Below are 144179 nucleotides of genomic sequence, written 5' to 3'. Positions count from 1 at the left end.
AAGATCAGAAAAGTGCTAGTTTTTATAAAACACCAATTCACCCCCTCCCCTCCCCCCCTCTTGGTGTTGAGAAACAAAGTCCAATAATTCTAATAATAGCTTGCAATTTCTTTCTAGCTTTGCAATTTCATTCCAGCTCAGTTGAATTTTGATTTTATTTGCGTTTTGATTCTGTTACGTTTTTCCTTGTTGTAATGCTTTTAATTTCCACTTTGTTTTGCTCTTTGAATTTTGTTTCAATGATAGCTTAAGTGTTCTTAGTTTGTCATTAGTTAAATTGCATCGTTTCCTTAAGATTTCTGGACCGTTTTGATGGTGTTATTGCCTTGCATGAACTTAGTTCGGTTTTGTGCTTGCAATTAGGTATACACTTAGTTGCCTAATTGGTGCTTGATTTTCGCCTAGTTAATTGGATTGTAGGTGCAGAATTGATTAGACTTGTGCAATGTGTTTGCTTAATTCACGTTTTTGAAGACCGGATAACCTTCGTTTAGTTGTTTAATTCGTGTTGGATTAGGGGTGAGAGTAGTGTTTAATTGTTGTTAATTTGTGATTGAAAGCGTTGTAATTAAGCTAGTGACGAATCGTTTTGAATTAGTAGTTTAATTCAGGTTTTAGTTGTTTCACTTCCATTCACAAAATTGTTCAAAAACCACCCTCCACCACGTGTTCGACCTATTGCCTGAACCAAAGTTTGGTCCTTGAGAGACGACCTAGGAGTCACTTCCTAGTTTATACTGCACTTTATTGCATATTAAATTGATCTGGGTACGACCTCAATCAGGTGTATTTTAAAGGTTTGACGTCAAATATTGGCTGCATCTGATGCAAAGACCATGCATATCCCTTTCGTTGATTCATTTTTCTACGCTCTCCTAGAGGTGTATTTTAAAGGTTTAACGTCGAATATGGTCCACATCTGATGCAAAGACCATGCATATCCCTTTGAATGATTCATTTTTTTTAAGTTCTTCTAGAGGTGTATTTTAAAGTTGGACGTCAAATTGCCTACCTTGTCGACGTCCAAAATCATATAGGATTTCTAAAAGAAATCCATTTTTTCAAAACATAGCATAAAAAATTAAAACAAAACAAGAACGAATACATTAAACGAAACATGGGAAAAAAATCAAAACAAAATCAAAATATTAAATGGAGAATGTTTGCTAAATTCATAAGTGTTAACATTTTTCATTGGTTTTCCATCGTACTATCATTGTTAACAAATAAATGTCTTCGCTTCGTGAAGGATTGATGGAAAATCAAAGGAAAAAGTTAACATGAATTTGGTGAATGGAGGTGTAGCGTTTTTCAAAGGTTGCAAAATACAAATCTATTAACTTTTTTCTATGGATTTTTATCATTCCTTCAAGCTTTTCACAATGACAAACAATCAACCACAAAGAAGCGCCTCGCTTTTGTGACCTTGAAGGAGCTAATAGAAACCCAAAGAAAAAATTTAACACAGGGAGTGATTACGAGAAATTTTATAAGTGGAGGTGTAGAGGTTATCCAAAGCTCTGAAACTATATTTAAAGAAAATGGAGGTGTCCCTTGACGTTGAGTGTGAGCTGTATTTGACGTCAGCTATGCATGGGGAAGGGCAGTGATATGTTTTAGTAGATGTTGTTGTTACCAATGAGGAGGGTAACATCGTATTTTGTAGGAGTTTGATGTCCATCATAGTAAAGACATTTTCTTTGGGATTCAAATGACTGTTTATTACTCACAGTGCAATGGTGTTTGACGTCGAACTTAGGTGTCATACGATGTGATCTATGCATGGGGAAGGGAAATGATGAGTCTTAGTGGTGTTTATGATTTTCTAATTCATTTAAACAGTTTGGTATAGAAAACCTTACTTATACTTCTTCGCTTCAGATGTTATAAAATGTTTCTTCATTAGATGCTATTGTTTTAAATAGCTTTTCATATAACAATATTTCATTTAATGCTCTTTGTTAAACTTTAAAACTTGAGTTTCTTAGACGATCTATTCTCTAGAGGATTTTGTCTTAACATGTATTGGTTCACTCCGCCCGAGCTACATCTAGTTCTACCTTAAGAACTCTTAAGGCATTCCCTTAATCTTATCAAATATTACAACGAGTGATGAATCCTTATTTTGTACTATTCACTTAGTTTTCTGCACCGAATCTTATTAGTGAATTGTATTTAACTCTCAATTATTGTATCATTTTCACTATTTGGGCTTAATTTGATCAATAATTCATATTTTTAATTAATTTGGATTATCTAAGTCTAATTATTCTCATTATTAATTGCAGGACAATTTTGGAATTATAATTAAGACTTCAAGAGGGTTGCCACATCATTTAATTTCTTTTGTAGTTTTTATTATCTCAATTTTGGACCAGATTTGACTTTTGGGCCTATTTTTTTATCAATTTTAGTAGAAGCCCATATGAAGGGCAAAACAGTAAATGTGGCTTTTAAAACCCGAAAATCAGATTTTAGGAACTCTCTTCTTCTCTCCACTTTTCATTTTTCTTAGGTTTTCCTAGCATTGGGACAATTTCCAACCCCTCCCCCCCGCACCCCGTTCTACCACATCATATAATTTCATTTGTAATTTTTATTATTTCAATTATGGACCATATTTGAGTTTTGGGATAGTTTTGGTCAATTTAGGAGAAGCGGGCATTTTCATATTTTTGGGGTTATTAAACCCTTGAATCATATTTCAACACTTCCCTTCTTCTCCATTTCCGTTTTCAAGCCCCACCCTACCCCCCTCCCTTGGGGGTTTTAGGTTCTTTCTTTCCTTTCCCTTTTTATGTTTTGAATTTTGTCTTTAATTCCAATTTCATTTTCGTTTTATACTCTTGCTTCAATTTACGTTTTATGTTTCTTGCATTTTATTTACCATTGCATTTTGTTTTGCCCCTTTCTGTTCCAGTTTGTGTTTTGTTCAATTCCATTTTCAATTCTATTTTCAATTCCGTTTACATGTCTAGTTTCGTTTGCAATTTAATTTCGTTATGTTGTTTGCATTTCATCCTGATGGTAGCTTGAATTTGTGTGGGTTGGTAATTGGGAATATTGCATTGCTTACTTGAGATTTGTTGAGTTGTGATTGATTCTGCTGTTTTACCTTTCATTGTATTAAATTTGTTTTGTGCTTGCAATTAGGTACACACTTAGTTGCCTAATTGGTGATTAATCTTTGCTTAATTACTTAATATGTGTAGTACATAATCAATAGAATAGGTGTGTTGTATTCTCTTAGTTTACAATTTTGAAGACTGGATTAACCTTCGCTTAGTTGGTTAATTCGTGTTGGATTAGAGGTAATGGAGCGTTAATTTGTTGTTAATAAAGGATAGGAAGCATTGCAATTGAACCAAATGTCAATATGTTGTTAAATCTATGTTTAAATTGTGTGTTAATCAGTTCATTTCATTTCACTAAACCACCTTCAAAACCTCCCACCATGTGTTTGACCTATTGTCTGAACCACATTTGGTCCTTGAGAGACGACCTAGGAGTCACTTTCTAGAATTATAATGCACTTAATTGCATATTAATTTGATTCAATCTTGACTAGCCCGAGTATTATAAACAACTCCTAGTTCCCCTGGTCAACATCACTAGTTTGAGTATTACAAACTACACCTAGTTCCCTTAGTCAACACGACTAGTTCGAGTATTATAAATCATTCCTAGTTCCGTTAGTCAACATGACTAGTCCAAATATTATAAACCACTCCTAGTTCCTCTTTTCAATCCTAACTAGTCCAAGTTTTCCCACGACATCTCTGAATATTATAAACCACTCCCAGTTCCCTAGTTTGAATATTATGACCATTAAACACTTTAGCCTTTGAAAAAGCATCTCTTGTTTACATCATCTGATGAATATACATGTTATGTGTTTTACCAAACAATGCATTTATTAATGAAATGACAAATGATAAAATGTCTTGAACACGCTACACGACTTAATTCTTATCAACTTTCAAAACATTTAATGCATGTACCAAAGAGTACTTATACGCTTGTACCCTTTATTTCTTGATATCATGGAGATCAATAAAGTACAAAGATATAATTAGAATCACAAAATACAAGAAAAATATGTTGTAAGAAAAGAAGAACATTATGAGAATGTTTCCTTGATGTCATCTATCCTGTCACATCATACAAGCTCAAGTTTCGCTTAAGGCTTTGAGAAAAAGCTACAAATCCTACAAAGAACATTAAAGTCAGACTTCACATCTAAAGGCTACACAGTCTTCAAAAGTCAACTTCTTGGTCTAATGGTCATCTTTCAAGAGAATATATATATATATATATATATATATATATATATATATATATATATATATATATATATTTCAAAGTATTGTTTAACATCTTTCTTTAGATAATACGTTTCATAAGACTTTTGCTTAGACAAAAACATTGCTTGAGTCACAAAGAGATGCTTCTCTTAGTAAGACGCTTTTTGTTTTGAGTTAATCTTTTAGACATTCAGACATTGTTACATGTATTGTTTCTTAGATGATATATTTAAAAAACATTTTCTTTCATTAGACGTTTTTTTCTTTATAAGCAATATTTCAGGGAGCTTTATTTGATAAGTTTAAAAACTTGAGTCTGATTTTGTCTCGATAGATATTACAATTGAAAAAAAAATTCAACAACAAACAAGTTCAAAACAGATTCTATATAGAGACTTAAGGGAAGCAAAAAAGAGGACATCAACAACTCTCACTTTGTACAGTTGCCATCAACCATATCTTTCACTTTCTTTCCACTCTTTTTCACATTTTCTTTCATTCATGATGTATACCACCCCATCAAAGAAGGTTAAGCTTCTCAAATTGATTCTTCTGTAATTTCGTTATGGATTATATTAAAATAATTTTTTTGTTCTTTCGTTATTGTTGTGGTTTTCATTTATCTATATTTTTTTATTCCGAATCAAATAGAAAATAATGATTTTTTCATTGTTGCTATTAGCAAAGTGTTTTAATCTATATGCATATTGATCACATAAGTTTAAAGATTTTTAAATTTAATTGAGTTTATACTTTAATTTAATTTAGAAACTTTCATGTCATTAAATGAACTTTTTGAGACTTTACTTTGATTAAAGGTAATCAATTTAATTAAAATTAGTCAAAACTTTACTTTGACTAATTAACTTTTTACTTGGTGAGGACACAAAGGAATAAACATGATTAGGCATAATAAAATTTGATTAAAATTATACTTTGATTGAATTTACTGTGGATAATTTAAATATTCTTACTTTTAATTGAGATTGATATTTGGTTAAAAGTGATAACCGATGATTAATCTATTTGTAAAGAGCAATGAAATCGACCTGTTTCAATATTATTGTTTTAATTCTCTTATATTAATGTGTTGTTTTTATCAAATTTATATTTTATTATTGCTTGAACTGTGTTTTACTAACTTTTTTTATATAGGTTTTGATAAATTTAATTTATTAAGAATTAATTCCATATTTATTGAAAAAAAAATTGAATTTTTTTCTATCTAATTTTTTAACTACTAACTTTACGTTATTGAATTTTTTAAACTAATTAGTATTTTTTTGGTTTAAACCCTCCCTTGGTCCTCAAGTTTATATGAAAATCTCAGTTGGGTCCTCAAGTTTTTTTCTGTCTCAATTGGGTCATATTTTTTGTAAAAGTGAGCACATTGTACCATAACCGTTAAGTGGTGTGAGACGGTGTTAAATTGGTGTGAGCTGGATTTTTTCATTTACTGACGTGGCATTGTGCACTAAAATTGAAAGGCCACGTGGTGCCAGATCTTCTCCTCCCTCCCCCTCTGCTTCCTTCCATCGGCGCCACCCAGCTGCTAACACTTTCTATGTTCGCGGGGCATCTGGTTTCCCTGTTGATTTGAAGACCATAGAATCCACTAGGCAAACAATAGGAAACACAATCCTTAAAGTAAAGGGTAGCCCTTCAGAGATCAAATCTGTTCCTCAGGATTCTCCCTCCAGATCCCTGTTTAGTGGTCTTTTCAAGTCCAGATCTTTTGTATTAATCTGTGAAAAGCAACCTAATAAACCATGGTGTTCCAGAATGGTCCGAATGGAAAACATATTTGCGTCACTGATTATCCTCAAGTCGCACCTGCAAATTCAAATATCACAGCGTTATATTAAAGCAAAGCCAAAATTAACGATGAAAAACAGAGAAGAGGATTAAATTACCCAAGAGCGTGTGCAGATTTGATGGCTGAAACAATGTTGGGATGCAAGGGGGTTCTTTTAAGGCACTCTGCAATGTGATCGACAGTGATTCCGTTCGAGTGGAGCTCCTCCATCCATGACCCTATCCTGAGTCAATTTTCAAACGCGAAAATGAGCATGGAGGATTTCAATTGCAGGATTCATGCACGAGTATCAGAGAAAAATGGTACTGTTACTGTACCATGAGAGAGGTCCAAGGCATGGTTTGCCTAAGTTGGTTGAATAGGTGGGTGAGACCCAACTCCGTGATGATCCATCTGTCACTGTCATGGTCGATTATGGTTCGATCGAAGTCGAAAACCACCGCCACGCTTCCGCCCATTTTAGCCCTTCTCAATCTACCACTGATTGAAAAAATTGATAAGCAAGGGAATGGTTCTGCTAGAGTGCAAGGTGATAGTATTGAAAGAAAGAGGGAGAAAATGGAATATGCTGTTGCTCCACATCCGGGGATTGGTAGTGTTCCCAAAGCCATGGAAGTTGAACAGGTTGCAGCTGGGTGGCGCCGATGGAAGGAAGCAGAGGGGGAGGGAGGAGAAGATCTGGCACCACGTGGCCTTTCAATTTTAGTGCACAATGCCACGTCAGTAAATGAAAAAATCCAGCTCACACCAATTTAACGCCGTCTCACATCACTTAACGGTTATGGTACAATGTGCTCACTTTTACAAAAAATATGACCCAATTGAGACAGAAAAAAACTTGAGGACCCAACTGAGATTTTCATACAAACTTGAGGACCAAGGGAGGGTTTAAACCTATTTTTTTTATATAGATCGATGATAACTTATCACATATCTCAAAATAGGATAATGATGTGAATCTTAAAGGACAAGGTTCAAATGTTCTTCCTCACTGAAGTAGAAAAAATGTACTATCAATTAACTGGGTTTTCCGCTAAAGAAGAAAAAAAATATACTGAATACCTTGTTTGAAGTCCCTAACTTTGACAAAAACAATACCAAACACAAAGTCTACGAAATACGAAACACAGTCTAAACGATACGTAGAATTTTATCAAAGTTTTATCCATTATGAAAATAGTTTGTGTTTGCAAATTATCCTTCTCACGAGGAGCTGGAGCTACTGACTCGGATTGAATTTGCCTTCCAAGGATTCGCAGGTAATTGTCAGTTGTTGGGGATATGCGGATTTGATTGTCCCCATTCACATCCAAGTAGTTGGAGAGAACCTTTTTTTTTCTATCTCTGTCACTGATTACAAGACACATAAAATCCCTTTTATTTTGTTCAATCATAATTATATATATATATATAATTGTTCATGCGAAATATTATTAGATCCACACCAGATTACACGTCTCATGTTTTGGTTGATTAGTTTTAGCTTATGGACTATAATTAATCGATTGAACCAAAGACGTATACCAGAATTGAGTATATTGGAAGGTAATAAAATGAAATACACAGTCAAGTAAATTTAAAAAATATATTTTTAAAACCATAATAGTTAGTATTTCCATATCATGAAATTTTCTTTTTGGTTGCTAAGGAAGTCTACCCAATGTTGGAGCGAAGAAGAAACGTTAAAGTAAAGATAAACTGCCATAATGAGTTTGGGGAAACATTGAGATGTAACATACGAGCAAAAACAACGAGTTAAGCATCATATCAATGTATTCAATTTTTTTTACTTGTAAAACATGCATAGTATGTTGTTAAAAGGAAGAAAAAAGGGCAAAACAAAAAAGATCTTTTTACTAGACTCGATCTTTTTAAATCACAAAAAATGGATCTCTTCATAAGAACAATAATTCAAGCATTACCTATTGAATAAACGTTTAGGGATATTTGAATATTAAGATGATCTTAAACACTAAACAAAATACTAAACGAATTTAATAAAAAAAAGTATACACTATACTACATTAATTTTCGCAAATCATTTCTACAAGCAATTTTATTTGATTAACCAATGATTTCGTTCTGCAACCTAAGACCACCTCTTATAAACTTTAGTTATCATGGGCTCATCATTTCACAATTATTTATCTATATATTTTAAAATTCATAAAATATCAATAATTTTTTCAATACTGCAGGCTCTTCTTTTCTTCTTCTACCTTATTTTCAGTCTCTTTGTTTTAACATCATTAAAAAAGTACCCGCGTTAAAAAATTATTGCCCTCAATTTCTTAAGTTTATTTTCAACTCCTACGTAAGCTACTTTATTTTAAATTACTAATGACAACTATAATTTTAAATGATTTTTATATATATGTATTTTCTAAATTTTAATTATTCCTAAGTTAAATATACCCATGGTACGTAGAATTTTTGTCATTTTATAATACTAATAAAACAATTTTTTAAATAATAATAATTATTATTGATTGAGCCTAGTAATTATACTATTGATATAGAATGACATGCTTTTGCGATATTATGTATAATCTCGAAGATGAACTATTTTTAATAAAATATCTCCTTTTGAAGACAACGTTGTATCTCACTAAAATAAAAAGCCGTGTTTAAGAGATTAATAACAAAGATAATGACGTGTTTATTTGTTGAACATGTTAAATAGAAAAGTGTGAGTAAAATATAATTGCGCAGAATGAAGTATACGTGTTAACTCTAGCGTGGTATGATTATTACTAATAATAGGGTTGTTTTGGCTTGCGTTGTTAGTTATCTAAATGGTGATTTGTGCAGGAGTGAAATGGTCATGACATGGCTACAGTCTCTGAGGACTAACTTACAAATTTTATAAGGCAATTCCAAAATCCACAAACCGGACAAAAGCTGATGAAAAGGGAAAGAGATAAATACATATAAAAGATAGGTAAGAAATGATAATCAAACAACCTCAGCCATGGGTCATAACTGTCTTTTCCCTCACTTTCTCTCTCTCTTTCCCTGCCTGCCCTAACTGAAAATGACTGCGAGCAACCTGTGGTCTACCTGTGAATGAATATATATGTGGCTATTTTATTGAATTTTTTCTTTATCAATATTTTTCTGCACTTTTTATCTTATTTTATTTCTTTCTGTTTCTCTCTTTAGGTTATAATAATTATAAAATTTATGCTTCAATTTATTATCAGTATCATCCAAATTCGAATCTTTTGGCAATTGATTAAGAAATTGAAATCGATATCACTTGTGCGAGAATAAATATAATTTTTTAATTAATTAAATAAATGAAAAATGGCTTATACATCAGTTTCACACACCGACTCGACATGCGAACCGGTAATCTTTCTCTATATAAATTGTAAACTCTTCGTATCCCTAATTCTCTCTCTACCCTCTTCTTCTTCTTCAACTTGGAGTTTCTCTCTCCTCGTAGTGATCATATTCTCTCTTTTTCTCTGTGTTCGTGTGCTCTTTGGCTTTCTGGGTGCGTTTTCTCTCTCCTTTCTCCCCTCTAAATTCTCTTTTTCTCTTCTTTCAATCTTCGGGCACGCCGAAAACAATGGTGGATCTTCCAACGGTTTGCTGCATGTGCGGCGACGTGGGTTTCCCTGACAAGCTTTTTCGCTGCAACAAATGCCGTAATCGCTTCCAGCACTCGTATGCTCCTTTTCTTCTTCTAAATCATCTCATTCCCTTCCTCTTCTTCTTCTTCTTCTTCTTCTTCTTCTTCTTCTTCTTCTTCAGCACGTGCTCACTAAATCACACACATCATCTACTCATAATCATCTTTAATTCAGAACCTCTTTTATCTTCACAACCATCATACACGAACCACGATCGTGGTCCTACTCTTGCCAGCTTTTATCTTCATCGTTATTTTCATATGGAATATGTTTGGTATTTGATTTTTATTTTATCTTTGTGCTTTTCACTTTTACGGATTGAAGTTTAATCAGTCTAGTCTTTCAGGTATTGTAGCAACTACTACGGCGAATTACCTGAGATAGAACTGTGCGATTGGTGCCAGAGCGAAGAGAAGAACTTGAGACATATTGGGTCAAATTCGAAGAAACCGGTGACTGGAAACGAGGCCGGAGCCACCCACCGTTCGGAATATTCCGGCGAGAAAATGATCAAACAGCATGATCATCGTGAAGAGAGTGGTTCTGAGAAGGGGAAGAGTCCCACACCGTCGCCACGACCCGGCACACGCAGGTACAAGCTTCTCAAGGATGTAATGTGTTAAGAGAGGGAAAGGAAACAAAGCTAGAGTCACATCCAAACCAAGAGGAAGAAGAAAAAACAAGACAATATAATAGGTGACTTTTGTGTCTTTTAAAGATGTTTTTGTGTTAATAGCGTGTAGTAGCTTTGCAAAGAGTGTGTTTCTTGAGTGTTTTTCTCTACTATGATCCTTTCGTCTTGATGAGTGGCTTTTGAAGCAAGTTGTGAATAAAACAATGCTACTTTAGTATCTAGTATATAGTCCCGTAATCTATGGCATAATTAATTAGTTTACGGCTCTTCTCTCCACTTCTTATCTATTATAATCTTTGTGTTTTAAACTGTTTATAATATGTAATTAAGCATAAAGTATATTCACGAATAGCATCAGCAAAAATAATCATGCTGATTTTTCTTACGTTTCTTTTTCTAAAAAAGACTACCGAGGATAATGCATGGTACACATGAAGTAGGTTTCGTGCATGAGATTGGTTACTGAAGTGATTCAAAAATAATATTTTAATGGAATCCAACTTCGAGACGCAAAGGTTAATTCAATAGACGCATATATAAATATATATAAAAGCTAAAGCTATAAAACACTATTGTATGACTAGAAATTCATGTTTTAGTCCATAAGAAATATTACTCAAGTGAAATTCAGCTTTTAACTGAGTTCTTTCTTTTCATGGTTTGCTTGGTTAACTTAAGGCTCTTGAGATGAATTGAATGCATTGGTTTCCTTTTGGGCGAAGATTTCATAGTACCAGAAAGCCTGCCATAACTTTTTCAGATTCATTGATAGCCTTTAATTGCTAGGCCCTCTCTATTATTGTCCATGTCAAAGAAAATGAAGGTTCTTGATGTAAAAGAAGTGAAGGATTTTCACCACGTAAGTTAGATAGTATGGGTACCCAATACCAATTTTTTCTCCTTTTTCTCTATTTATTTTCTTTCATAAAACACGCCCTCAGCTTTCTGCAATCTTAATGGCCATGTTTACCAGAGATCAAAGTCTACGCAAGAGTTTTCCTTGGAGGTCTTTTCTTGTGTTGTTAGTTTTCTAGTATTAAGTTGTTGGTGGAAAAAGAGTGTTCACAGTGATTAGACGAAGTAGAGTTTCCAGTTGCGGTGGTTGTTTGTAGACCATACATTTATGTCTTGAAAATGTGTTGATATTTTTGTAGCAAAAGTTTGTACAGTGTTGACCCGTAGTTTGTGAAATATCTCTAAAGTACACAAACTGATAAGGCCTCTCTCCCTGTGCCTGTTCTGCCCATTTATTAGAAACCAACAAATACTTTCTTGTTGGGCCTTTGAAGAGACAATAAATTCATCGTTACTCTGCACCAAATTCCTCTTTTTCCCTTCCCTTCTCTAAAGTTTCACCTACAAAATTCACTCTCTCTCTCTCTCTCTTCCATATCTTTGTCTGACCCTCATGTTAGTCCAATTCCTATACGCTTGGGACCTTGTGAAGTGACAACAAAGAGATGAACTTTATGTGTGCCACTGTGCCAGTAACAAAGAGCAACTCTTTCTACAGTGCCTACTCAAAGACAGTGATTAGTGAATTTGAGATACTGCATATTTTCATAAGCATGATGATGATCTTGTTTTGTTCCTTCATGTTCTTGTCATGTGTTTAAGTTTGATATGTGAGGCTCGGTAGAATAAACACATGATGACCCCAGTAGCGGTCTCCTTCATCTGTTCACACTTTCCTTTCTCTCTAATCCATCATCAATATGAGTCACGTGCTTGCTTGGTTCCCCTCCATCCCCTCTACCTTTCCTTGTCCAACTTACAAGCAACTTTCCAAATGTAGGATCTAACACATATTTATACATGCAATAATGCTCATTCCACATGCAATTTCTCAGTCAATTCCCGTTCTTCAATGCAATCATTTAAATCAATACCAACCGCACATTTCCATTGCAAACTATTCAAGCTACCTTGCTGCTACCCACATAATATTTTTATCCCATCTCTTCAACCAAAACATACAATGCAAGAAGCCAGGTAGAGCGTACAATCTTTAATTAACTAAACTAGATCATTTCAAGGTTCTCTTTTTATTTTATTTTACTGTTTTTGCTGCTGGTGTGATTCAACATAAATACTGATATATGTTGCTCTGAGATTAGATCGTATAGGATCCATGCTTTAGCCTTACCCCTATAGTGATACTTAGTGCAAAGAATGTGACTTTTAAGTTGCACGACATAAAACTCGGTTGGACAAAAAACTTAAATGTGGCTTTTAAGTGATAACTAATATTGTTAGTGGGAATATTAGGTCCTTTTTCATCAATTAGAGGAGCCTAAGCAATTGGTTGAAATATGATAAAATGATGGATTTAGAAAATAAAAGGACATATTTAGGAGGAGAAAAGAGCCCTTCGTAACTTGCTGGTTTTCCACAATTGGATGCACTTAGAAAATGAAATCCACCAGCATACGAGTCAATACAAGTTCTGTACTTAAAAAATAGCTTAGTTTAAATATATCAATCCCCTGTATGGATCTTAATATTAGTAACGACTAGTTTTTTAACTCCTAATTTCTTGCGGGGTTCCAAAGAAAACACCATTTATTGATAACAAAAATTTATCATGTTTATAAAAAAGGTTAATATAGACTTAGAAAGAATAAAAAAATATAGAAATAAAAAAGTATATATTAAGTATATATAAAATCAAGATATACATGGATCATTATTCTTAGTAATAATGCACAAGAGAGGGTAGAAAGGAGATATTAACTTTTTTATAACAATTCATAGGGTCAATATTTATTGCTTCCACCTAGGGATAACAACGGGTCGGGTCGAACACGGATAGTGTGATACCCGGACCCGACTCGCATATAAAAAATGTATCTGTTACCCGTCCCGCTACCTGCTGGATATCCGAATAAAAAAGACCCGCAGATTTTTTCTTACATGTGGATACCCTTTGGATACCCGTTTTCTTTTGTGTATTATTATACAAGCTCAGTGCCAAAAGCAAAAATAGAAAAAAATAATAATAAGCAGCGGGCTGACCCATTTACTATTTTTTAGATCAGAGACCACTAGGGTTTCTTCTTCTCAAACAAATGGGAGCAACCTCCTTCTTCTTCTTCCTGCCCCTGGGTCACACGCTCCCTGGTATCTCATATCTGCACCACATCATCTCATATCTGCACCACATCATCTCAGATCTGCACCAAAGCATCTCAGATCTACACTAAAGCATCTTAGATCTGCTTCTTGTCGCAGTCTCCTCATGTCGTCGACCACTTCATCCGTCACCTCTGCCGCCTCGCCGCAGACTAAGTCGTCACCGTCGCGCGCGCCTCCTTCGCGCTCTAGACCGCACTCAAAGCCTCTAACTCGAAGCTCGTGCCTGTCTTCGTCTCCTCCTCCACTCGCGGCAGCCGACTGCCCTCAGTCCACCTAAGATGAGTCTGTTTCTGTTGCGGTTGTAGAGGTCAAAATCATCATAGAACTCTTCAGCTCAACCGTCAGCGAAGTCGGAGCGACAGAAGGCGGCCAACTCGATTAGGAATGGGGCATTCTGATTTGAAGAAAAAATCCTAAAGATGGATGTTATTATGATTTGGCAAAAAACTCTAAAATGGGATTTGGGCTTGACCCAATTTTACAGCAGATTATAAGAAAGTCTAATTGAAAACATAGAAAAAAAATTAAAAGATAAAATTGTAATTTCATTTTTCTAACGGATAGTAGATACCCGCGGGTACGGATAATGTGATACCCGAACCGTTAACAAGCGAGTATTAAAATACTCGCGGGTACCTTCTATCTGCGGGTACTAAATACACGTAGCAGATTTTATCCATGATACCTGCGGGTACAAGTTTTTTTGTCATCCCTACTTCCACCCCTTTCATATAAACACCCGTTTTACTTAACTCTTTATCACACAATGAAAAAAAAAGGGAATTTCAATCATGCAATCATGTAAAAACTATTAGAAACATTTAATCACATAATTAATAAGCCACATACAAGGGCTCTTGCATTTTGTGTCTATCTGTGTATTATTAAGCTATGTAATTACGAAAAAGAAAACAAAACTTTGTATTTTTACTCCTTACATTTTTCCATCAACTGTGCTCAACAAACTTTTCACGAAGAATGAATGCTTTAAGAATATAGAATATCACCCTTGGTTTCAAGTAGATCTGAAAGAGAAATTCAACTTTATACTTTTCCTATTTCCAAATGGAGGATCTTGATGAACTTATAAATCTCAGTTAAACGCAAAAGGCATATTTTTCTCCACAATATTTTATGGGAAATATTCAAGAAGACGCCAATGAGAAACACACCAGTTAGAGGGTACTAATTTTATAATTTCAAATTAATGAAAAAACACGTGGATAATCTTACATTTTAACACATGGACAGCATTACGATAGAAAATGTCAACTCTTACCACTTGAAATCTAAGGAATTAATTTAGTCCATGATGGAGGTTGATATGATGGTACGAAACGACCACGAGACATATATTTTACTAGTATCAGTTCATTCCTCGGATTTCTAAAAGATGATCTCGAAGCATAGTAATTATTATATATTACTGGGACAATGTTGGTCATTCTTTATATTTAAACCTTGTACTGTGTATAATTGTGCTTAGGGTTGTTGTGGGTAGAGACATAGATGTTGATTATGAATAACATTGGCACTAAATTTACTACATATGGTGGTCAATGTCTTGGTTTTATCATTTCCATTTTATATATATGTAAATGTGTTTTCATGTCCCTATGTGTACTGTGCACGCAAATAGGCAGTGAGTAGAAAGTGAGAGAAAGGCAAGGGGCAATCGAGGACATAGTCCGATTAAGGTTTTTCAACATTTTGAAAGGAGCATGAATTATATTTTCTATTTTTGGATCTAGCTAGTAGTACTAAGTAATAGAGAGGTGAGTGAACCAATTATTTCGCGATATAGTATATAATACTTTTACACCTTTTCCAATGGCTTCAATAACGAGAGAGACAATGAATTAGCTTCTAAAAAATTACTTAAATAGGATTTTATTGGAGTCACATAATCCGATGTTAGAGTAATATAAAAAAATTAAAATTAAAATTATTTTAAAATTTTATGTTCTATTATGTAAGATTTTTGGATAGGGCTAATTAACACTAAGTTGAAAAAAACAGTATAAATGGAATTTATTAGAGTTAATTAAATTGATTTTATGACAATGTAAAATATTTTAAATTTTTTATCAATTGACAGGGTAAAATTATTTAAAACTTTAATATATATTTTACGTCGGTCCACTCAAGACTGAGTTTTAAGAAAAAAATCTTATATCAATTTTGTCTAATTTAATAAATTATTTTTTATTAAATAAATATTGGTGAGAACAGTTTTATCTATTATTTTAACTTTTTAAATGAAGTATATGTAATTTATTTGATATAAATTCTGAAAACTATGATTGTCTATCTTTCTCAAATATTAAGTGATATTTTCTCTTTTTTTTTTTCTAACTTTCTTTTCTTCTCAAATTCTCAGTGAAATTTCTCATTCTCAATAGTTGATACAAGATCTCAAATCCTCATTTAGTTGAATCTCTAATCGTTTACTCGGTTCACTAAATTCTAAGTGAAGTTTATTCTCTATTATCCTAAATCGTGTGCATCAACCTTAGATTCTGTGTTAAGCCAATATCAAATCGTAAAACTACTCATACCTATTAAGATATGTCAAATATTTTATTAGTTACAATTTAAACATTATTATAATTTGTACCAATGTCATTCTTTTAATAGATGAGGAATCATAGGACCTTTGTATGTATATATATGATACACTAATCTCTGAAATAATACTTCAAAATTATTCTTAAAAAACATTTTTATACGGTATCAGAGTTAAACGCCATATTCTCTACAATATAAAAATCAATGCTTCTTTTTTTCATTGAATATTTCTGATGGCTCCTTCCGATAAAAATCAATCGGAGAAACATGATTTTGGAACTTTTGCGGCTTCCAAGAGCCATATTTCTACTGTTGTCGGATTTGTGACCAAGTCAAGTATATCTAACTCTGTCTTTAATCTTTTTATTGTTATTAGGGATAGTGATTGGATAATTCATTCAGGTGTTACTGATCATATGACTTGTAACCTTCATAAATTTACTAATTTTTTCCTAATTGTTCTAAAATTGTTATTATTAATGTCAATGAGGTCTCATCTCCTATTGAAGGTGTAGGTATATATCCCTCTAACCCTCCTTATTGATTCCTGATGTTTTATTTCTCCCTACGTTGAACTATAATCTTATCTCCGTTAGCAAGTTAACCAAATCACATTCTTATGTTGTTTTGTTTTACCCAACCCATTGTTTTTTCAAACCATCCATTCCAAGGACAAGATTGCTAGTGGTAGAGAGAGTGAAGGATTGTAATATCTTAAAAAAAATTTTAACAAACTCATAAAGGAGCATTGTCTTGTCTTGTCTTAAAAAAAATTTTAACAAACTCATAAATTACATATAAGATTAAAACAAAAAGGAAATTTGGTTATGACATAGACAGTTGGGACATCCCTCATTTGGTTATTTAAAAAAATTATTTTCATCATTATTTCATAAATGCAATATTTCTGATTTTTTTTCTGAAACTTGTGTTATGGCAAAAACTCATCGTGTTGTGTTTTCTTTAAGCAATATAAAAAAACTGATTTTTCTTTTTCGTTAATTTACACACATGTTTGAGGTCCTACTCCACAACCTACACATAATGAAAAAAAAATGGTTTATTAGCTTTGTTGATGATTGTACAAGGGTAACTTGGGTGTTTTTGCCTAAACATAAAAGTGATGTGTGTGATGTGGTTCCTTCCTTCCATGATATGATTGTTACACAATTTAACACATCTATTAAGGTAATTCGATCAGACAATTGAGGAGAATATTTTAAGATTGAATTAATAGAGTTCATGAACTCTAACTGGATCTTGCATCAAACTACATGTCTTTATACATCACGACAAAATAGAGTGGTTGGTGTAGAAACTGGTATCGCGCAGTGGAAAGCTTATACTTGTGTTCAAACACAAACTAAGAGGAGAGGGGTGAATTAGTTCTACTAAAAATTTCGTTTTCCCTTTAAAAAGTTTCTTCAAAGAGAATAAAATAAAGTAGAGAAAGGATTAGAAGATTCACACAGACAATTTTTATATTGGTTTGAATCAAAAGATTCTATGTCCAGTTGTTAATCACTCTAAAAGAAGTGATTAACTTTTCACTAAAGATAGTTCAATAATACAAGACAAGTGAAAAAAATATGAAGTAGAAAACACCTCTCTTAACTGATAAGAGATTATAGCAGCACCTTCCTTCGACACATGATGATATGTAAACAGCTTGAATCAGCTTGGTAGAGAATCGCTTCCACCTTAGACATACTAAGATTAACTTCTCCATCTTCAAGCACTTGATATTAAACACTTAGAGCTTCTTCGGAACAAACTTTGTACTTTGTAATAGTTTAGGTAACTTTCTTAGAGTTGTGGAGAACTCTATTTATAGCCCAAGGTTCGAGCAGGGTCAAAAACTGAAAAGGCAGTTCTCAACTGCCAATAATAATCGATTACCAAAAGTGATAATCAATTATTTTTTACCGTTATAAGGTTTTCAAAGTAGTGATAATCGACTATCACTAGTGATAATCTATTATTGGCGAACCCTTGTCAATTATAACATTTGGTGATAATCGATTATCTTGAGAAATAATTGATTATCCTGAATTGAAGTGTTTTCTCATTCTACACATGATAATCAATTATCCCCCAGGGTATTCGATTATTGCCGCAAGTAAGTTATACTAAAGAGCAAGTTACAAGACTCTTAATGGTTTACAAGTGAAAATAAAAGTCTAGTACAAAGTTCTTTACAAAAGTTCTTTAATAATGTATGTAAATAATTCTTCAAGGCTTCAAGTGCATCATCATCAAAATCTCTTCAAAGCATCAATGATTCTCATTAGTAACAACTGAGAGGAAAATAGACATATATTAGAGGTGATAAGATCACTTTTGATAGATGGTAATGTCTCATTGCATTTATAGGATGAGGTTGTGAGCTCTACATTTTATTTAATTAATCGAACCCCTTCTAGTGTGCTTAACTTTTGAAGGCCTTTAAATGTTTTGTTCAATCATTGTATCCTTCCTTCCATAATTTATTTACCCCCTCATTTTTTGGATGTGTTATATATGTTCACTTACACCAAAATCAACATACAAAGCTTGAAGAATGAGTTATCAAATGTGTTTTTGTTGGGTATGAATCAACTCAAAAAGGTTATCGTGCTTACAATCCACTATCAAAGAAATTTTATATCTCTATGGATGTGACATTTAATGAGCATAAATTTGTTTATGTTGATTCTACACTTTAGGAAGACAATGAAAGTGAAGTGCATAATCATGATGTTAGTATCTTTGATATCTCAGATATAAAATTATATTGTGAAAATAAATTATCATGTGAGGATCATTCTGAAGGAAGTGAGCCAATCCTAATTATGTACACTTCTTTTTTGGATAATATAGTGTCTTCTAATCATAACTAAGAGGCTCAATATTCTCCTCAGGTTCGGCTTGACTCTTTAGAGGTACCTTCTGATCTTATCTTTGATAATACTAACACTAGTAAACAAAGAGGGTTTTAACTCGCACATTACGCTTCGGTTTCAGAAAAATCAAAGCATATCAAAACGCGGTGGCAATTTCGTAGTTTTTTTGAAACTATATGCCTTAGTTCATCTTGAACCAATGCCTAAAGGATATACTGCCTCAGTTGTCTCACCAACTGAGGCATAAAATACTGTAGAAAACACCTAAGTCAGACCTTTCACCAGACACCTTTTCGATAAGGGGGATATTGCCTCGGTTGCCAAGGGGAACCGAAGCATATAACCTTGCAAAAAGCAATTAACTCAGACCTATTAGTTGACGCCTTTCTCGGAAGGGGGATATTGCATCGGTTTCCAGGGGGAACCGAGGCATATAACCCAGTTAGCCCTACCAAATCCCTCTGCTACCACTGATATTTACTGATTGGGTTCTAAAGAAGACATATTGCCTCGGTTCTTCGCAAAACTAAGGCAGTATGTCCTGCCAGAAAACTACAACTTTAGAACTGAATGTTCCAATTTCATGTAATGTCAACCGATGTCATAGGGTGTTTTTGCTTCGGGTTAATTGCAAATCGATTCGTATAGTTTGGAATTATTTTGAAATTTTCCATTTTCTGAAACATTTAGCCATCGGTTGCAATGACAACCGAGGTAGTAGCGTTGTATTGCCTTAGTTAAGTAAAGGAAAAGAGGTAATATCCTTTTATAGGACTACATTTCTAGAAACGTGAACAGTTTTCTTCACGCGAACTTTTTTTCTTCCTCCCTCGACTAACATTTTTCCTACCATAGTGAAACACCTCCCTCGTTGCGCCATTGCCGTCACGCTCGTCGCGCCTCCTCCTCCTTGACGAGCGTCCTCCTCATTGCGCCTCCTCCTCGCCGCACTCATTGTCGCCACCTCCATTGTTGTGGAGCTATTGGTTATGCATCTCACCGACAGCAGCATTCACCATTGTTGTCGTTGCCACTAGTCATTTGCACCGCCACACTCCCAAGTTTATTATTTTAAAAAGATGAACTAAATACTTGTTTGATTTTATTATAATTATGAAAAATTTATTATTTAATTATTGTGGAAAAATTTCAATGGTATGAATTAATGATTATTTTTGTGTATGATATGTTGGATTTGTGAATGTGAAAGAGAGGGTTATATTGTGATTAGAGACCACGAAATAAGGATTAATTAGCATAAGTTAGTTTAATTATCTCATTGTGAATCTAATCTAAATGGTATAAGCATAAATTAGTTTGAGTATTGATTAGATTAGTTTAAGTATTGATTAAATTACTTTAACATTATGATCAAAATCGCATTTGGGAATACTTATTAGCATGGATCACAAAATAGAGAAGAATACATTATAAAGATAAAATCAAGCCTCAACATTTGAAAATTTAAGGTTAGGAATCATGAGACTAATTTATGTGTTGTTTGTTTTTGTCTAGATATTATAGCTTCTAATTAGCGGATATTTTCCATTGTTGACCGATTTTGCTCCCAGGTTCGTATTCTTATAAATTTCCTGTTGTATATGAACATATAATTAATTGTTTGCTTGAATATATTGTATGTTGCATATGTAATTCTTTATTTGGTTGAATATATTGTTGTTGTGAATTAGCCTTAGTTTCCCATTTGAGATTCAATACAAAAATTATTTACTATCTCCAGATTGTTTTAAAAAATGTACTTTTTAAAAATGAATAGAGAGGAGATTGTAATATTAATTTACAAGTATTGAATCTTGAATTCTCCGGTTGGACAATTTAAGAAGAGTAATAAATTTTTCATAGTTTATTAAAATATAAATTATAATACACATGTCTTAAATTTCATGAAAATTTGCAGTTGTGCTTTGTATTGATCTTCGGGTGCATATTTGATATTGATTTATAATCACTTTCATTTCATGTAACCTGAAGACCAATGCGAAATGCTAGCAAAATTTCATGAAATTTTAGATATGTTGTTTAAATTTATATGTTTAATAAACTAAAAAAAATGAATCTTCTTGAATGGGATAGGGTCACACCTTGAATACAAAAACGATCAAAGTGATCATTCAAGATTATTGAAATCACGTAAATAATTTCAGTAAATATGCATACGAGTCAACATTGGATTAATTCACCATGCCTCAATGCCGAGTACGAGAGAGGGGTAGAAGAATTTATATTGTTTGCGCAACGTAATGAGAGTACCAGTGATGATGAAGTCAAGTTTAGATGTTCATGTGTCAACTGTTTGAATGGGATGAAGTTGAACGCAACTAATATAGAGAACATCTTATTTGTGATGGTTTCGTACAAAGTTATACAACATGGATATGGCACAACGAATTAATAGACTTTTCAATTGTCTCTCCAACTGAAAATGTATTTGATTCCACCATGGAAGATCGACCAGAAGAAGACAAATTAGAGGACATGATCTGCAATGTTGGTGCAAAAGGTTTTGCCCAAGCGCATGTGTATGAAACGATGTCCACTGATGCGGAGATTCTTTTGTATGTCTATTCAATTAAGTTCACAATGTAGTCAGCATAACTTTTGTTATGAATATTACATAGATCTTAATTGAAATCATTGTGTCTTATGCAGAGATTCAATTTTACTACTTCAATTCCACACAAGTACCTTAAATCCATAAGAAATACACTTACAAAATATGTAATTCAACTCTATAATAGTATAAAGATGTTAGTATATAGTAAGTTCTACATTAGCATATGTATGATTAGGTTAACTTTGTACATTGGTTTGATATATGCTTCTAAGTTAATTTATGATTATAATTCTATGTACATTGAATTGATTTATGAGTTATTATAATTTTCATTGAAATATTTGCTTCTGGATGTTCTAGACAATTTTAAAATATGCAATTTTGTTTCTGTATTTAGGATTGTTGCAGAAATAGACCTATTTTTAAAAAAATACAGTAGAATGCACCTCGGTTGTGACCATAACCGAAGCAGAAAGCCCTCTATGGCATCGGTTATGGCCAGAACCGAGGCAGAAAGGCTGATGAAAAAACAAAAAGAAAAGAAATACCCCTCTATTGCCTCGATTCAACACCCAATCAAGGTAGAAAATCCCTCTCCGTTGCCTCGATTCTACAAAAATCGAGGCTAAAAGTCTGGCGATAGTAAAAAATAAAAAAGGAACAACCCCTACTGCCTCAGTTGCATTTGAGCTGAGGCAAAAGTGTACATCTTTTTGCCTTGGTTCTGAACCAAGGCAAAAGACATATGACTTTTTGTCTCGCCTGTATATGTCTCGGTTCAAAAACCGAAGCGTATTGCCAAAAACAACCAATGTCGTTTTCCTTTGTTGTATTATGTAGATGACACTAATCATGAACTTGTTTCTCTTGATCCTACCCTTGATAATACTAATTTAGATGAAATTGATCATGAAATTGATTCTTGTCTACGTGAGACCACCAGCTCACCAAACACTAAGTCTACTACTGTTGAATATAATCTTCCATCTCGTTCTAACCATGGTCAACCTCTAGCTAAATATGAAACAAACCTCCAAACAAAAGATAAATATCCCATTAGTAAATATATGTCATCTCACAGGTTATCTCAGTCATATTCATCATTTGTATCTCAATTATCTTCAATTTCTATTCCTATTAATATACAGGAAGCTTTGGCAGACCTTAGATGGACCAAAGCAATGGTTGATGAAATGACAGCTTTAGAAAGAAACAACACTTGGGATCATGTGTCTTTACCGAGAGGGAAGAAAATTGTAGGCTACAAATGAGTATTTACAATTAAGCATAAAGCTAATGGCATTATTGAGAGGTATGAAGTCTGACTTGTGGCTAAAAGTTACACTTAGTCTGATGGTGTAGATTACCAAGATACATTCGCACCAGTAGTCAAGCTCAACATTGTGAGAATACTTATGTCGCTAGCAGCAAACCAAGATTGGCCTCTTTTACAATTTAATGTGAAAAATGTTTTCCTACATAGAGAAATTTTAGAAGAAATTTATATGGATCCTTCACCAGGCATGACAAATTCAATTGGAATGAAGGTTTACAAATTAAAGAAGGCTTTATATGGATTAAAACAATTCCCAAGAGCATGGTTTGGAAGGCTTACCAAGTCTACGAAGGCTTTTGGCTATAGAGTGAGTAACTCTGATCACACCTTATTTTTGAAGAGAGGAAAAGGAAAAGTTATAGCTTTGATTATATATATAGATGACATGATTGTTACAAGAAATTACCAAGATAAGTTTATAGTTTACAATAATACCTTGCATCTGAATTTGAGATGAAACAACTTGGAGACCTCAAATATATTTTGGGTATTGAAGTCGCTAGATCAAAACAAAATATTTTTCTATGCCAAAGAAAATATATTATTGACTTACTATCAGAAACTAGGCTGCTTGGGAGTAATCTAGTTGATACATTAATTGAACAAAATCATAAACTCTTTCAATGCTCAAATTCAGCAAGCATAGACAGAGGGAGATCCAAAGATTGATAGGAAAATTAATTTATGTGTCCCACACATGTCCAGATATTACCTATGTAGTAAATGTTGTTAGTTAGTTTATGCATGACCCATGAAAGCTTCATATGGATGATGTTGAGAGGATTTTGACATATTTGAAGTCCACTCCCAGAAAAGGAATTTTGTTCTTAAATCATGAAAACTTAATGGTCGAACTGGTATACTATGCAAATTAGGCAGGTTCAAAAAATGATAGAAGATCTACCTCTAGATACTTTACTTTTGTAGGAGGGAATCTTGTAACTTTGAGGTGTAAAAAACAACTTGTAGTACCAAGATCTAATGTTGAAGCAGAAAGGCATGGCACTAGGTGTGTGAACTTATGTGGATTAAAAGTATGTTATCAGATTTGGACTTTAAACCAAATGAAAGTATGAGTTTGTACTATGACAATATGTCGGCTATAGAAATTGCTCACAATCTTGTGCAACATGATAGAGAAAAGTATGTGGAGATTGATAGACATTTCTTAAAGCTGGAATAATTTCCTTTTCCTTTGTAAGATCAGAATTGTAGTTAGTTGATGTTCTCACCAAAGGAGTGTCAAGCAAAGTGTTTAATGAATCTCTATTCAACTTGAGAATATGTGATATCCATGCACCAACTTGAGTGGGGGTGTTAAGATATGTCAAATATTCTATTAGCTATAGTTTAGGCATTATTATAACTTATGCAAATGTCATTCATTTAATAGATGAGGAATCATAAGACCCTTGTATATATATGGTACACTAATCTCTGAAATAATACATTGAAATTATTCTTTAAACCTTTTTATAATACCTAAATAAATGCATTTTGAAGGAATTAAAAGTTCTAATTAGAGCTCCGCTTGTTAAAAAAGAAGGTTACAATTTTTTCCCAACTCTAGTTACTTCATGGTTGTAGGTTGATAATTTGTAAAAACGAACTCACAGGTTTATAATAAATAATTGGACACTTTTCTCAAATTTTGAAATCCCTTATTGTGTTTGTTTTTCTTTTCTTTTTCTTCTTTTTCTTTTACCTATTTTAAATAAATATGAACAAATTTTCTAGATACAAAATTAATTCTCTCCATACACTCTTCTTTATGAAACAAGCATCAATGTTTGTATGCACATTAACTTTCGAGAAAACTAGCTAGCATATATTCATGTGACTGAAATGTTCTCTCAGACTACACATCCGTTTGAGGATGATAAGTAGAACTCATCCTTAACTGACTATTTAGAGCATCTTAACGCATTTTCCAAAACTAAGAAGTGAATCTTGGATCCTTGTCAAATACAATGCTTGATGACACTGCATGTAGCCTTACTATCTCCTTAATGTATAATTATGTCAGCTTGAACATAGATATTCTAATATTAACACGTAGGAAATGAAAAATCTTGGTTAATTTATCCATAATCACCCAAATTGAATCACTACCCTCTCATTGACCGTGGCAAATGGGTGACAGGGTCCATGTCAATGTTATCTCACTTCCACTCAAGCATTTCCAACTATTTAAGCATACGTCTTGGCTTCTAATGCTACCTTTGCCTATCTTATTCTTCTGGTTAAGCACTTTCAATTCTTATCGCATTTAATGTTATTTGATTAAACTTCAAAACATAAGAGCATTTAGACATATAAGTCTTATAGACGATTCTGTCTTAACAACGTTTTTTCTTCTCAGATATTTTCTTTTTAAGCTTGAGCTTCTTTATGCTTTCCCTTTAAACACTTTTCATAGGATTGATATTTTCATTGTAAGTTATCCTCTTGATTCTTGCTTTGAATGATCTGCTATTTAAAGGTTCTTTCAAAAAATATCTATTTGCCTTGAATTTTGTGTCTTCTTTATCTTTTGTTTGAAGCAGTTGTTGATTAAAGTCAACTTGATAGAGTAGGTTTACTTTTTTAGTACTTTCTCGAAGTAGGAGTTATTATCTTTCAAACACGACTTCTTATGAAGAGAACATTCTGTAAATGTCTTTTTTGTCTCTAACATCCACTTCTAATGTATTTCAAATAAAGCAGGTGGATGTGTGTAGTAGGTTATCTGCATATAGTAGAGTAGATTGTGCACGCATCATATATGTCGTATCTCTTATCATTACCATTGGGTACAGTATAACTTACACATTTAGCATAACTCTCTTAGACGCTTTGACTTGTAAGTTGTTTGGTGTTATGTCTTAGTTGTTTTGCGTTTCTTATAACCCTAAGTGTTTTCCTAAGGCTTTTTCTATGTCATTGGATGATTGGAGATTTTGTTCCTAGCACTTATGCTTCTGCCTATCCTATTCTTCTAGTTAAGCATTTTCATATTCTTATCTCATTTAATGTTATTTGATTAAACTTCAAAACATGAGAGTGTTTAGACATATAAATCTTATAGATGATTTTGTCTTTAACATACCCCAATTCAACATCATAAGGTAAGTTAACACATAGTTATACTTCACCACTGCACCAAAACATAACTAGCATCTACAAACATTTTGGAAAGGAATCCCTCCACCTTCCCAAGTGGACTTGTGTGGGTCCATCGGATTCCTATAGCTAACCCCTTTTTTCAAGTCTGCACCTAGGCACATGATAATTGCATGAAATATATATTCCTACACACACATATGGTCCTACACCTATTAAATTCTCATGTACTCAAGTCTCTCAATCCTACCCAACTTACACCCAAACCCAAACAAAATTTGGTTTCCCACTTAAGCCTAACCACACTAGGTTCCATCCGAAACCCCAACACACTTTCCCACCATTTTATTCTCACTCCCTCATCACATTTAATCAATTTTTCTCATTGACACCTAATATGTACCTTTCGGCTCTCCTAGGATTGCATGACAACGACTTAAGTCTAGACATGCGCTTCATGCATCACACTCACAGTTCATGCCTCTCATAGTACATCTATTGATATAACAACCAAAAAATTACAAGTCATGCAAGGCAAGTCATTATGGCTTTTAAAAACCCCAATAGGTTCTATAGTCTCATACACTACATAGTTTAACAACATCCACCCTTTCAACCCATGCAAAGCATATTAGAATGACAACAAAACCCCAACACGTACAACGAACCATCCCCAGCCAATAACTTGTGTAGACCAACAACACCTGCTCTCCCTAGAACTCAAGTATGCTTTGTTTTATACAATAGGTTGCTATCACCAGACCTTTCGGCATGCCCTCAACACCCAGGAAAACTCACTTAAATAACTTAGATATAGTATCCACACCACTCTTATATTCACGTCACTCACCCTTACCTAGTCTACGGGCACCTTGATAGCGTATGACTCATACTCATCTGAAATCACTCCCCTTCAGGTGAATGTATATTATAGAAAGAATAGAATAGTGACCCTTAATTGCATTCTCACAACACCCCGAACTCGAAGAGATAAGCCTTACATGCAACACTTTCATGAACAAAAGACTTACGTTGTTATAGAACTATATGTGTATATAAAGGCACATTTATTCTACCTACATGCAAACCCCAACCCCACTCCTACATGTGTTCCCTCTGTAGTCGTACAACATCAACATTTTGAGTAAAAATCCTAGTCCATACTTCATGAGAAATCGTACTCCTAAGCACCACCTCATGGGAAAAGGCTGCAATCTCAAAACATTACACTCATAGGGAAGGACCCTAAAACCCTACAACAACCCAAATTTAAACTTGTCTCGGTGCACCCTGGTTTACTCTTAGAGCATAAAAAATATGTTGGAACCTAAAACACAGTTCAATCAAGATGCTTAAATCGAAACCAATGTGCACCAAAATGTTGAAACGAAAACAATGTTCAACAAATGCAACAAACATTCAAGAATTCTGGACAAAATTACAACTCTACAATAAGCGGGTTACGCCATTCAATCCATAGAGTTTACATAGAATTAATGGGATCACAAGACATACACATTATGTGCAATCACAACATATAGGGTTAGCTCCCCTTACCTTCACTCTAAGCTAACACTCTACCTCTTTTTTTTTTATTCACATGTTGCCCAACTACTCCCTTGTTATAGAAACAATTATCTTTTCTCCTCTATACACAATCATCATTGTCTCCTCCTCTCCTCTTCAAATCCTCTCCAATATTTATATCTTTTCAAGACCTTAACCCTTAAAAAAATTCACTCATGTGTTTTATCTTTTTTTCCCTTTATCTTTTCTTCTTTTTATCTTTAAAATCATTAGATATATATACACATATATACCATTATTGTTTCAGAAAAAAAAAATCGTTTACATGAACCCATATATCCCATATCCACTTCTATTTTTCTGTTATTACTTTAAGTAAGAAAAATAACCCCTCTTCAAGACTCTGCATGCATGTAACACCCACTCTATCTTTTTGAAACCCTTTTTGCATGCAACAAAATCACTTTTTTCCTTTCTCTCTCTACAACTACTCTTCACTCACATGTTATTCCAATATTCATAAGGTCATGGCACTACTCTTCCACCAAACTAAAAACCAATACAACTGTTGGTCCGACCCGCATCACCTCAAAAATAAAATCAGATGTATTTAGCCCAACAACAATTTAAACCATGGCCATGCAATATCAATAAAACCACCCAACCACTAGGCTACCAACTTTCCATTAATACATGCACAGAAAAATACCCATATATATTACACCAAACGTACCATATATAAACAAAACAATAAATAATAAACTTTAAGTTAATCTATCCACTATCAATTTTAACACAAATCCACATAAGACTAATTTATTTTATTTTATTATTTTTTTAAGGTTTTACCCCAACAACCAAACCTCTCTTAACTCTTTGCCAAATTCAATTTTAACTCTCGCTTAGTGACCCTTTCCCTTGCCCGATGATTCAGGCCTTGAGAGCTTATTTAATCATGCTCGCCCAACAAGTTCTGACTCACCATGACCAAAAGGTTCTTATGTTCTCTGTAATTTTATTTTTAAAGCTCCTCAATGAAAGTTTTGCTTGCCCAACGAGTCTACATAAACCAGACACAAAAGTTTGCATAACACTCAATAAGTTCAATCCAAACTTTACAAACATCAACCAAATAAAGAATTTCTAGCATACCAATTCACAATTCAAATCATAGATTATCGGACACTCAATTTAGATACTCAATCCGCACTCAATTTAGATACTTCTCTTGGACTGCGGTTTGAATTATTCCAAAAAAGCAATAATTTTTAGGTGTTGATGATCATTCAGACATAAACCTTCACTTTTGTTTCGTGTCTACTTAACTACTCATCTTTCACAATGAGGTGAATTATTTTTTCTGTAAATATAGGATTTATTATATAACCGCTCATATTTCATAATTATATAACCTTTAATATTCCATAATTATATGATTGTAATATTCCTCAATTATATTATCCTTAATATTCCATAAGTATACATCCTTTTAAATCTGTACCAAACTCCTCATATCAAAATGCAAACTGTATATTATATTAAAATATCTCTACAACATTGATTTGTGAAGGACAAAAAGTCTTTCCAAGGCTTGACATAATAAGTGTCAAGTAGTTGTCTATGTGAAACAAACTTTAACTCGTTTTTCTAAGAAATTGTTAATGTGACAAAGTTTTATGAATCTTTTTAGTAGATAAAGAAAACAATCATTCTCTACAACGTAGAATAAACATAACGATATTTGTGAATATTATATTAATTTAAGGTCATACACTTGTCATCTAAGCAAACACTTTGCTTGTCAAAGGTAAAAAGGACTACACAATTTTGCATCGCCTAATAGATAACATTTGCATCTTACATGATTTGATATGAAAGAAAACATGGTCTAAAAAATTATAGTTTAATCGCATCTTGTACTTTATTGTTTGTATAGCACTTAATCAAAACATAAACTATTAAACTTTTCTCCAAAAACATCCAAACGTGAACTCACTGAGGAGGGCACAATGAAGATTAATGGAGGTTGAAAGTTATAAAATAAAAAAGATAAAATAGACATTTAAAAAAATAGAGGTGCATGAGGAAATTATTGGGGTGCATTTCCGTCCATTTCATCATCATCAATTTGAAAACACTGAATAGATTGGAAAGGAATAATACCGTCCTTGTAGAATAAAACAAGTCAGTTGTACATGCTTGTAACATTGTTCTATGATGTCTATTAAAACAAACAATTAAGAATGAGATTCTGTTATCAAAACGGGAAAAAACGAAATGAAAAGTTAGAAGAAAGAAAGATAAAATAAATAAAAATTAACTAGGATTCAAGAAATCAAACTAAGTTAGAAAAGAGAGTATGGTTCCCTTTTAAAGCTCAAATTTACCTTTACATTTCGATGAGAAATTTAAAAAGTAATTTATTTTGGGAAATTAAAAATGAGAGGTATATTGCTGGAATGAGAAGTTTATGAAAATAACTAATTTTTAAACTTCTGAAATCGTTTTATTTATTTAAAATTTTAAAAGAAAACCTTGATAAATAAAACATAATTTAAAAATTTTACGTTCATTGTGACATGTCTTCTAATTTTTTTTCTCAACCCATTCTACTCTCTCATTCTTATGTCCCGTCTCTCTCCTCTCTCTCTCTCAATCTTAAATTATAAACTTTTTTAATATTCAAGTTATTTTTCAATTATTAAATATTTAAAAATTACATAATATTTATTAATAGTAAAATTTAATCTTAAAACTTTAAATTATTTAAACAAACATTATTTTTTTGCACAAGACAAATTGAGTTGGCTAAAACATTTAGAAAAAGAAAATTATTAAATTAAAACAAATAACCCAATCCATTAGACTGATTTCCCAACTCAACGCGAGGTTCAACAATTATAAACAAGCAATGCTCAAGGATTTGTAACTTGTAACAACTCCAAAATGTCAAATGAAGTTTTGAACTGAGTCATGCTCATATTGATTTGTAACAAATTCAATATGAACATTCCCAATATGTATGTAAAATGAGTCATACTGATGCATTGTACTACAATGTCACCGTAGCCTACTGAACTTTATAAATTGTGAAAACAGAGACCGCACAAAATTTCATTTCTGTGAAGTTACGCCACTTTATGCGTTTTAATTAACATTCTCTTTACTCTGGGCATGAAACCTCCCTCTCAGGCAAACTTCACGAACCGAAGGGATTTACAATATTATATATTATAATATAACAACAGAATTTTGTTAGTCCTGAAAAGATCACCAGACGATGCTCTTGATCAGAAGACTCAGATGGACTTAAATTAGAAAATGCTGAAGCAGAGTCTCTCAAACCGAGATGCCATAGTTGCTAATTTTGGAGATCTCCTTGGTCAAGGTACTTTTTTCTTTCTTTGCCTCAGAAGCAAGTTGGGAAACCTGTCAACCAGACAATACAAAATTTAAATCACTAAAAGCAAAGTCTGTTGATACTCTATTCCTTAATAGCTGTTATTAGTCGCAACACTCCGTATAAGAAATGTGTTATATTAACATCAACTACAAGTGATGGCTCAGTATGACAGCAAAGGAGTAGTTCATTTTTCAACCTAAGTTATTATTCCAAATTTTCAGCCTAAACCCAGCAGACGCTCAAACACTTGTCTGTCAAGAATTTTTTAATGGACCAAACAAGAAGCAGAAAGCTAGGAAGGTTAACGACAACCATGAGACCAAGTAAAGTTCAAGGAAATCATCCTTTTCAATTACAAAACATTATACAGAAATATAACATCCATTATGAAGCAGATATAAATTAATACCAAAGGTGGAGGGTCAATAGAAGACAAGAAACATGCAATACCTCCAAAAGAAAAAGTGTGATTCCACCATATAAGTGCAGAAGCGATTATCACACCAACTTGCATTTCTCAAACCGTGGAAATTTAGAGTCCATGGATACTTGATTTGGGTGCTTCTCATCATATTTTCGGTATAATTCCCTCATTCTTCCATTTCGTCTCCGAGAGTTCCTCATTTTCTTACTTTAGCCAATGGTCCAAAATTGCTTTCCAGAGAATTGGTCAAGCTTCCATTTCTTCCTTGGATGTAAAAGTGTGTTCTTTTTGTCCCGACTTTTCCTTTTAACCTTATTTCTCTAAGTCAGTTAACTAAGTCATTAAATTATCCAATAAGTTTTTGTGGCAATTTTATTGTTATGAGGGAGTGTGGTATGGGTCAACAAATTAGTAAAAGACATCTCCCAAACTTTTGTATTTTCACTTGGGTCATCCACACTTATCAATATTGAAGAAAATGTTTCCTATCCTAAGCAAACTTCAACTCCTATAGTATGGGGCATGTTTGGAAAGAAAATTTGTTAGACTTTAGTAAACTCGGATCGTAAATATTAAAATATTTATAAATATTATAATAATTTATTGTTATATGATATTATAAATAATTTTTATATTTTTTTATTGAAGTATTATTATTATTATTATTAGTTAATGATATTATATATTTCTAAATATTTTTTTATATTTCCAAACCATTATTTTTATAATAATTTTAATTAATTATATATAACATATTTAATATAATAAAAAGGTGTCTAAACTTTGGCATCCAAAAACCATCTTTGAGGCCCATATGGTCAACAGAAACTCTAAACTCAAAAATCATCTTCCAAGGCCCTCTGCCTTACCAGCCACCGCAACAGTAAAGCAGCATAGGAAGATCCATAAAACAAACCACCAATGTGATGGCGACCAATGGCGATGATGGGTAACGGTAACCTTGGGCAACCTTGTGCGACAGCAACGCATGGCCAAACAGCACAGATAGTGAGCAACAGTGACACAATGTGACAATGAGATGGATTCGCAAGAGACCAAGGAAGCAAAAAACCAGGACAAAAGAGACCATGTCTAAAACCCTAATCTGGAAAATGAGCCTTAAAATGATTTTCTTTTGCGAAAAAAAAAATTGCTATAGTCGAACTTACCAAATCAAGAGCAAACTCACGAGTTCAATCGATTCCACTAATTCCACCTCTGATCCCACGATTCTATTCCAAAACCGAGTTTGCTTCCGAGTTAACTCGAAAGCAGTGAGTGAACATGTAAACTTGTCCGATTTAATGATATAAAAGAGTGTTTCATTCACACTTTTAGGAATAGTAATAAAAGACAAAAAATGGTATAAAAGAGACATCTTGTGATAGCTAAGACAAACTTGATGAAGACGATTCACCTGGGAGCATTGGACTAGTCATTTTGGAACCTACTTGATGGAATAAACATCTTGGACATACGAGGAGAAGAAAAGAGTTTGTACAAAAAATGTATTAGCATACATATTGTACTTATTGGTTTTTGGAGAGTAAAAACAATACCCGTTTTGAAGTCGAGAATAGCCCAAGAATACACATTTAACCACATTGGCAAAGAGTTTATCCAACCATAGAGATAAATAATAACCAAAACCTACACAACAAAAAACGTGGGGGAAACATGAAGGAGATGATCATTTGGGAAGAAAAAATGGGATAAGGAACTTTATTGTTGAAGAAAAGGACATTCTATTAATAAGAATACAAACTTTTTAAGATATCATCACCATAATGATGAACCGATATATTGGCACCAAGCAATTAGGTACGAGCAATCTGAACTAAGTGTCTGCTTTTTCTCTCTACAATACCATTTTATTGAGGTGTGTAAAAACAAGTAAACTGGTATAAAATGTCATGTGAACTTAAAACTGCTGAGAAATTATAATTACTTGGCCAAATTGACTTTTGTTTTCATTCAAAAAAAGAATGTAATGATAGCCGGTAGTTTAGAATGATCTTTCATAAGATATATCCAAGTATATTTGGAATATATATCAATGAAAGTAACAAAATATGTAAAACTAGAAGATTAAACACAACTTGATCCCCAACTATCTGAACGAGTGACTAAAACCATAATTACATCTTGATTAAGACTTTTTAGGGAAAGAAGATCTAGCATGTTTTCCTAGCTAACATCACATTCTAAAATTTGAAGACTATGAAGTGCAATGATCATTTTTTAATTTTGACAAGTGAAGATGTCTCAAACGATCATGTAAAAGTTTAGCAATTGCAAATGAAAAATAAGATATGTGTGGCTATGAGAATTACAAGGGATGTCGAGGAGGCCCAGGGCAGGACAAAGGCTGGGATTGGAGCGTGACAAAGAACCCATCGTCTTTGGAACGAACGAACGGTGAGGAGACACGGCCTGGGGCAAATCGCTATAAGCCAAGCCGATCGAGAGTCGCCGAGCGGTCCGGAGCCAATCACTATCACCCAGGCTGATCGGGAGACGCCAAGAGTGTGGGGTCAGTACGGAAGGAGGGTAGTGATAATAATGGGAGAAACACCAGGAATATGCCTTATTCAGAATCCCTAAAACGGAGAGAGGAGAGAAGGTGTATCAGGTGTGGGGGACCGTTCGGTCCTGGTCACCACTGCTCGGACAAGAGCTTGAGAGTCGTGATATTGGCGGATGACGAGGAGGAATTGCCACCACCCAAACCCCCAAACTTTAATTGAAGAGGAGCCATGAGATCAAGCTCCCCCGGTTCCAACCTTGAGGACAAGATTGTTCTGCAGCGGAGTGTAATGATATGATACTAGGTGATAGGATAGAAGGCAGGGGAGTCGAACATTAGGAGGTAGGGGAGCCGAACGGTAGGAGGCGAGGGGAAGCAAGCCGAACGGTGGAAGGCGGTGAAGAGCTGAAGCCGATCGGTTGAAGAGTGACCATCCTAACTGGGACAGCGGTTAGGATAGGCGGAAAATATTTAGAAATAATTATAGTAAATAAGGCCATATCCTAGGGAAATATTCAGTATAAGTTAATTATAGTAAATAAGGCTATATCCTAGGAAGTTAATTATAGTAAATAGAATTATATCCTAGAAAAATATTCAGTATAAGTTAATTATAGTAAATAGAATTATATTCTAGGGAAATATTTAATATAAATAAAGCTAGATGCTATTGTTTAGGGCATGCTTTTGATTATTGAGTTTGTTGACAGGCGGCCTGTGAGGGAGGTTATGCTCCCAAGTAATTGAAGGAGGTTATGCTCCCAGTTATTGTTTATTATTGTTTATTCACATATTACCATCAATAAAAAAAGATTCATTCATCCATTATCATTCATTCATTGTCTTTTCTACTTATTGTGATCATGTTTAATTACATTTCCTACTCGGATACGTAACACTCACCCTTCAAAATTCTCCAATATGAGGGGTGAGAAAAAATTTCCCTTCCCCTTCCTTGCAAATAACCAAACCAAATAAGGTAAAATTTAGAAAAAAAAAACATTATTGGGTATTTTCATATATGCTAACAAGGAGAAGCCAAACAACCCTAGTTTAGAAGCTATGTAAGACAGAAAAAAAACACAGATGGATTCAAGTGAGGACAGCATGATCAACATATATATGCTTAGGTAAATAGATTGGAACAAACGAGGAGGTCAATGACAGTTACAAGGGCAGCATCTGGGAACACATGCTGAAGAAGTTGTTAATGCAAAAACATGAGGTCTCATTACTAAATGAAGACTGACAAAGCACAATGGGTTAGTCAACTGGAAGATCCTTGGCTGTCCAAGACAACTATCAACTATGCTAAACTGGCACCAATAACAACAGCTGGACAGTTAGACTGTCGGCTAGAGGGAGCTTTGAGTTTTTGAAATGCCAAGCCACCATGAAATGAGCTTTGATATCAACTTAAGAATCAAAATATGTTAGGTTCCTAGATAGAGGAAACCTGGAAAAACCCACTGCAACCACCTATACTCACTGCGTAGAACTATTATTATTGATTCTGAGCACAACTACAGTATGAGAGCAGCCAAGGGACAATGTTCCCTTCACACAGGATGCCAAAGATCCTGTTAACCCTTCTCCAAACTATCAAAAATCGTCCCCTGCACACAAAGACCCCCCAACTATATGTAGGAAGCCTCACTCACCCTAATAACCTACTAACAACTACTTTTTAATATTTTTCCTCCTAACATATACATTACATATCCTATCAAAATATGATAGAGAAAAATGTTTCAAGATTCTCTCAACTTGGATTTATATCACAAATCTATATAAGTAATCCCATGATTTTGGGATTAGGTTAGGTATTTACAGCATGCTTTTTAATCTGAATATGTACTCGTTTTCAATTTTAAAAAGGAAATATGTTAGGTTTCTTGAAACCAGAAATCTGAAAACACACACAGAAACACTGCAACAGCCTTGTTGTATTATTCTTGAAAATACAAGAATAAGAGAGCCCTCTCTCCTCCAAGGGTTTCCCCTTCACAAAGAGCCTAAGCTCAATCTACAAAACTCTCCAAAAAGTCCCCTCCCTAGACAACCCTTTCCCTATTTAAAGACTCCTCCTAATCTGAACATAACACCCCACCAGGACAGTTATCCTACCCCCTGCTTCCTAACTGTCCTAGCAGACCCCCAAACCCCTCTCAACTATATTTTGTTATTGTCTTCCCTTCCTTCTAATGTCCACATTCATATCCTATCAAAATAACAGATGGAAAAAGCTCAACTGATGGGTTTCTGGAAAAGAGACCTATCCAGCCCACTCACACACACCAGCAAACAAGAACTCAGATGGAAAAAAAGATAGTGTTTCTGTATTGCCAAACAAACAATGTACAAGTATAGTGATATCTACGGGAGCCTAATCCCCCTCCACAGGTCAAAGTCCTGTCTTTACAAAAAGAATACTAACTACCCTCAAACAAAAATACAAGAGCTCTATTTATAGCAGCTCATTCCCACCTCTTCCTAACTGTTATTACAGTCAGGCTTCTAAACAACTCCCCCCCTTACCTTTCTAACTTTCTCTACTCTTCCTTCTCCTCTCATAAACCTTCCATACTCTATCATCAACAGATCTAAATAATCACAAGTTGAGTTATGCCCAATCCTATAATTAAACTAATGCCTGATTGGGTCTTGTAAGTATGTATTGAATTCTTATATATTATAGCTACAATTATTTCACGTTAAGAATGTCTAAAATGAAGTTAAAAAAATTTTTACATATTTCATGATGCTATTTCATGGGTTGAGCTCTTGAAAACTTTCATCTAAACCTAAGCAATGAGACACCGGACTCTGCTAATAGAATAATTACCTGTGATCGGAAAAGGGATGCTTCTCTTTTAGGGAGTTCTCCAAGGATATCTTTCAAACCTAGCATACCAAGACCAAGCCAAAACATCAAAACCAAAAGTGAAAGGTCCCTCTACTAACTTATTAGGTTGGGTATCCTTATAAAAGAAATTACAATATTTTGCTTACCATGTGCTCGTCTTTCAACTTTATGTGCTGAGTGAATCACATTCCGGATCTGCTTTCCTGCTTGTCTGTTATTATAAATTAGAAATATTTAAAAATTATTGTTATCAATGCATAAATACAAAACCATTCGGCTCCTCTTCCAAAAGTTGCAAACCTGAGTTTCGTCCTTCCATGTAAGAATTGCTCCTCTGCATGTAATGCACTCTTCTGAAAACAACAAGTATACCATTAATATTTGAACAGAAATACCAGTCAAAGTGACGAGATGATTTAATTTCTTTCTTTAAACCAAAGAATCAAGTCTTTCCAAGAACCAAAGAGAGAAAAATTTGGAAAGAAAGAATGATTTACTGCACTAAAGAACAGAAAGACAAATACACAAGTGTATACCCAAAGGAGCACTCTCCTTCCACACTGGGTTTCCAGTCTATTACACAAAACAGAGAGATAACCCTCCCAGATGGACCAAGAGGGTTTACTTTTACCTGTAGGTTAATCAAACCCCATAACTAACCAAGACCCACAAATCCCTCCTCTTATTCTTTTTTCTAACATATACTTTAAAGTCTGTTTGGGTAGTTCACTCTCTTGCCAAATAGATTATCTCGAATTCATAGGTCAATCCCATGATATTAAAGGGATAGTGTAAAGTCATACTCCCCATAAGAATCTTTAAGAGTATCGCCTTTGTTATGTAGAATGCCAACATTTATCTCAGTCAAATTACTAGGTCAATGAGTCACTACTAAGTCCCTAGCCACATTGCATCAAATTAGCAGGGTACCCTATCTCCTAATCATAATTGTTTTGAGAAGTTAGTGTTGAAATTTCATCAATTGGATATATGGATAAAATACAGTCCCCAAAGAGCTAGGGCAATTCTTACCTCACTAAGCAATTTTGTGGAACTAATTTTGGCCCTAAGATCGAATTCTATCTTGGATCTAGTATAGTAACACTAGCATTGCCATGATTCAGACATCAATGAGACGGCCTCTAGCACCATCATTAGATTGTAATGCACTGTTTAGCCCTGTATTGATTAGAAATATGACCTATATAATATTTATAAAATTTGGAGTATTTTAGGAGAGGATTTTGATGGAAGTGATGAGAAGATGCTTCGGAAAATTGAGGGTTCCACCCATTTGAAAAGGAGGTTATCCATTTCCACCTAGTAATTTTATATGGATGTCAATATCCAAATCTCTTAGCTAAGGCTTTGGTGGATTTTTTCCGTTGATTGTTGATATTATACAAAATGTAAATAGAGTTCAATATTGTATATTTACATTCTAAGGTAATTTGGGTGATAGTAAATCCCGTGTCTTTCTCTTACAAAATACTTTAAGTCTAACTCAACTCAACCATATAAAACTAACTTATTAGGTGAGGATTGACTCCACTTATATATCATATTTTAACACTATTTCTAGTTGATGTGGGACTTGGGTGTTTTCCCAATGCACCCTCACGTGCAACATTATTGGATTTGGTACATGTATAATATAATGAGTGACTCTTAATAGAATCAAGATAAGAAGCTCTGATACCATCTTATAAAGTTGGTTTACTGCAGTTGAGTTTGTGAAAATTTCAGTATATAAATCTCCCTCTCCCTCTCCCTCCCCCTCTCCCTCTCCCTCTCCCTCTCTCTCCCCCTCCCCCCTCCCCCCTCCCCCCCTCCTCTCCCTCTCCCTCTCCCTCTCCCTCTCCCTCTCCCTCTCCCTCTCTCTCCCTCTATCATTTCGCTTTTGCTATGATCGCAATTATTGCATGAGTAGATGAGGCTGCAAGTGACGATGAAGCTAGACCTTAAGAGAGTTGGTTGAAGTGGAAGACAAGAGTACTAGATATATGATATAGTATATATATTGTGTAGTGATACTCTCTCTTTTTGCAGTAATATTCAGAGGCTAGTTTCTTTTGAAAAACATAGGACCTTAATTACACTTTATATATATATATATACACACACACACACGCTATGTACTTTGGTGTGACCAGATTTGCTTAATGCCAGTAAATGCAGTAATCTTAAAGATAGTTTTCTACTATTTTTAGGATGTTATAGGTTGCCCTTATTAAATAATTTGAATGTTTTGGTACATTATTAACATTGTTTTGAAAATTCAACAAAAGAAACTAAATAAATTACTTTTATTGGTCTGTGTTTTTATGTAAGAAGATTTTTATATTAAAGACTAGATGGAGTATCTTGTAATAACTACTACAGTTTTTTATTTTTAAAACGCACCCAATAGTGTCTGTTGTTAAAGGAGCTTGTCTCTTCCCAACAATGAGCTAGGACATGTCATTCTTGGATTCAATAATGAGCTAGGACTTGTGATTCCTAGATTTTATCTTTGAAAAGACAATGATATTATTCTACAGAGACCAAACTTCTTTTTGATAGAACAATTGATGTAAATGCATCTTGACCTTCTGAAAATATGCTTGAGTGATAGTTCCACCAGACAGAATGGATTTATAATATAAGAGAATTACAAGGATAATTAATGGCAAATCAATATACAAGAGAACAATAAGATACCACTATAATCTAAGATGCATGGAATCTATATCACAGAAACTGTTAATGCATGAAATATTGAAAATTAAATATTACAAGCTCTGTAAGACTATACTCCCATATCAAATGAGATATAGTTTTACCTCCAACTTTTCACCTTCAGCCTTTAAAAGTTGAATTGATTGTCGCAACTCTTTAACTTCAGCATGGGCTCTAGAAATCATAGACTGCATCCAAAAACAAATGCCAATGGTATAATCGAGGTTACTGTGCAGATTTGCATGGTCTTCAACACATGCATATCATTGGATTTCTAGTGAACAAAATGCGAGCATTTTTCACAACCAAGTGAAAAGAAAATAATGAGTTTTATAACATTCGTTTGTATTACAAATCACAACTCACATTGATGTCCACTTCAATTGATACTAATATTTATAGTAAAAAGATAAGGAACTGAGTATTATGAGATGCCTAAGTCCCACACTGAGTAGTATGGATGCTCAGTTCTTCCCATTTTAGCCAGCTTTTGTGGGTTCCCTAGGTACTTGGGTGTTTCACAATTGATATCAAAATTCTTTGTCAGTGTCTCAAGAAGGAATGTTAGGATATTTATCTTATTTATCATCACTATATTATGTCAAGGATTACCCTATTTATCATTATTATATTGTGTCTATGGTTACCCTATTTATCATTATTATATTGTGTCTAGGGTTACCCTATTTATCATGTACTCTTATATCAATTTATTTTTATAAATAAAAAATTATGAGAGGGATCAATCAAGCCCTCTAGAATTATTTTACAGTTTAATTCTCAAGTTGGTATTACAGCGAGTCGATCCCGTTCTAGTTTCTGTCTCGTAGCATCTGTCTGGCGCCACAGTCCGGCGTCGCTCGCCACCGTCTGCCGCCGGCCACCGCCGCTGACCACCGGCCGTCGTCCGCCGACGTCATAGATTCGTCCGTATAAACCCTTAGGGTTTTCTTGTTCCTCGTTGGTACTATTCGTCTTCTTCAGAGATGGTGTCTAGCAGTACTTCCATTTCGAAGACTGAAACTTCCACTTTTAAGTTTTCCGAGGATTAATATCAAGAGTATTTAAGGTTAAAGTCTAACAGCTTGGCACACACATCTCAATCTCCGAGTACATCAATAGCCTACGTTTCTCAATCTATGGAAGGTCAAACTTCATGGGTAATTGACTTAGGTGCTTCTGATCACATTTACGGGAATACCTCTTTGTTCTCATCTATTTCCTTTCGAGAAAAACTTCATTTCATAACCCTTGCAAATGGATCTAAAACTTCCTCCAAAGGAGTCGGTCATGTTTCTTTGTCTCCCTCCCTCAATCCCAACTCTGTCCTTTTTGTTCCTAATTGTCCTTTTAATTTAATTTCCTTAAGCCAGTTGACCAAAATGTTAAATTGTTCAATAACCTTTGATCATAAATCTTTTGTTATAAGGGAGTGTGGTTCGGGGAGACAGATTGGAGAAGGATATGAAGTTGGCGGATTATACCATTTTGGATCTCATCCAAGGGTGTCCTGTGTTGCTGCTCTTAATCCTAAATTGCTACATGATTGACTTGGCCATCCTCATTTGTCCAAATTAAAAAAGATGTGTCTTGAACTTAGTGGTTTCCAAACCTTAGAATGTGAGTCATGTCAATTAGGAAAACATGTTAGATTTTCCTTTCCTAAAAGGTCTCAATCAATATGTAATTCTAGTTTTCCGTCATCCATTCTAGTATATGGGGAGCTAGTTGTATCACCTCCTTTGGTTTTAGATATTTTGAATATTCAAGATGTACTTAGGTTTATCTTATGAAAAATCATTCTGAATTGTTAGCTATCTTTACATCCTTTTTGAATGAAATCAAGAATCAATTTGGTCAAGTAATCAAAATATTAAGAAGTGATAATGCAAAAGAGTATTTCTCATCCTCCTTTTTTGCCATCGTGAGTTCCCATGGTATCTTACATCAGTCTACTTTTCCTCATACACCGCAGCAAAATGGTACAGTAGAACGAAAAAATAAACACTTGGTTGAAATTGCCCGTACCCTTTTGCTTGGTGCCCATATTCATGTTTATCACTGAGGGATGTCATCTTAACAGCATGTTATCTTATTAATAGGATGCCCTCCTCCTCTCTTGATAATAAAGTCCCTTTCTCCATTTTGTTTCCTAACGATCCTCTCTTTCATACATCTCCCCGAGTGTTTGGCTGTGTATATTTTGTTCATGACATGTCTCCAGGTCGACAAACTCTCCGCTCGCGCTCTCAAATGTGTCTTCTTAGGCTATTCTCAACTTCAAAAAGGATATTGGTGTTACTCTCCTGAAACTAAGAAGTATTACATGTTTGCCAATGTCACATTCTTTGAACAGACTCCTTACTTCTCTCCATCTGCTCAGGATGTTTCTATCCTCCAGCAGGTCCTTCCTATTCCAATGGCTGAGTCAAGTAGTTCCATTGTCTCTGTCATTCCAAGTATTGATCACAATCCTCCTACACTCGTTTCTCCACATACTCAGATCATCCTATACAAGGCCCCAATGGATAGTCCACCTCCCCAAGACAATGGTGAATCTCCTACTTCAGATTCTTCTCACTCGTCACCTCCTCTCACGCCTCCTGGTGAAAATGATTCAGCATGGCCTATTGCCCTCAGAAAAGGTACTCGCTCCATTCGAAACTCTTATCTCATATATAATTTTCTTAGCTATCATCGATTGTCACCCTCCTATTTTTCTCTTTTATCCTTAGTGTCCTCTGTTGTTATACCCAAGAATGTGAAAGAAGCACTTGATCATCTGGGACGGCGACAAGCTATGATTGCAGAAATGCAGGCTCTTGACCACAGTAATCTTGGGAGCTGATGTCCCTTCCCCCGGGCAAAAAGGCGGTTAGTTGTCGATGGGTGTATGCAGTTAGAGTCGGCCCTGATGGTGAAATCGATCGACTCAAAGCTCGGCTTGTTGCAAAAGGTTACACTCAGGTTTATGATCTTGATTATTGTGACATTTTCTCTCCTATAGCCAAGGTGACTACTATTCGCCTCTTCTTTGCCATGGCAGCCGTTCGTCACTGACCACTTCATCAATTGGATATCAAGAATGCCTTCTTACATGGTGATCTTGAGGAAGAAGTTTATATGGAGCAACCTCCTGGGTTTGTTGCTCAGGGGAGTCTAGTATGGTATGCAAACTGCATCGATCTCTATATGGCCTCAAGCAATCTCCACGTGCTTGGTTCGGAAAGTTTAGCTCCATTGTTCAAAAATTTGGGCTAAAACGCATTGAAGCAGACCATTCGGTTTTTTACTGTCATTTTTCTCTCGGGAAATGTGTTTACTTAATAGTATATGTTGATGATATTGTCATCACAGGAAATGATGCTGTTGGAATATCACAACTAAAAGAGTACTTGTGTGGACATTTTCATACCAAGGATCTTGGAAGTCTCAAATACTTCTTAGGCATTGAAGTAGCGCAATCAAAAGATGGAGTTGTAATCTCCCAAAGGAAGTATGCTCTTGATATATTACAAGAAACAGGCATGATTGATTGCAGACCGATAGATAGTCTCATGGACCCAAACCAGAAATTAAGGACAAAAGAAGGTGAATTATTCTCCGATCCAGAGAGCTATAGGAGGCTGGTTGGAAAACTGATTTATCTCACTATTACAAGGCCAGATCTATCCTTTGCAATTGGAGTGGTTAGTCAGTTCATGCAGGCTCCATGTGTTGACCATTGGAATGCTCTCATTCGCATTCTAAGGTATGTAAAGAAGGCTCCCGGACAAGGATTGTTATATGAAGATAAAGGAAGCATTCAGGTCTCTGGGTATTGTGATGCAGATTGGGCAGGTTCACCTATTGATAGACGGTTTACTACAGGATATTGTGTTTTTCTGGGAGGAAACGTTATTTCATGGAAAAGTAAGAAACAGAATGTAGTAGCTCGATCAACTGCGGAAGCCGAGTATAGGGCAATGGCATCACTAACATGTGAACTTCTATGGGTGAAACAATTCCTTCAAGAGGTTAAATTTTGTGACATCCATACTATGAAGATGTATTGCGACAATCAAGCTGCTCTCCACATTGCATCAAATCTAGTGTTTCACGAGAGGACTAAACATATAGAAATTGATTGTCATTTTGTTCGTGAAAATTTGTTGACTAAAGAAATATGTACTGAGTTTATTGGGTCAAACGATCAACTCGCAGATGTATTGAACAAGTCATTAAGGGGTCCTCGGATTGAGTTTATTTGTTCCAAGCTTGGTACATACAATTTGTATGCTCCAGCTTGAGGGGGAGTGTTAGGATATTTATCCTATTTTATCATCATTATATTGTGTCAAGGGTTACCCTATTTATCATCATTATATTGTGTTAAGGGTTACCCTATTTATCATGATTATATTGTGTCTAGGATTACCCTATTTATCATGATTATATTGTGTCTAGGGTTACCCTATTTATCATGTACTTTTGTATCAATTTATTCTTATAAATAGAAGATTGTGAGAGGGATCAATCAAGCCCTCTAGAATTATTTTACAATTTAATTCTCAAGTAGTCCCATAGACCCAAACCAGAAATTAAGGACAGAAGAAAGTGAATTATTCTCCGATCCAGAGAGGTATAGGAGGCTGGTTGGAAAACTGATTAATCTTACTATTACAAGGCCAGATCTATCCTTTGCAGTTGGAGTGGTTAGTCAGTTCGTGCAAGCTCCATGTGTTGACCATTGAAATGTTCTCATTCGCATTCTAAGATATCTAAAGAAGGCTCCCGGGCAAGGATTGTTATATGAAGATAAAGGAAGCATTCAGGTCTCTGGGTATTGTGATGCAGATTGGGCAGGTTCACCTATTGATAGACGGTCTACTACAGTATATTGTGTTTTTCTAGGAGGAAATATTATTTCTTGGAAAAGTAAGAAACATAATGTAGTAGCTCGATCAACCTTATAGGGCAATGGCGTCACTAACATGTGAACTTATATGGGTGAAACAATTCCTTCAAGAGCTTAAATTTTGTTACATCCATGCTATGAAGATGTATTGTGACAATCAAACTGCTCTCCACATTGCATCAAATCCAGTGTTTCACGAGAGGACTAAACATATAGAAATTGATTGTCATTTTGTTCGTGAAAAGTTGTTGACTAAAGAAATATGTACTGAGTTTATTGGGTCAAACGATCAACTCGCAGATGTATTGACCAAGTCATTAAGGGGTCCTCGGATTGAGTTTATTTGTTCCAAGCTTGGTACATACAATTTGTATGCTCCAGCTTGAGGGGGAGTGTTAGGATATTTATCCTATTTATCATCATTATATTGTGTCAAGGATTATCCTATTTATCATGATTATATTTTGTCTAGGGTTACCCTATTTATCATGTACTCTTATATCAATTTATTTTTATAAATAGAAGATTATGAGAGGGATCAATCAAGCCCTCTAGAATTATTTTACAGTTTAATTCTCAAGTAGGAATACCTATACAGGGTCCTTACTAGTGAAAGGTTCTAACTAATGAATAGGAACAAGGATATTACAAGGTGCCTAAGTACCAAATTTGAAAGGTGGGTTTCCCAAAGTGCTAGGATGCATCAATTAGTATGGGAGTTGGTTGTTAGTATATCAGAAAGGACTGCCTATGGAGGACTCTGATCACTGAAGTATTATGACCAACAAAGAAGTTGAGTAAAATGTCAACGAGTAAACTGTTGTAGTGTGAAAACCTCCTAGACTTGGTATTATCGGGTGCCTAAGTACCATATCAAGTAGTATGGCATGTTTGGTGAAGTATTTAACTGCTTGATTCCCCCACTTAAAAGCTAGCTTTGGAGTGTGAGTTCCCCAGTCCAAATGCTTGGATGTTTATCATAATATTATGCCAGTTTGTACATTAGTGAGTAAAAGTTCTAAGCTCTACTATTTTTGCATATGGACTACAATTAATAAAAGGTTTAATTACTATTTTGGTTCCTATATTTTGGTCTTTGATTTGTTTTGGTCCAAACATTTTTTTTTATTCAATCAAGTCTCATTATGTGTTAAATCGATTCAAAGTGATTCCTTCCACTAAATTGACATTAATGTTGTTTGGAAGGTGACCATGTGCCAGTCTAATAAAAGGTTTAGTTATTAATTTGGTTCCTATAGTCCATATATTCTTTTTTGGAGTCAATTGAGTCCCTATTGTTAGAATAAATGATCTTTAATAAGATTTATTCTTAGGTGCGGCTTTGTGCTAAACCTAGTCTTTTAGGAATTCTCTTATGTTCTTGTATCTGACGTATCTCAAGATATTACAAATATGAAACCCTTGAGAGGGGTTTTAAACACACTCTCTCATATTCACTCTAAATCTTTTGTACTTTAATCCCAAGTCCTATATTACCTAAACAGAGACAATGTGATCCCTTTCATGAAATCAACATTATGACCAGGTGAGTCCAAACCCTCTTCTCGCACTATAAACCCTTCTTCTCCGGCAACACCATCCCACCAAAATCACCTCTTTTAGATACAAGATCAACTCCTTTATTCCAATACAAAAAAGGACACATGAACCAGTTGTGACTTTTGGATTTGTTTCCAAAATCCGTGGGGAACAATGCTGATGAAAAAGGGACCATATTATTTCCATGTAAAAAATATAGGGACTCAACTAATTTAAAAGAAAACTATAAGGATCAATTTACTAATTAAGTCTTTTATTCAACTGACACGTGCACCTTCCAAACAACGTTAATACTAATTAATGAAAAGGCCGCATTGAATTAATTTAATACATAATGGAACTTGATTGAACCAAAAAAAATATTGGGACCAAAACAAATCAAAATACAAAAATATAGGGATCAAAATAGTAATTAAACCATTAATAAAAAGTAAAAAGTAACAAAGGAAAAGTACAAATAAAGCATGTTCATTAATAAAGCTTGTTCCTTCTACCCTTTTTACATTCTTGCTTCAAGGATTGACTGACTTTTTTCCCCGCCTCCATTTAAGTCCAACACAAGTTACACAACAAATTTGAAATTTATATTCACTAGCATTCAAGAGATGGTACTTATAACAGCATAGTAATCGAATGTGTTCCACCATCTTTGATAAACATACAAGTCGTGATTAATTAAACTAAAATCCGGCATCTTTCTCCCTGAAAAGTCAAGAGATATAATGAGGTCATTACTCACCTCTTCATTGACCAAAAGGCGCAAAGTGTTATAGTACAAGACCTGCCGAGGCCCTACAGGATAGCCAAATTTGAAGAAAAATAAATAATTTGCTAATATAATAACATAAGGAACAAATAGAAAAAGGTCAATAACATTGTTTCTGTTAACATAACGTATAGTCAGAAATGATACCATCAGCTTTAAAATCAAGAGTATACGCTCAAACTATGGAATTACCACGTCCAAACATTGTTGTAGCTAAACTAATGACAGATATTATTCCTCCAATGATTTTTTGCACCAAATTACTCCCTCAAATACAAAATCGTCACCCAATTTATACATTACGAAGATTAAAGAGTTACAGGACAAATTGGGACAGTACAATTTGGGGAATTAATAAAAACAGTTAAAGAAGAAATTTACAGATACCCTAAGCAAGAACTAAATTCATAGTTCACTAGTAAAAGGCACAGGATCTCACTCTTAAGTACCACAAGACCCAGGGCAGCAGCAGCTCCACATGTAATCAACGGATGCGAAGCGGCAATAAGTACACCCTCTGCAATGAAACATCAACCACAAAACCCTAAACATGAGAAAGTTCATAAGTAGAAAACAGAAGAAACCTAACGCCAGAAAAACAAAACCACAAAAATGCAAACCTTTGATCTTTCCAAACAAAAGATCTTCATAAGCATTGTACTGAGACTTGAGGTCATCCAAAGAATCCTAAACAGATATCAAAATCATGCAAATGAGATGACGAAAAATTTTGAGAGAATAACCAAACCAAAGGAATGAGTTATGTCATCCAATTATACATTGGCGAATCAAATTTATACATAGGTCATTTTCCTTGTGAATTTTTCCGCGGGAGAGAGAGAGAAAGAGATTTTACCAAGGTCTGGTTAAAATGAGCGTAAGAGGTAGAGCGGATTTGGGCGAAACGGGATTTTGCAGCATCAATTGTTGAATCAACCCTGTCGTTGAAGACCCGGTGGTAAAGCTGGGCTTGCGCAGCAGCGTAATCAATAAACGGCGTCGTTTGATTAAAGATTTGAGGATTGTTGATTTTGGGGTAGTCGTCGGATGCTGGGTGTGTCTCAGATTCCGGTGATTCTGCCACCGACGCCATTGTCAATGGTACTCTTTCTTTTCTTCCGTGCTATTCTCCTCCTCTAACTAGTTTCTGTTATTCTCCTCCTCTTACTGGTTTATGTACTCAAGGGACTTTTTTTGGGATTTTAATAAAACAAAACATTTATTACTTTATTTTAATTTGAACATGTTGTAACCTTGTACAATATATATGTATTTTGAATTGTATAATGATATTTAAAAATATATTTTACATTATACTATAAAAATATATCATTGAAGATGTTTTAGATTTTACAAAATAAAAATATATTTATTAGAAATTATAATAAATTTTTACTATTATAAAATGTGAAATACATTTAATTCTTGGATTAAATATATTTTTAGTCCCTCAACTATTATGTAATTTTAGATTTAGTCTGTCTTTCAAACTTTAGTACACTTTGATCCTTGTCTTTAAGAAAATTATAATTTCTCGTCCTCCAAAACCAACGCCGTTAAAATTAAGCTGAGCTGACTAAAGGTGTGTCACATCATTTTTTTCTTTTTCTGAGACTTAGTCAGCTCTCTCTACTTTTTTTTACACGGAAGGTTTGACATCTTCTACTTTGCCTTCTTCACCAACACCTTCATCATCTTCCACTCCCTCTCTGACCCCTCTCCTCGTGATGGCACAGTCAAGAAAAATTATACAGCAGAGTAAAGAATATAAAAAACCATTTTATTCCACATTTTTAGGGTACCCAAATGAAATGGAAATACCTCAACTTGGCATATGAATTAGAAACTCCATAACAGTTTGCAAATGCATCTAACAACCATTTCTAGTGTCCATTTATACCCAAGTTTCGAGAGTGAAAATTTTAATTACTCATGACATCCATTTTTGGCATCTATGTTGTTTGTCGGATGATGAATCCATCAACTAGAATTCTATAGTACACTATTTACGATCTTGGCATCTAGGTTCGTTTCGGATTTCGATTTGTTGGGTTTCCTTTGGTTTCTCTTTCTTGAAATGGGGTTGGCTTAAGTTTGGGTTTTTGAGCTCTTTTCTGAAATGGTGGTGATTGCATTCTGTGCATGAAAAGGGGTTTCTTTTTATCATACATACTTTTGAAAACAGAGACAAAGTAAAAAAGAAGATATTTTAGTCATTAGAAACGAAAAAAGAAACATTTTTTCGACTAGTTTTCCGAAAGTGATGATTCATTTATTATGAATATTGTTGGTTGGAGGTTTGACGACTTTTGAGTGGGTTTTAGAAACTAAAATTGGTTAATGTTGATATTAATACCAAAACAATAGAGGCAACATTGCAACCCTCAATATTCCAACACTCCAACTCTATAGTAACAGATGCATTTAACGGATAGAAATACCTAGATTCGAGAATAAAAGAGAAAGTAAAGTATGCTTTCTTGCTGTTCTTTCTCAAGAAACAGAGGTTTTCTATAGTAGTTGCATCAGATTTACATCACTGTAGTTAGTTCTTGAATGACAACAACTATAGCAAATATACTGAATGAATTTCACACTACATACACCCTCTAAACATCATATACAAGTTTTACATGTTCCCTTTTAGGGATTTGTTCCATATATTTCAATCCATTTTTTAAGGGTTAAATATGTTTTTAATCCCTCAACTATCAAGCGATTTTAGTTTTCGTCCCTTTTTCAAACTTTGGTACACTTTGATCCTTCTCCTTAAGGAAACTATAATTTTTCGTCCTCCAAAACTAATGGCGTTAAAAATCAGCTGAGGTGGCTAACGTCTGGCCACGTGTGATGACATCTTTCCTTTCTAACATTTGCCACGTGTGATTACATGTTTGATGACATGTGTTCAGTGATTAAATCATATGAAGGAAAGTAGGGTTCTTATACTTAGTAAATATTGGGATTTTTTTACGCAAATGAAAATTGGATTTGGTAACTGTCTTTTAACTTGAAGCTAAATCGCGATTAGGGTTCATGTTCCATCAATTTGCTTTCGCGATTATTGTGGCTCCAATGTTTGTTGTGCATTTTGTGTCAAAGAAAGGCGATTCGAAGAACGTAATTTTTAACTTTTGGTTTTGGTTTACTATGGCTCCATTGCTTGTTGCGCATTGTGTGTGTAAATTTTTAATTTTACGATGTAGGATTAGCAATGGTTTTTGACGTTTCTCTGCATCACATGGGGAAGTTCATGAATAATAAGGGAGTAGAATATGTGGGAGGAGAAATACATGTTATAAAAGGAATTGATCCCAACAAGTGGTCTTACTTTGATGCAGTGGGATTTGTTAGAGAATTCAAGTATGATGCAGAGTTCAAGCTATGGTGGAAGGAGTCGAAACAAAAGGCGATGAACAACCTAAGAATACTCAGTGATGACAGGGAAGCAATGTTGTTTTCTAAATATGCAGAGGCAAATAACGATGAGGTTGAAATCTATGTCCAACATGTCCAACCTAGTGAGCCAGTTGAAGTTAAGTTTCTTAGTTCTCCTAAAGAGGCAGATCAAGTAGACATACAGGAGATAGAGGAATAGGTAAATATGGGTGACGAAGAAGAGATTATTTTGGATGAACAACATGCTTATGTTGTTGAAGAAGATGCTAATGTGGATGAAGAAGATGGTTATGTTGGTGAAGAAGATGGTTATCTGGATGAAGAAGATCACGCAGTGGATGAAGAAGATGCTTATGTTGGTGGGGTGGAGGGGAATGTGGAAAGTATAAGATGTCCTAATGGATTACCAAGAGGGAGAGGGGAATGTTGGGGGCGAAGATGTAGAGAGGGGTGAGGAACAACCTTATGTTGATGAGGATGGGGAAGAGGAAGAGGGCAACGTGGTTGAGGGCGAAGTGGTGGAAAATGTGGATGACAGTGAAGAGGAAAGAATAATAAATGATGATGATGATGATGATGATGATGATGATGATGATGGGTTTGGGATGGAGAATGAGAGGGTAAAGGAAGAAAGAAGAAATATTAATCATGTTTTGGAGAGGTGGAGTAGAATGAAAAAGAAAAAGAAAATTGTGAGGAAAACTATCAAGAGAAGAAACAATGGTTGTGAGGGGTCATTTATGGTTAACGAAGAAGTTGGAGAGCATGTGATAAATGAAGATTACAATACAGATGAGTTGCCTTCAAATGTAGATAGTGATGAGGTTGTGAGTGAGAATAGGAGGAAGTTTCCAAAGTATAGAGCAGATGATATGACCAAGAGCTACAAATTTAAATTGGAGATGGAGTTTAAGTCATTGAAAGATTTTAAAAGTGCACTACAAGAGCATAGCATTTTAAATGGAAAAGAAGTGAAGTTTGTTAAGAATGATTTGAAGAGAATGAGGGTAGTTTGTAAAAAGGAATGTCGTTTTGTAATTATGGCCAGCAAGGTAGGAGGTAGCCAAACTTTAAGAGTGAAAACTCTGGTTGGGCGTCACAAGTGTGGAATGGTTTTTGGTAACAAAAGTGCAAGTGTACAATGAATTGCACAAGTATTGGTAGACAAATTTGTAAATGTGGGAGGCATGACAGTGAACCAAAGATGAAATCAAAAAGTCATTTAGTGTTGGAATAACTCCCTTGAAATTTGGAAGAGTAAAACAAATTGTAATGGATTCTTTAGTGGGTGATGGAGAAAGACAATATGGTCATCTTTATGATTATGTGGCCTAATAGTTAAGAGTGAAGGCTGAAACCTTCAAGATTAAGGTCAATCAACCCCAACCCACTTTGCCACCAAGGTTTGGGTCATTTTACAGGTGTTTAAAGGGTTGTAAAGAGGGGTTCTTCGGTAGTTGTAGGCCATTCATTAGGGTAGATGGATGTCATTTGAAGACAACATATGGAGGTCAGTTGTTAATGGTAGTGGCAAGAGACCATAATGACCAATATTTTCCACTAGCTTTTGATGTGGTTGAAAATGAATGCAAAGACACATGAAGGTGGCTTTTGACATTGTTGTTGGGTGATATTGGTGGCATAGATTGTCAACATTGGATCTTTATTTCGAATCAGCAAAAGGTAGCTTCAAATTAAACTTTATTTTGTAATTTCATTTGATTATGTATTAAAAGATGATGTCATTTGTTTGTAGGGATTTATGACAGTATTTGATGAGATTTTGAATGGGGTGGAGCATAGACTGTGTTTAAGGCATTTGTACAACAACTATAAGAAGAAAATTGGTGGAGGCCTGCTCATTAGAGACCTTATGATAGGGGATGCCAAGGCAACATACTTTCATGAGTAGGAAAAAAATGGGTGAGTTGAAGAATGTGAATATTGATGCTTATAATTGGTTAATGACAATTCCAACTAAATCTTGGTGTAAACATGCATTTAGTACTTATCCTAGATGTGATGTGTTGATCAATAATTTGTCTGAGTCATTTAATGGTACACTTTTACTGGCAAGAGATAAACCTATAATTACTATGATGGAATGGATTAGGTCATACATTATGAGTAGGTTTGCAACACTTAGAGAAAAAGTAAACACAGTTATGCCTAAACCAAGAAAAAGGCAGGATAAGAAAGTTGAAAAGAGTGAGATTTGGCTTCTAGTTTGGGCAGGGGGTGAAAAATTTGAAGTCACTCATGGCTTTACAATGGACAGGTTAGTAGTTGATCTAAGTAATCATAGTTATACTTCTTACTTTTGGGATTTGGTAGGAATACCTTGTAGACATGTTGTTGCTTCCATACATTACAAATTAGAAAACCCAGAAGATTATGTTCATCAGTATTACAAGAAACATGCTTATCAAACTTGTTATGCACCTCAAATAATTCCAATAAATGGACAACAACTTTGGTCTACATCTGACTCTGCTCCACTACTACCACCCACTTATAAAACACCTCTTGGGAGGCCAAAAAAGTTAAGAAGAAGAGAAGTTGATGAATATGTCAGTCATTAAAAGTTGTCCAAGAAAAATATTGGTATGAAGTGTAGCAGTTGTAATGCATATGGACACAATGTAAGAAGTTGTAAAAAAGAACAGAAAACCAAGGTAATTCTTCCTGGTCATGTTATTTACAAGTTGATTTATTTACAAGCATGTCAATTCTAACTACCTTACTCCTTTCACAGAATACAAGGGGAGCATTTGGAAGAACATCTGCATCAACTGGAAGATCATCTGGAAGAACATCAACAAGACAAACTTCAATTGCTGGTCCATCTGCATCAACCTCACAAGGTCCAATAACATTAGGAAGGGGAGTTGCCACACATGCAGGGGTTGCATCATGCTCACAAGGACCAAGAACATCAAGAAGGGGAGTTGGCATAGATGTAGGGGCTGCATCAACATCACAACCTGGAGGGGCTGCAAGTATGCGTGAAGGGGGAAGAAGAACATCCACAAGACTGGGTGGACAAATTCTAGGGTCTCAAGCTAGTAGCAATTGAATTTCTAGTGTAGGCATGTGACTTTTTGTAATGCTTTAATGTACTGAATGTGACCCACTTAGGGAGACCATTAGTAGTCGACACAGTATTTGTAGACCACTTTTTTGTCCTATAGTAGCACATGCAATGTTATTTAAAGTGGTCGGGGACCACTTCTTATTGTTCAATCAATCTTTGTGTTAATTAAAGTGCTTTGGGACCACTTTTTATAGTTTAATGCAATGTTAGTTAAAGTGCTCAGGGACCACTTCAATGACTTTTTATTGTTCAAGTCCATTTCAGTCATTGTGCTTTAAATTGGTTTGTTGGAGTTGTTATTTTGAACGCATTAGGGGGGTTCGTATCTCATACTAGACAGAGTTGTTATTTTTGTTGTATCTTTTGAATTCTGTCAATTTCTTCCAGTGCCATTATTTCCTAACAAGAGAACAATTCATTTATATTTTTCTAGACAAGAAAATAGTCAACATTCTAAATACGTCAACTCTACTCTCTTCAAGTCATAACCAGTAAGTGTTGAACCATAATTCCATAAACAACTTCTTAGTACCATACTAACAAAGGACAAGATTACATTCTTAGATTCCAAGCAAAAAAAACAATTGAACAATTAAAACTGCTGCATCCAGTAATTCGTCTTCTACCAAATTCATAAAATAAAAGTGAACCACAAATGTTTAATCAGAAGCAGTGATAGTATTAACATACAAAATGTACAAACTGCTACATCTCGGATACCTAGATGAAGAATTCCACAATCTTCACTAGTATTGAATCGGCACCGTGAGGCGGAACTCAATGGAATTGTCCTTCAGGCTCATCAGAATTTATGCCCAATCCAAGATCCGATTTCGCATGCTTTTCGTGCGTGTCACCAAATCCCTAATCCGAAGACGATGCAGCCAATGGAGACAGAGCGGGAGAAGTTGACGTTGGCTTGGTCAGTGTAGAGGGAAACAATTTGCCACAGAGACGGAGGAAGAGAAGACGACCTGACGATCGGAGACGGAGATTGAGAGGAGGAAGAAACGTGGCTCAAGGTTACTATGAAAGCTAGCATCATACGTGGCACACTGTTAGCCAGCTCAGCCTAATTTTAACATAATTGGTTTTGGAAGACGAGAAATTACAGTTTTCTTAAGGACAATGATCAAAGTGTATCAAAATTTGAAAGAAGAACTAAATCTAAATCGCATAATAGTTGAGGACTAAACATATATTTAACCATTAATTCTTAAAGTTTAACCATTAATTCTTAAAGAGTGACTTTTCTTGTACGAGTCTAAGTGCATGAATGTGATTTCCAAACCTTCTAATTTTTTTTTTATTGCCTAATAATGTCTTTAGTGAATTATGCTTAATAACCAAAATAGTTCTCAATAAAAATTTAATGTGATTTGCTGAAAAATGTGATTAGATGAGTTACAAGATGATAAGACGGCTTCAGGGAACTACCTCTGTATGCCAAAATTTCCTCTTCCACTTTCAATTTTTCTTTTGAAATACTCATTTTGCCCCCTGTGAAGTGGTGGTAGATGTAATTATGACATTAAAGATGACAGATTCTTTTTGTAATTTCAAATTATTACAAACTTGTTGCCATAACAACCATAGCAGCTCTTCCCGATAAACTTCTAAGATTTAACAATATGAAAGTATCTTTTTAAAATTATTAATTTTTAAAATTTTATTTCGAAAATCTGATTCCAGAAATTTAAAAAATCCAGTTCCAAAAAGTTTCCACAACATATATTCCAAAAGTCACTTTATTAAAAGATAAAATATCATTTTAAAAATTTATGGGTGCGCAAAGATATTGAAAAGCTGCAGGAAATAAAAACGATTGCAACTCAGCACACAGGGATTTTGCCCAGAAATTCGTTCAATGAGTAAAGTTTAAGGAATGTATCACACTCTTTTTAGCAACTCAGCTTTCCACTTAGAGAAAGGAAAATACACTTTTAAACCCAAGATATGACTCTATTTCGTTTTGGCCTGTGGTTTCTATAGAACAGCACTGTCTTCGTATTTCGCTTGGGCTAGACTGCTCTTCTATAAATTCTCTGGAAGTGCAACGATGCTTCTTACTAACTGCAAAGCTTCCGGGACCTGAGTCCTCTGACAACCGCTTTTTCTCCTTGACCATCGAAAAACTAACTGTTAGGATATAAATGGAAGTTATGAAAGAAAAGTGCTTTGAAATACTATAAATATTTAGTTCTCCATCCATACCACAGAATCTTTCATTTCTTTTTACATTTACAGGTACCAACCTGGATACTGGATGCACATACTTCAGCAGCAGTTTTCACATATGAAGTAAGCATATTCTCGTTGTCAATGTCCAAGGAATTTGTCTCTCTTGCCACACCAAAAGCAGCGCTCAAGGATCTGAGATTATTCTTTGAGAATAACTCTGTTTTATGGATTATTGATTCCAAATAGTCAATCTTATAATCCGTGCAAACTCATTGGATTTTCTCCGTATATGGTCAAAAACAGTTTCTTCAGTTGGTTTCTCCGTATATAGAAAGAAACAATGATAACATGATATGCAAAGCGACAAAACTACTTGCTGAATCACATGATACCTGTATCAACTATATTTGAACTTCCAGCTATATGATGATCGTTTAAAGTCAGATAAGGTCGGATACCATCCTGTTCTGCGTTTTTGAGCTCAACCGGCAAATTGACACCATTTGGTTGAGGAACTTCAAGTCCGTCTTCATCATCCAGCACAACTATCTCATGATGATGATTACGCCTCTTCAAACGGGCATTATCTTTTGAAAGAAAGACCTCTAGTGATGGACAGCGAATGTTATCAAATGCAGATAGGAGAGAAAAGCATTTAGCTTTCTGACGAATGTGGTCAAAAACTGTTTTCTCAGTGATCATTTTGCATTTCTCCTCTTCCACCTCAAGAGAATGCCCATCTTCCACTACAAGAAAAATGCTCATTACGATTGCCAAAACCCACTGTAGAGCAGAAGAAAGATGAAAAAATGTTTTCCAAACTCATAAAGGTCAATATCATCTGGAGTTGTACCTTCATCTAAACTTTCATCCAAGAGGTCGAAACTTGGACTGCAATAGAACATAAAAAAACTTTAGGTCTGAAGATTATATTAACAAGGAGAACATAAACAACTATATCATGCATTTCAAGGGAAAACGACTAACATGGAATCCTTGTCCACGCTCAGGGTGCACAGTTCTTTCGTTGGTAAATGAGGTACATTTATGTTGTCATCTTCTATAACATATATCTCTTCTGTTGGAGGACAAGAAGCCTGCTTCCTGTTTCTTTTCAAAAGCACAATTGAATTGCTCTCTCTCATTAAGGAAAGCTTTTGGTGGACATCAATGCCAACTGAATAGACCAAACTGAACTATTGAGTGACAACTGCACAATTTAGACAAATTATGCTGGAGAAGATATAATTTAGACTTCTATTGACCAAATCTTACTGTATTCCTCAAATATAAAATCAGCTTTGATAGTTTGCTTCTCTTGTGGAATGGGCACAAGAATTGTTGCACAATATGGGCTGCAAAATGAAAAAAGAAATTTATCACAGCCTAAAATTTGTGTGACCGTAAGATTTATGTAACTCATTCATTTGCATAAGCAACTCGAACTGCATTTCTAATTATTTAAAGCTTAACAGTTTACATTATCCAGTTTCATGCAACAAAACTTTGAAGCCGCCTTTTCACATTTACAATGTCCAATATGTTAATCTGTTTTATGCAGTGATGTTTTGTTTAAACATTGTTCTCAAAATCCTCCAAATTAAAAATATTTGCACCGTTGTAGTCTTGAATGCTCTACAATATTTTTTTAAGGTTTTACTAAAATATAAAGGCTAGGTTTTAATCATGTACCTGGGGAACTGGTCAACCCTGTGGTAACGATTTGGGGAACATTAAACCTTGATCAGATGAGAAAGAACAATTTGTACACTTAGTTTGTCATAATACCAACGAGTCAATACCATCAATAATATTTTTTAGGAATTGTAAATTCTTGTACAATATGAAGTCGAAAAACTGAATTAGTAAGTCATCACCTTATCTTTTCATGAAACAGAATAGTATTGTCCTCTGAACCAATGATCTGTGAGAAAGAAATTTGTGCAACTTATTGTAATTGTCATATGCAAGAAATTCTCCTTAGAAGACATTCAAATAACACACCATATCAGCATAATGTCCTTTAACTGACTGGCCTGACTCTGCTTTCCTAGTCAACGTCACTACTATCTTGGACTTTCCTTCTATATGGTTTTCAATTTCTGCAAGCTTCACATCAACTTTCGGAGGCAGAGATAGTAGAGAATCTTTAATATGGTTACCAAATGGGTATTTTCGACCAGTCACTAGCTCTATTCTCCTAGGATCAGCTTCAGCAAGTGCCTCAAACGATTTGACTCCCATTGAATGCAGTGCCTAGAAAGAATATCAAAATAAGAACATTACCCAACTGGTTGCTTGTGCATATTTATTAACTGTTATGCGTTAATAACATCAACGCATCAATAAATATTACCTTTGCTGTGACCATCCCAATTCCAGGTAACTGTTTCAGAAGGTATGGACTGTCATCCCAAAGTTTCTGGTCGAGTGATTTGGCTAGAAGTGCTGAATTCACAGCTCCTTTGTAATTCCGTTTGTAAACAAAGTACTCTTTCATGCATTTTGCTATTCTAAATCCATTTGAGCATATAGAATTCATGTCCTGTGGCATCAAGTTTACTCAATCACTAAAGATTTTAGAATGTTGATCAACAAAACAAACTGATGTTACAATGCAACACCTGAATCAAAGATAGGTCATGAACTGATGGATCACCAGTTAAGCAGTCATTTGCTAAAATAAATATCTTTTCTTCTCTTGTTTGAATGCGCTTTTTCTTTCTCCCTTTATCTCCAAGAATGTGAAAGCGAAGCCGTCCATCTTTATCAGCATTGATATCATTTAAGAGCTTCTTCTCATTGCGTCTAAGCTGTATCCCTTCATTTTTTTACAGTGCAGAATTGTCAAGTTTTAATGTCAATGCATTGGTTATTAATTTCTTTATACAAATATAACCGCACATGCAATTTCTTCTGCACTGCACACAACATGAAGTGCATCTTCCAAACTGCAACTTTCAGGAGTCCGCATTATCTGTTTCATAGTGTCAAATCTCAAATAGTACTTTGTCATTAACCTTCCAGGATCTAAGGCAGGAAAAAGAAGACATCAGCAATCAATGTGGATTGTAATCTCTTACCAATACATCAGGAATATTCATTATACTTAAAATATATTAATACCTAATGGTCGCAAGAGGAAACCGTCTTCATCAACCCAGACCATTTGACATTGGGATAACTCTTTAACTTTATGCACGCATATATCTGAGAGAAAATAGCTTCAATGATTTATCGAGGGAAACAAATGGAGGGGGAAATGATGACAATTGTACCTTGTACATGTTTCTCTAAACTATCACCAGAAATGCCTTTCTTAATTGCATAGTTCATAGGATTCTGCTTGTGCATAAGAATTGTCAGATGGGACAGGAAACTAATGAACAAAATTATAGGCATCCGGAGTTACTTACCGTTTTCATTCTAACATACAAGTAGGAGAATTTAAGCCATTCAATTGCTTTTGTAATATCAGATACTGTCAGTTGAACTATTTCCGCAAGTAAATGCTCCGTCAAACATGAGAGCAATCTATAGTAAGCAAACACTAATTATCTGAATTTGGTAAATATGCAACGTTAGCAGGCCATGAGGAATAGTCAAAGCCATAATATCTATACAGCAATTTAGGGGGTGACAGTCTTACTGTGATTCTACCACTTCGCACCCATTTAAGAGATTCTCGTACAAATGAACCTGTCGTATGACATTATGTAAGAGCAGATAAGAACACGTGATGTGAAACAGTAGAGCTCGTGGTCAAAATTAAAGAGCATTGTGAGTACAGGAACAAATAAGAGAGCGAAATGAGTAGGAAATATATATATGCAAGTAGCAGAGTTCACCGTTTCTCTCCTTGTCATGATTATAACCATGCCCGTATCATCAAATGGGGGTCGGCCTGCCCTTCCACACATCTGAACCATAAATACTTTTTCCTCAAATGATATACACAACATGAAACAATTAAACGCTATTTTTTTATTAGTTAAATTCCTGATTTATAACATCTTTATCGATTTCCCTGTAATTTCTCCACAATGCATACTTGAAAAAAATTGCATACTTGCTGTTTTACTTCATTAGTTGACAAATTTTAATAACTCTAAATTAGTCACATATTAAGCAAAATATCATTGTACAGATATAGGTAAAGTTTCCTTTTATAACTTTAAAAGATTCCTATTAGATGGGGTTCCTCAATGATGAGAACCATTCAGTCAAATCTAATATGGTACCAGAGCTTCAACTCTTAAACATAAATCTCTTGTATAGCTACACACAATATTTTTCTTGAATAATGTTAAGGATTCTTATTAAATGGGGATCTCCCAACAATGAGAGGCATTTAGTCAATGGATATGGTATCATAGCTTTATCTCTACAACCTAAATCTCTTGCTATGTTCTAGAAGCTTTCCCTTTTGCTCTTTTCAACCCAAATTTGTGTTGGGTTCGTACTTAGTTTTCAGATTCTTGAAATTTTGTTTGGTGGGAATTTGTTCCTCTCAATCATGTTTGAAGAAAATTCTATTCTATGATTCAAAGGGAAAGAATTATTTTAGTTACGAAATTCAATACAAAATGTTTCAAATGGCAAGAAATCATAAGGGCATTACATTCTTCACTTTTGGGGCTTCAAAATGAACATATGATCTTTACCTATACCATCCCATACCACCAAGGAAAATGTTGTCTGAAACCTATTAGGAAAACTTTTGATACAAGGAATCAACAACCCTACTGCTAGATATATTGTGTTTTATGTTAATTAGGGAAACCTAGACTTTTACTATTGTTTGACATTGGTAGATATTGTTGATATTGTTTTTAACAATATCTTCTATTTACCACATTTATCTTTGGTTGCCATATATACTTGTATCATTCTTCATTATAAATATATTATCCTAGGTGTGTTTTAGATACAAGGGAGATTAATCTTATACCTAGTTTTACTATATTCAATATGGTATCTAAAGCCTAAAGCTTTTGATAGTCAATATATGAATTTTGAATTCATCGAGAGAGGATTCTCTTGCTTCTTGTCATAAGACACATGTTATCAAAGATTGAGATTTTAGTGGCGAATATTCATTGACCCATCAATCTCCTAGATTGTGGCATCTCCATCTCTGTCTTATTTTCATATTGTTCACCGATTTTCTTTGTTTATACTACAAGAGGAATCAAATTCAGAAATGCGTGTATTCTTTTCTGGATAGGATCGTATCATTTGGACAACAATATCAACTACATTGAATTCGCCTCCTTCTCCTCTTTCAAAATTTGTGTTTAATGCCTTGATTAGAGAACCTTGATTTTTTAGGATTTTTCTCTCTCCATGCCTTTTTTTGCTGCTTCTTCTGATGGAAGAGACCAATTTGCTCTATTCAATGAATTTCTCAAATGGTATGAGATCATCAAAACTATAGTTCCATTGCTTTTATTGCATGCATAGGTATATTTTTTGTTGGCCTAACTCAACCTTCTTATCTTGGACCGTGGGTTCTTGATTCAAAATCTTTGTTTTGTTCTTTATCCTATATGGATATAGGGTCTTATCTCATAGTGTTGGTTCTCTTAATCTTTTTCCATCTTTAACCATTAGTAATGTTCTTTGTGTACTTGGGTCCTTTTTTAACTTATTATCCATTAATCGTCTAAATTGTTCTCTTGATTGTGTTATTTCTTTAACCAAAAATTTTGTTTGTTTACCGAACCAGAATCAGGACAAATAATTAGCACTGGATGAGTCTCATGGCCTTTATCATCTCCGTCTTTCTACACATGTTGGCATAGTTATAGTCTCCATCTCGTCTTCATGCTCAATTAGGTCATCTCAGTCTTGTCAAATTGCAACAGCTTGTTTTCAATTTGTCAAATTTATCTAATTTATTGTGAATCGTGTCAATTAGGAAAATATAGTCATAGTTATTTTCCTTGTAGTGTCTCACAACATGCTATGTCACCTTGGCCCGAATATTGGTATAACACAACTTATCATGACTCCACACAGCTGCAACCCCTTTGAAGCCGACTATGACCACAAGCCCCCATTATAGTGAAATGTGTTCAAGGTGAAGTTAGAGGTTGTTCAAGGCCAGGACAAAATTAGCATTTAGGTATAAATTGTTACAGTGGAAATAAGCACCAGCTCAACCAGAAAGCAACCACAAAGGAAACCATACACCAGGAAACACATGAAACAATGATATTTTGGTACACAAAGCATAATCATGAATCACACTATCAGAAGCTATGCATGCATTAATAAAAACACCAGGGGAGCATATAAAAAGAGTATGTACATCTTATTACGAAATACTATAATTTCAACATTCACAAACAAATAAAATAAAAGAATTGCATATCTTTTGCTAGATTAGAGTCGTGATGCTAAATCACAGCTTCAGCTTCAGTTTGGAAAAACAACAAGTATATTGTGTATCTAAAATGGATATAGACCAGAAGGACACTTCTGTAAATTGACATAAAGATATTGCCAAATTTAAGAAAATTCAATAAAGACATGTCCAAAGGTTCACTAAGAAACATCTCTTTGCCATTCAGCACATATAGTAATTAGACCTCTAGGAAAGTAATTTTGGCTTGAAATACTTCCCCTCATATATTACTTATCTGTAACTGAAACAAATAATTACATCCTTTAAAATAAAGAAACGATGAGATATTTGTTATCTTTGTGTATGGTTTGCAACGTAAGAGATATTTTAAGGGTGGCGTGGTCTTATCCGTGTTATATATATGGGAAGAAGGCTTTGGAGAAAAGTTGAAAGAAGGAAGCATGTTTTGCGTGTGCAGTGTATCCAAACCCACAGTGGGGAGTGGGAACATTCCCCAAATCTCCGATTCAGATTCAAATTCTCTTCCAACGAAACGTTTTTCCAGCAGAAACAGGGTTCCGAGCGAGCCTCCGAAACCCTCTGTTATGCAGATGCAACGCATTGTCGGCGCCGGAAGCTTCAGAGACACCGAACCCCTTCCTCTACGGTGCGTTCCTCTCTTCTCTCAATCTTCGTCGAATAGTTTCGCTTGTTCCTGAAAACGTAGTTGATTCTGATGAACAGGGGCTCCGACATGCGAAAGACGGTGATGGACTTGTTCCTGGGTCAAGCCATGGAAGGGAGAGTGCAGAAGAAGATGAGAGAGACCGGAGAGTGGCTCGACGCTAATGCCGAGTCCAAAATCACTTCTTCCAGTACCTTCTCCTTTCACAGCTCCATTCTCATCTCTAATTAATGGTGATTTTAACGTCCTTCTTCTCTTCCCTCTCCCTTCTGTTGTTGCAGGAAAGGGAATCTTACTGTTTATGGTTCAATGGATGCTACCGATTTGGACAATCTTATTCCTAATAGCTTTTGGAGCCATCGAATTACCATTCAGCAACCCCTTCCTCGATGATCTACTCATGTGACCATACGTCAAATATATGTATGATTTTCACAACCTCTTTTTTCTTCCTTTTTGGCTCCATTAGTTATCTTCCATTGTTTTTTTTTTTTGTGATATCAGTGTATACATGTTTTATTGCTCTAGATGGAAAATATTTGAAACTTATTTCTTTTATTATTATTATTATTATTTCAGTTTAAGTATAAATTTTAATATAAATTTATGACTTTTTTATATTAATAAATAATGTGCTCCAAGAATTATTTTTACAGTAAGATAACTTTATTAAGTTTTGAGTAACTTGTTCTGATCAATATTATCTGCACATAAAGATTAAAATAATCTTAAGTTATAATTTAATTTTCAGGTCTAATTTTTTCTCACTCCTAATTTTAGATTTTTTTTTTCTCTTTTTGAATAATCTGATTACTGTTGCAGGTAATCAATTTTTTCAATACCTTCTAAATTTTCTTAATATGAAAAATTCTTTGTTTACTTAATTCTGAAAATTTGTAGATTACACACAATTAAAAATAAAAAATATATGTTTTTTCAATGTTTTGGATTGATGATCATGGAATATTTTTTGAATTATCAAATTCAAAACAGTATTCAAATTTATATACTATTATTTGGACATCTCTAAACATTTGTGAGATCTTCAACAATTATCATAATGAATCTTAAGAAGCTAACCTGCAATATAGTGGAGCGATCATATTCCATATAGAGACATTTTTCCTTGTTGCTGTCCATAATATTTCAATAAACCAACTTGTAAAAACATATTTTTCAACGTGCAACAGTGAAATGCATAAAAAAAGATGACATACAAGTGCTGTGTTGATTTAATAACCACGGTATGTGCTGGGAGATTGATTCCATGGGCTAGCGTATTTGTTGTGCAAAGTACTTGAATATCTCCCTTGAGAAAAAGGCCTTCTACAATATTGCGATCTTTGAGGCAAAGCCCACCGTTGTGATAACCAACTGTAGAAAAACCATTTTCTAAAAGTCACAATCAACCAATTGGAAGTCCTATCACGTGCATGGGACTGTAGTCAATTTCAAATAACATTCATAGTTTATCCAATGCCCAGAACAATAAATAGATTCCTTTCATACCACCGTAAAGAATGTATGACTGCATGTGCTTGTCACTGCATGACAGAGAAGCCTCCCTCAGCCGATCTTGTTGCTCTCTGTTCTTAATGAATGGATTTGATTGACCAAAAGTCATTACTATTTGAGATAGTCGCTGAGCAGCTTCTTGTGCTCCTTTTCTTGTTGAACAAAATACAAGAGCAGATTTCCCTCTCGAGTATTGCATGAGAATATCTGAAATCATTTGTACATATAAACTGGAAATAGTTCTCATTGTATAGAAATTTCAATAGCAGTGAAAAACTAAAAGCTATGGATTGGCAGGGTGACTTATCTTTACTAACCGAAAATATAATTTTGAAGGCGCTGCATGGTAGTAGAAATGTATAACGCATAAATAAAAATAAGTTTGATTAGTAAAATTGGTTATTTAAATATAGCAGCTCCTAGAGCAAAATCAAGATTGATAATCTCTAAACTTTGTCAACTTCAAACAAACCTTCTCAAAGAGGAAGTCATTCTTGGCACGGGCATAGCCTATACAAATATGGTAAAGAAGGGTATTAAAACATTTATATATTACTAATATTCAATAAAATTCACAGATTCAAATTCATTATCTTTGTTGCTTTCATCCCTATTTTTTCTGACAAAAAAGCTGATTCAAGTTGGACGAATAGATTTTGTAGTGGGATGCAAGAGATGGAATGATAATTGATCAGAAACTAAATTAACGATAGTTGAGTTCTATTATATTTGCGTACCAAAAACCTTGGTTGTCAGCTTTACGGGCCTCATTTCTTCTCCAAACCTGGGAACATTCAAAAAAGCAAAGCAGAATTGGTCTCAATATCGACTTTCAGTATTATAGGATAGAGTCCTAGATAGATGTTTAGGTGGAAAACTACCTTTTGATCCCTTGGTCAGGAACCTCAAGCCACTTTGCTGCAATAGTGCATGTATTACATAAAATTCTTGCCACGGTTGTTGGCATGTTATTTGAATTTCACAGTAACAACATCAATTAATAAAAATTACCTAGATCCTCAATATTTGGAATTGTGGCAGACACAGCTAGGAAGCGGACCTGAGCCAGAGGATTTGATTTCAATTTTGGATTGCCAGAAACGATTTTTATTCTACTAACAATTGCTTCAAGGGCAGCTCCACGTGGATCATTCAATAGATGAACTTCGTCGATTAGTAAAAGTGCAATGTCACTGAAAAAGCTCAAGCCACCACTTTCTATACCGTAACGTGACACTGCATCAAATTTCTATTCATTGGAAAAAAGAAATCAAGTTCAGCTATCTCCCAGAGTGTCAATAAATCAGTCAGCCTATTTCTTTTGTTTGTGTACACGGAATGCTGATTTATCACACATAAATCTCTAAGTGTAGTTTAATTTCTTATTGAAAAATATATGCTTCTAGAGGTTAAGGGTATCGGGGAACATATGCATGCATAAACTTAATAATTCATTGTAAAATTAAAATACATCCATTTTTCGGGTGAATGTAAAATATATCCATTTAATATTTTAAATAAGAAAAAATTATAACAAATGGTCTTGATCTGCTTATGTTCTTCCATTTGCATACTGACCTCAGGAGTTGTGAGAATAATATCAGCTTCTAGTATATTCCTTGGAGTGTAAGATTCACTGTCACCTGTCAGCTCCAGGCAATTTATTCCTAATGGCCCAAACTTTTTATTCCAATCACGGAGCTTCTCCTGTACTAAAGCCTTGGATGGGGCTATATAGATCTTAACACGAAGAGTGAAGATGATTGATAGTTACTATACATAATAGAAATACTCATCAAAATGTGCTTCATACGATTCATTATTATTGGGCTAATAACATTAACACGAATTAAAAAATAACTTGACCATAGGCTTTTTTTTTCAGGAAAGGACTTACTGTTTTAAGAGATCCCTTTTCATGTATGAATATTCCCCCGGCAGATATGAACCTGGAAAGTAGCCTCAAAATACAAAGCTCAAAGAGTACAGTTTTACCGCTCCCAGTTGGTGCAGAGATGATCATGTTTACATCAGAGTGAAAACAGATAGGAAAGCATTCACTCTGAAGTGAATTAAAATATCTGCATGCCATATAGTGAAAGTCATGTGAGACAAAGCCAGGAAATCAGTATTTTCTGAACCTGATAGTCAAAGGGTTGGAAGGAAAAGCACTGAATTTTGTTTTATGTTTTAAAGACAAGTGATAGATGACTTTCATCTCTTATTTAAGACCTTGGGGAGTGTGACACGAACTAAAGCGTTATGCCTGTTGGCATCAAGGGAGAGAGGAAGAGAGGGTGAGGAAAATGAAAGAGCGAGCTTGTTTGGGTTCCTTGATGTGCACAGAAAATCCAGTTATCAAGAAAGAAAGATGTCATCTCACTTTTACTGTTGTGAAACAAGAAAAATGTGTGGAACAAGGTAGACGAAATTGATTATATTATTTGGCCAAACAAGCTCTTATGATATCTTTCACTATACAGTACCTGAAACTAAAACATGAACGAAAAGGCGGAGGCAAATCGAACGCAGACTTCAAAGAATATGAATCCATAGTCAGGATGCTGAATTAACGAAACAAAAAGAAGTTAAAAACAGAACTTCAGTTCTAACTTACAGAAATGAACGTAATAAAGCTAACATGATCAAGAATATCGTTAACAAGTATTGAGATATAAAACTAAAATAGAACCACTACTTATTCCGACTAATTTTCAGACAATAGTGATACTAAAAAAAAATTTAACTAAAGAATGACAGTAACTGACATTAAAAAAATTATGAAAAGAGATCCGTCAAATTCTGTAAACAAATATCTGCAAACCAAAGCTTCTAAATATCAGTTAAACGTAATTCAACCTATCTCTCTAACTCAACAAAACGAATTAAAATATTTTCAATAAATCGACAACTAAAATCCTTGAATATTGAAACCATGAAAAAAATCAGCCGGATAAATTCAGAAATCCTCATCGTTCTCCCCAAAATCAAATAATTTCTCAGCGGAAAAAATCTCCATGCTATACTCGAATGTAATGAACGATTAATCGATTCGAAATATCTAGATTGTACGGAGTAGAATTGCAACAGACCGATACAAACTCAAACACATAAATGTAATCTGAGAAAGACGATTCTTGACTGCTTCAATATAGAATTCAAGTACATCGGAAACAAAGATGAAAACAATTTTCCTATTGTATCCTAAAATTCAGAGACAAATCAAGTTTCTCAAGTGTGCTTTCACGAGTAGAGAGAGAGAGAAAGAGAGAGAGAGAGACCTGGGAGAAGAAGTGAAAGAAGAGTTCCTAAATTATTCAGAGTGGGGTTTGAAGTTGAGAGAAGGGTTAGATAGAAAGGCGAGAGGAAAATGATTCAGGATTTAAGGGAGGGTACTTTTGAATGGAGTGTGCAGGAGGGAGACGAAAGTTGAACAGGGTATTATTTATAGTTGGACGCTCTTTGGCGGGGGAATACGGCGAGGCTTTTCGTCCAAATAATTCGCTTAGAAAATGTTAATCTATATCAGTATCTCTGTCCTTTTTATTCAAAATTAGAAACTTTTATTCTTTTAATAAATTATTATTTCATATATACAAATATTTTATCGTAACATCTAACTAACAAAGTAGAAACAAATATTCTCTAATACGTTATATATAAATTCCTTTCTTATGTTATCTTCAATATTAATAATATTTTTAAGTGATAATACAAAATTCATAATAAAGGGCAAAAACTAAAATAGTAAAAATGATAAATTAATAATACACTGGAAAGTAACTCTTACATAACACTAATAAGAGTTTCAGGTTTTGTGTGTAATCAAAATGTAAGTGTTTAAAATGTTTGATTTTATATAATTGAATTGTTTTTATTATAATATAATATGTAATACATAATATATTTAATTATTTTAATTTAATATAATAAATAAAATCACATAAAAAAATTGTTATTTATAAAAAATTATAAGATAACAATATAATAAAAAATGTAAAGAAATAGGAGCGTCAAGGGATGTTTCTTTACTAATTATTTATAATAATACTTGACTCATTTAGTATATACAAATTGTTTTCCTACTTTTATTTCTAATAATATACAAAATTTACAATGAAAGATACTGACGTAAAAAAATGTTAACCATAATAGAGTAAAAAGGATATATAAATTCTATATACACATTAAATTTCTAATGTATATTTAGTGATAGCTAAAGTGCATTGGATCATTCAGTGAAAACTTGCAATATTAGATAAACTAATAATAGTTATATTCATGCTTAATCGTATCTCATAATCAAAAGTCATAACAACATGTTTTTGAAAAATTAATTGAAAATATCTTCAGAAATAATTAACACTTATATACCTTGTAATAACCTAAATATTGGAGAGAGTTTTTATACATATAAATCATATATTGTTACAAGCATTCATATTAGAACACCAAAAGTGATTTGAAAGAAATATAATGTTCTTTAAACCTCATTTAAATCTTATTGATATATTTGTTATGCTTTTTATGAATTGTTTCCTTTTAAAGAGAAGTTAAAAGCTCATTCGAAATAAGACTTTTCATATCAAGCTTCCAATTGGAGCAAATTAATGTATACAAGGCCAAATCAATGTAGTTGATAATGTTTTTCAAAGAAGAACAAGTTATAACAAGATTGTTGAAGCCACCATTATCTTCAAATGCCTATAAGACAACATTAAGATAAAGAACAAGACACAACAAAAAATTCAAATACAAATCTTATACTTTGAATTATGATTGAGCTCTAAATGTTTTTTTATGGGTGAGTGAAACCTTTATATAATTGTTCACTTTGTGAAGTTACCCTCTATAAGCTTAATTTGTCATTTCTTTAAGAATGATTTCTTTTAATGTTTTTAATGTTTGTGAAATCTTAAACTAAGAAAGAAATTAAGATGTGATAACCAAAAGTAATTCGAGTAGTCAGTATAACCATGAATTGTTTGTATATTTATCCTCATAAATATATTACCCTTTAAAAATCGCATTTAGTTCTCTTCAAACTAAAACTTATTCTTAAATAACTTCACATAAAGTTGTCTATCCTTAAGAACATCCAACACAAGTATGAGATCCGTTTCTTCTCTTGAATTCTATAATGCTATCATAAAAAACAACTCCAAAACTATTTGGATAAAAGTAAAAAAAATTATTAGTATAATTTATAAAATAAAAATTAAAGATCTTATTGATCATGTAGTACATAAAAATCATCTTATTAATGTAGTTTTCCAATTTCTAATAGTGGTGAGCTAATTTATATATATATTATATATATATATATATATATATATATATATATATATATATATATATATATATATATATATATATATATATATAAACTTAAGCTACATAATTGTATAAAAGGGTCACTACTAAAACCATCTCCTTTACATCACTAAAATTTGGTATACTAACAACTTTTTTCAGGGTATAGCCTAAGGAGGTAAGCTAGAAGGACTACTGCTTTTTTTTTTTTTAAATGTAGCAACAATGTAAATTCTAATTTTTTTAGGGTTTAGGGTTTAATTATAGATGGAAGAAAAAAATATCTCACTTTTATAATATGAATATTATAAATCACATCCATGTGAGTTTTAATTTTGTTAGAATAACTATGGTTTTAGTTCTTCCAAAAAAATTTCTATGTATGACTTTAGATTTTTAAGAGTATAATTTGGCTTTAGTTTTGTCGTCTCTCCAATTTAAAATAATATATTATTTTTTACTCTCTTTTTTTCATTTATAAGAATTAAACAAAAATTATAACACCTACATTTTAGTGATTTAAATAACAGCTTAAAAACACCAGAAACTAGTTTAAATTCGATAATGCTTAAACTGGTGTATTTCAAATTTAGAGAGACAACAAATTTTAAAACTCAAAAATCGAGCATTAAAAGTTCTAGGATAAAATCTTCATTTGATTCTGGTTTTTGAAATTTGTGTAAGAGAAGAATCAAGGATACAGAACCATTAATAAAATTTGTGGAAACAATAAGAGGCTCTCCGCCCTGTACTTTAGACTCAAATACGTTTTTACCATCTAATCAAACACTACAGTTGTAACCGACATACCTTTAATAAATATTTTAGAAATATTAAAATCTTTATATAAATATATAAAATATTTAGAATTTCAAATATATAAAATATATTAAAATTTTAAAAAAATAATTTAGATCATATATTAATTTATATAAATACAAAATGAATTGGAAGGTTAAGACCTCCCATTAATAAGAAGATCCGCCTCTGACTGTCGTTATTGTTTTCATCATGGTAGTTGCAGAGAAAGAGAGAACTTTGCAAAGAGAGAGAAAAAAAAAATAAGAAAAAAATCAATTTTGAAAAACTTTTCTATCTAAAATTGTTATTTCAGAAGTTTTATTCTGAAAAACTTGTTTCAATTCCGAAAACTGTATTCTAAAAATCTTATTCCAAATTTCTTGTTTTGAAAAATTCTATTTGGGAAAATCTCATTTCCAAAATTTTGTTTCAATAGTTCTGAAAAACTAGACATTATAAACCGTAGAAAAACTTTTTCCAAATAATAGATGTTTGGGAAAACCTATTTCAGAAGACATTAGAAACATTCTGAAAAATTTATTTCAGAAATTTCATTTTGAAAAACTTGTTCCAAAATATATTTCATGAATATAAAAAATTTTGTTCCGAAAATTGTATTCTAAAAATCTTATTCCAAAAATTTTGTTTTGAAAATTCTATTTCGGAAATCACATTCTGAAAATCTTGTTTTGCAAATTCTGTTTGAAAAATCTCATTTCCAAAAATTTGTTTCAAAAATTCTGAAAAACTAATCCCAAAAAGCTTTTAAATTTTACAAAGGGTAAAACAGTCATTTTCAAAATTTTAGAGAGTGCACGAATAAATTGTGGGGGTGTGGGAAGTAAAAGAAATGTCTATGTCACATCTACGGTTAATGCTTTAATGACCTGTCGTTGAACTTAGATTACTTGCTACCCTTTCAAAAGACGACCTTCTTTTCCTTTCTATCTTTACATTTTTCGGTTCTATAAATTGTCTCCCCAACTCCTAACTATAACATTTAACTCTTTCTAGTAAACAAAAAATTGGACATGACCACCCAAAACCAAATAACATATTCGAAATGCCAATGTTTTCTGAATTATGGTTGTTGTCATCTTGTAGAGACCTTAAAAAATATCATGATCTTGCCGTAGATTGTGAGTAAATGTGAGTCAGGCAACAGCTATTGCAGCCACAAAAGCCTTCAAAACTGTGATATGGAGATTGCAGTAGGAAATCAAACTTGAACAATTGATTCTTCACTTCTTGATGGCCCATCTGAGTTGCGTGAACAAGAGGACTCTGAGTAGCTGTAGGATGATGCTCCAATCTTCTTCAAGGCATTGGATATGAAGCTGTTAGTGCTATAAGACTTAATGGAGCTATCTGAGTCCAGCATTCCAGTGTTCAAAAATGGGGGCTGATTCGGTGTAGGAACGTCTTCATTTGAATTAATCAGCATGTAAACAACTTGAGACATGGATGGTCTTAGGGAGGCAGAAGCTTGTGTGCAAAGCAACCCAATTTGAAATACCCTTGATGCTCCAGTTGCAGGATAATCATCTCCCAAGCAAGGATCAACAGCTTCAGTTAATGTGTTTGATCGGTAAAGTTTCCAAACCTGGTGTCAAAAATGATAATTTAGAGTAATTTCAAATAGAAAGTGTTGAAACCAGTAGCTCAGAAAATGAAAAAGGTTGTTTCAATTTTTGTGCAAGTTAGGCATACAAATCTTACAGTTTGTAGTAGCGAGCCAGAGTCCTCTCGGAAGACATTGTTTCTCCTCCCAGTTACAACCTCAAGAACAAGTACTCCAAAACTATACACATCAGCTTTATCTGTGAGTTGTCCTCTAATTAGGTACTCAGGAGCCATGTAACCTCTAATCCAAAAATAAAAATTCAGGTACGAATTAAGATTATGGGATGTAATTGGCCAATGATATTATTTCCATTTGACCCTCTTACAAGATCTATTGTGATTGTTATGGGAAAAAGTTGTTTTACTTTTATATCTAATGTTAGGAATTTCTGTTTATGTGAAGATTGACTAACCGAAATTGAAATACGGAGCTGATGTTACCCAAATAATGGAAAATACAACGAAGTTCTAAATGTTGTATGGAACATGCTCAATATCACATGCTAAATCCAAGCACTTACAGTGTTCCAGCAATTCCAGTGCTCAAATGTGACTTATCTGCTCCAAAACACCGGGCAAGGCCGAAATCTGCAATCTTGGGAGTGAGATTCTCGTCCAGAAGAACATTGCTGCTTTTGATATCTCGATGAATGATTCTTATTTTGGTACCTTGATGAAGATATGCAAGCCCCTCTGCCGTTCCAAGAATGATATTAAACCTCTGCTTCCAGTTTAGAATCTGAGTTCTGTTTTTTTCTACAAAGCAGATTAGTACGTCACCTTCATGAAATTATAGATAAGAATTTGAAATTAAAACAAAAAATGACTTCACAATATAATAAAATAATAGGAACATACCAAAGATAAATTGGTCTAAACTCTTTTTGGGCAAGTACTCATACACAAGGAGGCTCTCAGGGCCCTCAATGCTACATCCCAATAGTTTGACAAGGTTCTTGTGTTCAATACCGCTAATCAAGTTCACTTCGTTGAAGAACTCATCCACCCATTGCCTGTTATTGAAGATCAATCTTTTAACTGCAACAACTTTCCCATTTGGGAGAATACCTTTGAAAACTGAGCCAGCTCCACCTTGGCCTATTTTTCTTGAAGAGTTAAAATAATCCGTGGCCTTCTCAAGAGTTTCGTACTTGTAATTCAAGCTAGATTTGGTTATGGAAGAGGGAATCTGACCAACATTATTGTTTTCTGGTGACGCAGGAGAAAAGAAACACAGCATAAGAAAGTGAAGACCTAACAATTCACAAATTTGACTTTATAGTGTGTAGTAAGTAGTAATGATAAACCCTTTTTTAGAATGTTCACCTTTTTTAATCCTAGTTAATTTTGTGAAGGCTATATAGGAGGCAGAGAGACTAAGCACTAAAATTGCAGCTGCTGCTAACACTTCTGCTACTATTACTCCTCCTCTTCTTAAGAATCCTGAAAAATTAAAAATCAGGCAATGAGATCAATACTTCAAAATAACACTAGTTGTTTGGTTGTTGAAAAAGAAAATTACTGTAACGAAGCAAATTTTCCCCCACTCAGAGCGCCGTCTATGAATTAAGATCTGGGTTCTATATAGGCCAGTGTAGAAACATTGAAAAGCATTCGAGTCATAATTATAATGACTTAAGTGTGACAGAATTTTTGCTGACAACAAAAAGTGTACTTAAAATTGCGTACTAAAATCAAAGTAGATGAAAGTATATGAAAGTTCTAAGATAAGCTTCAATTCCCATTTGACAAACAAAAGGGAAAAACTTGAAACCAAGGCTGTAGAAAACAACTATTGACTCAACAATAATTGTGGCCACATTCATCTGCAATTTCTCATAAAAGATCGTGAGAAAACCGTGCCTGCAACTGCAATTTAAAAGCTTGCTTGAAACTAAAAGATCACTACGTTCATCCACAATTTCCCTTCAAAGATCGCGAGGAAATCGTGACAATGATTGCAATTGAAAACCTTGTTTGAAATAAAATGACACATACTCACCATTTTTCCCATCGGCATCGCCATCTTCATTGTAGAACATGTTTGTCGAATACCTCAAATAACAGCCAGCATTCAAGGCCCTCCCATCCCTCTTAGGCAAGCACCCTCTCACCTCCTTCCCAGCTTTCCTCAAACACTCTCTGCACCCATCACTCCCAATGGTATTCCAGCACTGTGCCAATGCGTAAACCCCCTCAACCTCTCCCACACCAAAGCCACCACCATTTGCCAGAGCCCTGTTGGTCACAGTCTCAACCACCCTTCCAACGCTTTCCTCAAGTTCCAACCTTTCAGTTTTATCAACAACCGTTCCATGCTGTGAGGTGCAGTTCACTGTATCCCTCAAAGGGTCACTGACCTCCGCATAGAAGCTGTAGTTGTCATAGCGCAAGAAGCAGCCATCAAGGTAGATGCGCGCAGAGACAGAAGGTAAACAGCGTGGAATCTTGGTACGGCTTGCTGCGTAGCAGAGAAGACAATCGGTGTTGGACAGGTCCTTGAAGCATTGTGCAAAGCCATAAATGGGAATCGACGAGCCTGAAGTGTTCACAAAGTGAGTGCCCCAGTTTTGGTTGGTCACCAACTGCGAGAGGCTCTCCATTTCCTTGGTGAAACTTGGGATGTAGTTGGCTTTCAGAGGGGCCTTGGCGGTTCCACAGTAGAGCCCTGCTTCGGTGATTCTTGGATCGGAGAGTGAGAAGGACAAAGACGAGAGGAAAAGTGTGGCGAAGAGAACCCATGATGACGGGTTGTTGTGGTGGTGGCTTAGATTTGAGGTGATGCTTTTGGTGTTCATTTCTGGGTCTGATATCATGGCTAACTACTTTTTTTATTGCCAACCATGTATGGGTGGGAGTTATTATAACGTGTTATTTTCTTCCTTGCTGCGTGCAAGAATGAGTGTTGAAAGAAGAGGCATGACAGAGAGAAAGCATGGGAAAAATTAGAATAGTTACAATTGGCAACTTTAAAATTTATTGATGCTTTATTGCTGTTTTCCCGTATTTGTGGAATGGCCTACTAGAAGAGTGATTGTTCCTAGATCTTCTGTGTGAACAACATAGCCGATAATCGCTTCTTACAACGGATTTCCATTCTTTTGCCATCCAAAAGAAAATTGTTGATGGGTTTTAAAAAGTAATGTGAACATGAATGCAGTCAATTATCCTACCAATATATTAGAGCAATGACCAGAGAATATATATATATATATATATATATATATATATATATATATATATATATATATATATATATATATATATATATATATATATATATAGAGAGAGAGAGAGAGAGAGAGAGAGAGAGAGAGAGAATGCAATTTAATAAATTAAACGTAAATTAATTTTTTTTATCATTATTAATATATAAAAAAAAGAACAAAATTGAAGACAATATAATTTTATAGTTTAGATTTCAATATATATGGCTGATAATAAAATAATTGATATTCAAAATAAAATCCTTAATAATCAAATAAATCTATAGATTAAAAAAAGGTAAAAAACACAATTTCTTTCAATAGTTTAAAAGATATATATAATAAAAATGAAAAGATTATTCCAACCTAAGGTTAATAATTTGTTGAATTAATTCAATAACATTAATATGGAGTGTAACTATAGTAGCTAAGTTAAGTTTATATAGTTGGAAAATAAAGTGGTTAAAACTTCATGAAATTTTAAAAATGAAGCTAATTAAGTTTATGAAAGCATAAAAATAAATCATTTAAAGTTTAATAAACATAAAATCAATAATAGTAAATTATCAAAATCATAAAAAGTCAAGTCAAACATTACAATAAGAAAGCAAGAAAAAAATAAAAAGGTGAAAAGGTTTCGCTGAGTCAATCTTAATTTGGCCAAGTTAAGAATTGAAAATAGGAAACAAAAATTGGACCTTATGATTCTCTCTAACTTTATATGAAAGAGGAAGTTGATAATTGATAAATCTTTATGATAAAAGATAATTTGAGCCAAATACATCTTTAGATATTTTATTTGATATTTTTAAATAATTATCTTATTTAACTATATCACTAAATATCAAAAGATAATATTTGTCAAATCTTTTTAATATCGTAATATCTTCTTAAATCTTTTTAGATTTCCATAATAATCAAATATATCTCGAAGATATTGGATTATTTAGAAGATAATCAGAGAATATTATAATAACAGAAAAGGCTCAACACATTCTCTTAGCTTTCACGCCACCCATCATCATGTCTTCATCATCGTTCACCATGGATGTAAGCAAACTTGGAGGAAGCTCATTATTTAGTATCTAGAGCCATGATTGCTATCAGTTTCTTCAAGCGATAAGTCTATCCTCCATTTTTGGTTAACTTTGTTAAGACAAAATTATCTATGCGCCTAAACGTTCTCATGTTTTGAAGTTTAATCAAATAACATTAAAACGGGAAAATAATTGGAAAGTAACTTAGGGTGAAAACAAAAAAATTAGAACCTGAATCCCCAACATAGAAAACCTACAAAAACACTTAGAGCTTGAATCCTCAACATAGAAAAGCTTAGGAAAACACTTAGGTTCTTAAGAAATAGGAAAACATCTAGGTCAAAACAGTCAGACGTAGGACTAAAGGCTATTATGCCTAAAACATCTAAGATAGTTGGAGTTAAACGTTTGATGCTTATCATACCTGAAAAAGGTATTTAACTTAGCTCTCGAAATCAAAACAAGTCAAGACGATGTCTTTGGCAAAACAATCTAAAACATTTAAAGATTAAAATACAAAAGAAAGCTTGAAACAAGCTAAACGCTATCTGTCTAAGAAGAGACAAATACGAAAGAAGCGTTTACTTGACTAAACGATACCATGAGCTTAAACAATACTTTGTCCAATGATGACGTCTTTAACAACACTTGGTATGTTTAGAAAATAGCTTAATTGTTAGAAGCTACCTAATGGTAGAAAATAAAAAAACACTTTGTTGTTATGAGCAAACATTAAATGACATTAAATGCTCAATGTTTAAAAACAACAAAGATGATAAGAAAAGACGTATTTGTTGCATGCACAATTTACTCTATTATTTGCAGATAAGTTATTCTACACACATCCACAGAACTACAGATCAAATATCAGAAGTGGACGTTTGTGACAAAGGAAATATTCACAGAATGTTTTTTACTTGAAGTCATGCCTAAAAAGAACGTACAACCTACTTCAAGCAAAGTACTAAAAAAGCATGTCTGCTTTGAAAAATGGACTTACCCAACGGCTAATATACGAATAAAGAGAAAACACAAATATCAAGGCTAAAAGCTCAAGTCTAACAGACATATATCCATGAAGCCTTTAAATAGAAGATTTTTCAAAAGAAAAATCAAGTGGATAGCTTAAGAGGATAGTCGAGTGAAAAACTTACAACAAAATATCCATCCTACAAGCATTCAAAAGAGAAGAAAAGAAAGAGCTCAAGAAAAATAATACATCTGAGCTACAAAAGAGAAAAAAAGAAGAGAATAGAAGAGCAAAAAGAAAAACAAATACTCTCGAGCTTCATTGTTATATTACTTACTAATGTAAGAAAGAAAAGAAAATCACATGCGATTGTTTAGACGCCTTTGTATTGTATTTACATCCTCTCTATGAGAGTTATAGTCTGAACGACTTGTACGCAATCGTTGGTTGCAATTATGAAGAGAATCAAAATACTTAGAACTAAACTCAGTTTGAGTTGAGGAATCTAGGCGTGGTAGTTTAGTATTAGGAGTTGTGCGAATACTCAACCCATTTGTGCATTCATTTGTGCATAATATAACTTTTCCACGTCGACTTCATGCTATCATTTGTGCATAATACTCAATTGCTTCATCTACATTGTGTATCTTACATGAGTATTGGAAAATGCACTTGATATCAAATGCTACATTAAGATGAAATCAATATGATTGCTCTGATACATATCATATACCTCTGATATACTGTTTTAAAGTGTTACATTGAGCTAAGATATACTCTAATACTATTTATATATTGCTCATACACTGTCATAGTGATATATCTCTTTTTAATAGGGGGAGCATCATATTCTTAAATGGTTTGTAAAAATATTTTGATGTTTCTTTTAGCACATATGAATTTCATGTTACTTGTTCTGCCATTTTTTATTAATGTCCAAAGGGGGAGAGTAACTAGAAAACATGTTTCTTGTTGATCATCATAAAAAAAAGGGGAAGATTGTTGATAGGAGAAGCTTGAACCTCCTTATGTATCTTGGTTTTTGATGATGAACAAAACAATGACTTTATAGTTTCTTGCGCAATAAATGACATAACAATTGTTTTTTCTTTATCTTGTTTGTGCTTGATATATGAATTCATTATTGTTAAATGAATCATGCTTTAAAACATATTGAATATCTCATTTCTGGTTGAAATAAATGATTAAACATAATATATAATTTGTTAGATTTTACCATATCACTTAGTAAGCTTAACAGAGACAAATTGTTCTATAGTAATCGATTATACAATGTATATAACTGACTAAAACAGAAAGCAAGTCATAACATGTTTCATAAGTGAGTTAATCTGTTTAGAATGGAAATTGGATAGACAATTTGCTTACGTACAAGATTAATCGATTACATAAGTTTTCAATCGATTAAAACAATTTACTTTGTCTAATCCTTTGCATTTAAAGTCGGATTTGTTATAACTGTCAATTGAATTAATAACTGGCTTATTTGATTATATAATCGATTAAATGCTCAGGATAATCTGTTAAAATAGAAGCAAAAGCTTAACAAATTACATAAAAACCTTAATCGATTATAATGCGTTAGGATTCAAAAAAATTTATATATATGCATCTTGAGACCTATTTCAAAACAAGAATTGCTATCATTTTCAAATACTTATAAGAGCGTTCAAGAAGTGATCTTAGAGAATCAAGGCTTCGTTGGTGTCTTACTCATCAAGATTCTTTCAAGAAAAGTGTGCTAAAGTTGTTCTGAATTGATCTACACTAGAGGCGTGTATCTCAGAGATCAGGTTCTTCATTGACAATCTTTGTATTGTGTTCCTGTGCGATTTTTCCAGGGGTTAAGGGTTGTGAGTGCTCTTTTATTGTAAGAGATTGAGGATGGTTCTTCTCTTGGGTTGCTATATTGATTTTGAGTTATGAGAGGAGTGCATTGAGAAGGGTATTTCTATATTTCTTTAAACTCAATCATTTATAGTGGAATCCCTTCAACTCACGTTGTTGAAGGAGGACTGGATGTAGGCTTGGGATTAGCCGAACCAGTATAGATTGTCCGTGTTGATCCTTCTGTATCCCTTCTCTCTTGTTGATTCATCATTTTTGTTTATTTCTTTCAAGAAAGCTAAAGAACTCATAAAGATTTTGCAAAGATCATTTTAAAAGGGCTAATCCAATTCACCCCCCTCTTGGCTTGAGATATGAGGCATTTCTTTTCTTACATTCAAGTTTGACTTGTGGTTGAGAGTGGAGCATGAGTGAGTGTTGGGATGTACCTGATTGATGAGCATGAGAGTGAAGGATAAGTCTACTTGTTGTACCTCGTAAATCACGATTGTATTTGTGGATAGATACTTCCTTTCGCCTTGTGTGCATTGGAAGGGTTATTCGGGTATTGAGTCTTCCTTGTGTGGGGGTGAAGGTGTATTCCTTGTCCTTATGTGGCAATACTACATGTTCCTTCGCGAAATTGCGGGACTACTTGAGCATATCTGTAGGGGAGGCTACAGATGATCTATAGGGGAGGCTACAGGTGGGCTATAGGAGCGACTATAGTCGGTGAGGTAGGCACATGAGTGAGACAAACTCTTTCCACTATGATATTATGGTATGGTGATGCTCATAATGTTGTTCATGATTGGGATAATCATGATGGTGATGTATCTATGATGATGATCATGGTACTTGAGATGTTCTAGGTGTTTCTATGTTGATAGCGGTGTTACTATAATAGTTATAGTAGGTCGTTAGCATAGACGCTAATGGGTAGATAGACCAAGGGTTTAAGTTTGAGATGTTGGAGATGACATCAATGGATAAAGACCAAGGATCGAGTAATTCATTATGTTTGAATTGTTTATGTTAAAAGATTAGGAATCCTATTGTTATTACTACTATGTATGGGGTGGTTGTTTATGGTTGATATAATCAATATGTTTATATCTTGTTATTATGATTACTTTATTGGTAGCTTACCCCATATGTGTTTGTGTTTGTGAATGATATTATCGGCGATGATCGTATAATGTGTTATACGTGAGTAGATGATATTGCAGATGTTCCAGAGATGTGCTCGTGCGATGATGGGAAAGATTTGGGTTTCTTTAAAAAAAATTTTTGGTATAGACATTTGAAACAATCTAACTGTAGTTGGTTTATTTCCTTAGTCATTTTAATTACTTTTAGAATAATGTAATTGGACAAGACTTTTGAAACCATTATGCTTTAAATAAGTTATGTATGTTTAAAGGATAAGGTTTTTAAAAAATACATTTAAGCACTATAAGAAAGTTTAAAATTTATCGGTTTTTGTAAACCATGGCATCCTAGAATTTAGGACGTTACAACTATCTTTTATTATCATTTACAAGGTCGAGCATTTAAGTATTCATTTTGACAAATCCAAAACGCGATAAACATGCTATATTAAAAGGGTTGCAATTTTTTTCCCATTAATACTATTCAACCCCCCTTCTAGTGTTTTTCAGGTACTTTAAATATGTCTCTATGATTTCTTTACCATATGCTCTGATTCTATGAAATAACAATTAGAATAATTTTTTGCTTTTATATACTTGCGTGAAAAATCTTTCAGAAAAAAGACAACAAAACAACTAGTATGATAGAATTGAATTTAGTTATGCATATGCTCTGAAATAAATATATCACGTCTTGTATATCAATTGTTTTTTATATCTTCGGTACTTATTTCATGTTAGCATGTGTATTTGTTAAACATAAAAAAATAGGGATTGTCAAGACAAGATTGTCTAAGCAAACCTTATTTTGAAGTTTAATATAATGTCTCAAACAAAATAGTGCTTAATCGTCTAGGACAATTATTAAAAGTGCTAAACGCTACTCTATAAGTGCCTAATCTATACAAGAACATCTAACGTATGTTTAATAAGCATTAAACACTATCAAGTTCATAATAGAACATCTAATCGCGAATGCATCTATGAAAAAGTTAGATAGTCTAGGATACATATAACCAACACTAATGCATGTATATTCTAGTATACTTTTGTCTGTTATGTTGTGCTATATTTTTTCTGTCCAGATTATCAACTTTATCAAAAAGCCTTCTTAAAATCAAAACAACGTTAAGTGATAGGAAGATATTCAAGGAATGTCTCATACATGCTTTATGCATGCTCTTTTTGTATGTTCAACACAGTAGCTCTGTCAAGACGCAACGTAGCTTATGACTCTACTATAAAGGCAACATCCCTAAAAGAAAGTCAAAATTTGAGTAACAAATATTTTTCGAAGACATCTATGTAAAAAGGGTTGCATGAAGAGAAGAAAAATAACTTTTTATTGTCAAGATATTTGCAATTCGCTCACTGTTTGTCTTGTAGATTAACATTGTGATAACTTGAAACATTGTCAAAATCTTTACTTTTAGTTGATACATTAAGATTGTGCTAGCTAACTTGAAACAATGTAAGAATCTTTACTTTTACTTGATGCAGAGACACAAGACATAAATAAACATAAATCACAACAATAATCAAAAGAACGAACAAATTTATTTCATCTAACTTCATATCAAGTTAAGAAATTACAGTAAAATCAACTTCGATAGGCTTAAGACACCATAAATGATAAAAATATTATAAAATAGAGGAAAAGAGGGGGAATGACATGGAATAAGAGAGAAGGTTGAAATTAGGCCTCCAAAGAATTCCTAAACTCCCTTTTCTACTTTTCTCAAGTCTCCTCATATAGAATTTGATTGGACTTTGGGTTTGGCTTTTGTGTTGATGAAATCTCATTTCTGATAATGTAATATTCTTCAAATATCTTTAAATAATCATAAATGTAATTTATCTTTCTGATGGTTATGAATATCACATGCACAAAAAGTTCTATATCTTCATATGAACAATACAAACACGATTAGAGCATACCATTATGATCATTGATCAACAAAGACTCGTGTAGATAACTAAAATGACACATGCAAGTGGAAAAAGACTCATACAAAAAAAATAATAGAAAAAGATTAAGAAAACAACTAAAACTTAACTTACCTAAATGAAGAAACTAATCAATCCAAATTAAAGAACTCGTCGCAGGATCAATTCTACGTTTGAATTCTTCACTCAAACAAGTAAAGAGAAATAACTCTTAGAAAGAAGTTTGATAACTTTAGAAAAGTAATTTATAAAAAAATGATATGTTTTAAAATAATGAAACTCGTTTATAATAAAACTATTCATATTTAAAAAATTAATATTAAAATAAAAAATCTCACTATTTTTAAATTACTGTTGCTTTTTAAAATGTCAATTCAATTGAAAGTTTTTATTAGTGACTCAAAATTCAATTAAATATTTTTTGATTATTTTTGTTAAAATAATGTATATTTAAATTTTGTATTATTGGACAATAAGAAATTATTTTAAAAATAATTAATAATGATAATAAGATTAATTTAGAGCATTCATAATATTTAAAAAGTTCAACTAGATTATTTATATTCAAAACGTGTTGTATTAAAGACGTGGACGGATATTATATTTGTTCATAAAAAAACAAAAACTAATATTTGAAGTTATTGCTTTAGTTAGTTGTAGAAGCTCCTAGAGTGTTTGAAACAATGTGCCACGTAAGTGATCCCCAACTTCCAATTTGATAGTGATTAACAATGCGTCGGTGTGCTACAGTTGCTGTCTGTAGCCTTTGCTAACCTAACATCTGTCCATGCGTGCAATGCTGCCAACGCAGACATTTGACCAATGAGCATAACAAAGTAGTTTTTCAACATAGTAGGTTAAAAGAATATAACGTTTTCGATTTGTCTCATTTATACTATATAAGTTTTTACAATATTTAATATGAATTGATAAAAGTTTAGTTTATTCTGCATACTTGTTCACCAATCAGACCTTTTATATTGATAAAATAATTATTTGATCTTTTAAGTAAAAATAAATTAATTAAGATGTACTTACTTAAATAAAATGAACTATATTAAATTATAGTATAAACATTAGAATAGCTTAAAGTATATCATATTTTTTTTCACAACTTATGGAGAAAATGTTTTTTTTCTCTAAAATATATGAAGTTCAGTTTTAGTTTTTATAAGTAAATTTGTTTCGCTGTCATTCTTATATTAAATTATATTGTTTTTTTAGATTTTTGTATAATTTAGATAGTGTCTTGTAAATTAAGAAACTAGTTTAGATGGCACTTAACATATTAAAATTATTCTACGGTAAAATTATAAGAACAAAGATTACAGAAACAAAAACACTGAAAATAAGAGACTAAAAGACATCAACTATGTATACTCCTCTCAACTTTGCATTAACTTCTACATTTGTAACCTAATTTGTTAAATAAAAATTGTTTGATTTAGAGTGATTATAACAAATTTAATGTTCTTTTTATACATATTTATGAAAGTTATATTCATACGAAGGATCTAGAAAATAGTGGTGATTTTTAAATATGACTTTCGATTATTTCATTAATAAAATGTTAAGATTATAAATATAATTTCCATTAATTATGTTTTATTTTATAAAAACTATTATCTTTCTAGAATTTCTACCTAAAGTTTTATTCGTATCTTCTTCTAGAATTATGATTTTATTCTTCATCATTTTAAAAATCAAAGATCATAGGAGTGATGTTAGCCAAAGAACTCTATACATCAACCAATTAAAGCTATAAAAGCAAAGTAAATTTATTTTTTATCAGTTTTTTAGGAAGCTTTATGTGTAACATTAAAAATTTAATTCAGTGAGCTTCAATGGTCTAGGGTGTTACCCAAGGACCACTAGACGTTAACTTAATAGTGAGTTTTAGTGATTTTTAGTGTAGGAACACTATTACCTATAGTGATATATGAAGTATATTGACATCATAATCAATAATTAGATTATTTTGACTCTACTAATATTAGACTTACATAGAGAAAGATATATAGTTGTAAGAGTTGAAAGAGGTTCATATCTGGAGTTTCAGTAAGAGATCAAACTCATGTATAGAATTTATCATATCATACTCTATGGATTAGAAAGCGGTCCGAACATGATATAGTTATAACTCTGGAGAGGTAGAAGTGAATAAGTAATGATAAATGCAAAATCTCATATTTCTACTTAATGTATTAGTCATTGGGAGATTGTGTCAAAATATATAATCTGTTCTGAATCATGAGAGTTTTTGTATGTATGATATTCTTTATGCTATTAATGATTGAGTGTGATGTGTGACTTGCAAAATTTATCTGATTTTCTTTAAGAAAATTGGATTTAAAAATAGTAGTATGATTTAAATTTTCTCTCCTTTGCCTTGTATGTTTTGTTGTGACTTTGGTATCTATTTGTTATGAACATGTATTTTACCAGAGGAGAAAATAATGTAGTAACTTGAGAGAACACTAAGGTTGCAACGGGGAGGTCTAGTTAATTTCATAATTTATATTATAAATATGAATTGAACTTTATTTCTTTTGAAATACTATTTTAATAAATATTCAACTCTACATGATATAATTTCTAACTATTACAAACTATATCGAGATATAATTATGTAATAATCTATTTGATAACACTTATTTGTTAAAAATTGGATTGTTACTCATACTTCTATATATTTAAAGTTTAGAAATTTAGAATTTAAATTTAAATATCAATTAATTGAAGCAATAAATACTTTATTTAAATTTAATACTAATTTTGTATATATAATTGTATGTGTTTTACACTATAACATCATGATTTTAGAGTCAGTACGATCAAATAATGATCCTTTCAAGTCCATTATAATTTCAAGAGTTTAGTGTAGGATTCAAATTCTCCTTTCAAGGGAACAAGCGAGATAAATTAGGCAGACAACCTCTACACCCTTTTCCTTATATTGCGAAGGTGATTTTCACTACATGGATGAACATTACACACTACACCCTCTTAATTTCTCTATACTTTTAGAAGTGTTACGAATAATTTAATTTTTACATTGGATAAAAATAATAAAATTAAATGTCATATAAAATAAAAAATTCATAAACCTATATAATTTTAGATTAAGAGTGACATGGATTTCTTATATAAATTAGATTTAAACGATATTTTATGTAATCTCAATTTAGTAACTCTCAACTCCAAAAGTCCAACAGAAAGTTATGGATGACAACTCTACGACTTAATCCATACTCCAAGTCAAAAGAATAATTTTGGAAGTACATCAACCCTCTGCACTGTTTGAGCATTTCAAAATGGTAAAACACCAACAAAGCAACAGAAACCAGAAAGTGCTCCGGAAAAAAAGGGATAGAAACCTTTTCACACTGGAATGAAAATTGGCTAGTATTGTTCAAACAATGAGCTTAACTGGAATACAAACTTATAGAAAATAGACTCTAATTATGACTCTCATACTATATTAGAAGTGGACTTTAAATTTAACTTAACTTCACAAAACCGATTTGTAAAATGAGGTTTACATCCACTTATAAATTATGAATTGATCTTATTTCTATTCGAATGTGTAAACTTCCAACATTAGCTTACAATGAATTATCAATCAAATGTCATTTTTATTAAAACTTTCATATATTTTATTGTATATAAATGAGTTAACCTTAAATTTCTTTTTTATATTTTAAATTTTATTTGTTTCTTGTTGAAAGCTAAACAGTATTTTAAATTTACTGGAATAGATTCATTACATGTTAATGATTCATACGCTATTATTATAAATAGAAAGTCCATTCAACGCATTTATATTTGCAAATATAACATTTCAATAAAAAAACTAGTAATTAGTATAATAGTATTTTTTTAATCGTGTATTATATTTTAATTTTTAAAAAATAAATTAAAATAATAGTTTCAACTTATTTATACAAATCTTGTAAAAAAGTTATTATATATAGAAAATTTACTCAATATGCGTTTATATTTGTAAATATAACACTTGAATAAAAACTAATATAATAATTAATATAATAATATTTTTATGGTGTATTATATTTTAATTTTAAAAAATAATATAAAATAATAGTTTGAACTTATTTATAGAAATATTATAGAAAAGTTATTAAATAATTATATATGTATATAAAAAAACATACTTGGTTCCTCCTGTCACATGTCATCGCACTTCACCAATTGCGCAAGGATCAGCTCTGGGACGGAAGACACTAGACAAAATATCCACAATTGAGTTCTTGGTCCAATGGAAACGTGTCTTATTCCTTGTTTCCAAGACATGCGTAATAGATATTTTCAAAGAGATATTACTAAGTGCAACTTAATTTCAAGGATAGCCTTTAAGTAAACAAATATAGATACTGTTAGTTAATTTTTAATGAATATATGGATTAAAGTTAAGTTAAATATAGAAAATTTAGCTTAATGTTCCATTATATGTATATAAAATGGTTGAAGATTTGGTGAGATATATCTTGCCCTACCTCAATGGACCTTTTGATAATACTAGAATGAAAAAGAAGAATTAGGACAATTTTTTTTCATTGGGACTGAAATAACAATGAACACTAGTGTACTCAGAGTTATTGGCACCGGTTACTTTAGCTTATAGGCACCGTTCTTTACCCGAAGCATATATGGACGAGGTAAAAAGTCTGTACTTTTAGGACTCGGTTGTTGTGAACCGAGGCAGTATAGGATTAGAACTCGGTTCCTTTCAACCGAGGCAGTATGATCTTCTGGTTTCCATCAGGACGCCGCCGACCACCGCCGACGAGATCGTCATATTTTCAACTCCCAATTCATGTGCTTTTTCCACAGCCAATTTGCCCGCATTGCTCATCCCATTCTTGAGTTTTCACCTTCTCCATTTTTCCGGTCATCAAACGTTTCCCTTAATCCCCAATTAGTTCCTCCATCAACAGACCAAAATAGACCAAAACAGACCACCAAAACAGACCACCCTCAGAAGCCAACATCTTAGTTCTTCCATCTTAGTTCTTCTCCCATTCTTGAGTTTTCACCTTCTCCATTTTTCCGGTCATCAAACGTTTCCCTTAATCCCCAATTAGTTCCTCCATCAACAGACCAAAATAGACCAAAACAGACCACCAAAACAGACCACCCTCAGAAGCCAACATCTTAGTTCTTCCATCTTAGTTCTTCTCCCATTCTTGAGTTTTCACCTTCTCCATTTTTCCGGTCATCAAACGTTTCCCTTAATCCCCAATTAGTTCTTCCATCAACAGACCAAAACAAACCACCAAAACAGACCACCCTCAGAAGCCAGCATCTTAGTTCTTCCATCTTAGTTCTTCTCCAACGACATTCTCCAGATGCAACCTGCAAGAAATAGAAAGGAGGGAACCAGAAAGAGGAATCAGAAACAGGAACCAGAAAGAGGGCACCAGAAACAGGGAAACAAAACCCTCGCCGCGTGGCGAAGACGTTGGGGATGGAGGAGGGGTCTTTACGGGCGGAAGCCGGGCCAACGAAACCCTCGCCGCGCCGCCGTCGCCGCACCATCAGCTCTCCCTTGTCGGTCCATCGTCGCGCCTTTGGTTTTCCATCACCTCGCCCTTCGGTCCATCCCCTACGAAGGCGAGATCCACCGCCAACCCCAAATCGAAACCCTAAATCGAATCGCTAACGGAGACAAAGTCACGCCGCGGACAGGGACCGTCACGCCGCGGACAACCTCCCACCTCCACGAACAGGGACCGCCACCTAGCTCCGACCTCGCCGCGACCTCACCATGCCTCGCCGCCACCTTGCCATGCCTCGCCGCCACCCCGCCATGCCTCGCCGCACTCGCCGCCAACGTTAAGGGTCTTCTGGATTTCGCATGGATGGATAAGGAAGGGGAAAGTGAATTTGGATGCGTGCGTGCTCTGGATGTTGCAAGTGACGGGAGTAGCAGAGGATACCTCTTTCTGCATTTCAGAAGGTTTATGCCTCGGGTTAGAGGACCGAGGTATATGCAACGTTTATGCCTCGGTTGGGTTAGAGGACCGAGGTAGTAAAAATTTAACCAGTTTTAGGTGGGACGTGGCAGAACATCAGGTCTCGATTTTATTTTTAACCGAGTTAATTTGGTTTTTATGCTTCGGTTTTTTTACAACCGAGGCGTATAAGTTCGTCGAAATTGCGAAAATGCCACCGCCTTTACATATGCTTCGGTTTTCTAAAAACCGAGACGTATGACCCGTGTTCTTATCCCTATTTTGTACTAGTGGAACCTTTGAGAGGTATGAAAATACAATTAATGAAATATAATTTAAGAAGAATAAAAAGAAGCAAAAATGAATAAATTTATATTGAACCAACGAAAGTGACACTATAATTAACTAGGAACTAAGAAAATTACTTAAGGAAGAAAAATCTAACTTAAATTGTTCATTAATGCAAAATCTGCGTATAACGTTATGCGTTCAATGCGTTTTTCTTTTTCTTTTTTCTTTTAAACCACCAATAGTACATTGAATAGGGGTTTGACGTAATATTTGTCCGTCAGAAGTCAAAGAATCACCCTTTTTAATTCTTTTTTCTTTTTTATTTTTTCTTTTAAACAACAAATAATACGTCAAATTTTGTAAGGGCTTCGACGTATTATTTGTGAGTCAGAAGCCAAAGAGTCACCCTTTTTAATTCTTTTTTCTTTTAAGCATACGTTGAATGAATTCTGTAAGGGCTTTGATGTATTATTTGTCAACCAGAAGCTAAAAAGTAACCCCTTTTTAATTCTTTCTTTCTTTTAAACCATATATAATACGTCGAATTTTGTAGGAGCTTCGACGTATTATTTGTCACCCAAAAATTTCCCCTTTTTAATTTGAACGTGAGATTGAAAATTCATTTACTTTATCTTAGCGCGTGAGACCCTCTTTTCTTCTCAAACTTTTCTCGAACGAAGTTTGACGACCATCACATGTAATCTTTCTTTCATGTGATACAAATGCATGTTAATTAACTACTTTATATATAATTTTCGTTTGTTTAGACCGATTATTTTCGTGTTCTTATCCTTCATAGGAGCATTCGGCTTTCTCTCTCACTGGTGGAAACACTTTATTCCGACGAACCCACTTTTTGAAGGTTAGTTTTCGTTTTGAAGAACTTATTTGTTAAACTTGTTTGTTGTTATTTTTTGTTGAACTTGTTTGTTGTTGTTATTTGGTTGAACTTGTTTGTTGTTGTTGTTTGATTGAACTTGTTTGTTGTTTGTTATTGTTGTTGTTGATATTATAGTACATGTTCATAGTTCATAAAATACCAAAAACTGAAATTGTTTCTTGTTCTGCTTTTCATGTCTCGTAGAGTTGTAAAAAATGATTACAATTAATTAAAAAAAACAAAAAAGTTGCTTAACGTCGAATATTAACAAAATTCGATGTCAATTTGATTAACGTCAAATTTTTTAAATTCGACGTCAATTTAACGTCTTTCGATATGACGTCGACCTCAAATTCAACGTGAAAGGCCAAAAAACAATGACGTTATACGATATTTTTATACTAGTGGTTTCTTTTCATTGGACAAAATTATACAATGAAAATTGAGGGTATAACTTGAAACAAAAAATAAATTGATTTAATATTATATATTTAATTATGGTGTGCGCTAGACTGTTGAATTTTGTCTTCATATATATTTTCTATTAAGTTATTTTTTTCTTAAAATTGATTTGATTTAGTCATTTTTATTAACATCATGTTCGTATATATTATATATCAATTCGTGATATTTTCATTTTTTTTTTCAAATTTTCTTTTAATTTTTTTATTTTTTTTAAGAAAATATAAATTGTCACATGTTAAGTTATTATTGTGTCACATAGTAGTGACAATGCCACATGTTAGTGACAATGTCACATGACATGTGTTAGTGTTACTAGTGCATGATAGTGTCTCTTTTTAATTTAATCCCTATACTTAATATTTTGATTCAATTTAGTTCTATTTTTTAAAAAATGGAACAATTTGGTCCCTCTCCAATTTAAGATCAAATTAGTCATTAAGTTTATAAGTTATATATTTTACAATTTATACATCTAATCACTTTACTTAAGTATTCAATTTTTTTTTACATAATAAAATCTAAAACTAATTTTTAATAAATATAAAATATATAAATGTAAAGTGACACTTGTAATTTTCTAATAATGTGACAAATATAAATTTTTAAGAATTACAATTGTCATTTTACATTTACATTTTTGATAATTTTAAAAAAAATATAAGTTTAAATAGGAATTTTGTATGTAAAAATATAAAAAATAAAATTAATTTGAATATTTAGGTGGAGGATTAGATATATAAATTCTAAAAAGGTTATTTTAACACATATATAAGTTGTAGTTAAGCTTAAATACTAATTTGGTCTCAAATTGAAAGGGACCAAATTGCTGTATTTTAAAACAAAACTGAGACTCAATTGAATCAAAATTTTAAATATAAGAACTAAATTTTAAACATGCACTCCTATGTTGTAGTAACATTGACACATGATACTTATATTTCCACATGACACGATAATGACCTAAAACATAACCTTATGTGATGGCAAACACCCTAGTCACTACAAAAATGTACAATTTTACCGGGGGTTATTTTTTTAGTTTCCGGCGGTTTTAACCCCCGGAAAGTACGTTACCCGCGGTTAGCAAAACCCATGGGAAAAGCAGCGTCGCTAGATAATTACCGGCGGTTTTTTGAAAAACCGCCGGAATTAACGGAGGTTTTCGAAAACCGCCGGTATTAGCGGGGGTTTTTCGAAAACCGCCGGTATTAGCGGGGGTTTTTCGAAAACCGCCGGTATTAGCGGGAGTTTTCCGAAAACCGCCGGTATTAGCAGGAGTTTTTCGAAAACCGCCGGTAATTGTGAGGGTTTCCCAAAACCGCCGGTAATTACTGAGTTTACATAGTTGGGTTTCCAAAACCTCCAGAAATATAAATAATATTTTTTATTATTCAAATTATTTGATTATCATAAATAAACTAAAATTAAATAATATGAAACCAAAATAAAATGTAAACATTAAATATATACCAAAATATTATTATATAAATTATAAATATTAGAAATACAATTAATGTTTCCTAAAAATTAAAATAAACATGTTATGAATAATAATCATCAGTTTTGTACTTCTTCATCGTCTTCATCATTTGATACTTCTTCATCGTCTTCATTATTTGATACTTCTTCATTGTCTTCATCATTTGATACTTCTTCATCGTCTTCATCATTTGATACTTCTTCATCGTCTTCATCATTTGATACTTTTTTATCGTCTTTATTTGAAACACTTCTTTTTCAAATACCTATAATATAAAACAGTAATTATTGATAATATATTAAAAAAATTATTAAATTATTGATAATTGAAAAATATTAAAATATGATATATTAGAAACTACATAACCAACTTAGAAAACATGTCATAACACTTTCAATATTAATTCAAATTAAGATACATTCATTAATAATAATAGGAAGTGAAGTGTCAACATTTTCCAAGGTGAAATGAAAAAAGAGTAAAAACCGAGTTCTTGAATCCTGGATAAATTAAAAAATATATTTGAAACAAAGTTAAATAGCCATAAATTTTCAGTAACAAAAACATTATCATACACTTAATTTAAGGCCAAAATTGAAAATCATAAATACATATGCTTTTACAACAAGTCTGCATTATGGAGAGACAGAAATATTAGAACAATATTAGTGGTAAAAGAAGGTAATAGGACTTGACAAAAGACTTTATTGAGAAAAGAATAACAAAAGACTAACTCACATTTAATAAAAATAAATAAATTTTTGAAGCTATTCTTGGAATAATTTTATCCATATTTCAATTTTAGTATTAAACTAATACGTGCATAATTAAAATTTTAATACTGCACATAAGTAATGATATCAGTCACTTCTTAACATTTTAATACGTGCATAATTAAATGTGAATCACACTTTTAAAGACTGAACGAACAATTTAATCAAACAAAAACTAAAAGAAGTCTGTTATGGCATATTGTAGTTTGATGATTTAGAATTGTGAGAAATAATATTTTGTTTATGGCTCATAAAACTAACCGAAGATCAAAGAAAGATTGTAGCTATCATATTGTTCTTAATTACAACAAAACAGTGATTATCATTCTCTGTTGTTCTATCATACATTAAAACAGGTTGCCATAGTAAAGAAGATTCAAGGTTTTATTTACTATCCAAGAATGAGGAATTTTCAAAATCAAACAGATTATAATTTTGCAGACTATGAGACTGGGTGATATAATTAATAAGTAAAGCATTTGTAAAACAATACAGTAGGAAGTAAAAGCTTCTCATAGCTCTTTCTCTCATACTCCTCAAATTATTAATGAGCTAGATGTAGATGAAGTTCAAACCTTAAGATTAAGCTCGTTATACAGGACCTTTACTTTAGCAACATTTTCTGGATCTGCACTCCCATAGTTGTCCTGCAAACCGCAAAAATTAGTGATTTAGTGCAGTGTTATCACAGGATAAATGCGGGATATATTAAGATGATCACTTACGTATAGAACTTTCTTTTGTTGCTCATTGCTAAGCTTCAAAGCTTTCGCAACTAACCAAGAGCATTTAAAATCTTTAATATCTGTACCTATCTGTACCTATCTGGTCCCATTAATTATCCAGGATTCTCACCTTTCCAATAGTATCAGGATCCCCAAAGCAATCCAAATAATCATCCTAAAATTAGAGGGGTAAGGGGAAGGGAAAAGATACGTCAAAATACGGTTTTTTATGAAATATTTTAAGCTGATAGTGAAAGTATACACTAGACAGGCATCATTCTAGAGTCTAAATGGTCTTAAGAGAAGCGATCAAAACTATACTAGCAAAGTATTACCGGTACTTGAAAGTAGGTTCCCATCTCAACAAGAATGTTCTTCACATCAACATGGTTTTCCAGATTCTCACCCGCCATGAGCAATGCACATGTAACCTGTGTAAGAAGGAACTAGGAAAAGGCAGCAGTTATCTCTCTTCTGGTGTCAGCTTCCAGTCAGGTTTTACGGAATACACTTAATTGCACTCTATAGAAAGGACGTGATTTACTCTCTAGCAGAAGAATTTATACTTTTTTTTCTTATAGTTGTTTTAGTCACATTTACATATGATACATGATTTCATGTTTGTCAAAAAAGTGGTTAAGCAATGATAATTTCTCTCCAATTGTTCTCCTTGTTTTCCCGTACTCACAGAGTTAATGTGTATTTGGACAGGTCTTTTCTTCCTTGCAGTGTGGTAATTAGATCTATCATCTGTCCTGAAGCAGTCTGGAACTCAACCTAAAGGAAAAAAGCAAGATGGTCACATTTTAGTATATTGATTAGAATAGTCCCATATAATTTAAACTTTGACATTTGTACTACCTCATTAAACAAATCAAGAAGATCTACTTAATATGGCTTTCCCCTGAAATGGTTCTTAAGAATGCGTGGAATATGGTTTCTTAGTAAAACTCCATCATTTGCTGCAATTATCCCAATCTACACGATGCAATAACTAGAGATTAATAAATTATCAGTGATAATTACCTAATCAAAACAAGATGCCATCATCACAGTAAACTCTGAAACCATTAGAAGTTATTTAATCATTTAAACAAGAAAAGCAAAAGCTTTCAACTGTCATATTGTAAAGTGGAAATTACAGGCTTCACCACATTGTTAAGTCTCACTATTTTGTTGAAAGAATTGAAGGTCTTTCATTTGTATTTCAACAGCTTCTTTTGATAGAGGCTTGAGTTCTGAAATAAAATCATCATCAACACCAGCTGCTACTTTCTCTGACTTGTCTTTCACAAGGCGCTTGATCACATCATGATGAACTATTGGAAATTCATATGAACGTAAATGATTTACAACAAACAAAATGAGAAACATTAACAAATAATTTCTTAATGATTTGCATTAAACATCATCATCTTAAATCAAGTAAAATACCTTCATGTAGGTCTCCACATCGGTTGCCAGCCTGTCCAGATCGAGGTCGATGGAGGGAGATGGTCGGTCCTCGAGCCACGTCACCTGCGAGACCAGGTAGGGTTTCGTGCGCACCACACTGTTCACTCAGAACCTTTCCTTGCCCTTACAGATGAGGAAAAAGCGGTCATCCATGAGGCTCTCATGCTTTATGACTTCGCCGACGCAGTCAACGGCGGTAGTTCCGGAGACGGCATCCGTGTAGATGACGCCGAAGCGGAGGTTTGTTTGGAGGAGTGTGTGCATCATGATGTAGTAGGGGAACTCGAAGATCTGCAAGGGGGGATGGCGCCGGGGAAGAGCACCAGAGGGAGAGGGAAGAGAGGAAGCTCGACGACGTCATCGGAGTTGGGGGAGTTTGTGTGGTGCTTCTCGGAGAAGGAAGAGGAGCAGCGGAGAATGAAATTAAGCTTCAGACAGCGGTGGCGGAGAGGTGCAGCGAAATGAAAATTGTGATTTGGGAGAAAATGAAGGCATAAGGGAAAAGAAGATAGTGGTTTGGAAAAAAAAAAAGCAGAAAGAATGAAGGCGCAAAAACATTATTTTAAAAATTAAAAATTATAAATGTTACGGGCGGTTTCTTTTAAACCGTCGGAAATTTTCCGAGGTTTTGAAAACTGCCGGAAAAAAACCTCTCCTAAAATTAAAAATTTTTGTAGTGAGTCATGGCCAAGCATGTGAGAGCGTTTAAACATTTTAGTCTTATAAACGATTTTGTCTTAACAACTATCAACCTCCTCCACCAAAAAGAACTAGGAGAGAGCGTGAGAACCATAAGCCTACTCCTAGAGAAGTTAAAGTAGATCTCCCTCACTTCCATGAGAAAGAAGATGTAAATGCATAACTATATTGGGAAATGAAGGTAGAGCAAATTTTTACTTACTACCAAGTGAGTGAAGAGAGAAAGGTTCTCCTAGCAACCCTAAGTTTTCAAAGTAATGCCATGCATTAGTGGAAATCTTCAGAGAGAGAGAGAGAGAGAGAGAGAGATAAGGCTTACTAATTCCCCTCAAGTTCAGTATTGGAATGACTTAAAAATTGCCATGAGAATAAGACACATTCCCTCATATTATCATAGGGAACTCATGGGCAAACTCCAAAGGCTCCAACAAAGAAGCATGAATATAGAAGAATATAGACAAATGATGAAACTCTACATGATGAGGACAATAATTAGAGAAGAGGAAGAGACCATCATCTATAGGTTTCTTAGTGGTCTTAATCTCAACATCAGAGACAAAGTGGAGTTGTTTTCTTACCAATACTTAAATGACTTGGTACAAATTTGCATTAGGGTAGAATAACAACATTTAAGAAAATGTTTTAAAACTTCCACTCAAGCTCTTATGTTAAGAAATACTACAAGAGGGAGGGAAAACAAGTGAAACAAGAAGAATCCTTTAGGAATCTAAGGAAAGAAAAAGGAAAGAGAGAAACCAAGGAAGGGATCATTATCTCACATATGCACAAGTGCATAAAGTGTTTTAAGTGTCCTGGTAAATGTCATGTTGTATCTCAATGCCCCTTAAGAAAACTCATGATTCTAAAAGGTATCGATATCTATAGTAGCCAAGATGAAAAAAGTTATAGTGAGAGTGATGGTTCATGTAAGGATAAAAGTGAGGATGCCTACCCTTGTGATGGAAACCTTTTTATGATAAGAATGGTTCTCAACAATAAACCTAGTCCTCAATCTGTATCCCAAAGAGTGAACATCTTTCATACAAGATGTAAGTTCAAGATCACACTTGTTCTCTAATTGTGAATGGTGAATCGTGTTGTAATTTTTGTAGCACTAGGTTGGTTAAAAAAGTTAGCATTAATTATCTTGCCTTATCCTAACCCTTATAAACTTCAATGGCTTAATGGTGATGAGTACATAATAGTTAATCAATAGGTGAAAGTGAAGTTTTTCATAGGAAAATATGAAGATGTTGTGTTTTTGTGACATAGTTCATATGGAAGCTTGTCATATCTTGTTGGGAATACCTTAACAATTGGATAAGAAATATGAGCATAATTGTCATTCGAATGAGAAAACTTTAACTCATAAGGAAGGAAATTTTGTACATCATTCTTTCACACCTTCTCAAGTGGTAGATAATCGAGTGTAAATGGGAAATAAAAGAGAAAAAGGTAAAGATAGAAAGAAAAATAAATACACTTCTCCACATATAAGTGAGATTAAATGTTCAAAGTGTCAAAGTAACAAACACTAGCCCAATGAATGTTATAACAAAAGAGGTCATCTTTCCATCTTTCTCTAGTAGAACGGAAACACAAGACCAAATAAAACCTTATGTTGAAAAAGAGAGTCACTCTAAATGAACATTGATTCAACACAAGGCAAATAAGAGCTTAAAAGAATATGCTTCTAAACTCTAATGCCTTTATCATTCATATGATCAAATATGTATGATCCTTGGGAGCTATATGCTTTTGTTAATTTTGATCTAACCCTCATATTGTGTTATATTTATTGTAGGGAGGTATTTATTCGGGAGGAAGGAAACCAAACCTAACCAAAAGTAAGGAGAATGACGTAGGAGAAGACCCTTTTGATTTGAGGTAAAGTCCTTTTCAAGGAAGAATGGATGATGGAAAACCCCCTAGGCATGGCCAAGCATATTCAAGAACATTTAAAGTCATCTGTGAAAGGTAAGCCCAAGCTCTTATTCTGTTAAGCCATCAATGAGTTTTTAGTAGAGTAAGTCTTTTGGCCTTTGTATTATGAGCTTAGTAGTATTCGATGTCTTTTAGGCCTTGCATAATGAGCTAATTAGTCTAGAGTTTTCTTTGAGCCTTATATTTGGGCCTTGAGAGGAGTGGACTCCAAGTTTCTTTTTCTTCTTTTTTGTGAGATACATGCTTTTGTCACTTGGCAAGACACCATTGGGACATGTGTCACACCTGATTGAAGAGGATTTTTTCTTGGTCCCAATGTTAGCACACTTAGGGCTTTTGCTCTCCATTTACTAAGTAACCTCTAGGGTTTCTTAGGTTATAAATAGAGGTGTTTCTTTGTTAACCCTCGACAAGTGTAACTGAATCGTATCAAGTAATAATAAATGGTAAGACCAATTATCGTTTCCCAAAGGACTCACGGCCTAAACAGTTATATGATTTGTTGATTGAATTAGACTTGTGAATAAATTCTTGTAGGTTTAAATGCAAATACTGAAAATTAAATATGAATGCATGTATTGATCAATTGGATCAAAAGAAGCAAAAGTGATTGAAATTATAGAATGATGATGTTGTTGGGGGGTTTTCAATTCATTCATCCTATCCATTCTCATGTATTCAAGAATTCATCTTCTTCATTAATGTTAATGCCACTTTCTAATTTACCTTAAACCCAATGTCTTGGTGAAGAAAGCCTACTCCTACACTAGTTTACAATGTCTTGTCTCCCTAGCAATTATTCATGCATTACATTCACACAAAAGCTTAAAGGCAACCAATCCTCCTATCCCTATGTCTAGGAAATATTACTATTGGGAGAATTTATTCATATATCGATTTATCTATATGTGTCCATACAAATAAAATCAATGATTATGCAATTGAATGAGTTAAACAAAGCATGCATAGAGTATAGAAAAAAAACCATAACAATTAATGAATGAAAACATATGAATTAAAGAATCAATTCAATACATGAGAGTTTCAAAGGATTACATTGATTCCCCAACAACAATGAAGGTTTAGTTCACCATAATCATGGTGAAACTAAATGAAAAATAATGAAAGAATGAAAGATAAAACCCTAGAATTTGAAGAGTGGAGCCTGAGCATCCAAAATCCTCCTCCAAGGGGTGAAGAAAATGTGATTTTGCTTCGTTCTGCCAAAAGATACTAACCCTAATTTGACTAAAGCCTTATATAACTTCCTAAAGATTACAGAAAAATGGCCCAAGGCCCATAAAAATGGCGCTCAGCGGTAATTATCGCTCAGCGGTAAGCGCGATTCTTCAGTTTGACGCTCAACTGCAGTTTTGCCCCTCAGCGGTGACTACATGTCTTCAAAGTGCCGCTCAGCGGTAAAAGTGGCGCTGAGCGGTACTTGCGGCTCTTCTTTTGTGCACTTTTTCTTCCTTTTCTGAATCCAACTCCTTGGTACTTTACTTCTTTCATTCAATTCATCTTATAACCTGCAAAAATAAGGAAAACCAAGCATAAAACCCATCCAATTCTTTTATTTCAAAAACATAAGTAAAAACATGATTTCAAGCTAGTTTCTAAGTCATAAAGGTTGTTTTTGATGTCAAATTTAAGTATAAAAGTAACAATTTTTCAACTGTTATCATTCTCCCATGTTAAAACTAGGTTTAATACCTATTTTGGTCCCTCTTTTGGGAGGGTTTGTTCAAAGTGGTCCTTCCTTTTTTCAAAAATTCACTTTAATCCTACCTTTCGCAAAAACTGTTCAAGTTGGTCCTTTTTGGTAACGGCGTTAAGTTCACTAACGGTAGAACTGCCAGGTGTGCAATGTTTGATCATGTGGCATTATAATTTGTTTTAAAAAATAATTAATAATGACGTGTAAATAGGGTAAAATAAAAAAATAGTGTATATTCCACCAGCATCAAGGCTTCGATACTCCTCTGCTTGCACCCAGAAAACACTATAGAAAATGGTAGCAGAATCAAATGCATTTCCAGAATGAACAGACCCAAATCACAAATCCCATGCCGATAGGTTTAAAGCTTATCTTTTGAAACAACTCATATCCCTCATCTTCCACCATCACCCAAATCAACCACCACCGAAAGAAAATCAAACAACAAATCAATTTCTGAAGCAAAACGCCTTACCATCACAACCTGAGAATTCTGAACACCCTCTCCTTCATCTCCAGAAGTTCAACCCAAACATAAACCCATTTTTTCCCCAACCCAATGCTTAACAGAAAACATTCACTACACCAATCAGAAAATCAATTTTTCACGCCCCAAGACTCACGCCCAACACAATACAGTACAAACAAGAAGGTGATTGTCGATGGCGGGTGTGAATTCCGAGTAGAAGCGGTGCAACCATGACGATTTATTTCACCTTCGACTTCGCATAACAGAGGAAGAGGAGTTTTATCGCCGGTATTGGAGTGGCGACCCTTTCTGGCATCAACGTCTTAAGACGAGGCGCAGGGAGAACCTCGCGCGAAGAGGAGAAGGAAGAGGCACCTTGGTGCGGTGGCCGGCAGAGATTGTGGCAGCGATCGCGCGACGAGCGGTAGAAGAGGGGAACTCTCACCTCGATCGGCAACGAACGTCAGCGCCGGCGACGCCTTGTGCCACAACTCGCAGTGGCTGGTTGGGTGGAGGCCTGTTGCAGCGGCAAATCAGTGAGAGGCAGTGGGAAGCAAACTCTCCCTAGGGTTTCTGGTTGAGAAATTAATTTTTTTTTAACCCATATAATGAAGTGACACTGCCAACACATATAAAAGGTTCCAAGTCATCAAACATTGCACACCTGGCAGTTCTACCGTTAGTGAACTTAACGCCGTTACCAAAAAGGACCAACTTGAACAGTTTTTGCGAAAGGTAGGACTAAAGTGAATTTTTGAAAAAAGGAAGGATCACTTTGAACAAACCCTCCCAAAAGAGGGACCAAAATAGGTATTAAACCTTAAAACTACCTTAGAATTGAGTATTATTATGCTGCCAAATTTTTATTATACTACTTTCTTAGGTCACCAAAATGCTAGAACACCCTTCTAGGTTTCCTTTAGCCACACTTCCACTTGAATTCACTAGTACAAAATAGGTTTTTTAAATTATTTTTTTTGAGCTTTTTAAATCTCTTTTAGAACAGATTTAGATTCGGGAGACTTAAATTTTAAATCTATTATTAAGAAATATACTTAAATTTTAACTCTGTTGACCCAACAAACTTAAATTTTTCACCAAAATTTTCACCCAAAATTGCAAATCTAATCATATATTCCATTGGCAACTCTACAAGAGATTAACCTGTTACTCCAATCAACCACAAAAAAAATTCATCTTTTTGTTTCCGAATTCAATTTATCTTCATAACCAAAGAAATACAATAAGAACCCACAAATCAAATCATATCCTTTATAGAACATAATACAAATAAGAAACAGGGGAAGAGAAATTGGAGCCATTAATAATCACTCCCAAAAAATCCTAAAATCCCAAAAATTCTTAACCCTAAAAATTACTATAACAGAAAGATTAAAATCTAAAACCTTAAAAAGAAAGGTAGCGGCGACAATGATGAGAGGTAGTGGCGACGCGAGCGGTAACGAGGGTGCGAGAGACAACAATGGCACGAGAGGCAACAGTGGCTGAGAGGCAGTGAAGAGAACAACAACGAGAGTGGCAACAGTGGGAACGACAATGCGAGAGGCAGCAGCAACGCAAGAGGCAGTTGTGGCAGCACAGCGCGAGAGGTAGCAACAACAACACAACACGAGAGGAGGCAGTGGCGGTAACACACCGCGAGAGGTGACAGCGCAACAACGCGAGAGGCCATGACGGCAACAACATGAAAGGGGTTGCAAGACATGACCTGTGAGGCAACGACTATGACATGCATGCCCTTGGAGGCAGAGGAGAGGCGGAGGCAGGGAGATCTCTGAAGAAAATGGAGAAAGAAGTGTTATGTGATATATGAAGAAAAAATTTCCCTTTTAGGTTAGACATGGATCTTATATAAAACTAAGTTCTCTTTCAATTTAAAAAAAAAAACTTAAAATATTAATTTAAGTATGGTAGAAAACTCAACAAATTCAAAATTTAAGTTTGTTTGAATTTTAACATACGTAAAATTAAAATTTAAGTCTGTTATGAGATTAACATATTTAAAATATTGACTTTTATTTACAAAAGTGCCACCACACATTTATTAAGTCTATTGTTTTGAAAATAGACTTAAATTAAGAGACTTAAAAGGTTGTTTTTGTACTAGTGATTGGTCCAACCTCTCTTGAGAACACCCAAACACCACCTTATATAGACCTATCAACGATCACAATCAAGCTTCCACATCATTTGGAGTCTTCCCCTAGCTTGAATCATATAGCTTGGAGGAGAACTCCCATCATTATGTTTTTTTTTAATTAAAGAAATTAAAAATACCACCAATTGACACGTGACATATACAGACATGACATTAATGTCAATATAATGGAAATGAACAAATTATATCATATTAAGAAAATGAGGATTTAATTGAAGAAAAAAAATACGATAACGAAATTGAACTAACTTAACAAATACATGAACCAAATATATAATTAAGCCAAATAATTTTTTTTAGAAAAAATGTAATCTTAATTATCATGATATAATGTGAAGACTAAAAAGAAGAAAATAAGAACACATTTTTACCATTAATCCTTGTACTAGAAGTTATCTTGTCAACAAATAGTAAATAAAAAAAATTATGTTCTTATGTTGTAATAATACCTTGCATTTGGTTAAAAACTAATCCTACAGTATAATGTACACATTTAACTTAATTACAAGTGAATTAACAACTAATTTTTGTGATATTATAATTTTTTTCAATTTTAGTATAAATACATTTTATACTCATTTAGTTCATCAATTTGTTATTTAAAACATTTTAAATTCAAAATTTTATAAAATTACTTATTTACACAATGAGAAGTAAATTAAATTTTGTAAACTATAAAGGAATCAAACATAGTAACATAATAACTAATATTTAATCTAAATAACTTATAGTAAATATAAGGTGTTTCGAATATTTCATTCTTTTAGAAAATTTTCCCTTAAAATTCACTAGCTTTTAAAAAGGTAGAACTACACTTTTCACATTTTTTCTTTAAATTCTCATATAGTATTTTCTTTTTCATTAGGGTTCTAGGTCATCTTGGTTTATCACATAATTATTTGATTTTCTCACCAACAATCATCATATGTGAGTTTATCTTATAGTTAATTAAGTTCAATTAAGTAAGATGGATCTCAGATGTATTATGTAAGTTGTGGTATATGAAAAACAAGGTGTAAATTTGATAAATTTGGTGGCCAGAAAATTTGGTAAGTAATAAAATCAATATTTTTCAATAATTTGAAAGATCTTACAAACTTGAGTGAAGTTATCAAGACTATAAGGCTCTACCAACTCTAATAGTTAAGCATTTTTGTTCGCATAATACTATATGGTATTACTCAAATGTTACTAAAATTATATATAAACTCTAATAAATCTAAAAACTTATCTCACTTCTTGTTGTTCCATCACTCATGCTAATAACAAATCTTTTAGACTGTGTTCACATGAATAGATTTAACTGTTCATGGGGTTTTGAGAGCGAAGAAATGCATATTCTTTCATGTTCGCTTAAGAAGAAAAGCGCGGATGGACGATGACGGATTTGCGAGATGGATACATTTTTTATCACCTGCGATGGGGAGAGATTAGGAGGGATTTACTGTAAAAAAGTCATATGTGCCCTCAACGTTTGATTAAATTCCATCTCTGTATATCACTTTAATATATAATCTATGAATGCCCGGGTTTGAGAGCGAAAGAAAACGATGAACAGTTCTGAATGAAATTTCACTGAGGCGTATTCGGTTCCAGGAGCGTGGTATTCAGTTCCACTCATGCGAAGTATTTTCAAAAGCACTGTATTTGGTTCGCTACATTGGGTATCCGGTTCCAGGCCCTTGAAAAATTGAAGAAGCAAATGTATTTGGTTGAGCATGAGCAAGGTTTGCATCCGACCATTCACCCACCACCACCTTCTTGTCCTTGATCTCACTAGACTGAATCCACGTCTTGATTTGGTCTCTATATCTCTGTAGCTTCTTAATCTCTTTCTTGAGGTCCGCTTCAAATTTCTCTTAGCATTGTCCGTGTCGTAAACCTATTCTCAAACGAAACCCGTCATTTTGTTCAGAAATAGTGTAATTGGAAAAAGGAATAGCAAAAAGAGTGAGAGACGCGAATGAAGCACCTTATTCCAGATGCTATCGAAGACTTCAACACCCTCCTGAACCTTCTTGAGAACACGATCTATCTCTCCCTGGAGCTTTCGACTCGCACCCATTGATCACGCTTCTCACTTCACCCAATGCCAGAGTGATGGTCCAATTGCTCTTTGATTCGGGTTTTAGGGTTTTTTCTACACTCGCTTGCTTGCCTGCTTGCTTGCTCAGAGGATGCGGAGATTCTACCACGACATCACTCTTTGTCGTTTCATATATAAACTCCATTTTATGATTCGTATTAAAGGAGGTTAATTTTTTTATTTTTTCAAACAAAGTTTAGTATAATTAAATAAATATTAATCACTAATTTTTAAATTGTGGATCTAGTTTTTTTTACCATAAAATCTATTAAATATTTTACATTTTTACTCCTTTAATTTATTTTTTTTTATTTTTAGTGTATCCCATTAACTTTTAAAAGTTTATTTTGATGCTTTAAACTTGTACATTGGTTTATCTTGGTGTTTTTCGTAATAGATATAATTTTTTTAATTTATATTAATTTACTACTTGATAGTAAATTATATTACAAACAAATACTACATTTAAAAATAAATTCATTTTACTAAATTACAATTTTTTTACTTTTTAAAAATTATTTTTAATGATTATTTTTAATTTTTTACTCTTTATAAACATTTTTACAATTAAATATAATATTAACAAATAACATTTTATATTACTTTAATAACTAGGGATATTTTGGTAATCTTTAATTTTTACCAATTAAACTAATTTTTTAAATCTTTCACATCAATCAAATCCTACACTAATCTTGACAAACTTTACTTCCAAATCTATTCTCAATTACCCACAAATCTACTCAAAAGAACAACAAAAAATTATCCTCAAATTCACTCAAATCTATTCAAATCATCTCCCCCAAATCATCACAAGAGAACAAAGCAATAAAGATTGAATTGTTTTATCTATCTAATTGTCAATTTGTGTATGATAAGTTCAGTTGAGCTTTAATTTGGTTTCCTAATGATATTCCCTCTAAGTAATGGAAGAAAAGAAAACTTTTATCTCTTCAAAGTTTCTCAGAAAGAAAGATCTCGCGTAGAAGAATATAATAAAATTATTGTCATATATCATCTAAGAGAACAAGAAGACAAGAATATAAACAAATTTGTTCTTATTCAATCAAAGTTATGGTTACATAGACCAAGGAAACTTTATTTATAGAATCTGATCCTTTAATATACTTCATGATACAAAAATGTAAGAATTATAATACAAAATCAATGCATCTACATGACTGAATGTGAGACTTCAATTTAACCTCTTTCAAGTGATGAAAGATTCCATGCTTCCAAGCTCTTCTACATGTGTATTTGGTCAAAATTCGTTGAAATTTTCTATAATCTTAATTGTCTAATTGGAAATCTAAATCTAAACATAATGTGTTCTTAAAAAATCTATAGAAATACAAGGAAAATAGTTTCGTTGTATTTTTTTTATTTTTTTCCATGATAAGTCTCATTATTAAAATATACGGTGCATAAACCAACTATTAATTCTATGATTAAAAAAAACAAAAAATAATTTCGTTAACAGGGGGAGTCAACTTAGTATACCAGAGAATGAGTAAAGCAATAGCTTCATGGCCCATTGAGTGTCGCGGGCTTCAATCATCCCGGAGAGCGAGTCGGTTGGTATACGTATGCGCTGACGTAACATTTCTTCTCTTTTTCTCTTTCTTCTTACCTTATATCTATCCATAACAGGGCACCAAAATTATTAGTGTGACATACAGATCAAAGACCAGAAAAAGTGAGACATCAAGATGGCTCTTGCCAAAGCTAAGGAGATCGTGTCGTCCAATCCCGTCGTCGTTTTCAGGTCTCTCTTGTTTTTCCTTCCATTTCTGTTATGTGAATTTCAACGATGCTGGATCGATATTTTCTTTAACCGTATTTTCTGATTGCGTTTGCAGCAAAACCTATTGCCCTTTCTGCGTCAGAGTGAAGCAACTCTTCGCTAGCCTTGGTGTCACTTACAAGCTCCTCGAGTTGGACGTTGAATGTGAGTGTCTTTCCGTTGCTTTTTCCTTTTCGCTAAATCCCTTTACTTTCTTTTCTGTCGTAAAAAAAAATTAATATTCTTACGGCGTGCACTACCGATTTTATTCTTTTTTAAGGAATCTCTGTTCAATAAGGACAAGAGACTCAGCCGCTTTTCGATTTTGAACACTAAGTTTGTCGCTATCTGTATTTTTTTTTTCTGTTTTCTTATGTTTTCGTTATCCTCATTGCTTGGGAGCAAAATTTGCTAGATCCAAATTGGCTTTCACCTATTTTTGATTTTCTGTTGTAAAATAGTTGTCGAGGAATGCGGAAAAACGTTTGACATCTGTCAATCCCTTTCACAGTTACAGAATAATGATTGAGCCTTTCTCGATGCAAGCTAGAAGTGCTTTTGAGAATTTTTCTACTGGAAAAAGCTCTGAAGGAATACGAAAGCTTACTTCTGAAAGTCTATTTTCAGTAGAAAAAAAATCTCCAGAGCCCTTCTACGTTGTATCCCAACAGGCCTTTTGTTCGTTTTACAAGATTTCATGTTTTCTTAACCACAGGGGCTCTATAGCATTTTCCTTCTAATATAATTGTTTTTGGCTTCAAATTTAGTGTATATGCAGAAGAGTGGAATAGAGAATTTGGTTTAGGTACACCCGGTTTATACTTACGCTACTCCTAGGTTGTTAATGAACTGGGGTTGAAACTGTACTTTTAAAGCGTCACTATTTGAAATTATTAATAATATTAAGCGGTTTAGGTAATTTTAGCATTGTTTGATCCTCTCAATAACAAGGTTTTGGTTGGTTCCGAGTTATTTTTCTTATAATAAATCTCGTTGTTTTTGCTGTTGTCGTGTGGAAGCTAATGGCTTTTCACAAAAATGTATGGAATTCTATATTTGAATTTCCTTTTATTTGTGATTTTGTACCCTGGTCTCTCCAACAGCTTCACTGTAAGATAGTAATGGGTTCTGGGTGCATCTTGTGTCTTTCTCGTTACTTGCAATGAGTGAAGAGGATTCATGGATGTGATTTTGTGTGTTAATGAAAGTGGTTGGACATGTTGCAGCTGATGGAGCGGATATCCAAGCAGCATTACTTGAGTGGACTGGTCAGCGAACCGTGCCTAATGTTTTCATTGGTGGAGAACACATTGGTGGCTGTGACAGTAAGATTTAGATACTTTTATCGATCTTCTCAAGTTTCTTAATCTTTAGGTGTCATTTTCATACAGCTAGTTAAACATTTTGTGCTTCTGGGCAGACACAACTGATCTGCACAATCAGGGGAAGCTGGTGCCTCTGCTGACTTCAGCTGGAGCTATTACCAAATCAACTGCTTAAAAGAGCTCGATTCCTTGTTTAGGCAGTTAATTAGCATAATAAAAATCCACCCACATGTATGGGTTGGATACTATTGTAGTCCTTGAAGTTATTGTGTTTATTCCTGTGTGATTCTCCTTAAACTACCCTTTCCGAATCTTTGTTGCTATGTGAAAAAAGGAACTTAAGTTGCACCATATAAATAAGTCTACTTATGCAAGGTGCAAGGCTTGGTCTGTAGCAGTGTTTGTGACTATTATGCATGCGATTATATGAAATGGTAAGTTATATTAGTTTATAATTTACAAATGATAGGCATAGGCACAAATTCACTGCAAAAGAATGGTATGATAAGTTTTCTCATTTCTGACCTATCCTTATCCTTGTGTGCCTTTTATACGTGTGTATATATATATATATATATATATATATATATATATATATATATATATATATATATATATATATATATACCAAAAATGAAATATCTTAAAATATAATCTTAAACTATGACAGTTATCACATAATTAATAAAACTAGAATTAGAATTACAAGAAATATAAAATGATTTACTATCATCTAACATAACTATAAAACAAATTTTATATACAAATAACTAAGTAAAATTATATATATCTATAAAGTTTAAGAGATTATACTTCTGTTGATTGTTGATCCTTTTGCAGGCTTGTTTTATTGATATCTTAAGAGTTGACACTAAATGTGAAATATTGATGACGATTTAAAAGCTGAGGAGATATAACTATCTCATGAGCCACTATTTCTACTTGACAAAAAATCTAATAAGGACCAATGAACCTAAGGATAACTTTTAAAACGAATGGTTTTGCTGCCTGCTCAGAGATGTCCTTATCCTCTCTTATATCTACTTCACCTTTACGGTGGTATGTCGAATCAACTCTGGCCCCACCAATAATGTTTCCCTTTCCTCATACTAACACAACGGTGTCCTACATCTTTTGTCATACAGTGCTTCAAACGGTGTCATTCTGATACTCGGTTGGAAACTGTTATTGTAAGTGAACTCTACTAACAACAACACTTCATCTCAGACTCCCAAGTGATCCAATACACACGTCCTTAACAAATCTTCTAAAGATTGGATTATTATCTTAGATTGGCTATTACGATACGAAAAACTCATATGTAGCCTATTATCCAATTCATCTTGTAAAGACTGTCAAAACTTCGATGTAAATCGCGAATCTCTATCTGACACAATGCTCGACAGTACCCTATGCAGCCTCACTATCTTTCTGATGTACAACTGTGTAAGCTTCACCATAGACATAACCAAGAAATGAACATTGTTGGTTAACTTGTCCATTTCTGACCTTTTGTGGTAAATAAGTAACGAAGTTTACAACCATGCTATTCCATTTCCACTCAGGCACCTTCAACTGCTACAACAAATCACCAGGTCGATGCTCTACCATAACTCTCTAACATGTTAAACATTAACAAAAAAACTTTGCTACATCCCTCTTCATTCCAAACCATCAAAACAATTCCTTGAAATCTTGATACATTTTATTCATGCTAGGATGCATGCTAAAATGATTCTGGTGCCCTTCCTCAACAATTATCCTTTTCAACTCAACATTCTCTAGGACACAAACTTTATCTCTCAACCTCAAGATAACATCAATCCCCAAAGCAAACTCTTTACCCTGAACTGTACCCAACATCTAACAACTGTCGCTCTCTGATCAAACCCAGTAGATCACTCTATACCACAATAGTACTGCATATGATGAAATCTGATTCCAACTCAACCTGTAGTCTTATATCTCTGAACCTCTCAACCAACTCTAACTCTCTAACAATTATAGATAACATATGTACCACCTTTCTGCTCAGAGTGTCTGTCACTACATTCGTTTTACCTAGATGGTATAATAGATCAAACTCATAATTCTTTAAAAATTCCATTGAACTTCTCTATCTCATGTTTCAATTCCTTCATTTATGCAAATGATATATTAGAACATAATATATATATATATATATATATATATATATATATATATATATATATATATATATATATATATTCAATGAGAGAATGTATGAATGGTAGATATCTTCCCACAAGTCATAAATCATTGTTCAAAGCAAATATAAAGATACATAATTCATGTATTAGAATAAGAGAAATATCATAGCAATGAAATAAACATATAAGTATTAAAAGATACAAAAGATATCTATGTATTAGACTATATAAAAAATAACTATATAAAAACATCAAATGATCATCAGAGCAAATAATTTAAGTATCATAACAAAAACAATTTTTTTTATTCTTTTACCATTTGAATAAGAAAAAAATTGTTAAAATTAAACAAACTAATATGAATTTCATTGAAAGAAAATAATCGAATTATCAACAAATATTTAACAATAATCTCAAAAGCAAATATCAAAATTAGACAAAAAAAAATTATTTACACTTCTAAATTGAAGAAGTAAACTTGAATACAATCTTAGAACTCCCTATGAATTAACAAGAAAATCATTTTAGAAAGACCTAACTCTCCATGCAAAAATAAAAAAAAATAAAAAAATAGAAAAGTGGTGATAAATGGTATAAAACATGGTGTGATGAGTGTTTAGAGTGATGAATGTGTTGTGTTTGTGACATTCTTTATTTACATGTTTCTCTCAATAATGAATCTATTTCAAAAGTACAATCTTGAGCTTCAACTAATTTATTTCAAAGTAACAATTCTTTTTACATAAGGTTTAACGTGATAAATGGTTCAATAGAACTTTACATAATCAAATGATCTATAGTGTACATATAAGACATTTAGTGGTACACAAATGGGATAATCTAATGGTACACACATGGGATAGTCTAATGATACACACATCAAATAATGAAATATTAAACGACCTAGTGATCCACACATAAGACAATCTAGTCTACTGAACATGTCATGAATCAACTTAACTTTTTAATCTACAAAACACTTTATTTCTTTATTCGTATGCACTGAAATAATTACCACCATCGTCCATATTAGACCATTAACCATTGTATCAACTATAAATAATGAACTTATTTATACCTCAATTGTACAAAACACATGCTAAACGTTCAAAAAAACATCTATATACATTAAAACATATAAGTCATGTATCATCAAAAGTAAGTTCATAGATGATCCATCATATCATCTTGTGAAGTTCAACAACCTAAATCATCTAACTAAGCTTATCATTCTAGATCATTTAGGGTCAATCAAGACTTCAAAACTTATTTTAATCAATAATTTTAGTTGAAACTTAGTTAACTCCAATTGGACAAATTTTAATTAAAATAACATATTTAAACTCAATTACAATTCAAGAAGTTAAGAAATCAATGTGAACCAAGATTCAACCATTGATGCCATCCAGTGCTCAATCCAGAAAAACCGCAACTACGACGGATGGGCTAACAAGTACAAGGGAATTGGGACAATTGAGAAAGTTCTCTGTGATAGAAACTACATTGATGATATGCTAGGATCGAAGAAGATTGAGTACAAGACTGTTTGCTCCAAGACTGAGACTTCACAAGAAATTTGTAATAAGCCTTAAAGACTCCTATCACTCTAACGAGACCATGCTTTAGATGGTTGCTTCAGCGTCATCTATCTCCAGCTTCAATGTCAACCCTCCAAACTTACTTGAACTTCCTCTATATTTTAGTAAAGAAATTTTATACAAAACGCTTATGATTAAATTTTGAACCCTTACGTTCCTACTTCATAACATACAAGAACTCAGTCCTGACTCTAGGTTCTAGCTTATCATCATCTGAATAAGAGTATATTGGACCAAATTCCTTTAATATTGAGTAATCATCTAGCTTATCCAATCATATCTTAATAGAAGTTTCGAATTCATTGACCAAAAAACATGTACTAACAACTTCAACCTAATACCTTTCATCAAGCGTGAAGTGAGACAACATATACTGTAATGTCTCACAATGTCTTCATCTTTGTAGAAAATGTCAAACTCTTTTAAATAGAATTCTAACCCATTATTTGTTACTGATATAAAGAATATTTGTAGAAAAATCTTTAGTCGTAGAAACATACTAAATATTACTATGAATGAAACAATATAAAAAAATTGGAATTTTCTCCTCCCTTTGTATAAAGAATATTTGCATGGCAAAAAGTACAAACCAAGCCATTGTGAGTGAATGAACCAACATAAAAGATTTGTACGTACAGTTGTATGTGCGTGACCATTTATATATATATATATATATATATATATATATATATATATATATATATATATATATATATATATATATATATATATATATTCATGTGATGAGTTTAGAAAGGCTTAAGTGAACACAGTTTTTATCATGTTATGCATTTAAATATCTATCAATAGACAATCTTAATATGCTACACAACAATTTTATTTTAAAACGAGCTAACGTATTTTCAGTTCAACTATATAAAATCTCCCAAGTTTGGAAAAAAGAGTAAAACTGCTCGATTAATATCCTATATCCCTATACTTAAGACAGTAGAAACGAAAAAGAATTGAAGAAAGTGTGCATGAGGATTAAATGAGATAAATATGGAGTTTGTAGGGAGTAAAATGATTTTTTTTAATGTGTAGAAATCAGAACCTAAAATAAATATAACTACAAATATTAAAGGAATAATTAAGCCAATAAACAATACAAACGATGTTCTAAAGTTACTTTAGCAAAAATGGGAATATACCATTTCCCGGACTATTGTGATATTGAATACAAATCTACACGTGGGACCATGAGTCGATGAGTGGTACATTGATAATCACATAGTAAACATGATTCCTAGTCCCAACTATTGAGGAATAGAACAATATTGTACCATAAAATTAATGGCTCCTTACTCTATTCGTTCCTACATAAATCCTGCTTCTACTTTGCTCTGGAAAGCAGTTGAATGGTAGCAGAAACTCGGTTTTGGAAGATTCACTTTACTATGTTGGCTAACTATCACTAATTTGTTTGAGCCATAAGCAAGTAACAAACCTCAACCATCCACAGTGCAGCTGGGAGAGCTAAATGTAGTCGGTGCAGGCTAAGCCATTTCTAGCTCTTCAGGGGCCCCAGTCTTAGACCACTCAATCTTTAGAACTGAGTGGAGGAAGGGAACCATTTCGACAAGAAATAATGTTTGATTTCTACAATCAGCTTAAACATGGCATAACATGGAATATGTAGCAATGCAATCAACAAGTACCTACAGATCATGAAAAACACATTGAATTAGACATTCAAGGAGAAGGAGGAAATAAAATGACCCAGAAATAATCCTGTATGAATGTCATGGTACTGATGCTATGTGTTGCTAATAAGAACCACGAAATTATAACAATATAAGCAGTTCCAATCGTATTGTAGTAATGGAATCTCCTGTCTGAACCGAAGTGATTTAAATCTCGGAATGAGAACTTACAATAAGAACAAATCGGAGAATGCCCAATTCTATTCCAAGCCCGAACTAATTCCTACCTTCTCTCATCTCAACCTTCTACTTACATTCCCCTCTCTCTCCAAAGAACATGTGCACACCCTAATCCTACTGCCAGTAGGAAACTAGTTTGGCATTTCTCTCTCCTAATTCTGATTTTTGGGCATCGCCCTTCTTCCGCCTCCTAACACACACCCCGTCCTCGAGGTGGAAACTAAGAAATTGCTCCTAAATGGTAGCTAGGTCCTCCCACGAATTTTCGAAGTTCGGTAAATCCTTCCACTTAATCATCACTTCTACTTCTCCGGTTTACATTTTTCTGATAGCCAAATCCACCTCTAGTTGGACTTGCACTCGAATCCTTGCAACACATTTACGGAGCGGTTGACTCATAATTCTGCAGTCACTAGTTTGTTGAGCAGCTAGACATGGAATACTGGATGCACTTTTGTTCCTTCATGCAATTTCAACCAATAAGCAACAAAACCAGTTTCATCTGATATTTCGTAGTGCATAGTAGCATGGACTCAACTTCTATTGCTGTATCTTCAAGAATACCACATCCCTATAACCTCTTTCAATTTCCCGCATATGCTTATCAACCAATTGCTTCATCCCATTTTGAGCCTTTAGCACTTGGTGTTTCAACTCTTCCAATATGCCATTCATCTCAACTGTCATTCTAATTACTAATCTTCATAGATTGTTGACTGACATCTCTTTTAACTAGTGTTGTGGGTGACTCACATACAATGCCTCCAAAGAAGTCATTTTAGTGGCTGAATGATAATTGGTGTTATACCAGTATGCTACCCAACTCAACCACTTAGGCCACAATTGTTTTGGTTTTGTGCCTGTCAAACATCTGACATTAGTTTTGTGTTCGATTTCCGGGCAATGAACCATGATGTCTTTTATTCTGTTCAGCTTGTTCCCACTTGATAGTCAAGCTTTTGAAAATTACCTAAATATTCCCTTGGCTAGCTGATGGGATTCAACTGATTGAATGGAAGATTTTGGAAGCAAGTGCAAGGCAATGCACCTATACTTTTATCAAATGTCTAGTGGTCAATGTGACCTAGGCACGATGAGGTATTGGAGAGACCACTCCTCCTTACAACTTATGAATCAAATCTTAACTGCAACTACCACCCTTTATCCTCCTATTTATAAGCTATTAAGTAGCAGTTGTGTTTCCCCTCCATTAGCCCTTACATACACTTCATTCTTAACTACTTTTCTCCTATCAATACTCACCCGTAAAACTTTAACCTTGTCCTGAAGGTACAGATCTAGAAAACGAAGTTGAAGGTCTTCAATTGTTTCCCATGCATTGTCACAATCAGGCGGCTGAACCCACTTCACTAGAACTTCTGCATGCACCTCCCTATTGTAACGCAACTTCAGGATATCTTGCAATTGAGGTTGAATTTCCCAATCTTCAGTAAAACACTAGAATTTGTTGCATACTCAACTAGAATTGCTTTCTTTGACTTGCAAACATGGAACGTTGGATGGATCTTTCATTCAAAAGGTAAAGGGAGTTAATATGTAACTGGACCTACTGTTTCTGACACCTGAAATGGGCCGTAATTTTGAAATCAATTTCTCATTCCTCCTCTCGGCCAAAGTTTTCCATATATAAGAGACAGCCTTTTTCACTTTTCATCAGTAATAACACAGTTATTATACAAATTTCGTGTAAGGAGCAGCTTTGAGACAAATCTAATCTCTTTGCTCTAGTTACACATCCCTCCTATGCTTATCTACTTGCTTATACATCCTTTCTTACACCACATTCAGTTTCTTTTTTTTTCTTCTTTTTTTTGTTTTGCAGCTGATTAAGGAAAATATCTCTGCTTGCCATCATGGAATTTACTGCTTCAACTGTAGATGGAAAAGTAGGCCCTTAATGATGGGTGAGAGGTTCCTTCTCCTTATAATGCCTTCAGAGGAGTCATCCTTATGGAGACACTAAATTTGGTATTAAACCACAATTTTTCCCAACTCAACCACTTATGCCAAGAACGTGGTTTATCTCATGCAGAACAATGTAGGTATGACTCAAGGCATTTATTGGTCACCTCAGTTTGGCCATCTGTTTGTCTAGAGAAAGCTTAACTATACTTGAATTTGGTACCCGCCATCTTGAACAATTGTATCAAAAATTGAATAAGGAAAACTGTATCTATGTCAGATGAAATTATTTCTGTAATAAATGCTTCAACCACCTCCTATCAGTAAAGGGCAACACGACAAAATGGGCATATTTAGTGAGCCTATCCGCTAACACGATGATTGTATCCTTTCCTTATACCCTAGGTGGCCCACTATTAAAATCCATAGAAATTTCAGAGCATAAGTGTAAAGGAATAGGCAAAGGATGTAATAATCTTGCATGAGACAATGTCTTATTTGTTTTGTCGGCAAGTATCATACTTACCCATAAAGTGCTTGACATCAGCTTCCATACCTTCCCAGTTAAAAACAGATGAAATGTGCTTGTGGATTCTACAAAAACACAAATGACCTCCCTGGGGAGATGAATGAAACTCTGATGAAATGGTAGGAAGCTTGGAAAACTACTTGGGCAACACCAATCTATCCTTGTGGATAATCATCCTCTTCAATGGACCCAGACAACCTTCTCTCACCTCAACCATCTCTCTCTCCAAACAACTTGTGCATACCTCACCCCACTTTCCTCAGGTAGGCAGTTAGTCAAGCATGTCTCTCTCCTGATTTTGATTCTGCGCATTGCCCTTTTTTCCTCGTAACATATACCTTATTCTATTAGGGTTCACATCAATTGCCCGCAAAGGCGATGACTACAAAATTCATTGTATCCAAACTGTCCTTTCACAATTCTAAAGTACATTTTACAGAAAAAAAAAACTCAATAATAAAACCTTACATTAAAAGGCAATATGCTGTTCCCACAAATCCACAAGTTTTGCCCGAAAAATTTCAAATAAGTTTTCCACCTTGTCAATTGATTTGAAATTATCTAAATGACTATTGTAGAGAAAAATGGCATACCACAATGGAGAATAGGGTGATGACAAAGTAAGGAACGGGTATGGCCACCTGTAGTAATCATAGTTATCATATTGTTAGTAAAACCAGTGCGTGTGGAAAGTTTGATATCCAAAGCATTGTGTAGCTTACCAAATCCAGGAAAAGGCATGAAAAGTCCACTGGAAAATGACATATAAACTTGTCCATAACACGAAGAAAGACATTCCGGACCAGTGTACTGGCTGAAACATACAATAAATTAATTCAAAATCTCTCCTGCAGTTACCACAAATAAGAATCTCAAAAAATTATTAAAATATTCACCAGACAATTTAGAGCTGCGTCTCCAAGGAGAAAAAAAACATTTAGTGTATGCATGTTCACTGTCATCTACATAAGATGCAGAACTGATCAGATTATATCATTAGGAGATAAGAGGAGGAAAAAAGAAGTCTTATCGTAATAAATGATATAGCATAATATCTTGCTTTATTAATTTTGTAAAAATCTACTTTGTATGTGGTTATTATCGTGAAAAACATAAGGGAGTGTTGATTGTGTTTTAACATTTTTTGTAGTTTCTCATAAGAAAATTTTCACAAACTATGTTTAAAGACTCTGCTTTCTTTAAGTTAGCTTAACATACATAACATAGAATATGATAGATTAAGCGGGGAAGATTACTCACTATTTTTATACTGGTTGGTTTAATAGCACATACTATGTTCAATTCTTAACCAACTAGTCAAGTTTCACTAAGTAAACAACCTATTGGAAATTTTGCATCAACTAGAGATAAGGCGATTTCATAGTATATAAGTGGTTGCAAACCTCACCTTACAAGCCGGTTTTGTAAGGTTGAATTAGGCTTAATAAAGTTCACTTCTTAACATGATATCAGAGTCTTTCCTAACAAGATTTGTGTTTGTTGGGCATATTGTTCCACCTGCTATCGGGCTGCTATCAGACCACCCATTAATGTTTATATTCTCACGCTCAAAATGTATATAGCTAGACGTGAGGAGGGTGTGTTGGAAGTCTCAACTTGACTAGAGATAAGGCCAATTTAAAGTATGTAAGTAGGTGCAAACTTCACCTTAGAAGTCGATTTTGTGGGGTTGAGTTAGCCATAAAATTCATCTTTTAGCATGGTATCAGAGCCATGAGTTAGAGCCTATCCTAGCAAAATTTGTTGTTCGTTAGTCTATTTTTCCACTAGTCCCACACACATGATGTATATACCTCACGTGAGGGGGGTGTGTTGGAAGTTCCGCATCGACTAGAGATAAGACAATTTCATAGTATATAAGTGGGAACAAACCTTACTTTACATGCCAGTTTTGTGGGATTGAGTTAGACTTAATAAAGTCCACTACTTAATGCCACCACTATGAACTAAAAACAATTATTCTTTCGGATCACAATATTATTTTGGATTGCAGTCACTCTTGACTAATCCCTGTCGAGTGTTCTTTCAACAAGTCACTCTTGGTTTAATCCACATATTTTTTCAATAAGCCACTTCTTGCTTAAGATAAAGAAAATCTCAATTTTCACTCATTTGAAAAAGATAGCCTCTACAAGGTTGAGCTCTCTCTACTAGTTTTCTAAATGAACACAAACAATGTTCTAACAAAACATTAGGGCATAGAGAAAAATTGACAAAGTTTTAGCACTTGCAAACAATGGCTATTCTTCTTTTTTCTTTTTCTCCAAGAAGTGTCTTTAAATAGGTCCTTGAAGAAAGTATTCGTTGCAATCATTTTTTTGGAAGTTGAGTAGCTTTGAACTCATTTTAAACATATTATTCTTCTTTAATAGTTTGTCAAACTTGAAAGTTGAGAAACATTAAATGTGCTTCATGCAACATTAATTGCCCTTCTCTAATTTAGGCAAGATCCTTTATAGGTGGTAGTATTTATCTTCCTATATTGCATAGCTTTTTACTCCAAATCATGAACATCGTACTATGGAAACAATTGGACCAAAGTTGAAATATGCTTGTGTCAGGATAATTGGCAGACAAAACTTGTGCTTAATTCCAAAATGGTATTTGAAAAAAACTTGTATTTGACTCGGTTCTTATTTGCATAGATGGTGAAGACATTCATTGTTATACAAAAGTAAGCTTCAAGAATATAATTTTTGTTTACGTTAACTTAAGGTCTATTTGCACTTTTCATTTAATCATCACAATGATTTATTAGACGAAATGGAGGGGGATATATTGCAGTTTATGTTAATTAGAAAAACATGTCTCTATGTTAATTATGTTATATTTACATATTCATTTGTGTTTGGGCTTAGCCTACATTCTCTTTATTATAGATACATTATCCTATGTGTATTTTCTACATAAAGGAGATTAACCCTATACCTAGTTTTTCACTATATTCAAAATCACTTATAAGATAAAGCACTTGAAATTTTTTGCAGGGTTTGTTTATAGTGTATCTGATAGGTTTCTATGTACGAAACCTATCTAAACTCACACCAACACGCACCAACCACACACAGATAACAAAAGAATGCTTCTGTATTGATTTCTTCTTTAATCTGTACACGTTCCCAACACCCAAGGGAGCCCAATTCCCCCCTCCACAGGATAACAGAGTCCTGTCTATACAAAGAATAAACTGTTCACACTCTACAAAAAATACAGCAGCTCTATTTATATGAGCTTATTCCCGCCTCTTCACTGTTTATTACAGTTGTTAGAATAATTATTAAGTCTACCTAGTATAGCAGGGCCTAAAGTAGGCAGTTGTGTGTTGGGGTATCTATAATGATTGTTCCTAGCAGTCTAGGACAATCTCTTCATCTTTCATCTATGTATTGTATCATATTTTTATCTATATAAATGATAGAACTGAGAAGGGTCTTTCAAGCCCTTTAGAACTATTTTTCGCTGTTTTAGATCTCAAGTTGGTATCAGAGCAGGTTCATCCTGCTCTGGTTTCCTGTCCACCAGCACTGTCACTGCTGTTTGCACCTGTCCGGTGCCGTTCGCCGTTGTCCGCGGCTGTCTCGCCATTATCTGCAGCTGTCAACTGCAGTTTGGAGCTCTCCAACTTGGTTGTCCGCCATACAACATCTGTCCGCTGCTGTCCACCACCGTTCGCCGCCGTCCGCCGCCGTTCTCCGCCGTCCGCCGCCGTCCGCCGTCACAGTTCCGTCCGGCGACCACTGGATCTGGTTCGCCTCTTCACGCGACGGCCAACCCCACCGGTGGGCTCGCCTGATTCTCCTCCACGCTCCGCCACGCGCCGCCTCTTTGTGCGCTGCGATCAGGCGCGTGCTGTACACGCGCCGCCCTCCGCTCACCGGAAAGTCGCCGCGCCACCTCCGTAGCTGTCGCCCTCTGCTCCTCTGTCCGTTCTGCCCCTCAAAATCTCACTTTGGTGTGTCCAGAAGCTCCCCCTTGAAGAAAACCGTGAGCAACCCTAGGTTTTTCGCTGGTTCTTCACGTTTTTCGCTGGTTCTTCACGGTTTTTCTGGTTCTTTCTCCTGCTTTTATCACAGAATGGCGTCTGGAAGTGCTCTTTCTTTCTCTGGAAGTCCCTCCATTACTTCCGAAAAGTTAAACGGAAAGAATTATCTGTCTTGGTCTGCTGCTGTGGAAATGTGGTTCCTTGGTCAAGGACATTATGACCACCTTGAGCAGGATGGGAGCCAAGTACCTTCTGACAAAGCTGAACAATGGAAACAAGCTGATTTCCAATTGTGTGCCCTATTGTGGCAATCTGTGGAACCCCGACTTTTGATATCTCTTAGAGCCTTCAAGACATGTCACACTTTTTGGAAGAAAGCTCAAAGCATTTATGCTAATGATATTCAACGTCTCTATGATACCGCAAACAAGCTCGCCTGTCTCAAAATGACAGACCATGATATGGTTTCATTCATGACTGAAGCCCAAGCAGCTGTGGAAGAATTGAGAATGTTCTTGGAAGCGGAATCTTCAGAAGATATCAAAAAGAAGCTTGACAAGTATTATATGGTGATGATCCTCCGTGCTTTGCATCCAGATATGAATCATATCAGAGATCAACTTCTGACAAGTCATGAGGTCCCTTCCTTGGAAGCCTTGACCACACGTCTTCTTCGTGTTCCTGTGCCTCAGTCTCAGGAAGCTTATGAAACAATGGAACCATCTGTCATGGTTGCCACGCGAGGAAGAGGAGGACGTGGCACTAGAGGAGGAGGACGTGGAGGTCGGGGACGTCCACAATGCTCTTACTGTAAGAGGGTGGGTCACACCCAAGAAAACTGCTACTCCTTGCATGGCTTTCCTTCAAAAACCGTCAATATCTCTAAGGCTGAAACTTCCACTTCCAACTCCAAGTTCACTGAGGAAGAGTATCAAGAGTATCTGCGATTAAAGTCTAATAGTTTGGCGCAATCATCTCAATCCCCAAGTACGTCCACAGCTTGCATGTCTCAATCCATGGAAGGTCTAAATTCATGGGTAATTGACTCGGGTGCTTCGGATCACATTTCTGGTAATACCTCATTGTTCTCAACCCTTTCCCTCCAAGAAAAACCCCATTTCATTACCCTTGCAAATGGCTCTAAAACTTGTTCAAAGGGAGTCGGTCAAGTCTCCCTGTCTCCCTCTCTAACTCTGAAATCTGTTCTTTTTGTCCCTAACTGTCCATTCAATTTAATTTCCCTAAGTCAGTTAACCAAAATGTTACATTGTTCAATAACTTTCGATTCAAAATCTTTTGTTATACAGGAGCGTGGCTCGGGGAGACAGATTGGAGAAGGATATGAAGCTGGAGGTTTATACCATTTTGGATCTCGCCCACGGGTATCTTGTGTTGCAGCTCTTCCCCCTAAAGTGTTACATGATCGGTTTGGCCATCCTCACTTGTCAAAGTTAAAAAAGATGTGTCCTGAACTTAGTGGTCTTCAGACTTTAGAATGTGAGTCCTGTCAACTAGGAAAACATGTTAGATCTGTCTTTCCCAAAAGGTCTCAATCAATGTGTACTTCTAGTTTCTCTATTATTCATTCTGATGTCTGGGGACCTAGTCGCGTCTCTTCTTTTGGTTTTAGGTATTTTGTTACTTTTATTGATGAGTATTCTAGATGTACTTGGGTTTATCTAATGAAAGATCGCTCTGAATTGTTACCCATTTTCACATCCTTTTTGAATGAAATCAAGAACCAATTTGGTCATGTAATTAAAGTCTTAAGAAGTGATAATGCTAAAGAGTATTTCTCATTAACTTTTTCTTCACTTCTTAGCTCCCATGGTATTTTACATCAGTCCACTTGTCCTCATACACCCCAGCAAAATGGTATAGCCGAAAGAAAAAATAGACACTTGGTTGAAACGGCTCGTACCCTTTTGCTTAGTGCTCATATTCCTGTTCATCACTGGGGGGATGCCATCTTAACTGCATGTTTTCTTATTAATAGGATGCCCTCCTCCTCCCTCAATAATAAAGTCCCTTTCTCCATTCTCTTTCCCAATGATCCTCTCTTTCACACCTCTCCTCGCGTCTTTGGTTGTGTTTGTTTTGTTCACGACATGTCTCCGGGGCTCGACAAGCTCTCTGCTCGTGCGATCAAATGTGTCTTTTTGGGCTATTCTCGGCTTCAAAAAGGGTACCGGTGTTACTCCCCTGAAACCAAAAGGTACTACATGTCTGCCCATGTTACCTTCTTTGAACAGACACCTTTCTTCTCGCCCTCTGTTCAAGATGTTCATATCCTCCATCAGGTCCTTCCTCTTCCAGTGGTTGAGTCTAATATCTCCAATCCCTCAGTCAGTTCAAGTCATGCCCAAGGTCCTCCCGAACCTTCCTCTCCCCATACTGATATCCTTCGACACAGTACCCCGGTGAGTAATCCTCTTCCAGCAAATGGTGGATCTCCTCCTTCAGATTCTTCTCCGTCACCATCTCCTGTCACGCCTCCTGGTGAAGATGATTCTGGTTGGCCCATTGCTCTCAGAAAAGGTACTCGTTCCACTCGCAACCCTCATCCCATTTATAATTTTCTTAGTTATCACCGAGTGTCGCCCTCCTTTTATTCCCTTTTATCCTCAATATCTCCTGTGGTTATTCCTAAAAATGTGAAAGAAGCACTTGATCATCCTGGATGGCGACAAGCCATGATTGAAGAAATGCAGGCTCTTGACCACAGTCATACTTGGGAGCTTGTGCCACTTCCCCCGGGCAAAAAGGCTGTTGGTTGTCGATGGGTATATGCCATTAAAGTCGGCCCTAATGGTGACATTGATAGGCTCAAAGCCCGACTGGTTGCAAAAGGGTACACTCAGGTTTATGGTCTTGATTATTGTGACACCTTTTCTCCCGTGGCCAAGATGACTACCATTCGATTGTTCTTTGCCATGGCTGCCATTCGTCATTGGCCACTTCATCAGTTGGATATCAAAAATGCCTTTCTCCATGGTGATCTTGAGGAAGAAGTGTATATGGAGCAACCTCCGGGGTTTGTTGCTCAGGGGGAGTCTGGTATGGTTTGTAAATTGAACCGATCTTTATATGGGCTCAAGCAATCACCACGTGCTTGGTTTGGAAAGTTTAGCTCCATTATTCAAAAATTTGGGCTAAAACGCAGTGAAGCAGATCATTCAGTCTTTTATTATCATTCGTCTCCCGCGAAATGTGTTTACTTGATAGTATATGTTGATGATATAGTTATTACAGGAAATGATGCTGCTGGAATATCTCAATTGAAGGAGTACTTGTGTAAACATTTTCAAACCAAGGATCTTGGGAGCCTCAAATACTTCCTAGGCATTGAAGTAGCTCAGTCAAAAGATGGAGTTGTAATCTCCCAAAGGAAGTATGCTCTGGATATTTTGCAAGAAACAGGCATGATTGATTGTAGACCGGTTGATAGCCCTATGGATCCAAATCAGAAATTAACAACAGAAGGAGGTGAATTATTCTCCGACCCGGAGAGATATAGGAGGCTAGTTGGAAAACTAATCTATCTCACTATTACAAGGCCGGATCTATCTTTTGCAGTTGGAGTGGTTAGTCAGTTTATGCAAGCTCCATGTGTTGGCCATTGGAATGCTATCATTCAAATTCTAAGGTATGTGAAAAAGGCTCCAGGGCAAGGGCTGTTATATGAAGAAAAAGGAAGCCTTCAAGTATCAGGATATTGTGATGCTGATTGGGCAGGTTCTCCTATTGATAGACGATCTACTACTGGATATTGTGTTTTCCTTGGAGGAAACATTATCTCATGGAAAAGTAAGAAACAAAATGTAGTGGCTCGATCAACAGCTGAAGCTGAATATAGGGCAATGGCTTCATTAACATGTGAACTTATATGGGTGAAGCAGTTCCTTCAAGAGCTTAACTTCTGTAACATCCAGAGTATGAAGATGTATTGTGATAACCAAGCTGCTCTTCACATTGCATCAAATCCAGTGTTTCACGAGAGAACCAAACATATAGAAATTGATTGTCATTTTGTTCGGGAAAAATTATTGTCAAAAGAAATATGTACTGAGTTTGTTGGATCAAATGACCAACTCGCAGATGTGTTGACTAAGTCGTTAAGGGGACCTCAGATTGAGTTTATTTGTTCCAAGCTTGGTACATACAATCTGTATGCTCCAGCTTGAGGGGGAGTGTTAGAATAATTATTAAGTCTACCTAGTATAGCAGGGCCTAAAGTAGGCAGTTGTGTGTTGGGGTATCTATAATGATTGTTCCTAGCAGTCTAGGACAATCTCTTCATCTTTCATCTATGTATTGTATCATATTTTTATCTATATAAATGATAGAACTGAGAAGGGTCTTTCAAGCCCTTTAGAACTATTTTTCTCTGTTTTAGATCTCAAGTACAGTTAAGCTTCTAAACTCTTCTTTCTCCTCTCATAAACCTTCCAGACCCTATCAGTATCAGATGCTTCTTCTTCATGTTCTATACTTTCTTGTATTCACTCAATCAAAATCACATGTTCTTGAGTTTTGTTCAAACAATTATTTACTTGTGTAATTAAGAGTTAAGACCTTCAATTGTTTCAAATTATTTACATTCTCAATGTATTTAGTTTTTTATGGCAAATGTCAATGGTTAGTATGTTAGTATTTTTTTCGTTGCGTAGGGAGGACTCAAACCAACAACCTATCCCGTCACCCCTTTTAATTTTATCAACAAGCCAATTAAAGGTGAACTCTTGGATTAGCAACCATATGAAACAAAATCTTGTTACATTCCCATTACCCAACCTAAAAACTAAATTAGGAGAAATTTGAGCAAGTTGAAGGTGAGCTCTTGGATTAGCAACCATATGATACCAAAATCTTATTACATTCCCATAATCCAACATAAAAATCGAATTATGAGAAACTCCTTCAAGATTTGGTAACTATGATGCACATGTATTGGATACGATGTGTATCTGATAAGACAATATGTTTATTTTAAAAACAAGAGTAAAAATACACAAACATTATTAGGACATAATAAATATATAATTGCAATTGTATGAATCAAAATTAAAATCACATTTCTTAGATATTCTCAAAATAAAAGTTATTTTCATCATAAAAGTACTAGTGTTTCATAGATTTGATATTCTCAAAATCCCTTGAATTATGTTAGAGTTATAAGAGATTTAATTACATTTCATAATTAGGAGAATTGATAGGCTGACCATATACTGTATATTTATTGTAGAAGATGATTGATTATAAATTGCAGGGATAGATTATATATATCATAAATTAGGATTGTCAGTTATTATATGTGCACGTATTCTATTTAAGAGCAATCGCTCCTTTATGAATAAAATCGTAAACAGTTTTTCTAACATGGTATAAGAGCTCTAAAATTCTTAGGAGTTTTGTAATCTCTTGGGCGGCCCTCATTGATGCAAAACTACACCCCTTTCTTTCTTCCGTCGTATTCACCTGTGAAACCTGCACTACTGGAACACCACAACCCTTTCTTATTCCAATATATTTCTTCTAGGCCTACATTGCCATTGTTCAAACCACAAAAAAGCCTACTTAGAAAATTCACCCACCACAGAGTTCAGTTCAAAGGAGATTCTAAAATTTAGGTTAGACACGTTAACAAAACGGCTCACTGGTGCTACATATCAATCCATTATTGGCAAGTTGGGAATAGATTACTCCACTCACCAACTTGAGGAGGAATGTCAAAATCCCTTGATCTATGCTGCAGCTAATATTTCCTTATAATGATAATTATGAGGATTAATAGGATGTCAGTATATTTTATATTTATTGTACAAGATCACCGAATTTTAGGGATTGTGATAGACTTCTTTAGTCAAGAAGTCGATCAACCCTCTCCTTCTCTCAAGAACATGCACAAACAGTCTGAATAGTATGTAGTTTATTAGATGAATGAAAGAATTCAGTATACAAGAATCACCCTCAAGGAAGCCTATCTCCCTCCCACTCCAACAAGTCTCCAGTCTAACTCAAATGTACAAAAAGGCTAACCTTCCCCCTTACCAACTACCTCCTATATATAGTATTCCCCTCCCTTCAAACTAACTACTAACTGACACTACCCTTTTCCCGCTCTTAGTTCTCCTTACTCTGCCCTCGTCTCTTTTTCTTCCTCTCATATACCTTTAATGCTCTATCAGATTGATATATCTATCATAAATTAGGATTTCCAATTATTATGTCATGTCTATATAAGAGCAATTGCTGGTTTGTGAATAATATTAGAAACAATTTTTCTAACAGATACTTTATGTAAGTATATGTAAAGTATGCAAAAGTATAGGATACGAATAAGTGACATAAATTGATGCAGTAATTTCTTGACGTACGGAAAAAGCATATAAATTAAAAAAAGGATAGAAAAATCAGAGAACGAATGTGCCACAAACTCAAACCTTTATGATAGGTGGATGTCACATCAACCTATTAGGTTAGCTAAAGGTAAAGAAAGTTAAGCAGTCAATTTTAACACGAACAAGAAAGCAGAAAGAACTAGGAATATCCAGAAGTTTTCTACTCACAAAGGTAAAATCGTAGTCCTTCAGAGTAAGGAATGGAAATATAATGATCCAATAAACACAATCTGTAAGCATCACCGCCCCTGCATTCATCTATTTAAAGGTATTAAAAAGGCATATAAAATCAGGGGAATACTAATGCAACATCGTAGTCAACCAGGATAAAGTTAAATCCTTGACATTGTGCAAGTAAATTGAGTTTGTTTAGATGAACTTCTTCATAAGCACTTATAGAGAAAGAAAATACGAACAAAAAAATGACAACTTTTTCCATAAGCTAAATTTTTTCTTCAAAATCAAATTTTCAGTTTATGGGTAAAATGATTTCATCTTTTCTTCTTATTTTAGTTCTAGGAAGTAATTGTTCAAAAAATTTCCCAAACAGACCCATAATATCCAGCTGAAAATCATTAACAACGTGATGCAAAAGTTATCAGAATTTCATGCAATAAGGTCCAAAGCTGCAAGACTTAGACCAAGTTTGGAAACATGTTGCCAAGACTGCCCATATATATGTAACTTGAAAGTAATAAAGCATTCCTTCTCTCAACATACTTGCCAACGGATTTCCAAACATAGGCTGGACTTCATCATTTGCCAACCTAACAAATTTTATAGAATCTATGGTATAATCATGTATTTGAAGGAAAGAACAAAATATAAAAATTAAAGTGAAGAAAAAAAGAGAAGATGTAAGACTGAAAAGACATAAAAATGTTAAAGAGAGACACAAACACAATAACATAAACAAAAACATAACGAAAGCAAAGAAGTAAGGGTTGAGTTTGATTTTCATTATACAACTAACATGCCTATCCAATTCTCTATAAACCTGTCGATTTCTTCTCCATACCTGGAATAAAATTTGAAAAATATAACTCCATATGGTTGTAATTTGATTCTTGTGTATTTCATCATGGGGATCAGCAAGGTGATCGATTCTAGACAGATTTGTGGTATCCTGGTGCAAGAGAGGCATGTATGGCCCTTGTTCTGCATCTAGTCCAGCAATATCTACATTAAAGGTGGTCCTTGGTCTGTTGTACTGATAACACCCATAAACTGATAGCATAGATGCACACTACAAAAAGAAATTTCATCTTGTGAGTTACAAATATGCCAAGACTTCATAGATAACACTTAGTTCATAGATAACACTTTCTGACAAAGCTTCCGCCTAAGTATTATATCTATAGAATATAAAGCATCGTAAACTGACTTAATACGTATGGAAAAGGAATGATTTCATTGAAGGCCTCTAAGAAAAATTACAAGCCTTACCCCAAAATAAATTGTAATCAAAGCGAAGGTCCACCTGCAAGAAATTCAAAATAACCACCATCAGATGTGTTTGGAGCTAATGGGAAGGAAATGGAAAACAATGAAATGAAACTGATAAAACTGAGACAGCTAAAAACAATAAATGGCTTCAAACTCGTTTATAAAGCTTAATGCTGAATTTGCTTTCTAGTATAGCTTTAAGGCGTCACTATACTTGTGCTACAAGACTTACGTCAATAGAAAGGGAATACTTACTGAGTGTAATAAAAAAATATGGAGCCACCATTAACACAAAATTTGGCAACTAGCGATGCCAAAAGAGAAGAGAATGCAATGATACGGAAAACTAGCAAAAAAACAGGGTGAATTTCTTTAAGGCATGGTTTCCATGCTTCATCACCAGACAAAGCTCCCTCTCGCTGATGTTCTCCTTCGCCAGATTTGAATTTCCTCGAACGTATATCCTTCCATATTACAAGAAATGCAAGGATCGTTGGCAGCAACACAGAAAATGCACACAAAAGGAACCTCCAATTTAACCAATAGCTGAGGGTGGTTGTATCAGTGGCATCCTGCTGCCGCATCCTGATAAACAATGATGCTAATAATTAAGTTACACACTTTTGTTTCCAAAATATTCTATTTGCTGCACTTTAATATTAAGTGTTTTTACAGATAAAGTGCAATCTATTGATAAATCGGTAGCAGTGTAAACCAAAACATAATAAGTTTGAGCAAGTACGTACGGCTGACACTAGCAGGGATATAAAACTGTGCTACAGATATTGTGATTTTTGAGGTCAAAATGCAATCATATATTGTTACGATTATATGCGACCACTATTATTTCAATTTAATTACAAATATGTTTTTATCAGCTTAACTACACATATAAAACAATTGTTATTATATGGATCCCATATACTACTGCATCAAGAGATTACAGGGATTATCATGCTTCTACTCTTGCAGTGAATGAATATTATAAAACGATTACAATCCAGTCCCCTGATCAAAAATCACTTGTTGATAATATCGTCATAAGAGTGCAGGTCAGAATGAAAATTCCCAATTAACTAACTATAGTCCAAAATTTGACTTCTATAACTAGGCCAAGATTATGTGACCGCAATAGAAACAATAACACATCGTATAGGTACTTAAATTTGAACCCATCAGTGTCTTTCAAATCTTTTTGCCTACTGATATATGTGAACAGCAATGCTACAATATCGCTGAGCAAATAGTGCAACCATTTCACCCAATGTGGAGCTAGTTTCCCGTAATACAGCAATAACACATTACCATTAACAAAGCACTGTAGAAAAACAAAACCAGACAGATTGAAACATGCAAAAAGGAAAAAAAGTAATAGAAATTTGAATGCATAGAAGTTAATATGTAAGAGTTTTCCGAAAAACAAGAAAGAGAACATTATAATAGGCTTGCAAGCAAAGTAAAGGGCCAAAAGAAGGAAAGAAAAGAATAGTGAAAAGAAATTGAAGTTCAGAAACGTACGAGGACATTGTAAGGAGAAGAGGGATGTGGCAATGAAGAAAGGTGGGAAGCGGTGAGTTATGGTTTCGTAAAGCCTGGGTGATTTTGTTGGTGATGGAACCATTCACTTTCGAGAAAAATAAATAAATTAACAGGCTTTATTTAATTCAATTAATGTGTGGATTGCTGTTGATAATTATATTTTTAGGTACATTGTTGATGTTCACGGACGTATTTTTATTTCACATTTAATAATTTATTCTTTAAATTTAATATGTTTCCATATTTTTATTTTAAAATATTTTAAATAAAGTATAACATATATTATTTTTAATAAACTCACTAATTTCAATTGATGATAAAATATGCCAGTGTAATAGAGAATACATTTTTGGTATTGTTTCCATTATATATTTACACCGTTGAGTCTTAAAAAGTCGAGTAACAATGTATTTAGGGGCTTTGTTTGTTTTAATTTTACGGAAGAGTGTAATTTGTTTTAGATTTAGAGAATATTATTTTTAATCATCACTCAGAATAAAAATAAGTTGGTAAGTAGTTATTTTAACGAAAAAAAGTTATATAAAAAATAAATTGTTTTAAAAATTGTTTTATAACGTGGAAAATACTTGAATGAAAAAGAAAAATGGCACGAGTGACTTTTTCCAATAAGCTCGTGATTAATTATCTGATACAATTGCTTCCATGTGATAAAATTAACTACTATTATTATTCTATTTGTAGTTAACTTCCTTTATGGATATTTTATTTATGAAATAGAATAAACTTTCACTTGGTAGATTTGTCCACGTCGTGTTTGGGGTTGGGCATGCAGTGGCACGTGGAATGTGGAAGCACGAGAAGTTTTGCAGCATGAAAGATCGCAAACGCCGTACGGATACGGAAAGTTATGTTCTTGTGAGGTGGCTACCCAAATGAAGCGGCGCTTTTCAATTTTCTTTACTTGCCAACCTTTTTCCATCTAGTATATGAATAATGGACAGAGATAATATTTTTTATGTATATAATTAGAAAAGTTATACATTAAAATAATTTATGTTACGTTTTTCATAAGTATATTAATGTTTGTGAAAGATTATAATAAAAATTAAACGAAAAAAATATTAATTTGGTTAGTTTCTTTCAAAACCTATTTAAAAAATGGTTTAATACCCAATTTTGTCCCCACTTTGGTTCGGAAATCTCAAGTTAGTCCCTTTATAGAAATGTGAGTTCAATGGATCCTTACTTGTAATAATTTGACTCTAATGAGTCCCTTCCGTTAAATAGAAGGAAACGGAGTTAGTGGGCTGATGATGTGGCAGTTGTATTTGGTGAGGTGTCAATACGCAATTGTTTGCGTGCTTATGTGGTGTTAGGGTTCCCCATTTTCAAATTGGGTTTTATTAAAAATTGGGGATAAAAGGATTTGGGGCTGATTTGTTGGAGATTAGGGCATGTCCGAGAAAGAAGACAGAGGCAGGCAGTGATCGCGGGAACTCGTAAGAACTTTTAGACAAAGCATTTGTGAGTGGACGACCATTGGTGGGGTAAATCAGGAAAAGCGACTTTCGAAGGTGCGTTTATGGTAGGTTTTGTTCTGTGTTTCGTTGCTTTCGTTGTGGTCCCCCCAGAAGTTTTGATTTATTTTATGGTTTGTCTGTGTTGTGTGCCCCATTCTCAGTGCATTTGCTTTGTTTCTGTTGCGACGTTGTCGTTGTGGTCCCCCTTCATAGTGTGTGGTACTGTGTTGTGGCATTTGCTTTATTTAATGTCATAAATGTGGTTTTGTTTTGTTTGAGTTGTTTATGGTCTGTACAGTAGTATGTTTATGCTTTGTTTTTTGGTTAGATATCATTTGGGTTAAGGGTTAAGCATAGATTAACTAACTGTGACCAATTTTATATTAGATAATATGGCCAACTCAGACATTGAAGTCGTGTTTCACCATGGGGGGAAATTTGAGAATAATGGGACATTTGGATATCACTATGGTCAAACCACAACAATAAAAATAGACCCTGATCGATGGAGTTATTTTGGAAATATTAAGCATTCTAAAGGAGATGGGTTATAGGAATGTAAAGGACTTATGGTATTCATTGGGTCGTGGTCCTGTATTAGAAGATTGTTTGGAACCTTTATTAGATGACAAGTGTGCTTGTCATCTGATCAATATTGCTATGTTGAATGATGAAGCTCACCTCTATGTTATACATAGGGTGTGTGAACCTGAGTATCTTCTGCAGTTGGAATACTTTTCTGAACCCCAAATTGATAGACCTAGTGTTGAAGGAGAAGTTGAGAGAGAGAGTGCTGATTTGGAAGTTCATAGACCTAGTGATGAAGGAGAAGTTGAGAGAGAGAGTGCTGATTTGCAAGTTGATAGACCTAGTGTTGAAGGAGAAGTTGAGAGAGAGAGTGCTGAAAAGGAAGTTCAGATAGAGATTGGTGTAGCAAATGTTGAGGCAGTGGGTGAAGCAGAGGTTCACACAATAGCACCTGAGGTAGAACCTGAATCAGAAGTTCATCCAGAAATGATAGAAGTTGAGGTTGATGTACTGGCTGATATAGAGGGTATGGTAGAGGATGTAGAGGATGTTGGTGTGGAGGATGTTGGTGTGGAGGATGCAGTGGAGGATGTTGGTGTGGAGGCACAGGTTGAGGTAGAGGATGTTGGTGTGGAGGCAGAGGTTGAGGTAGAGGATGTTGGTGTGGAGGCAGAGGTTGAGGTAGAGGGAAATGGTGTGAATGTAGACGTCCAGTCTGATGTGGAGGGGCAGGCAGAAGTAGAGGGTGAGGTAGAGGGTAATGGAGTAGAAACTGATGAGTATGATGTTAGCAGTTGGAATGGGTCTGATGAAGTGGGATTTGATATATTTGAAGGTACTAATGAAGTTGAATTTGGTGGACCTAGGGGTTTATCTGACAGTGATTGGGAATCCGACAGTTTGAAGAGTGTTGTGGAAAGTGATAACACAGATGATGATAGGGATGACCATGGGGATTTTGGTGTTTTTTCAATGCCCAAAACTATGGAACAATATAAATGGGAAGTGGGCACGTACTTCAGTGACAAAAAAGAATTTACAGAAGCTATAAGAACCTATGGAGTAGAGAATGGTAGAAAATTAAAGGTTTATAAAAATGACAAAAGAAGAGTGCGTGTCAGATGTTGTGGGGCAAAAGGGAAATGTCCTTGGAATGCATATTGTGCATATAAGGCAGCTGAAAATACATGGCAGCTAAGGAAAATAGTAGACAACCACACTTGCAGTAGAGAATTTAACATCCGTCTAATGACTTCAAAATGGTTGAGTGGGAGGTTAGAGAAGACTATGAAAGAGAATCCAAATATTAATCTGTATAACCTCCATAACAAAGTTTCTAAGAAGTGGAACATTGGTGTTTCACGGTCCACAACCTGTAGGGCAAAAGCAATGGCATCCAAACAAATAGAAGGTGATTTTAAAGAACAATATAGAAGAGTGTATGACTATGCCAATGAGTTGCTTCGGTCAAATCCTGGTTCAACTGTGAAAGTTCATGTTCAACCTAATCAGGACACTCCAATTTTCAAGAGACTATATGTGTGTTTGAAGGCCTGTAAGGACAGCTTCGTGTCATGTAGGAAGATTATAGGTTTGGATGGTTGTTTCTTAAAAGGAAAATTTGGAGGTGAGTTGTTAACTGCAGTAGCAAGAGATGGGAATGACCAAATGTGTCCTTTGGCATATGCTGTGGTGGAAGTGGAGAATAAGGACACTTGGAGTTGGTTTCTACATTTTCTCATTGATGATCTTGGTGGTGTGGAGATTTCTTCAACCATCACATTTATGTCAGATCAACAAAAAGTTAGTAACTTATTACCATTGCCATCTTTTTTTTTTTGTTTTAAACCTTCATGTGTTTTATATTAACTTGTATAGCTTCATGTGAATAGGGACTTTTACCAGCCTTACAAGAACTTCTCCCTGGTGTGGAGCAAAGGTTTTGTGTGAGGCACATCTATGCTAATTTCAGGAAGAGGTTTCCTGGCCAGATTCTAAAACGTTTACTATGGAAGGCAGCAACATCAACACACCCTCAAGCATGGGAAGCAGTGATGAGAGAAATTAAAGGGGTGAATCCAGACGCCTTTAAATACTTATTAGCCATCCCACCAAGGTATGGCAATCCACATGCCTTTAAAATTCATTGCTCCTATTAATTGTTGCTTGTTTTCATAGCTGATATTTTGCACTTGTTATTTGTGTAAGTAGATTTTGGTCACGATCAAGGTTTACAAGTAATGCTGTTTGTGACACCTTAGTGAATAACATGTCTGAAGCATTTAATAGTGTAATTTTACATGCAAGAGGTAAGCCCATCATCACAATGATGGAAGACATTCGTCTGTACCTCATGAAGAGATGGGCAACAAATAGAAACAAAATATCCACATATGAAGGTAGTATTTGTCCAAAGATTAAGAAAAGATTTGACAAGGAACTGCACCTGACAAAATACTGGATACCTAGGTATGTTGACATGACCACATTACCATTTCACTGATTTCTCTTTTAAACACTGATTTCTCTTTTAAAAATTTGCAGTTGGTCTGGAGAGAAAATTTTTGAGGTCAGACACATTTCAATGATGACTGACAAGTATGTCGTTGACATTGATAAACTGGAATGCAGTTGCAGAAAGTGGACTTTAACAGCTATCCCATGCTGTCATGCACTAGCTGCCATGACATTTATCAACATCAATGGAGAAGACTACGTGCCACATTGGTTTACAAAGTCAACCTACCAAGAAACATACATTCCAATCATCTACCCTGTCAATGGTCCTCAGCTATGGGAAACAACTTCTCAGCCTGATGTTTTGCCTCCAACTAAAAGAGTGTTGCCTGGTAGACCAAAGAAGAAGAGAAGGCTAGAGGCTTGGGAGCTAAAGAAGGATGACACACAACTGAAGCAAAATGGAACTCGTAAGAGATGTTCCATATGTAGACAGGTTGGTCATAAAAGAAATAGTTGTCCACAAGCTCCTCCAGCAAACCAAACTCAATATCAATCAAGTGAGCAACCTGCAACCCAAGCTGAACAAAGTCAGCCAATTACTGGACCAAGTCAACTTACTCAGCCATCTACAACACAAGTTCATAACTGATTTAGGACTGACAGCTTTTGTAATCACAGACATGTATTTTGTGATCAAGACATGTATTTAGGACTGATTAAGTGATGGCTATTTTGTAATCACAGACATGTATTTTGTAATCACAGACATCTACTTGGTTTCATTATGATGTAATTATGACAGCTTTTGTTTTCATTATGATGTAATTATGAATGCTGTTTGGACCTTTGCCATATCAATTTCAATCACATATTTTGTTCACAGATTTTGGCATATCAATTTCTGATTATATTGTGATCACAGCTTTTTGGATTCAATTTATATTTATATTTTGTTCACAGATTTTGGCATACCAATTTCTTCTTCAATTATATTACAAACACTGAAAGTGTGTTGTACCTCTGTTACATAACTCTTTTTTTGGATTACAGAAGTACTATTACAAACACTGAAAGTGTACTTCTTCTTGTCTAAAAACGAACTTCTTATACAGATTTCTCTTTTTGGATTACAGAAGAATCTTCCTCATTTTATTGTAAATTCAAACTACCTAACAGAACCTTGAATTCAAACCATAATTTCAGAACCTTGAATTCAAATTTCACCTTCATTTGATAACATCATATTACAATTTGTCCAAAGTGCTCTTCACATAAACTATCTAACAGAACACATCATGGACTTTTAAACAAAATACATACAACAATGATATTAATCAATCCCAGAAAACATATCATTGTTATTAACATCTTCTCCCTTTTTTGACATTCCCTAACACATTTCTCCAGACTATTAATCTTCCTCCTTTGCCTTGCAATAATACTAACAGTATCATCTACACAATCTTCACTAAGCCATTTAAAGAAATTGCATCCTTGAAGTTCTTCATTTCTTGTCCGCTTGTAGTTAGGGCAGCCCCAAAATTGTTTCCCCTCGTTCTTAATTGTTTTTGCCACTCTCAACACAGCAGCCTCCCCACAGTGGCATATTTGGCTTCCAACCAATCCTCTGGATGAACCACCACGACAGCTCCCCCATGAGCAAGACGAACAACCGTGATTCGAAGACATTGCGAACCCCAAAGAGTGAACCCGAAAGAGCGAACCCCAAACAGAGACAACCACTGACAACGAAGAAGAACTCGCCAACCGCGAACCACCACTGCTCCGTCTTCCCGCGATCACTGCCTGCCTCTGTCTTCTTTCTTGGACATGCCCTAATCTCCAACAAATCAGCCCCAAATCCTTTTATCCCCAATTTTTAATAAAACCCAATTTGAAAATGGGGAACCCTAACACCATGTAAGCACGCAAACAATTGCGTATTGACACCTCACCAAATACAACTGCCACATCATCAGCCCACTAACTCCGTTTCCTTCTATTTAACGGAAGGGACTCATTAGAGTCAAATTATTACAAGTAAGGATCCATTGAACTCACATTTCTATAAAGGGACTAACTTGAGATTTCCGAACCAAAGTGGGGACAAAATTGGGTATTAAACCTTAAAAAATCAAGGTTTAATAGGTTCGGAGGTCCCTATATTTGCGGGTTCGTTTCAGTTGGGTCCTCCAATTTTGAAAGTGATCAATTGGGTCCCTAATTTAACAAAATTGAGTCAATAATATCTTTTCCGTTAAATGTAATGCACGGCGTTAAATTTTTAAACAGGTGACATGCGGAACATTGTTTTATTTCCAGGTGGCATAGTTTAAACTTAATACGTGGCACAACCAATTTCTGCAATTTTTAATTTGCATTCAGATTCCCTTTTCCTTTCTAATCCTAAACCCTAATTTTCTTTTTTCACCCTCCAGCGTTATCGAAATCCCGAATTCTGTGTGAAGTTTTTCACTCCCGGTTACTCTTTGTTTTTTATTCTTATTCGTTGCTTCTTCTTCCACCATGAAAGAGGGTAAATCCGCTAACCATCAAAGCCGCACCAGGACGGTCACCTCTCGCCTTCAAAATTCGCCAAATTGTTTGATCCCGAAGCTTCCTGGGACAAGGTTTGTTCTTTCAGTACATCCTTCATAGGTCCATTCCTGAACGAGAGGGAGAAGGCGTGGCGGTTGAGGAGGTCGATGTAGAGGGCGTAGGTGGCGGGGTGGAGGTGGCAGTGGGGGAGGACGCGAGTGGAGAGGAGGGAGATATAAAATACAGATTTCAGGTTTCAGGGGTTTTCAGTGTCAGCATGACAATTAAGCCCAGTAACTAACCTAGAATGGAAATTTTCCAAAAACTGGAAAAATTCCATTCACCCAATGAGGGGATTCATCTCTTCGGTTCATTCCATACCCTAATCTAGCCATATGGAGCCACCAATCTTCATCTGCGTGCTTTACATGGGTTTGTGAAACCGCAAGGGAGGATACCGGTGGATCCTCCAAGCGACACGGTAGTATGAGTTGCAAACTCACTTTCCGTATCAATGTCCGCCTTCTTGTCGCCGAGTTGGGTTTGAGGGGCTGCTTCGCTTTCCATAGTTTATGACATGACCCCTTTTCCAAATCAATCTGTGTTCCTGTAACTCCTCAAGCCCCGTCCGAATCAAGTAACGGTTTACCTTCCAGATCGGCATAGTCGCTCCCTTAAGAGGGCTCTACGACAATTACTTTCTCCTCAGGAAGAGCTGCTTCCGTGTTTATGCTCTCTTTTAAAGGGGTCTCGGGCTTTTCAGCTTCTGAAGCATTCTTCTTTGATTTCCCACTTGGCTTTTCTGTTTCCGATGGTTCGATGATAAGCTTCTCGTTGTGTTTGATGGGTTCATTGCTTCGTGGTTCCTCTGAAGATGTCTCTTTAGTCTCTATATGTTCTCCCTTCACTAGGTTCATTGAGAAGAGTTTCCCCTGAAGGTTTCTCAGCTTCTGATTCCAGTTTCACTGTTTCCTTGGTTGTTTCCTTGGTTGCTTCACTAACACTAGTTACCTCTAAAGGTTTCTCAAATTCTGATTTTAGTCTAACTGTTTCCTTGGCTGGTTCACTTATACCAGTTACCTGTGAAGGTTTCTCAGCTTCTTACTTACAGTTTAAAATGATATAAAATACACGTATTAGTTCAAACTGTGCCACATGGAAATAAAAAAGATGTTCAGCATGCCACCTGTTTAAGAAGTTAACGCCGTCCATTGTATTTAACGGAAAGGGTATTATTGACTCAACTTTGTTAAATTAGGGACCCAATTGATCACTTTCAAAATTAAAGGACCCAATTGAAACGAACCCCCAAATATAGGGACCTCCGAACCTATTAAACCAAAAATCAAATGCTTAAAACGTGAAGACATTTGGAGATGGTGGGGATGACACTTGAAGATGGCGGTGACAGGCACAGATATATTAACAACACGAAACGCTTTGACGCCTGTATTTTATTTAAAAATATAACACTTTTAAATATATATATATATATATATATATATATATATATATATATATAACTTGACTGTTAAATTAATATTATATAACAATTCACTAGTACAGCAAAAGCAAATGGCCTCGGTTGTTTTTGGTCATAGGCTCTGGTTTAGAAACCGAGGCATATACGAACGAGGTAAAAAGTCTTCTTTTTATGTCTCGGTTGTAAACCGAGTTAGTATCTTGTCTTATATTGTCTCAGTTTAAACCTGAACCGAGGCAGTAAAGTGTTTTTTTTATATTTTTTTTTGCCACATCGTGGAGCACAGGAAGCATTTTCTTTTGGACATTGTGGAGCACAAGAAAGCAGAAGTGGGAAGCAGCGATGGGATGCAGAAGTGGAGCACAGGGAAGCAGAAGTGGGAAACTAGAGACGGTTCCGTCCGAAACCGACGAGATCACGGTGCTCTCCACCGGCGGGGACTACGGCAGCGATGGGAGGCTGGTGTTCAAGGCCTCGCTGTGCTGCGAGGACCGCTCCGACCTCATTCCTGACCTCATAGAAATCCTGAACTCGCTTCACCTGAAAACCCTCAAAGCAGAAATGGCCACGCTCGGAGGAAGAACGCGCAACGTGTGTTCAATCCCTTCATCCCTTCATCACCTGAAAACACCAGAAAACAGCCCAAGCTTTACCAGAAAACACCAACCAAGAGTTGCAGCAAAAAACAAAGATCAAACAAAAAAACCTAACACCAAAAATACTTCCCCTCTCCAAAGCTTCAAACTTTTATCGATTCAGTGTCCAGCCAAACCCCAATACGCGACGGTGGTTGTCGGTGGTCGATGAGAAGAATAGGCGGCGGTGGTTGATGAGAAGAAAGGCGACAGTGGTGGACAATGAAGGCAAGGACCAGTGGCGACGGCGGCAGTGGTGGACTTGGTAGTGGCGACGGCGGGGAGGCAAGGACCAGTGACGACGATGAAGAACAAGCGAAACCACGACGCCTAGAGGTTGAGCCAGCGACGGTAATGGGGCACCTGGCAGGGGGAACTGAGACGACGGGGGCGGTGGTGCGGTGGCGTAGCGGCCGAAGCAAAAAGCAGTGGTGAACAGCGAGCAGAGAGGTGTTGTGGGAAGAGAGGTTTTGCGGGAAGAAGAATAGTGAAAGTGAAAAAGTTTTGAACTTTAACCCTAAAACGAGGCAAATATAGGCCTCGGTTAAAATAAAACCGGTGCAGTATACTTTTTTCAAAAGCGGGTTTAAAAGAACCGGTGCAGTATACTTTTTTCAAAAGCGGGTTTAAAAGAACCGGTGCAGTATACTTTTTTTAAAAACGGGTTTAAAAGAACCGAGGCATATAGTGTCTCCAAAATTACATTTCTACCACCGCGTTTTTATACGTCTCGGGTCTTCAAAAACCGAGGCATAATACGCGATTTAAAAACCCTATTTTTTACTAGTGATTATTTTATGTATTTTGTATAAAATATTTTATCAGACATTTTAACTATAATGTTTTAGATTAAATAGTTTTGAGGTTGTTAGTATTGGTTACTTGTTTCTTTTAATATTATTTTTGTCTCAATTGGGTTTGTACTTTCCAAAAATGGTCCTAATGTTATTGTTGGTAGTATCGTATTAACACACACGTCTTATTCATGATTTTCTTTTATCTTTTTAAATATTAATTTAATTATTTTTTTATTTTTTTAATTTAAAAAATTGTCACATGTCAAACTCACATTGTGTCACGTGACAATAATAATGTGACGCAATGTCAGATATCATTATATTAGTTTTAATTTGATTCCTCTATTTTCATTCTGTCTCATTTTAGTCTTTTTTATTTAAATTAAATAATTTTTCCTTTTTCAAATTCAAACAAAATTTAATTTATATATAGATCTTATACAAATATTTTTATTAAAATTGATATTTTCATTAAATGATTTTAACAAGATTAGGTTTATTTATATTTAGTTAATTATATAAATGTTAATTATGTTCTATAAATGTACATATAAGAGTTAAAAAAAAGTGACATGAGAGGCTCGTATGGATTTTTTAAATGATGTAGCTAAGTGAACAAATTAATGTTCTAGCTAATATCACCAAGCCTAGATTGATATCTCACTGCCTATAATTGGTTGATATTTAGCAAACACATGGTTTTGAATTCAAACCAATACATTCAATCAAAGCAGATCACAGAAGAATTATTAAACAAAATAAAAACTACATCAGAATTTTGGAATGCACTAGACATAACAAAAATTGAAATTAAAGGCTGGAAATGGCTCAAACAACAACAATTCACCATTTAAAATACTAGAATGACAAACACAAACACTAGAAACAATAAAACAATGGATTTAAATGGACAAAATTTACTGGAACAAAATTATCTCAGTTCAACAATGCAAAATAGAACAATGTTAAAGACAAATTCGTCTATACAACCAAACACTCTCATGTTTTGAAATTTAATCAAATAACATTAAAATAGAGTAATAATCAGAAAATAACTTAGGGTAAAGAACACAAGACTTAGAGCCTAAACCCCAAACAAACACAACCTAGAACCAAAATCCCAAAACATAGAAAAACATAGGAAAACACTTACGCCCTAGGAAATAGAATAACATCTAGGCTAAAACATCCAGACGCATGGCTAAATGATGTTCTGCCTAAAGCGTCCAAGAGAGATTGAGATAAAATCTTAATGCTTATAATACCTAGAATAAACATTTGGCTTCTCTCGAAAACAAAATAGTTGAGACAATATATCTGACAAAATACATTAAAAGACTTAAAAATATGTAAGGAAGCTTAAACAAGCTAAACTTCATCTGTTTAAAAAGAGACAAAAGTTAAAGAAGCATTTACTTGACTAAACGATACCACGAGCTCTATAAGTACCTCATCTTTTGATGAAGTGTACATGTACACTTGGTATCTTCAAGGAAAGGAACTTAATTGTAAAATTCTACCTAACGGTACAAAATCAAAAGCACTTTGTTGTTCTGAGCAAGCATTAAATGACATTAAATGTTGAACGTTCAAAAACAACAAAAGTGATAAGAAAAGTCATATCTGTTGCATGCACAATTTACTCTAATTTTGTAGATAAGCTATTCTACACGCATCCATAGTGCTACAGTTCAAATATCAAAATGTGGATGTTAGAGACAAAAGAGATATTCACGGAATGTTCCTCACTTGAAACAAAGTATAAAAAGATCGTACTTCAAGCAAAGAACTGAAAAAATATGTCTTCTTTGACAAAGTTGACTTACACAACGGCTGCTATGAGAAGAAGAAAGAGAAAACACAAGTATCAAGCGTATAAACTACAAACTCAGTCTAACAGACAAATATTCATGAAGCCTATAAATAAAAGAACTCTCAAGAAGAAAATCAAGAGGGTAGCTTAAGAGAAAATCTTAAGAAAGAAGAGCTTACAATGACATATACATCCTGAAGAGAAAAGGCTCAAGAAAAAGAATACATCGTGAGCTGAAGAAAAGAGAAGAAGAGAAAAAGAGAAAGAGATACTCTCGAGTTTCGTTATCAAATTGCTTACTACTGTAAGAGAAAAGAGAGAAACATCTACGAGTATTTAGACTACATTGTATTGTATTCAAATCCTCTCGTGAGAGATATAGTCTGAACTACTTGTAAGCAATCATTGATTGCAACTCTAAAGAGAATTAAAACACTCAAAATTAAACTCTGTTTTAGTTGAGGAATCTAGGCACGGTAGTCTAGTACTAGGAATGGTTCGAATACTCAAGGAAATCTCGACAAGGTCATGAGTATTAGGAGTGGTGCAAATACTCAAAGGAAATCTCGGCAAGGTGCTGAGTACCAGGAGTGATGCTAATAGTCAAAGAAATCTCAACGAGGTAGTTGAGTACCAAGAGTGGTGCTAATATTCATTTGTAATCGTGTGAAGATTATAGTGGAGCCCTCTACGGAAGAGACTGGACATAACTTAGTTGGAACGAACCAGTATAAAATCTTTTATGCTATTTTCTCTTCTCTTAACTAAACGATCCTCTTGAAAAACCTATAGTTGAGCTTTATATTTTAAATGTAGGAACTTCCAACCTAAACGATCCTTGCAAAAACATTCTGAATAGCACGACAATCTTATCAAAGCATATATATTTCAATTCGAGCATCTAAACCTTTAAAAGAATATTTCATATGTTCGACAACATGTTATATCAAAAGGGTTGCGAAAAATGTTTTCCATAAACACTATTCAACCCCTTTTTCTAGTGTTTTTCAGGTACTTCATTCCAAACCATTGTAGCCCTCTTCCAAAGCTCCTAACTGTCATTGTCATCTCATCCGACCATCGAAACACGAAGCACATGATAACTCAACATCCTTTCCTATTCCTATACTCTTAACTTACCTGTCTTACACAATAGTTCTTCTACCTTACCTACACACCTCCTAACCTAAACCATCCTTACCCAACCACCATTATTTCGTTCCTCCCTTGCCTCGTGATCCACCTTCTCTCCTTTATCCCATCATCATATTATTCCATTGTTATAATATGATTTTATGTGGACAATCCCATTCGTTGGGTTGTGACGTCCTTTCTCTCCTTCCCTTTTGATGCTTATAAAATAAGGGGAAGGAGCATGTACCCAGGGGGAGTACACCAGAAGTTAGGATAACATAGAATCAGGGGGAGTTTCTCCAGATTCTTAGAGTTTATCTTAGGAGTCCATGTTTACATTCATGTAATTTGTTTTGTGTTTTAATAAAATATTGTTGGTTGTTGTTTATTTGTTTACTTGTTCATTTTATCTGTTGTTTAATTTATATTGTTGCTTATCACTTTTATCTCTATACGCAATATTTTTTCTTTGACTGTGTCCACTAATCGCATGCAAAAGATAAAAAACAATAAAAAATGTAAAACACATAACGAACTAAAGCATACAAAACTTAAAACTAAATGTTGAACTAAGGTAGATTATATCGTTTAAATGTGTATTTTTTAAACATAAAAAAAAGGGAGATTGCTAAGACAAAATCCTTTATGTGCCTAAATGTTTGCATGTTTTGAAGTTTAATCAAATAACATTAAAACAAGATAAAAATCGAAAAATTGTAACGCTCCATCTTCTGAGATGTCACAGGTTTACTAAAACGGGTACATTCAAAACTTTATCATAGTGTAGAAACATATTTTTAAAAAGAAATCTTAACCTTTCAACATGCATAATTCATTCAAAACCTAACAGTTCCAAAAGCCTTGTCAAATTACATTGTTACACATGTGAATAAATGACTAAGGAAATAAAACAACTACAATTACTTTGTTCCAAAAGTTTATATCAAAATAACCTTTTAAAGAAACTCAAATCTTTCCCCTATCATCTCATGAATCTATCATTCCTTTAGAACATCTGCAATATCATTTGCTCACATATAACACATTATACAATCATCGCCGATAATTTCATTCACAAACACACAAACCCAAACATATATGAGGTAAGCTACTGATAAAGCAATCATAACAATAAGATACATAAATACTGATTATATCAACCATAATCAACACACCACAAGTACATACCTTCTGCCTATATCAACCATAATTAAACACCCCATACATAGAAATAATAACAATAGGATTCTTAATCTTCTAACATAAACAATTCAATCAAAATGAATTACTCGATCCTCGATCCCCAATCCTCAAACCTTCATCCTTGATCATTGATCTCTAACCCTTGATGTCATCACTAACATCTCACACATAGACCCTTGTTTATCCACTCATTAGCATCTATGCTAACTACCTACTATAACCATTATACTAACACCACTATCAACATAGCATAACCTGGAGCATCCTCAATGCCATGAACATCATCATAGGTACACCATAAACATGATTACCCCAATCATGAATCACACCATGAGCATCACCAAACCATGAACTTCATCATGACAAGACTCAGTTACACCCCTATACCCTACCTCACTGACTGTAGCCACTCCTACAGCCCCATATGTAGCTTCCCCATACAGGTACACTCGAGTCATCCTTCTTCTGGCTTTGGACATGTTCTCCTATCACATAAAGCAGAACATCTAACCCCCTCACTACAGAAGATTCAGCACTCGAACACCATTCTCTTTTCTACAACTATTTTCCAAAGAGAATGTCACTCTCTTTTTCAACAACCAATGCCAAAAAGAGTCACCCCCTTTTCAACAACCAATGCCAAAGGGAGTACCTATTTGCAGATAGAACCAATATTTACTAGGTACAACAAGTAGACTAATCTCCCATGCCTCATGCTCATTAATCACACACACTCTTATGCATTCCTCTTTCACTCATGCTCCACTCGCAATCACAAGTCAAAACTAACTCTAAACATACCCATTAATCTCATTCCTTGAGTACGAACGCGTTCTACTGCTTCCTAGGCTTGGTGCACGCCATTCTTCATCAAATTCTCCATTTTTCCCAAAAATACACTGTGATAATTGATTATCACTTTTGATAATCGATTATCACTTTTGATAATCGATTATCTCAAAGATTATTACCATGAAACATCATGCAGAAAGGGATAATCGATTATCGTCCCAGATAATCGATTATTCCTGCAACCAAACTCAACATTGATGTGTAGATAATCGATTATAACTAATGATAATTGATTATTGTCGCAACGAAACACATTATGGATAAAATTCAAGTATTCAAACATACATACATCAACTGTAAATCATGTGAAAACATACTCAACACACGATACGTGCATTCAAGCATCACATATCCATGTAAACATACTCAAATACATACATCATAACACTTGCATCATCCAAACCCAATCATCATACATGTTATACCCCAATAAACCTAAATTTACATCATATGATTATCACAACACTATTATAACATATATTTGCATGGAAACCCTCAAGCATCATAACTTTGTTCTTCCTTAGCATCAAACCCTCTATTGGGATAACCCAACAAAACATACATACATTCATTGGGAAAATCCAACACAAATATTTCGTAAATCCTATGCTCATGCATACACACCCTTGCCCAACAATAGCAATATATAATCATAATCATAATCATACAAACATGTACCAACAAGGATTATCAATTTAAAATAACCAAGAATACTATCATACAACAATAAACAAATAAAGGTAAGTTTCCCCATACCTTGGTCAATCCTAAGACTTTATCTATAACCTTAAAACACCGCCAATCTTCTTTTGCACTAAGAGTTTCCCATTACTCTCTCTCTTCTTCTCCAAAAACGTCAATCTCCTCTCTTCCTCTGTTTCTCTCTTTGATTTAGAGTTTTCTAGGGTTTCTAAACACAAAACGACCCCTTTCTCTATATCTTATTTTTTATCAATCCAACTCTATCTCTAATACTTTCTCACTTAAAATACATTTTTTTCTAATTTGTTATAATGAGTCTATCAATAATATATATGTTATTATTATTATCTAGCCATAATATCTAATTATATATAATAATATCTCAATATGTCATTTAAAATATCTACAATATCTAATAATAATAATAATAATAATAATAACATCTCTTTTAAATATCTAAACCCACCAAAATTATATCTTCTATTTTATTTCAACTACTTTTTAAAATAACAAAAACTTCTAAAAGATTTACATAATATCTTTTTATTAATTTTCCATATTATTTAATTTGCATGCTTTTTCTTTCTACACCCCTTATTTTATTTTCTTACACCTAATTAATAAAAGGTAAAAAATCATTTTGCCCCTAGGCAAAAATATAAATAAAATAAAAGAAATAACATAACAATTATGTTCTAACAAAGGTGTACACTCAAGAACACTAATTACCAAACAAAAACACCACAGTCTCAAGACTACTTTATTTCTAAGACCCCTATTTTTCCGGGTCTTACAAAAACAACTTAAGGTGAAAAAACAAGACCTAGAACCATAATCCCCAAAGATAGAAAACCTACACAAAGACTTAGAACTAGAATCCACAACATAGAAAAGCTTAGGAAACCACTTAGGATTTTTGGTAACAGAAAAACATATATGTTAAAACACCCAGACACATGGCTAAACACTATTATGCCTAAAGCGTCTAAGAGAGTTGAAATAAAACGCTTGATGCTCATC

The 144179-nt window shown here is 34.3% G+C and overlaps 7 protein-coding genes and 2 pseudogenes across 9 annotated transcripts; 4 read left to right on the top strand and 5 right to left on the bottom strand.

Annotated features, from left to right (window-relative positions):
• Nucleotides 1-9513: 9513 nt before the first annotated feature.
• LOC124843812 (uncharacterized) lies at nucleotides 9514-10653 on the top strand. Its single transcript, XM_047320635.2, has 2 exons — nucleotides 9514-9792; nucleotides 10105-10653. The coding sequence occupies exons 1-2, from the start codon at nucleotides 9695-9697 to the stop codon at nucleotides 10379-10381; spliced, it is 375 nt and encodes a 124-aa protein (XP_047176591.1). The 5' UTR covers nucleotides 9514-9694; the 3' UTR covers nucleotides 10382-10653.
• A 19703-nt stretch (nucleotides 10654-30356) lies between these two features.
• Nucleotides 30357-47841, bottom strand: LOC124843813 (alanine-tRNA ligase). The gene is made up of 9 exons (XM_088115992.1): nucleotides 47535-47841; nucleotides 47299-47365; nucleotides 47118-47195; nucleotides 46652-46704; nucleotides 39560-39643; nucleotides 37038-37090; nucleotides 36884-36948; nucleotides 36717-36775; nucleotides 30357-30946 (listed from the first exon to the last, which is right to left on the bottom strand). Exons 1-9 carry the CDS (start codon nucleotides 47769-47771, stop codon nucleotides 30857-30859), a joined length of 786 nt encoding a protein of 261 aa, XP_087972118.1. The 5' UTR covers nucleotides 47772-47841; the 3' UTR covers nucleotides 30357-30856.
• Nucleotides 47842-49656: 1815 nt separating this feature from the next.
• LOC148197738 (uncharacterized) lies at nucleotides 49657-51679 on the top strand (annotated as a pseudogene).
• A 3315-nt stretch (nucleotides 51680-54994) lies between these two features.
• On the bottom strand, nucleotides 54995-67309 carry RCK (DNA helicase ROCK-N-ROLLERS). The gene is given in 30 exon segments (XM_088116049.1): nucleotides 54995-55290; nucleotides 55427-55608; nucleotides 55611-55688; nucleotides 55742-56098; nucleotides 56206-56243; nucleotides 56340-56529; nucleotides 56628-56707; nucleotides 57045-57062; nucleotides 57230-57276; nucleotides 57357-57608; nucleotides 57709-57897; nucleotides 57977-58173; nucleotides 58257-58382; nucleotides 58479-58562; nucleotides 58631-58694; nucleotides 58769-58886; nucleotides 59002-59051; nucleotides 59201-59272; nucleotides 63467-63518; nucleotides 63604-63760; nucleotides 63896-64108; nucleotides 64219-64240; nucleotides 64374-64411; nucleotides 64639-64685; nucleotides 64783-64819; nucleotides 64913-65150; nucleotides 65480-65641; nucleotides 65799-65982; nucleotides 66388-66465; nucleotides 67183-67309. Coding segments are annotated over 29 exon segments (3558 nt in total). The 5' UTR covers nucleotides 66456-66465; nucleotides 67183-67309; the 3' UTR covers nucleotides 54995-55092.
• On the top strand, nucleotides 62127-65926 carry CRR3 (chlororespiratory reduction 3). 3 transcript variants are annotated; one of them, XM_088116047.1, is made up of 4 exons: nucleotides 62127-62368; nucleotides 62446-62576; nucleotides 62668-62809; nucleotides 65787-65926. In XM_088116047.1, exons 1-3 carry the CDS (start codon nucleotides 62163-62165, stop codon nucleotides 62790-62792), a joined length of 462 nt encoding a protein of 153 aa, XP_087972173.1. In that variant the 5' UTR covers nucleotides 62127-62162; the 3' UTR covers nucleotides 62793-62809; nucleotides 65787-65926. The 3 variants fall into 3 exon arrangements, with proteins under 3 accessions (XP_087972173.1, XP_087972174.1, XP_047182172.1); XM_088116048.1 differs by lacking the exon at nucleotides 65787-65926 and adding an exon at nucleotides 64943-65439; XM_047326216.2 differs by lacking the exon at nucleotides 65787-65926 and having other exon boundaries at nucleotides 62128-62368; nucleotides 62668-62944.
• A 3548-nt stretch (nucleotides 67310-70857) lies between the features above and the next one.
• Nucleotides 70858-74586, bottom strand: LOC124848510 (cysteine-rich receptor-like protein kinase 42). The gene is made up of 6 exons (XM_047326199.2): nucleotides 73641-74586; nucleotides 72965-73081; nucleotides 72497-72847; nucleotides 72160-72394; nucleotides 71735-71879; nucleotides 70858-71618 (listed from the first exon to the last, which is right to left on the bottom strand). Exons 1-6 carry the CDS (start codon nucleotides 74452-74454, stop codon nucleotides 71235-71237), a joined length of 2046 nt encoding a protein of 681 aa, XP_047182155.2. The 5' UTR covers nucleotides 74455-74586; the 3' UTR covers nucleotides 70858-71234.
• Nucleotides 74587-90962: 16376 nt separating this feature from the next.
• LOC148197737 (farnesyl pyrophosphate synthase 1-like) lies at nucleotides 90963-94105 on the bottom strand (annotated as a pseudogene).
• A 10433-nt stretch (nucleotides 94106-104538) lies between these two features.
• On the top strand, nucleotides 104539-106487 carry LOC124848500 (glutaredoxin). Its single transcript, XM_047326190.2, has 4 exons — nucleotides 104539-104697; nucleotides 104792-104880; nucleotides 105942-106040; nucleotides 106136-106487. Exons 1-4 carry the CDS (start codon nucleotides 104642-104644, stop codon nucleotides 106213-106215), a joined length of 324 nt encoding a protein of 107 aa, XP_047182146.1. The 5' UTR covers nucleotides 104539-104641; the 3' UTR covers nucleotides 106216-106487.
• A 4388-nt stretch (nucleotides 106488-110875) lies between these two features.
• On the bottom strand, nucleotides 110876-127608 carry LOC124822917 (uncharacterized). Its single transcript, XM_088116189.1, has 9 exons — nucleotides 127513-127608; nucleotides 126250-126579; nucleotides 125995-126028; nucleotides 125567-125794; nucleotides 124717-124806; nucleotides 115041-115106; nucleotides 114867-114958; nucleotides 114738-114785; nucleotides 110876-111467 (listed from the first exon to the last, which is right to left on the bottom strand). Exons 1-9 carry the CDS (start codon nucleotides 127518-127520, stop codon nucleotides 111356-111358), a joined length of 1008 nt encoding a protein of 335 aa, XP_087972315.1. The 5' UTR covers nucleotides 127521-127608; the 3' UTR covers nucleotides 110876-111355.
• Between the last annotated feature and the right edge of the window lie 16571 nt (nucleotides 127609-144179).

The sequence above is a fragment of the Vigna umbellata genome, chromosome 5 (assembly GCF_029865625.1).
Source record: "Vigna umbellata cultivar VRB3 chromosome 5, Vumbellata_1.0, whole genome shotgun sequence".
Taxonomy (NCBI): Eukaryota; Viridiplantae; Streptophyta; class Magnoliopsida; order Fabales; family Fabaceae; genus Vigna; species Vigna umbellata.
Note: the sequence above shows the minus strand (reverse complement) of the source record. Positions and strands in the feature narration are given on the sequence as shown.

Excerpts from the sequence above, each read along its gene's own strand:
- LOC124848500 (XM_047326190.2), top strand. The coding sequence starts at position 104,642 with ATGGCTCTTGCCAAAGCTAAGGAGATCGTGTCGTCCAATCCCGTCGTC. Across the intron at positions 104,881-105,941 it reads CCTCGAGTTGGACGTTGAAT|CTGATGGAGCGGATATCCAA; the intron begins GTGAGTGTCTTT and ends GACATGTTGCAG. Across the intron at positions 106,041-106,135 it reads ACACATTGGTGGCTGTGACA|ACACAACTGATCTGCACAAT; the intron begins GTAAGATTTAGA and ends GCTTCTGGGCAG.
- LOC124843812 (XM_047320635.2), top strand. The coding sequence starts at position 9,695 with ATGGTGGATCTTCCAACGGTTTGCTGCATGTGCGGCGACGTGGGTTTC. Across the intron at positions 9,793-10,104 it reads CGTAATCGCTTCCAGCACTC|GTATTGTAGCAACTACTACG; the intron begins GTATGCTCCTTT and ends CTAGTCTTTCAG.
- LOC124843813 (XM_088115992.1), bottom strand. The coding sequence starts at position 47,771 with ATGGCGTCGGTGGCAGAATCACCGGAATCTGAGACACACCCAGCATCC. Across the intron at positions 47,366-47,534 it reads CTCATTTTAACCAGACCTTG|GATTCTTTGGATGACCTCAA; the intron begins GTAAAATCTCTT and ends ATATCTGTTTAG. Across the intron at positions 46,705-47,117 it reads GGGTCTTGTGGTACTTAAGA|GGCCTCGGCAGGTCTTGTAC; the intron begins GTGAGATCCTGT and ends GCTATCCTGTAG.
- LOC124848510 (XM_047326199.2), bottom strand. The coding sequence starts at position 74,454 with ATGATATCAGACCCAGAAATGAACACCAAAAGCATCACCTCAAATCTA. Across the intron at positions 73,082-73,640 it reads CGATGCCGATGGGAAAAATG|GATTCTTAAGAAGAGGAGGA; the intron begins GTGAGTATGTGT and ends TTAATTTTTCAG. Across the intron at positions 71,880-72,159 it reads ACTGGAATTGCTGGAACACT|AGGTTACATGGCTCCTGAGT; the intron begins GTAAGTGCTTGG and ends TTTTTGGATTAG.
- CRR3 (XM_088116047.1), top strand. The coding sequence starts at position 62,163 with ATGTTTTGCGTGTGCAGTGTATCCAAACCCACAGTGGGGAGTGGGAAC. Across the intron at positions 62,369-62,445 it reads ACCGAACCCCTTCCTCTACG|GGGCTCCGACATGCGAAAGA; the intron begins GTGCGTTCCTCT and ends TCTGATGAACAG. Across the intron at positions 62,577-62,667 it reads GTCCAAAATCACTTCTTCCA|GAAAGGGAATCTTACTGTTT; the intron begins GTACCTTCTCCT and ends CTGTTGTTGCAG.
- LOC124822917 (XM_088116189.1), bottom strand. Across the intron at positions 114,786-114,866 it reads CATGCCTTTTCCTGGATTTG|GTGGCCATACCCGTTCCTTA; the intron begins GTAAGCTACACA and ends TGATTACTACAG. Across the intron at positions 111,468-114,737 it reads TCACCCTATTCTCCATTGTG|GTACTTGTTGATTGCATTGC; the intron begins GTATGCCATTTT and ends CATGATCTGTAG.